The sequence below is a fragment of the Alnus glutinosa genome, chromosome 13 (genome assembly GCF_958979055.1).
Source record: "Alnus glutinosa chromosome 13, dhAlnGlut1.1, whole genome shotgun sequence".
NCBI lineage: Eukaryota > Viridiplantae > Streptophyta > Magnoliopsida > Fagales > Betulaceae > Alnus > Alnus glutinosa.
Window position 1 is genome coordinate 23238227 of NC_084898.1, and position 140591 is coordinate 23378817.

At 36.4% G+C, this 140591-nt stretch overlaps 14 protein-coding genes and 2 non-coding genes across 22 annotated transcripts; 9 read left to right on the forward strand and 7 right to left on the reverse strand.

Annotated features, from left to right (window-relative positions):
• Positions 1-4560: 4560 nt before the first annotated feature.
• LOC133854454 (ferredoxin C 2, chloroplastic) lies at positions 4561-8428 on the forward strand. The gene is made up of 6 exons (XM_062290671.1): positions 4561-4886; positions 5025-5088; positions 6166-6254; positions 7322-7390; positions 7993-8037; positions 8178-8428. Exons 1-6 carry the CDS (start codon positions 4626-4628, stop codon positions 8220-8222), a joined length of 573 nt encoding a protein of 190 aa, XP_062146655.1. The 5' UTR covers positions 4561-4625; the 3' UTR covers positions 8223-8428.
• Positions 8429-13753: 5325 nt separating this feature from the next.
• On the reverse strand, positions 13754-16399 carry LOC133854293 (protein LOL1). Of its 2 annotated transcripts, none has more exons than XM_062290418.1 (6): positions 16249-16399; positions 15784-15935; positions 15159-15272; positions 14839-14952; positions 14581-14690; positions 13754-14046 (listed from the first exon to the last, which is right to left on the reverse strand). In XM_062290418.1, the coding sequence occupies exons 2-6, from the start codon at positions 15845-15847 to the stop codon at positions 14008-14010; spliced, it is 441 nt and encodes a 146-aa protein (XP_062146402.1). In that variant the 5' UTR covers positions 15848-15935; positions 16249-16399; the 3' UTR covers positions 13754-14007. The 2 variants fall into 2 exon arrangements, with proteins under 2 accessions (XP_062146402.1, XP_062146403.1); XM_062290419.1 differs by lacking the exon at positions 16249-16399 and adding an exon at positions 16012-16035.
• A 5761-nt stretch (positions 16400-22160) lies between these two features.
• Positions 22161-40537, reverse strand: LOC133854500 (eyes absent homolog). 4 transcript variants are annotated; one of them, XM_062290735.1, is made up of 7 exons: positions 40381-40537; positions 39662-39948; positions 39336-39503; positions 30537-30630; positions 25682-25876; positions 24462-24742; positions 22161-22403 (listed from the first exon to the last, which is right to left on the reverse strand). In XM_062290735.1, the coding sequence occupies exons 2-6, from the start codon at positions 39917-39919 to the stop codon at positions 24480-24482; spliced, it is 978 nt and encodes a 325-aa protein (XP_062146719.1). In that variant the 5' UTR covers positions 39920-39948; positions 40381-40537; the 3' UTR covers positions 22161-22403; positions 24462-24479. The 4 variants fall into 4 exon arrangements, with proteins under 4 accessions (XP_062146719.1, XP_062146717.1, XP_062146718.1 ...); XM_062290733.1 differs by lacking the exon at positions 22161-22403 and having other exon boundaries at positions 24161-24742; positions 40381-40536; XM_062290734.1 differs by lacking the exon at positions 22161-22403 and having other exon boundaries at positions 24161-24742; positions 40392-40518.
• Positions 40538-43224: 2687 nt separating this feature from the next.
• On the reverse strand, positions 43225-45744 carry LOC133854598 (plant intracellular Ras-group-related LRR protein 5-like). The gene is made up of 3 exons (XM_062290836.1): positions 45113-45744; positions 43695-44611; positions 43225-43605 (listed from the first exon to the last, which is right to left on the reverse strand). The coding sequence occupies exons 1-3, from the start codon at positions 45645-45647 to the stop codon at positions 43468-43470; spliced, it is 1590 nt and encodes a 529-aa protein (XP_062146820.1). The 5' UTR covers positions 45648-45744; the 3' UTR covers positions 43225-43467.
• A 6213-nt stretch (positions 45745-51957) lies between these two features.
• LOC133854281 (MND1-interacting protein 1) lies at positions 51958-55530 on the forward strand. Its single transcript, XM_062290398.1, has 2 exons — positions 51958-54046; positions 54828-55530. The coding sequence occupies exons 1-2, from the start codon at positions 52340-52342 to the stop codon at positions 55344-55346; spliced, it is 2226 nt and encodes a 741-aa protein (XP_062146382.1). The 5' UTR covers positions 51958-52339; the 3' UTR covers positions 55347-55530.
• Positions 55531-59576: 4046 nt separating this feature from the next.
• On the forward strand, positions 59577-64017 carry LOC133854692 (aluminum-activated malate transporter 12-like). The gene is made up of 6 exons (XM_062290948.1): positions 59577-60113; positions 60250-60390; positions 60927-61199; positions 61382-61503; positions 61597-61740; positions 62549-64017. Exons 1-6 carry the CDS (start codon positions 59825-59827, stop codon positions 63185-63187), a joined length of 1608 nt encoding a protein of 535 aa, XP_062146932.1. The 5' UTR covers positions 59577-59824; the 3' UTR covers positions 63188-64017.
• Positions 63854-63925, reverse strand: TRNAC-GCA (transfer RNA cysteine (anticodon GCA)). Its single transcript has one exon. It is a non-coding gene; the product is annotated as a tRNA-Cys (tRNA).
• A 2996-nt stretch (positions 64018-67013) lies between the features above and the next one.
• LOC133854909 (uncharacterized) lies at positions 67014-68179 on the forward strand. The gene is made up of 2 exons (XM_062291174.1): positions 67014-67227; positions 67580-68179. The coding sequence occupies exons 1-2, from the start codon at positions 67059-67061 to the stop codon at positions 68098-68100; spliced, it is 690 nt and encodes a 229-aa protein (XP_062147158.1). The 5' UTR covers positions 67014-67058; the 3' UTR covers positions 68101-68179.
• Positions 68180-70295: 2116 nt separating this feature from the next.
• Positions 70296-73209, reverse strand: LOC133854946 (NAC domain-containing protein 71-like). The gene is made up of 5 exons (XM_062291228.1): positions 72435-73209; positions 71545-71822; positions 71095-71415; positions 70797-71007; positions 70296-70713 (listed from the first exon to the last, which is right to left on the reverse strand). The coding sequence occupies exons 1-5, from the start codon at positions 72589-72591 to the stop codon at positions 70601-70603; spliced, it is 1080 nt and encodes a 359-aa protein (XP_062147212.1). The 5' UTR covers positions 72592-73209; the 3' UTR covers positions 70296-70600.
• A 12375-nt stretch (positions 73210-85584) lies between these two features.
• LOC133854350 (protein ABCI7, chloroplastic) lies at positions 85585-92667 on the forward strand. 2 transcript variants are annotated; one of them, XM_062290508.1, is made up of 3 exons: positions 85585-86616; positions 90331-90590; positions 91307-91659. In XM_062290508.1, exons 1-3 carry the CDS (start codon positions 85738-85740, stop codon positions 91428-91430), a joined length of 1263 nt encoding a protein of 420 aa, XP_062146492.1. In that variant the 5' UTR covers positions 85585-85737; the 3' UTR covers positions 91431-91659. The 2 variants fall into 2 exon arrangements, with proteins under 2 accessions (XP_062146492.1, XP_062146491.1); XM_062290507.1 differs by lacking the exon at positions 91307-91659 and adding an exon at positions 92029-92667 and having other exon boundaries at positions 85591-86616.
• Positions 92668-95278: 2611 nt separating this feature from the next.
• On the forward strand, positions 95279-95410 carry LOC133855104 (U6atac minor spliceosomal RNA). Its single transcript, XR_009896942.1, has one exon. It is a non-coding gene; the product is annotated as a U6atac minor spliceosomal RNA (small nuclear RNA).
• On the forward strand, positions 95282-98062 carry LOC133854691 (pentatricopeptide repeat-containing protein At5g46580, chloroplastic). Its single transcript, XM_062290947.1, has one exon. The coding sequence runs from the start codon at positions 95561-95563 to the stop codon at positions 97700-97702; it is 2142 nt and encodes a 713-aa protein (XP_062146931.1). The 5' UTR covers positions 95282-95560; the 3' UTR covers positions 97703-98062.
• A 417-nt stretch (positions 98063-98479) lies between these two features.
• LOC133854690 (protein phosphatase 2C 29) lies at positions 98480-106187 on the reverse strand. Its single transcript, XM_062290946.1, has 4 exons — positions 104098-106187; positions 101054-101167; positions 99732-99996; positions 98480-99178 (listed from the first exon to the last, which is right to left on the reverse strand). The coding sequence occupies exons 1-4, from the start codon at positions 106021-106023 to the stop codon at positions 99054-99056; spliced, it is 2430 nt and encodes an 809-aa protein (XP_062146930.1). The 5' UTR covers positions 106024-106187; the 3' UTR covers positions 98480-99053.
• A 14556-nt stretch (positions 106188-120743) lies between these two features.
• Positions 120744-125408, reverse strand: LOC133853757 (uncharacterized). 2 transcript variants are annotated; one of them, XM_062289774.1, is made up of 7 exons: positions 125136-125408; positions 124901-125036; positions 123691-123776; positions 123509-123587; positions 123318-123427; positions 121429-121493; positions 120744-120984 (listed from the first exon to the last, which is right to left on the reverse strand). In XM_062289774.1, the coding sequence occupies exons 1-7, from the start codon at positions 125307-125309 to the stop codon at positions 120891-120893; spliced, it is 744 nt and encodes a 247-aa protein (XP_062145758.1). In that variant the 5' UTR covers positions 125310-125408; the 3' UTR covers positions 120744-120890. The 2 variants fall into 2 exon arrangements, with proteins under 2 accessions (XP_062145758.1, XP_062145759.1); XM_062289775.1 differs by lacking the exons at positions 120744-120984; positions 121429-121493 and adding an exon at positions 122373-122990.
• Positions 125409-129643: 4235 nt separating this feature from the next.
• On the forward strand, positions 129644-130162 carry LOC133853995 (uncharacterized). Its single transcript, XM_062290019.1, has one exon. It carries the CDS (start codon positions 129644-129646, stop codon positions 130160-130162), a length of 519 nt encoding a protein of 172 aa, XP_062146003.1.
• Positions 130163-136591: 6429 nt separating this feature from the next.
• Positions 136592-139389, forward strand: LOC133854624 (glycine cleavage system H protein, mitochondrial-like). Its single transcript, XM_062290862.1, has 4 exons — positions 136592-136788; positions 136943-137031; positions 138316-138486; positions 139168-139389. The coding sequence occupies exons 1-4, from the start codon at positions 136680-136682 to the stop codon at positions 139294-139296; spliced, it is 498 nt and encodes a 165-aa protein (XP_062146846.1). The 5' UTR covers positions 136592-136679; the 3' UTR covers positions 139297-139389.
• Positions 139390-140591: the final 1202 nt, after the last annotated feature.

Consider the following 140591-nt stretch of genomic DNA (forward strand, 5'->3'; position numbering starts at 1 on the left):
GAGGCAAGTTCGACGAAGTATTCGGATCATAAAAGCCTAGTCTCCAAAACATGGAAGGAAAAAATCACTTCGGGCGATGAGTGGAGCATTTTAAAAGGGAAACTCGGACAGTGTCGAAAATCTTTACAACAGTGGGTGAGGAAGACTGTTAACAAGACTGAGGAGCAAATTAGACAAAGAACAAAGGATTTCGAGAATATCCAGATTGGTTCACAGTCTCACAATGCAGAGACAGAGGAGCAGGTCAAAGATGAACTGTACATGCTCTTGGAACAAGAAGACCTGAAGCGGCGCCAAAGAACAAAAGAAAATTGGTTACAATTTGGTGATAGGAATACCAAGTTTTTTCACATGTCAGCCAATCAATGTAGCAGATGCAATAAAATTTCACAAATTCAAGATGGGCAAGGGCAACTATGTTCTACTTAGCAAGAGATCGAAAATGCATTCATTTCTTACAACACAGATCTCTTCACAGCCAGTGAAGTGCAGAAGGTTGCAAGACGTACACAAGCGGTGGGCATCAAGGTTACTGCAATGATGAATCAGAAACTCTTGGAAACCTTCACGGTGGAGGAGATCAGTACAACCCTGCATTAGATGGCACCCTTCAAAGCCCCAGGACCAGATGGCTTCACTACATGTTTCTACCAACAAAATTGGGAAGTAGTTCAATTGGAAGTATGTAATGCAGTGCTTCCCTTTCTAAATTCTGGTCATTTGGATAAAATATCAATGCCACACACATTGCTCTCATACCCAAAACAAGAAATCCAGAAAGTGTGACAGAATTCCAACCAATTAGCTTGTGCAATGTGATATACAAGTTAATTGCAAAGGTGTTGACCAACAGACTCAAAGTGGTCCTACCTGATATAATTTTACCCACTCAAAGTGCTTTAATTCTGGGCTGGTTGATTGTTGACAATGTGTTAACAGCATACGAAACTCTTCATTCAATGTAGACACAAGTATGGAGCAAGGTAGGCTTTATGGGAATAAAGCTTGACATGAGTGAAGCTTATGATAGGGTGGAGTGGAGTTTCCTGGAAGCTATGATGAGAAGACTTGGTTTCTGTGATCGATGGGTTGATTTGATAATGGAATGTGTTCGAACTGTCTCCTATGCAGTGATTGTTAATGGCCAAATAGTGTGAAGTATTCAACCATCGAGGGGTATTCGCCATGGGGGTCCATTATCCCCATATCTCTTCCTTTTATGTGCAGAGGCACTCAGCTCCCTTATCAACCAGGCAGAGAAGGCGGGGACTATCACTGGCGTCCCTACATCTATAAGAGGTCCACGCCTTACTCATATCTTCTTCTTTTTTTGCAGATGATAGCCTGATTTTTCGCAAGGCAAATTCCATGGAATGGAGGTGTATGATGAAGATTTTAGAGAAGTATGAAATCGCTTCAGGACAGAAGCTCAATATGAGTAAGACATCCATTTTTTTTTTAGCAGAAATACCAGCCAACCAAAGAGACGAGAGATCACCTCCTTATTTGAAATCCAAGCTACTGACAAATATGACACTTACCTTGGCTACTGGCCATGGTTGGAAGGTCCATAATTCAAGCCTTTCAAAAAATAAAAGATAAAGTGTGACAAAGAATTAGCAATTGGAAAAACAAATTTTTGTCTCAAGCGGGAAATAAGATCTTATTGAAAGCAGTCATCTAAGCCATACCTTCTTATAGCATGAATGTGTTTCAGCTGCCTGTTACTTTGTGTAAAGAACTCAATGGGATGATGCAGAAATTCTGGTGGGGCCATCAAGACAAAAATTCAAAGATTCACTAGATGAGTTGAGAGAAGATGGGCTTAGCTAAGCTCAAAGGTGGCCTGGGATTCATGGATTTGGTTATTTTCAACAAAGCTTTGCTACCAAAACAGTGTTGGCAACTATTGAAGAATCCACACTCCTTGGTTGGCAACATTTTAAAAGCCAAGTACTATCCACATGCCTCCCTCATGCAATCTGTTTTGGGAAAGAGATCTTCCTTTGCTTGGAGGAGTATTCTGGGAGCTCACCAAGTATTCGAACATGGAATGATCTGGATAATTGGGAATGGACAGGATATCAAAATTTGGTATGATCGGTGGCTCCCTACTCCTATTTCTTTTGCAGTACAATCTCCCCGAAGAATTCTCTTGGAAATGCTACAGTTGCCGAGCTTATTGACCTAGTCACAAAGGGTTGGAATCATTCACTAATTGTGGAGGTGTTTCAAGAGGAAGAAGCGAAAGTTATATCCTCCATCCAAATTAGCCCAGTATTACCTCACGCTATTTTAAGATGGTGATGTACTACAAACGATATCTTTTAGGTTAGAAGTGCCTATCACATGACACAAGATATACAAGCACGCAATTTGGGCGAAGGTTCATGCAGCAAAGATAATGAAATTCTATGGAAGATGCATGGTATGGAGACTCAAAGTACCAAATAACGTTAAAATGTTCATTTGGAGGGCCAACCAAAATATTCTCCCAACAAAAGACAATCTATATCTCTGGAAAGTGATCATTGAGAATGTTGCCCAATATGTGGGAGGGAAACCAAATCTGTTGGGCACATATTATGAACTTGTCCTTCGGCGCAAGATGTATGGAGGAGTGGAATAAAGAAGCTTAAGAAAGGGGCTAGTAAAGGGGAGAATTTTTCCAATCTGTTTTTGATGATGCTAGAATGACGTGATCTGAAAGAAGTGGATTTATGGGTGGTAATAGCACGTAACATCTAGTTTCGGCGTAACAAGGTTGTGCATGGCGGGGATTTTATCCACCCTAATCATGTCATTCAGGAAGCAACCAGATTACTTCATGACTTCAACAGATCAAACGCAAGGGAAGGGGAGAGTCCATAGAACATCAGTGTCCAGGCAGATATATATATATATATATATATATATATATATATATATATATATATATATATATATATATGTTGGCAACCTCCACCCATAGGTATAATCAAAATCAATTGGGATGCTGGTCTTGATAAAGCAAATGGGCAAGTAGGGCTGTGAATGATTGCACGTGACTTCAAAGGGCTTGTAATGGGTGCCCGCAGCCTCACTGTTGAATGTATTAAGGGAACCTATAGTAGCCGAGGTAATGACCGCTTTATATGCTACAAATTTTTGCAAAGAGCTGGGTTTTTTTTTTTTTTTTAATGTTATCATAAAAGGTGATGCTTTACAGATTGTGAAGGAAGTCAACTCTAATGCACCTTGTTTCACTAGCTTTGGCCATTTTGTGGAAGACATCCAATCCAACTTAGGTTCTCTGAGGTCATTTAATTTTGTACATGTCAAAAGGGGGGATAATTTAGCAGCACATGGTTTAGCTTGTGAGGCTACCACTCATGTCGTAGATACTACATGGCTGGAAGAAATTCCAGATGTAATCTACGGTACTGTTTGTAGGGAATTCAGTATTCCTACTTTTTATTTCAGTTTTTTCTGAGGATTTATATAAGAGTTATCTATTGTTCCAAAAAAAAAAAGATTGAATTTTTTCCCCATAATTTAAAATTATTCAATCCTTATGCCACAATATACAAAAAAAGAAAAAGAAAAAAAGGACGAACTAATAATTCTAAAGTTCTATATAAATTTGCTTATCTAAAGTTCAAGTAAATTTTAGTTAAAAAGACTCACTTTTTTTATTATTTTATTTTATTTTAACTACTACTCACTTTTCACAAAAAAAAAAAAAAAAAAAATCCTAAATTGCTTTTAGTAGAATTAAAAGTGGAAAGGTGGCCTAAAAGTTTAATTACGAAAAATAATATTCACTACACCACCAAAGAGGTGGCCTAAAAGCTTAAGGGTACGTAGGTTTGATAAAGAGTTTTGTTATGAGTTTTTATTTTTTAAAATAGTAATAAGAAGCGATTAATGTGATATAAATATGAAATAAGATTTGAATTTTTTGTGAGAGAAATGTGAATAAAGTTGTTTGGTAATAATTTTGAAAAGATTATTATTATTATTATTATTATTTTGGGAGAGAAGTGAATTGTTACAAGAAAGAAGACCAATATTCATACAACACATAAATTTATCTTATATCAAGTCTTTAAATGAAAAGTCTTGATATAAAATGTTACGGTACTATCATATGTTAAACCTTTTTTTTTTTGAATTAATCATATATTAAACCTATTTATAGTATATAAATCATTTATCTTATGACATTTATTCAATATTAGATTTTGCTATTTACATCTAATTTTTTTTTGGCAATGTGTATTGAATATATGAAAATAAGATAATGTAAAATGTTTAAGATATTCTACTATTTTTTTTAAAAAAATAAAAATAAATAAATTAATCGTTGTTTTTATATTACACTGTTAAAAGTTTGTAATATTAATATTAATCATTTTTTAAATTATAATAAAATATAATAAATACAACGGTAAATTAATAAAAATGATAAATAATTATCCCAACTACCATGGGCCCGCAACGGAAGCTACTACTTGTAATCTAACGGTCCGTAGACCGTTCCTTCGAATCGCTCTACACAGAAATGACCCTTGGATCACCACCACTTCCCGTTATCCACTTTACAGCTTAATTTCCGATAGTGAGGAGAGAGAGAGAGGGCATTCATGGACCTTAGAGTTTCTTGCACTACCTGCACTTCTGTGTACAGGAGACCGGTACTTAACCGGCGACTTTCTCCGCCGAAGAGCTATAACAATTACCGCTTCAGCTCCTTGAAATGTCGCCGCAAAATAACGTCAGAGCTGCAAGCGCCGGTGGGAGTCACCGTTCCATCCGGTAGCAGCCACTCTCCGTCGATCCCTTCCCATAGAGTCACCGTTCACGACCGACAGCGTGGAGTGGTTCACCAGTTCCTCGTTCCCGAGGTACCAAGAATTTTTTTGGTTCAATTTTGAGTTTGGAGCATGAAGTAAAATTTTGCTGATACTCTTACATATACATATTCTTGCGAGTAATTTTGAGTTACAGTTTGGATGATTGGATTGTGAAATTTGAAAATGCAGGACCAGTATATATTGCACACTGCTGAATCTCAGAACATCTCCCTTCCTTTCGCTTGCAGGCATGGTACTGCTTTCTAATTCATTCATGATTTCTCTTGATAATGATGTTGTTAGAGCGATAATTATACGATTGAATTTGTCGCTCTTGAGGTAAGAGACAATTTGTCCTGAGATTAGAGCAGAGGGCGCGCATCTCTATGGATTTTATCATTAATTATGATATTAGAGCAAGCGTCAGTCTTTATGCCAGTTTTGGCAGTGTTGATTATTGGCTGCAGATATTAAGATTACGTTGTTAATGTGTTGTGGAGGGTGTTTTTTGTTTTTGGTTTGAAAATGTGTTCCGATGACGTAAATGTGAAAATATTTATATTTTTAAGAGGGTTTTGTGTTTGAATTGTTTGTTAATGTTTTTGTTTTGAGAAGAAAAAACAAAAGACAAAAAACAAGAATGTTAACAATCGGAGCTTAGATTTCTTGCTTTGGGATAACTGATAATTTATGGTGATACCAAAGCAGAGAGTGCGCATATTTGTTCCTTCTATTATTTATCATGTTATCAGAGTAGATGTTCATTGTTTGCCATTTTTAGCGTAGTGTGGATTTATTGGCTGCAGCTGTATAAGTTTTGGCAGGGTCAAAAAACTTGTGAGACCTATTGCTTCTCCTTGGCAGGGAAGCCGCCAGGGCAACGGACTAGAAAGAAATATGCACCGATTTCATGTGTTGGGCAAGTAACCTATACATTTTTGTCGATGATGAGAATGTGGCTTTAGGGCTTAAGTACGCATTTGAAACAGATAAAAAGGGTATGCCTAATAAGGGTACATACTAATATAGATTAGTTGTGGGATACATTTAGTTGAGGTTTGAACTTTGACTATCTATACCAGCATAAGATGCAGTAGAATATTCAGAAAGTCGTGTGATGATATTACATTTGAGTGTCCTCAGCCTAGACTAGTGATGCCAGTCTGCTATTTATACTTTTTGTCTCCATTTTTCCTTTGATACTTTATAATAGTGAAGTGTATTTGGTATTCCAACAGTTACCAAAGAAAATTGAAAAGACTATTAAAATAGGGCTTGTCTCATAACTGGATAAACTTGCCGTTTCAGAAAAGCTTTCATTATGTGGCAGGTTGTTGTACTAGCTGTGCTGTACGTGTAAAATCTGGACAACTTAGACAGCCTGAAGCGCTAGGAATTTCTGCAGAATTGAAATCAAAGGTATGCACAACTACCTTCATTTTAATATGGATAACAATTTATTATTTTCTTGCAGGTTTCATATAGTGACCATGAACACGGGGCTCAGCTCTGAATTTTTTTTTTTCTCTTAAAATGCATATCTTTGTGTTTGTGGTTGGTAAATCAAATGCTAACTCGTACATTATGATTTGGGGCTAGTAGCGAAGATTGATCAATTTGACAAATAACTTTATCCTGAGGTTCAGTTTGGTGGCTGATATGATTTAGGAAACAAAAAGAAATCAAAATTTTGTTTCTTAGAAATTTCATTATTGAGACCCTGGTTAACTGAAAATTCCACTAATCGAGCATGACAGAACTATTTAGTTTGATGATTTAAGTTCTTGCTTTGCAAAAAGAAAAAGAAAAAGAAAAAAACTGAAGAAGAAAAGAAAAAGACAACATAAGAACAAATTTTCCCCTTCTATCTCAATTTTTTTCTCAGTGATAAAAAAGGAGGTCAAAGATTTGTCTATATTTATCATTTTGGTCAATCTCACACATGTAATTGACATATAGGGTGCTTATTTACACTTCTTTTGGCAAAGATTTTGGCTTCCTTTATCCTTCTAGATATTCTCCCACCATTTATTTTGGTCATGAACCCTAGAGAAGTAATCATAGAAAAGAAAACGACATGCATTAGACTCAGCCTAACTGTAGCAATCACAAAGTGAATCCATATAAGTTAACCAAACAAATGGAGACTTTGACAAAGGATGCATGTGATTGCTTTTAAATGATCCTTCTAAACTAGCCTGATATATTGGAAAACGCGTGTTTAACGTGACCGATTCAACCAAGGTCATAACTCTTGTGATGCCATTCCATGTCCTGTATTGGACGGGAGGTAACTCTTTTTTTTTTTAACCCTTTTTGAAGACCTTCTCCTGCATGAAACTATAACTGCAGAAACGCATGCGGTTAACTGTGTACCTGTGAATTCACTAGATGTTAAAGTGCAGCTATATGCTTTTTCATATATCTTTTTCGTTTTTCCTTTGAAAAAATTTATTCAATTTAAGTTTGTCTTCTCTGCAATGCAGGGGTATGCACTACTCTGTGTGGGTTTCCCATCATCTGACCTTGAAGTGGAAACACAAGACGAGGATGAGGTAAGATAAGTAGTTGTAGCTGTTTTATTAGATAGAATGCTAACAGCATGTTTGGAGATCAAATAGAATTGAAGTTATTGCTGAGATATTTAAAATATGTGAAATAAGTCCTTGGTGATTGTGATTTTATGTTGTATAAACATTGGCATTTGGTTCTATAATTAAATGAAGTGATGTTGATTCAGTTCCCTGTCTCTATATTCTTCTAGGATTTTATTCTGGAGGATGGTCTTGTGCACTGTTCATTTTATGTGCGGGAATTCTCACCCTTTTCTGTAGGATATTGTTGAGTTTTTCTTGAAATCCTTTTACCCCGGTGGTTAGATTATGTCGTCTTGGCATCATTTGGGGTCTAGAAGCTTGAGAGAGCTTTTCCCCTTCAGATGGAATATCACCACCTTGGTTCCATTCTTTGGATAGGAGGCATGAGAGGGAAAAAGGGGGAAGGAGGGGGGATACCATTTCATGGCAACTTAAATTTTTCTTTTTGTTTTTTATCTGAGTAATACAACAACATGTGTGAGATTGGCTTCAGTTTATTATTATGGAACTATTCTAATATTTATTTTTTGTTATTTAATTTGAAACACTGGTATATACAGGTATATTGGCTTCAGTTTGGAAGATATTTCGCCCGAGGACCAGTAGTAAGTTCCTATTCCTCTAAAACTCGCCACAATTACGACAATTTAATGAGCAAAAGTGGAGGAGGACAGAAGCTAATAAAAGAAAAAGTAAAAAAGAAAGCTTAGATAAACTTATTTCTTTAATTTGTTCAATATTGCAGGAGAGGGATGACTATGCATTGGAGTTGGCCATGGGTGATGAATAAAGCAATGTACAATATCAGTTTAGGTGTGAGCATCGATGGAGTGAAACATGTAGATTGCATTTTCCCCTCCCTTTTTTCCATTTTTCTTTTCATCTGTTTTTACCCATATCCCTGTATTTTTCAGCCCTTCGATATATTAATGAGTAAACATTCCACGCTATGTGTGGCATTTCATCATGGTAGTCTATAAAAGATGTTAATCAGAAGATCATGACCTGTGCATACACATTTCCTTTTGCCAAGTGACCTAATGCCCACAAGATATATTGACTTTGGTTTTGTTCGTCAACAAGAAATGTGGCTCTTTTAGTTGTCCATTTGACTTTGGCAAATTAGAGAAATGTGGCTCTTTTAGTTGTCCATTTGACTTCGTCAACAAGATATATTGTCTTTTTTTTTTTTTTTTTAAAAAGAATTAATACTAATATTACTTAATTATGGTTAAGATTTATTGTTTAAGTAATTAGAGAAATTAACTCAAATCTTAAATAATCTAATCTCAATTTATATGTTTATCTTATAGTATATTTATACATTCATATACAATTACAATAATACAAATGAAGTTATACAAGCTTATACGATCCTATATGAGTCGAGCTGAGTTTATACGAACCGATCCCAAATTTATATGAGTCTGAATTTTTTGTTGAAGCTTTGTTCGCTTAATAAATGAACCGATTTCGAGCTGAACTAATCCGAGCCGAACCCGAACATCTTTTTGAGTAGCTCTACTTGCTTATAGTCCTACTGGCAATGAAATAATGAAAATAGATTTCCTACGCACCTGGTCCTTGTATGCTAGAGAAAATTTTTAGTAACCTCGTTGTGAGTTCAGTTTTATATTCTTCATGATGATATGAATCTACCTCCTCATAAATATTAATATTTTGTTGAACTGGATATATATTTTTCCCTGAATACGTTTTCAAGCCCAGTCAACACAGCAGTATATGTCTTGAGCACAATCCATGAAGTTGAAGCATTCAGATTCCTTGAGCTATATGTTTATTTTTATCGAAACTTTACTTGATCTCTGATTTGTCACGTTTTTTTTCACTATCATATCTAAACTATCAAAATTTGCAATATGGGTGTTTGATGTATCGACGCCTTTCAATCACTCCTTACTATTTGGGGTTTTCGTTAATTCAAACAACAAATAAGTAAAATGTCTTTTATAATTTTGTAAAATTTATAAAAATACAAATACGGCTTTAATTAAAAAATTAATTTAAAAAAATCCAAAAAAAAAAAAAAAAAAAAGAGGACCGATGACCCACGTGTGGCCATGGGTATGTGTTTTTTTTTTTTTTTTTTTTTAAAAAAAAGATACTTTTATTTCTGTTTTCAAATTTTTTATTTTATAAACGGGATATTTTGTCCATTTTTGTTTCTTTTGTTAGGAGTTGAGGAAAAATCTTAATGGAAGGTGATTGAAAGAAACTGTTAGATTGGACAACTACATTGCAAATTTTGGTAGTTTGAAGGTTAGGTTAAAAGAGGCGTAGCTGTTTAGAAATAAGTGAAGCTTCCCGACCTTCCATATATATATATATATATATATATTTATTTATTTTTCTTCATCTTTTTCATATTGAATTATTGCTTTTCACTTTCAGGTCTATTTTTGATAACTTGTCCATTACTAATGCACTCTGCTTTACAAACATAATGTAATGTCAATAAAAAAAACAAAAAAGTTTAAGGGTGAACTTTTTATTGTCTGGCCTCAAAAGCTTGTCCCATTGTCCTCAACCACGAGATTGGACATTGCTTTACCCATTTTAAAAAATATTGTAAAGCCTACCTAACTCCTTTAAATTAACACTTATTTTATAATGTACTCGCAAATTTTCAATTTGGAAAAAGTCTTTTCCTAAACAATAAAAAATTGTCAATATTTTCTCAATAACGAAAATATCCTCAATAAAATAAAATAAAATACTAAAATTAAAAATAAATATATAAAAACCAGGGTGGCCAAATTTAAATTTTAAAAAGTTTTCATTTTAAAAAAAAAAATATATATTTCGTTGTTTTCAAAAAAATTGTAAGGTTGTTTTTGTTTTTTGGTGGCCTTAGGAGGGATATTAACAATTTTTTGATAGTTTGGAGGGGGGAACATTGTTCCAATTGAAAGTTTGAGAGAACATTCTCAATTGGGTGGTAGTTTGAGGGCGAGTATGCGGACTTTTCTCTTAAAAATATCAAGAGTCGCTATCTTCTCTTGTAGCGGTTCAAGTTAATTCAAAAACTTCTTTGTTGGGTAAGTTGTGATCCATAGTGGCTCTTTATATGGTATTTTTTTATATGGTATTTTATTGAGTGATTATGTCTGGCAGAGGACCGTTCGGTTTAGCGATTTTAAACTGTGTAATTTAAAAATGCAGTCAACGAAAACGTGATTTTTAAAAACGCAGTTAAACGTTTGATAATATTGCTATTCAGCCTTTAAAATCACAGTTTAAACTTTAAAATTGTGTATTTTTTAAAATGCATCTTTTTACCTACGATTTGAATCGGGAGATGTTAAGTTCGACGGTTTGTTAAATATGCCAATTGGTTGTCAACTTCATAATGATGTATAAGTGTCATATACAGAAAATTTGTCAGTAATTGAATTTATCTTCATCACCCCTTGTGGGGGCAATAAAATGGAGACAAAACCACTTTAGCTTGCTATCTCAGCCACAGGTTGGAAAATCTAGCATTATTAACCATGCTTGATCCTTTTTCTTCTTTGTATATTTTCCTAAACGTGAAATATGAATTGACTGCTCGGCCCAAAACAATGTCATAATCCAACTGTCAACACCACATTTGATAGACCACACAAATTTGACTGCTCATTGCCTCGAGGGAAGAATCTAATGAATTTGTAGATGAAGAAATTTGCTTTTAACTCAGTTTATTGAATGCATGATATTTTGTTTTTAGGTAAGGATATATTGTAAATTTTTTTTTTTTTTTTTTTTAATAGTTTGAGGGGATGTTGCTCAATTGATAGATTAAAAAGACATTATAATTTGGAAATCGGATCCTAAGCCGGTTCTTTATAAAAGAGAGGCAAATTTATCATTTCATTTTTTTTAGAAAAACAATTTTGCTTCTCTTTTTTAGGGAACCGACTCCTCTCCAATTTAATATGAATTGACTGTTTGGTCCAAAACAATATCATAATCCAACCGTCAACACCACATTTGATGGACCACACAAATTTGACTTCGATGATGAAGAAATTTGCTTTTAACTCAGTTTATTGTATGCACGATATTTTGTTTTAGGGAATGATATATTATAATTTTTTGGTAGTTTAGGAGGAGGAACATTGCTTCAATTATTAGTTTAAAAAGAAGTATAATTTGTCTTATAATTTGGAAACAGGATCCTGAGCCGCTTCCCAATAAAAAGAGGTGCAAAATTGTTATTTTACTTTTTTTAAACAATTTTGCCTCTCGATTTTTAGGTGCCAACTCTTCTCCAGTTCAAATGAGGATCCGATTTCGATAATTTGAGGGGTATATCTGTATATTTACTTTCCCTTTAGTTTTAGGGTTAAATACTCCATTGATACTTGAGTTTTAAACGTTTTTAAATTTAGTACTTGAGTTTTTATTTATATTATAGGTGATACCTGAGTTAGGGGTAAAAACTCATTTGGTACCTCTGTTAGATTTTTCATCCTAAAATTAACGATTTGCCACGTGGCCCTTGAGAGTGTTGATGGTTCGGCCATCCCAAGGGCCAAAACCAATAATTTTATTTTTTTGCCATGGGGTGGTCGAACCCCATGGGGGTGGCTCTTTTTTTTTTTTCTTTCAATTTTTTTATTTGTTTTATTTATTTATTTTTTTAAAAAAATTGTATTATTGTATTATTTTTATATAATTTTAAATTTTTTTTAAATTTTTTTTATAGTTGACACGTAACAAACTGTTAATTTTAGGATGAAAAATCTAACAGAGATATCAAACATGTCTTTACCCCTAACTCAGGTACCACCTATGACACAAATAAAAACTCAAATACAAAATTTAAAAACACTTAAAACTTAAGCACCAATATAGCATTTAACCCATAATTTTAAGACATGCATATGTTAGACAATGTATGGGCAAGAAAGTTTGTCTGAGTGTTTGGCCTTAAAAGTTAAAACCTTACAAAATTTGAAGATAGGCCTCTAAAATAGGCTTTGCTGGCACAGACTTAGGTGAAACTTTGTGTCTGAATGCACAATGTTCCTAGGACAGAATTGGGGTCCATTACAACAATCCATGTGCCCTGGTGCAGGAGATTTTAAATAAATTGTTGACTGTATGAGATTTGATGATTGAACTAGGCAGAGGAGAATATACCTCCTTGATATTATGTTCTATTATTAGAACCTCAGAAAATGACGTGAGATAAGTGTAAATCAAGGTTAATTGTTTTAACTTTTTGGATAGAATATTTAGAATCTGGACCCATATAGATGCTGAATCAATGGCCGAAATCTGATATGCCGGAACTCTAGAGTAGGTTTTTGATGCAGTGTGGCGTAGTAGGAAGCTGATTCTGTAAGCATTATATAACTCAGTTTTTTCACAAATTCAAAAAAAAAATAATAATAAAATTAGGGTAGTCGCAAGTTTAGTTGAATGGACATAAAGTTCGATCGAACGAGACAAAATATCGCATTCTCGATTGAAATATTTACCGAAGCTCTTGGAAATTTGTACTAGCATGCCTCGTCACTTTGGTCGAATGAATTAGGATCAAACTATTGACCGGAGCTCTCTAGAATTAATACTAAGTAGCATCCCATGATTTCGTTCGAACGGGATTTGCATATCGATCGGTTGCTGCTTGAAACTCTTTCCCTCAAATTTCTTCATGAAGCTAATTGGCTCTACTTGAAGCCAAGTATGCATGGAGATACAGAATGATGATGTTCATCAAATGAGGAGGGGCATGCTGCTGGATGAGTGGTCATGTCAGTTAAGATGTTCTAATCATGCGCTACAAAGACCAGGAAACTTTTTCTGGCATGTGAATCGACAGAAGAGATGGCCTTTTGCAGCTGTTTTGAATGATGAGATACATAAAATGCACTATGTTTGATTTTTTATTTTTTTTTCCCCCTTTGATTTCCTTTATATATGTATGTATGACGTTTATCTGGCGTTAGATTTGAACTTCATGTCTAGGTAAAAAACTAAGCTATCAAATGATTTCTTGCATATCTTGATCTGAAAATCATCCACAGGAAAAGTTGTATATATCCAATCCCAGAATTAAATGGCAATGGTGTCTTTATTTGAAGATTCTTTTCTAGAATCCTTGTGAGGTTACTGATGAAAGTCATGGCCATCAATCACCACCCATTAAGAGTGTCTTTGAAATATCTCTTTGGTTTCCAACATAGTTTATAATATTGGGTGTCTCTCAATTGTCTGTTGCTGGACAAGTTGACAAGCCAAAAGCATAAAAGGTATCTGATGTGAAAAATTTCCCGTGTACTTGATGCCACACATACAAAGATGTCAAGGTGAAGGAAAACGAAGTTCATCTTATCTAAACATTATTTCAAAAAGCACTCCAAAAGTCTTTCTCGTAGAATAGTGTTCATACAGCCTGCCAATACTTTTATTCATAAAAGACGTCACGCAAGGGAAAAATTAACTCTATACAAGGGATTAAGGTGAATATCCTCTGCTCTGCTCTGCTCTGCTTGCTGGAAGATGCACTGATGGGGAATATATGTAACAATATATCCAAAAACCACTTAGTTGTATGAAAGTTTTTAACTGTTGAACTTCTGTTCAGTAGTGCTTGCCAAGGCCTGCATCATCCGATCACACTACATTCATCACAACAAGAATGCACAGAAAGAGCAAGTCTTTTTCTTTTCTTTTTTTAACTCAGAGGGGGGGGGGGGGGGGGGGGGGGGGGGGGAGAAAATGGTTCACATATTAAGCATGAATTAAATCAAATGTTCTCATTCTTTGAAGAAATGTGGGGTGCATGAAAAGTTATGGTCAGCATGTCTTGAAGCTCTATTTGTTCATGAATCCTATGGAAGTTATATCCACCTTAAAATGCTGTTCACTTCCAATTTCCTTATTAGAAGTCTTTTTTTTTTTCTTTTTTTTTTTAAAATTATTATTTACATGTTCAGAGTCTGTTACATTAGCAAGAAGCTCATTAGTGCCATTAATAGGGACGAAACTAAGAATTTAACTCTAAAGGGTCGGACTGCATTGAAATTTCTTTTAATGGGGCCATCAAAAAGACCCTAAATACCCTAAAAGATATATATTTTTTTTTTAACATTTTTTCTGTGGGAGGAGGAGGTGGAAAAGATATATATACTGACCCCAACAGATGTCACAAAATTGCAGACTGCACATTTCACGGATCGTGCTCCATATTGGTACATCAGTAGCATCCTGCAGTTGCCACAATTGACGTGTGCCACCTGGTTTGCTGTCACAATGTCCATTTGATGTTTCCTCCCATCAGTAGTTACTCAATTTTAACATAGTTTGAAGTTTTAAGAGATTATATGGTGAGGATGATCAAAGAAAGATAAAATCTTGTAAAACTGTTTGTGAAGTCAGTAGTTTTATTATACCTTCCAAGGCTAGATTGACTGTGTGACAACAAGAACATTGTACACTTGTTGCTCCTCGGATGTACATGAGTAAAGTGTGGCAGCCTCCACAAACCAACTGGGCCATTTCCGTGCCTGGCAAAGAGTTAATTCAAAAAGAAAATATTGATTAAATGATTGAAGTAGTGATTTAACACGGTGTTCTTTAGTGTTGTCTACTTGCTTAGTCCAAGTAGAGAATGTGGAGTCTCAAAACTAAATTGAACTTTCAATAGATATATATATACACACACATATATAACAGGATTATATAAAGCAAGGCTAAATTGACAGAAACATACCAGGAGGTGGCACAGCTGTGACTGCATTACAAACCGCACAGCATACAGAAGTTGCCCCAACCGGATACAGTAAAAGGTTTCGACATCCAGAGCAGACAAGCTGGCTCTGTGCACCTGATGATTACCAACATAGATAGAAACTATTTCAGCAGTTACAACCAATAGAAGGATAGAAGCACAACTTTGTACTAATGCAAAGGCCATAAATTCTCATCATTCGAAGATGTCACGATCCAAGAAAAGCGTTAACCACATTTACACTATAAACCATATTGCTTCAATGACGAGCCAAGCTAGGAAAGAAACTGGACTTAGGTTAGCAAACTGACTTGGAACTCTGTTTTGCTAGTTATCTCTGTATTCTCTAAAGAGACTTAAAAGAGTAAACGTAGCAACTATTGCTAAATGAAGAATTTCCCATCCAATGTTTTCAGTTCTAAACGATATAGCTTTTTTTATTTGAGTGACCCATCAAAATACAATATTACCACAACTAGTTCATTACTAGCTAGTTGCAAGGTGCATAGATTTTTTTTTTTAACAAATCCTATTGTTTCTCAGCAAACAAAAAGTTAGAGAATTGACATCTTAAAAACTTAATCTAGTACAGAACCGAGTGAGATACCATTTGCAGCAGGTGGTGTATATGGTGCTGGAGGTGTCGGATATGGGGCAAGCGGAACTGGCATTATAAATTCAGAGTTACTCTTTCTCTTCCAAGCTCTAGTTTTCTGCCTCAGACACGCAGAACATTCTCATCCTCCTATCTTACCATTCCTGGATACAGAGAAAGAAAAAAAAATATGAAGAGAGTACCACAAATGTTGAAACTACAAAGGGTCTGCAAAAACACCTTAGATTGTCAAGAGATGTAAGCCGAATAGCAATGAGAATTATAAGAAACAGAGGTAACAACCATGAAAAAGGGTGTATTAGATGATTATATAACTAACAGAATGACCAAACCCAATAGAGTATTTTTCCAGTAAAAGCGATCCGTGAAGCAAAAGCAATACATGAAGCTATCATTGAAGAGAGCTTAAAGACACTTCAATAAGTTTAACATTGTGGAAGTGGAGCAGACACATACCTCTGCTGCAAGTTGTAGCAGATGAAGTGGAGAGATAGAAAGAGAGAGAGAGAGAGAGAGAGAGAAAGGATAGAAGTACTGGGCATTGGACTTCAGTGAGAAAAGTGGTGTTAAATAAATAGAGAGTTTTTACCTTCTCTTTCTAAAGGTGCAATGAAGCTTTCATTGTCTCCTTTTTCTTCCTACAGATAGATATGGATGATTAACTTCCACTTCTGTTGGTGGCATATCAAGATCAACTTTGTCTGAAACTCTGGGGCCCGCCTCTCTCTCTCTCTCGTGCTTCGCTATTGGTGGTAACACAATGGTTGCACGTGAGTGATGCAACCAGCCACACGCTTCTTTCACACGAGAACTGGACGGCTCACAGTAAGCCACGTTACATAACAGACAGCAATAAGGGCCGTCTGTCAATGCCACTCTCACTCTGCTTACTCTGAAACAATCTGAAACAGATTATTAAAAAAATATATACATATCAGAATTTTCTTCCATTTCAAAGAAATTGTGGACTCTCAAATTATGCAATCGAAGTCATTTTTAACCATTAAAATGCTTGAAATAACATACTACATTTTTAATATGCGGTATTTTTCGAGCGTTTTAATGCTTAGAAACGGTCCAAATTACTTATTTGAGAAAAAAAATTATAAAGGATCCTAATAAAAAAAAAAAAAAAGATCTTTAAGGTGTGTTATAAACTCATTTTAAAAAAAAACTAAAAAAAAAAAAAAAAAAAAGAAAGATAAGAAAAGAAGAAGAAGAAGTTATTTGCCCTCACCAATTATGATTAATTGGTGTGTAATGAATTATAGCGAACACTTCCTTACGATACAATAAACCCTAAAAAACTTCTTAAATTTGATTGCATTTTGTACAAAATGAAACCAAACGGGAACGCTTTCAGAGTTTCTATTTTAGAAAGGATAGAAACACGAATTTTAAAACTGTATAAGGATTTCGAGAGAGATAGAAGAAGATAAAATTTCAGTGTGTTTGAAACTGGTATGAAATGGGTTATATATAGTGTCAATTTAACAGTTTTATTGTCGGTTCATTTCTACTAATTCAACACTCATTAATGACAATTAACGGTTATTTAATTATAACTATTAAACTGTTATGATCTAAACCTTTTGGACACAACGTGTTTTAAAGTCGTGATGGACATGAACCTATTAGAACTCCGCAGTTCTGTGTGTTTATGCTAAAGTAGTACTGGAATGAATGATCTCTTAAAAAGTCTGGTTCGAAAGAATAAAAAACGAACAATATTATATTATTGGAGGGAAGTTATCATCAAGGTGCCACAAAAGCATTGTACTTGAGCGTATGAGTAATAGTTTGGTGTGAATTGACGTTACGGTATCACCAATGATGACTTTTTCACTCTTAAATGGCTAGACGATTTATCTTTTTACTCTACCACTTTTTATATTTATGTATTTATTTATTTACGTAGGTTTAGACTCTCCGCATATTTTTTGGTTTCGTGCATAATTAAATTAAGGAAAAAGTACATTTATTTCCCTCAAACTACTATTTAATTGTCAATATTCCCTCAAACTACTAATTGTATCAATGTCCCATCTTAAATTATCAAAAAAAAGTCAATATTCGCCTAAGATCAACAAAAAGACAAAAATAACCCTCATTTTTTTTTTTGAAATAAAACAAAAATGTTTTTATGAATTCATAAAAATAATAATAAAAAACTTAAAAAATTATTTTTTAAAAAACAAATTAAAAAATTTTAAAAATTAAATAAAAAACCAAAAAAAAAAACAAAATTTAAAAAACAAAAAAGAGATGGATTTTTTAAAAAAATAAAAAATAAAAAACTGAAAATTATATATATATATATATATAAAAAAACCCAGTATTTATATATTTTTATGGTATAACTTTTTGTTATTTTATATTTTTTTTAATTTTAATAATTTATGAAGAGTATTTTTGTCATTAGGAAAAAAATAGTAACATTTTTTTATAATTTAAAGGAAGACATTGACACAATTAATAGTTTGAAGCCAAAAAATATTGACAACTAAATAGTAATTTGAGAAAATACGTGTACCTTTTTCGATAATTAATTTTTAAAACTTTTTATCCAAACATGGATTGCAAGGGCAATGACTTCTTAGCATCTCCAGCATGAGTGCTATTTTAACCAGAAAGTTAAATTTGGCTATTTTTGTCTCTTTTTCTTCCTCCAACAGAGTAGATATTCTAACTTTTTTCCTAACTTCATGAACAGTGAATATGCACTATTGCCTATTTAGTGTTCACATATCTACTATTTTTTTTTTTATTGTTTTTTTCTCTTCCCTCTTTCTCTCACTCACCGGAGAAGACGAGGTCCGACGTTGACGCCTCTCTCTGTGCGCTGACGTCGCTCCTCTGAATAGGCATCGGTCTCCTCTCTCTGCGCCGACGCCTAGATCCGACCGAGCCTCCCAAAGCTCCGGCGCCGAACGAGGCCATCCTTGACAACCCAGATGTCGACGCCGTCTACGTGCCCCTGCCCATCGGCCGCCACGTATGCTGGGCCATTCTCGTCACCCAGAAGAAACAGCACCTGCTGCTCGAGAAGCCACCATCGATCACATCGGCTCTGGGTCTTGGGTGTGGGTGGGCAATTGGAGGTAGAAGTTGAGGGATTTAAGGAAGGCCCGGTAGGTGCAGACGTGGAGGCCATCGATCCTTGGGTAGGGCAGCCTAGGCCTTGGTGGTGGTGGGTTGGAGTTGTTCTCCCAACCTCCAGCGGTGTAGGCGTACTCCTTCTAGGGAATAGCGACGTTGCTGGTGGATGCGGAATAGAACAGAAAAGAGAAACAAAGAAAATAAAACAATAAAAAAAGATTGAAAAATACTATTTAAATAAAAAGTGTAGGATAAAGAGTATTGTTGGAGTGATATTAAAAAAATGAATAGTTAAAGTAGATATTGGTACTTTTTCGATAGTTATTCTAATCAGAACTGATGGAGATGTCTTAGCTGGTGGTCCTGTCCTTTGCATTATTTTTGAGCCAACCTGGTACAGTTTGATGACCGAACTATGATTTGGATTGAGTTTACACGCAATCAATACCCAACCAGGAAAAAATATGTGCTTGCATGAACAATAGTACACCAATTATATTCATCAAATTTTTTTTTTTTTTTTTTAAAAAAATATATATAGTACAGCAATAATAGCCTCTCAGACCTTGGTTGGTATTGGGCCAATGGGCAGGCCTCAATTATTCGTCTGAGTATACAACAATCAGGCTCATGTTTTTGCTTAGATTAAAGCATGCAATATGCATGTTACAAACGCATCACGGAATAGAAGAGGAGCCGGTTCTTTATACATTATATAAAATTATCATTATATCCTTGAATATAAAAGATTAGCTCATCTTCCGTTCTTCTCAACTGGAGAAGATCCAAATCCATTACAAATATGAACAATTAGGCTCGCACAATCTACTCTAAATGATGTCTATTTGGAATTTTTTTATGCATCAATCTGCAAGGTTGAGTCCAAGTTGAAGAAACACTTGCAACTAAGAAATAAATCCGCTCGAAAGCTTGTCGGGTGTTCCTGACAGAGAACACTTCAATCTTTCAATGCCTAAGTTAGTGAAGTGAGCTTATGGAAGATGGGAGTAGTCATTTTCAAGAAGAAGAAGAGATGTTCTTGTTAAAGAGTGAATGAGTATCTTATCATCCAAGCCTCATTCCTTCTCAACAAGGGATGATTCTTGTCTCGGCATGGGTATGACCAAATGTCGTCAATAACCCGACTCATTTAATTAAATGGATCAAATTCTTCAACTTTAATCTTTTAATTTCGTATCGAGTTTGTGGGTCGTTTAAAAAATTGTTAACCCTACCCGCAAGTGAATGGCATGTTTTTCATCCAAAAACAAAAAATTGTTAACTTTTCAACTTTGATTCCAAAAAACGTTTGTTTGTTTGTTTGTTTTTTTTTAAAATGACTAAATAATTGATGGCCATTTCCAAAAGAATAATTGGCGGAATATCCAATTGGGATCTAAGTTAGAAATGCGGGGAAAAGTACAATATATATATATATATATATATATATATATATATATATATATATATATGGTGGTCCACTCAGCTCTGTGCATGCTTTATCTATGGACCCTTTTGAAATCTTCTCAACCTAAACAAGAAGCTATTAAAAGTAAGTGGCCACGTTCCATAGACTGAATACATATGGGTCCTTACCTCTCTCACTTGGCCTTTTCCTTTGAGTTTCGTTTTCCTCCATTTAATCTGTCCTGTCCCTTTAGCCTCATAATTTCTTTTGCTTTTGTTTTCTTTCATGTTCAAAAGCATTCCATTGAAATCTAAAGAAAAAAAAAAGCATTCCATTGAAAAGAATATGACAAATTTTATGCATGGACTCCATATAGAATCGCTTATTAGGCTCCTCGCAAGATCAAAGAAATGAGCATTTTGGAGCAGGGGTGTGCAAAAAACTGTGGATCCGACATCCAACTCGAGAGGGTCGACTTTAATTTGGATCAGAGGCCGGTTGAATGTCATAAGCCATATTGCATTTTTGAAAAAATTCAGGTCGGAAGGATAAATTCGGTAACAAATTTCGATTACTTTTGACCCGATCCAACATATTAAACCTTAGTAAAAGAAATGTTTGAAGCAACATCATTTATCTTGATGATGCAGTTGATTGCACGCCCGACCTTAGACCCCTGGATACTGGCAAAAGAGGCGAAGAGTAAGGTAGGAGACTTGTCAAGAATGTCGACGGGAGATTGCTCTGATGCTTAAGTTAGTAAGGGATTCCGTGTATCTCTTACATAGGATGATGGCTAGGAGAAAAGGAGAAGAAGAGAAATAGAATATGGTTGCTTGTGTGCACCTGGAGTGGTTGCCTTTCCTCCCTTATGCAAAGTATTTTTCTCTGTATGGCCTTAGCCAGGTGTTATCCTTTGATTGGGGATGACTCTAGCCAGGCATGTTGTTTAATTCGCGCCCTCTAGTGAGATACGTCATTTGCTAGGTGTTGTCCTCTGGTGAGGTACGGTCCTGGCAAGACAATGGTGCTGAATTCCATGCTTGTTGGCAGGACAAAATCATTATCGAGTGTTGTGTAGTGCTATGTGCTCACGGCTGGTTAAGGGTGTTGCTTGATTCCTTGTCGAGAATAACGGGACAGTTGGGATGAGGTAGCAAAGCAGTTATCTGTGACGACTTTTCCATCCAGTTTAACGTCTGACGCTAATGGAGGTGCCTTTTTGTCATAAGTTGGTAGTTTGACGTATCCAAATGTCATACTTGGTAGTTCATAAGCCCAAATGAAAAATGAGTAATAGTTCAAGGGGCTTAAATATATTTTTCCATTTATTTTATGATTTACCTTGTGAAAATGATGATGATAAAATGAAATGTTATTGTGATAGTATGACATGATCCCCATTTTATATCATGAAAGTGATTATCAAAAGATTGTGGTGTGGCATGAGCATACTACACGATACGTTCTTGACCTTATGGCCCAATGATGTGTGTGAGTTTTACTCTGGATCTAAGGGTTAATTGTGGCCAGCAAAACTATGCAAGGATGAGGTCACCTATGCTCACATCACAAGACCCGATCAATCAAATAAGGGATGGCTTGCTATGTACTTCACCCGTTGGTCGGGGGTTGTATGGAGTCACACGAGACACTCAAACCCTACTGTGAACGCAAATTGTCACCTTTACTTGTGGGCATTCATAGATCACCTGCCACAATTATCACGAGCCCTCCCATAACGAAGCGGTAGGGGCAAAACCAAGATATGTTGTATCGGGGTGAAATTAAAAGAAAAATTTTAGGGGGACAGAAAATTAGTTTTGGGGGATTGGATTATAAAAAATATATACTTTAAAGGGTTTTGGGCGGTTGGGCTTGATCCAATTTTTTCTCTTGCTACAAAACAAAGCCTACACAACTTTCACATGTTTACAACTTTAGATGAACTTTGAGAGTACCTCCAACTGCATTTATTCAGTCTGGATCTAAAGAAATATTACTTTTCTGCTGCTTGGCTAGCATTTAGGCTTTAGCTAGGAGCCTAGGAGGGACCAACAGGATAAAGGAGGACCATGTTGAGTACAAAGGGTCTTTACAAAATCTGCCATCCAAAAGCAAAAGTACAACCGGCGTAATTAGATACTAAAAGAAAATAGAAATTTAGAATCAAATCATAAAATAAAGATATATTTTGATGAGAATAGACGAAACAAGGTGAGGCTTATACGTATTTGATTGAAAAAGGATTAACATTCTAAGTTTAAAAACTTGAAAATTTCAAACGAGATTGGGAGTTGTTCAAATGAGAAGGAATCTCCACGTATTAACGAGGTTCGAACGCGGGATTTTAATATTTTGAGGAGATTTGTGATTTGTAAATTGGAATTTGGTGATTGAGTTGTGTTAAGTGTTAATGAAGTAGTTGGAATTATTTTTGTTGTTGTATGTTTTGTGGTTGGGAGAAAATGAGTAAAGTGTGGAATTAGGATTTGATTAAAAGGTTGGATTTTTGGTGTTATAATTGGTGTTTTGGGGTTGTATGTTGGTTGGTTTGTGTTGTATGGTGTGGATGAATGGAATGGTAGGGAGGAAACTCGGGTTTTGGGTGTTTTTGCGTTGAAAATTTACTTGCAATGTTATCCCGTTCGAACCATAGGTTTTTCGTTCACACAAGCCTGGCACAAAATGCCTTGTTCGAAGCCCATTCGAACGAGCTCATCACATAATGCCTAATTGGAATTCTTGGTTCTTTTTTTTTTTTTTTTTTTTGGGAGAGAAATTTTTATGGTTTTTAATAGTGTAAACCCTAACTAATAGTGCAATAGCTTGTAGACGATCACATGACACGTGAAAAAAGTTTATCGAGAGTATAAGTAAATGCAATAAGTAATATCCATTTCAAAAGCTATAAACTCATTTATGTGAAATGTGTTTTAACATGTATATATAAGTAGTAGAAGAGCATTCAATATTTATTTGTGGTATGAGCCTACTATTTATGATGCTTGGCATGATAACCTATTTCCCATTACAATTTCATGATTAGTAGAAATAAGTTTTTGCGAACATTTTTAAGGTCAAGAAAATATAAGTTATTTTCCGTATGCAAGTTAACCCTAAGGCAACCCTAGGTTGAGCGGAGTGGTATGCTAGACAGCCCTAGATCAAACAGGGTCGTACACTTGACATCCCTAGGTTGAGTAGGGTCGCATGCTCGGCAGCCCTAGGTTGAACAAGGTAATATGCTTAACAACCTTAGGTCGAGTGGGATGGTACGCTTGACAAACCTAGGTCAAACGAGCGAGGACATTTGACACTCTAAGGTCGAATAGGGTTTCAATGCTTAATTGATGCTGGCATCTCCAGATATATTGCCACCCTAATATTTCAGCTATACATTCTCAGCCACATCTCAATCTATTCCTATAAAGAGGGGGAAGAAAAAAAATACAAAAAGGGGGGAGGGGGGGAGTAAGATTCTATGCAAGAATAATAATATTTCGACAAAGAAAGGAGAGTTCAAGTTTTCTTTTTTCTTTTTCTTTTTTTATTGGTAAGTTACACACGTACCCGGTGGGACTTCTAGAGCAGCTATAAATCATATACACTCGTTGCTGAGGCATCCAAAACTTTCAAATTTGGGGCATGTTTATTAGTTACATGCTCTTTTTTTTCTTTTCTTTTTTTTTTTAAAAAAAAAATAAAAAATAAAAAAATGCGTGCTACTTTAAGGAAAAGCTCATGATAAGCATAGAAGAAGGGTATCTTTATTTTCTTGCATAAACTAAACATAATTTTCTAGATAATTGAGACAGATATAATGAATAATCATTAAAAGTTAATATAAAAGAAACATGAGGAATATAACAATCACTATTTGATGTAGTACATACAAAAATTAATGGACTCTAAGAAAGTTCTTACAAGAGAGTCTGGACAGATGACTCTAACCAGTGGTTTACATATACATGTTCAATTGTTCAGGAAAAAAAAAAATTATTTCATCTCTTTATTTTTCCATGACAATTTGTATATGGCCTGTGAGGTGGTTATGGTCATCTAACTTGGTTGATTCTTACAATTTAGTTAACAAATAAGGCTTTCATGAATGTTGCTTTGTTTCTATGTACAGATAGAAATTCCAGGGAGGACAACTTACAGAGGCACATGATGAGACCTAATCATCTTCGTCATTTTCGGCATCAGGACTTCCATATACAACAGAGAAATAGTAACCTACTGTTCTCGATGTAAGGCCTGGAAACCTGTGAGAACTGCCTGGTTGCAGATCAATCTTAACAAATGGCCATGTCATGGTTTGTGCAGCTTCACATTCTTCCCATCCATCCCCAATTACACAAAAACGAGCATTTGAACTGCTGAAACGCTCCTTAATCCATTGAAAACATGTGAGTTTTCCCACATCCCATGAGCTGTAAACTGAAGAAATGACAGATCTATCATTACTTATTACTACAATTTAAGCTAATATAAATGTGAGAGATTCATTACCAGTAACAGAAGCCCTAAAGTATTTATGCATAATCAAGTTTCATATTTTGGGATATTATTTTTTTTGATAAGTAATAAGCCAATCTCATTAAAAGTGTGAAGCGCCTCTTAGTACGCTAGGAGTATACAAAAGTAAACATCTAACTAGAAAAACAAGTAAGGAAATCAAGAAAACTAAAAGATAAGGGGAACACGTAAACCGTAGTCCAAAGATACAAAGTGTGATAGGAGGATAAAAGTTCCTTAGGAGTCTTCTCCACGTCCTCAAAGCTCCGGTTATTTCTTTCCCTTCATAAGCACCAAAAGAGGCAAGTGGGTGCCTCTAATTGGAATATTATTAGAGGCCATGATTAATAACTAGAACTATATAAATTCTTTAACTGGCAGGAAACATGAATATATCTCTTGCATTATATGTGTCTAAAAGTTTCTAACAAAACCATACAAGCAAAAGAGGTTTCCTGCATTAGAGGGCATTTTATGTCGTTTATGGTATTCCGAAGTATTATTAACCACAAAGTCAAGAAAAATACCCCCACTTTAGCAGTTGAATTCATTTGTCAATAAAGGTACCCCGGTTATATGGTCAGGAAACAACTTCAACATTGTTCTGAAAATACTAAGTCAAGTATTGAGGAAATATATTCAGAGGTTCACACTTAATATAGATCATAGTATTGCTCCACAACGTTGTCAGTTCAATATTCTAAAAATACTAGAGCATGGAATTGAACAGGCAGACAAAATATTGTGATAAGGCCTATTAAATAGAAACAGCTAATGCAGTTCAGATACCTATGAGACAGAAAACAAGCAAAAGGTGACCAAATGTATATTTCAATTGAACTAAAAGGGAGGAAGAATGACCATTTCCATGTGTAATTACACTGTCAAGTCGAAAGAGCAAGCATTTGACAAGGCTGGGTATCAATGATCCTGAAGTCACTAAAATATTAACATGCTGATCCTTTGAATTAGGAGAGTCAATGGTTGCATCAGCAGAGGCAACAGAAGAAGTTGCATCTTTGTTCCCACTCGAACACTGCTCCAAGAAGGCTCGTGCTACATTGATATATATAAGGATAAGTAGTGTAAACAAAAGAAGTAATGCAATAATGTTAGACATGTGAGAGCAAAGCACACTACAAAATATATTTCAAATTTCATAACAAGCGATGAATTTTTATTTTTTTATAAGTATAACAAGAGATAATGTTATCAGCAGGGTTAGCAGACACAAGTCAAAATTCAATCAGCACAAAGGCAAAGGAAAGCCAAGTACTTGTTTTGATGAATAATGAAGATTTATATAACCGAAAGGATGAAGTGTCTTACCTAAGTACAAGATGGAAGGTGTGCTTGCTTTAATTGGCATGATAAGTATTATTGAGGGTAGAAGTGACAATAAAAAGTTCTAGCTCCATCCTCCTTGTCCTCAATTCCAATGAGAGGACACCTTTTCCCATGGATTTGTTACTTTTATAAGCAGCCACTATAAGGTCATTGCCAAAAGGTCTGTCTATCAGGCAAAGGACGGTTCCCATTGCACACTATATATATATATATATATATATATATATTTCCCACGGTAGAGAAATTTTTTATGGCATTCTCCTTCACAGTTACTGCTTTAATGTATTATAGAAGTTTAAGATGAGGGCTTTCTTGAATAAATAACAGAGAGCAAACTTATGTTCCTTGACAAAAAGAACGTGATTGAAATGAAGTGATAGGGGATGCATCTAAAGGTATTGAACAGAGCAATCCTCTCGTGTTTCCCTTTAGTTAAAGAACGTCTTAGTAGGATAGTTTATTGTATCAAGCAGGTTGGTTTCTCCATAGCCTAGTGAAGGGCATGAATGGTATCCCTGTTTTTCACTATTCATTGATGACAGAACCCCTTCCTTTTGCAGTATAGAAAATTACACTCCTACATCTATTGAAAAATTTTAGACAAATTGGGGGTGAAAACCCTCAAGGTGGATCAATTTGGAAGATTCTAAAGTTGAAACATTGTCTATTGCCTAACATGTGAGAGTGGTTAATGGGTTGTCACTTACCTGATATGCCTCTACTAGATAATCCCTTAAGTAATAAGAGTGGGAACTGGTAGTAAAGAAGTTAGAAACTGGTTGTCATCTTGGAAATAGAACTAAACTCACTAAAACATTAGATCATATGCCCCAAAATCAGCCCTTAATATCAAGATCTACTGCAAGTAGAGTGGTTTGAGATGAATTATGAGAAGAAAAATATTTGTTGAGTCAAATGCAGTTTGTTGTCGTAACAAGGGTCTGGACCAGATTCACAAATAAAGCATTTGCAGCTGAAAAAATTCAGTGTCTACTTACATAGCCTTATAATCTCCAGCACAAGGTAACTTGCAGTAAATCTGACAGGCATGAGAACTATTGACTCCAAAACCACATTAAGATAATCACATAATATCGATTAAACTATGTTTAACACCCCTTGCCTCAGTTTATTTCAAACATCATACACGTCACTAGGTCAAATGTTTCTCTTAGATTTTAGTTGGATAAGGTGGGAGGACTCCTCATTCATGTCTCTCATCATTCTGGTTTGGCTTCTTCCCCTAACAGATTTGATAATAAAGCTTCATTCTAAGAATAAACTCAAACAAAGAGAGCAAAATATGGGACTTCATGAAATCTTGTTATTTTTAAAAAAGGTTTATTCAAGGTCAAGTCTTTCTTCTACTCCTTGGCTTGCTCGGAAGGCACTCGCTTTCCCTGGAAGAGTGTGTGGCGGACCCAAGCTCCTTCAAGGGCGGCCTTTTTTACGTGCTCGCGGCTCTTGGAAAGATCCTCACCTTGGACAATCTCAGGAAGCGCCACATTATCGTGATAAACAGATGTTGCATGTGTAATAAAATTGAGGAGTCGTCCGTGGACTATCTTCTTCTCCACTGAGATATGGATTCTGCTTTATGAAATACTCTTTTCAGTCACTTTGGGATGTCCTGGGTTATGCCTCAACAGGTTTTTGATCTGCTTGCTTGCTGGCGGTCTTCAGGTAGGCTGAGGAGTGCTACAGTGTGGAATATGGCGCCTACTTGGAGGGAGGGAAAGAAATAATCGGAGCTTTGAGAATTTGGAGAAGACCTCGGAGGAGATTTTATCATCTTTTTACCACACTTTGTATTTTTGGACTACGGCTTATGTGTCCCCTTTTTCTTTTAATTTTAATAATTTTCTAACTTGTTTCTCTAGTTAGGCGTTTCTTTTTGTATACTCCCAATGTACTAACGGGCGCCTTACACTTTTAATGCGGATTGGCTTATTACTTATCCAAAAAAAATAAGCCTAAATGAATTGGACGCAAAACATGCTTTAACATTACCCAAGTTACATGATGTGTCACAGACTAGATTAGGGACATCCTGTCTACGTGTGCTTATGGTGGGTTTTAGTATGGGAAAAATTTTGTTTTTAGGGTTTATTATGGTGAGGAAAAGGTTTTAGGGTCTATTACAGCGAGGAAAAAGTTTTAGGGTCTATTACAGTGAGGTAAAGGTTCAAGGATTTGTGGGATGTTTATGGTTTAATACGGTAGGATTGAATTGCAAGAAGGCTTGGAAAAGTGAACAAACTGGTTGCAAGAATTACAGGAAGTGCCTGTTTGAAGGCATTGGGTTGGGTTGGAAGGATTATTTATTAGCTAAAGATTATTAAAGGTCCAGGGTTATAAGGCTTTAAAAGGAATTAAGAGAAGGAATCTAATCTGGGGTTATAAAGAAGGAAGAATAAAGAGGATATTTTGTTTCTGTTCACGGGCTGTACAAACAGTGACGTGAACACTAACATGTGCTTAAGATGAAGAAAAAGAAAAATGAGAGAATACTGCTGTAGGCACCCTTGCCTCAAAACTCAAATCACTCCATTTCATTATCAAAGTCTCTGTAATTGTTGTGTACATTGAAGCATATCTAGAAGACTCTTTGGATTTTTTTTTTTTTTTTTCCAAAAAACAATCTACTAAAATTAGGATTCCCAATTTGACTAATAAAATAAAGACTTAATAAAACGAAATGAAAAAATAACTTGGGCTTGGAGAAAATAAGCCAAAGCCACTTAGAAACTTCTAAAAAATCGAAATGACTCAATTACCAAGATACTTCTAATTCCCAGGAATTTCAAAAAAGTTACATATCTGCCCCTGATACAGAACTAACTATAACTCGTGAATAAAAAACGAAATTAGAAATTGTTTTAACCCTAGGCTCCTAATGGATTGATGATCAAACCCATATAACACTTGACCCAATATAATGTTGCAAGTGAGCTACAAAATAAATCTTGGAATCTATGAAGTTGCTAGGTAGTAACAAATCACTCTTAAATGGCTGGATTACGATGCCTAGTTGTCCACATTTTTTATTTCTCCTGACAAATGAACTTAACACCCCAACCATCTGGATTCCGTATGTGTAAACCCTTCACCTGAGTTATCATCCTCTGTTGAGCCTAATGACACCTTAACTACCAAATTTTGGTCAGCTCTCCAATTTGCTTTTAAAGTTGAGGCTCTTACAAAAACTCTAGCACATTAAGAAAGTCACTAGTGATGGCATGCTAAAAAAAATTAAAAATACAAGGCTCCATCTCCCCATCCCTTTGCACAGAATTCAGGTCTTTCAGAAATCTTCGCTTGGCTTCATAAATCTAAGGATCTGCTGCTATTACGAGGTCCAATCATTACTTGTCAAAAAAATCATTAATGCCTTCTGGAGCATCTGCCAAACAAGGAAGTATAGTAGTTGGGTCCATTGTTGACGTGACATTTTTATCGAGTGGAAGGTTATTTTAGAAAAAAATATTTCCTAATTTCTTCCTGATCTTTGGATAAAGATACATCTCTAGTTTCATATTTCAACCAGATATTGGGATCCCCTCTTTGTAAGGTTGAATCAATTGATTCACTTTTTTATTTTTTTGTATTCGTATTAGTTCACCCGCGGAAGATAGAATAGAATGTCTTGCACCTCAACAAGAAGTGCTGTATTTTATCTCCATTCTTATTTTGGGGCACTCAGAGAGTCTTCTAGAGATATGTTCTTGTGAAAGAGTGGTTGGTGTATTAAGGTGCCACAAAAAGCTGCTAGAATGAATTGAACTTTGTGCCATGTAGTCTATTTGAAGGAAACATAATTGACAGGCATTTATGGTATTGAGATTCTCTGGAATTTTCTTGTTATTTATTTATTCATTTATTTTTTTGAGATCATTATTTGACTGAATACTGCTTTAGAGTGTATTTGCTTTTCCTCTTCTCTAGAAGTTCTAGATCTTTTGAACTTTGGATTGCAATTTCATTGGAAACCTGTCTTGTAATTTCCATGTACCACCGTATATTTTCTTATAATAAAAGTATTACTTATCAGGGAAAATAAATCTTGACCAATAATACAAGAACCTGGTTTACATTTTTCACTAATTATATAACAAAGAAAAATATTTCTATACACGCAGATTGCTTTTAATTAATGGTCAATAGTATTTATTCATTTTTCCCTAGTTGCAGTGCAAAAACAGAAGTTTAAAAAAAATAATTAAAAAAAAAAAAAAAGAAAGAAAGAAAGCCATATATTTCAAAGATCTCAGCAACGAAAAGCAAGGAGTCCAGCATTAAACCAAACATCAGAACCATCAAAGCAATTAACAGAATTGCTATGCAGCAGCACCTTGATTGGATAACATACCTGACGAAAGCCATCTATCTGTATATATATCAGTGATATCATACAATTCATCCCAGACTTTCATTGTATCTTGATCAAAAAAACTATGCAAACCCTGAAATGAGAGAGAGTGAGTGAGTTTCTCCACAAGATCATACTATGGCTAAGATTACCTGCAGGGAGTAAATTAGCTCTTCCAAGGAGAGAGAAGCTAGTGTGGATCTGTACAAAGGAACGAGAAAAATAAACTCTGCTTAATAAAATCTTGTTTACTCCATTAAGCACGAGCATATTAGTTCCAAATTTTGCGCTCTTAAAGTTTAACTTAGGTTGAAGTTCAAAAAAAACCTAGTCAATGATCTGAATTAAAATCTGACAAACTTCCACAAAATTATCGCCATTTCAGACGGATTTTTACAGGCCTTGGAAATAACAGTCAATTTGAACAAAAATAGTGGAGGAAAATAAAGAACATTCTGTCATTCAACTAGGAGAGACAGTATAATTAGGCTGGATTCTCCTTTGATAGAATTCTCAAAGATCTTGAAACACGCAAATGCTCAAGATGGATGTAATTCCTAGTGACCATACTATCAGGCATGACAGACACTAGCAGGGGCATTAAGACTGGCAAAGGCTTCTCCCTTTTCAGCATTATGCATTAGTATATGTACTGAAAACATAACCATAAAGCAAAAGCCTTGTTATTAGTAAATGCACATATGCATCTTAGCATAACTTCCTGCTAGAACAATCTAACAAACAGTAAGAAGAAATTATCAAAAGCATTAATTGGCAAAACTTAATATCAACAATTTGTTAATATCACAATGTTCAAGAGTGTGACAATGAGGATTGCCAATTACGAAGAAGATGATCATGTATAATATTTTTCTTACTATTTAGAGCCCATAAATTATGCAAAGGTGTGAGATGGACCTAAATAACCTTGCTTGTGATGCACTTGTAATAGACAATAACATTTACATTAACAAAGAGATTGCTACAATGTGTGTTTCCCATCATTATGCAATTTTCCACGTATTAGGAATATTGGGTCTGTTTGGTAACCATTCTCTCCTTCCCTTCCCTTATTTTCACTTCTCCCAAAAAAAAAAGTCAACTTCAAAACATTATAACTTTTTTCACTTTTTATATCACATCAATCATTTTTTATTACTATTCAAATAAAAATAATAATAAAAAAAAAACCTCTACAAAACAAAACTTTTTCACCTTTTCATACAAATTCTTTCTATTTTATATCACATCAATCACTTCTTACTACTACTAAAAAAAAAATGCACATCAACAATCTTTACCAAACACACCCATTAATATCTTATGCATCTTCATTTCCTGTTGTTTTTCAAAGAACACAAAGTGCTACAATTAAAGTCCTCCTTCTTGAGATCACTTTTATATTGGGTTGTAACTTTTGTTCCTAATTTTTCTTACTCTAATATTGTAAATCTTGTTAACTTTTTAGATTTTCGACCCTATTAGGGTAGTGGCTCCTCTTATATACTTTCCGTGTACATGAGTTTTGCTTCCTCTCTTAATAAAAATTATTATCCATAAAAAAAATTATACAACTTGTTTACGATTTATCTCTGTCTATGGCCAAATTGTACATCATAGTATTATAGGTCATGAGGTCTATTTACTTTACTCAACCAGCATCTTTGTGGCCTTCTCTCAATCAAGTAGAGCTTCCAACTTGAAACAAAATAGACCACATTGGTGAAGTCTTAGGTTTTTGTTGCGCCAGTAGAGGATCTTAAACAAATTTCTATCGTCTAGTTCTTTCCGACTAACATCTCTCAGTTATATATTGATTTGTATTTATCATTTTTTTTATTGTCACTCATTCATTTGAGCATCCGACACATTTCTAGATGCAATTTTTTTTTTTAATGAATAACAATTTATTAGAAGAAGCAAAGTTCCCGCACACAAAAAGTATTCAAGATGAGCAACCACCCTATTAGGGTCGAAAGTATAAAAAGTTAACGAGAACTCCAAGATTAGAGGAAGAAAAATTAGGAACAAAAGTTATAGCTCAATCTAAAGGAGATCGAAGAAGGAGGATTTTAATTGTAGCATATTAGACTCGTAGTCGTCAAAAAGACGCCGATCTCTTTCTCTCCAAATGCTCCACATTAGTAAAGTAGGGATAATCTTCCAAATGGTCTCTTTGGATTGTCCCCGCCCTTGTGTCTTCAAACATTGAAGCAGCTCTAGGATATTGTTAGGCATGACCCACAACACTCTAAATAAAATGAGAACTAAGCACTAGATCTCGCTAGTAAACTCACAATGGATGAGGAGATGGTTTACAGTTTCCTTGCTCTTTTTGCAGAGACAACACCAATTGATAAGGATAAGACCCCGCCTCCTAAGGTTATTAGTCATGAGAATTTTGCCCAAAGCTACTGTCCAAGTGAAGAAAGCAATATGAAGTGGAGCCTTCACCTTCCAGACGCTCTTCCAAGGAAATAGACAAGACCCTCCAGACTGTAATGAATTGTAATAACTCTTCACTTTAAACCCATGATTACATGTTTGGGTCCACAACATTATATCCGTCTCTCTTGGATGGGTTTTCGATGAGTACAATAGATCGAGGAATGCAACATGGGACTTGAGCTCCCAATCCTAGACCACCCTGAGAAAATTCGAGTTCCGATGGACAGAAATGCTAGAAGAGTTCACGTAATACAACACTGTGAAATAGAGTTCTGAGAATAAGGACTTGAGAGTCGCTTCTCCGCACCAAACATCCTGCCAGATATGAAGTTGGAGAGATACCCCCAGTCATTCCTAATATTCCTCCAAAGGCCCACCCCATATGGTGCTCAAGTTTCCTCTAAACACCGGCCCCCTCTCTGGATCTCATACTTCTCAACAATCACCTATCTCCATAAAGAATTCTCTTCTTGAGCGAATCTCCAAAGCCATTTAACCCGTAAAGCTTTATTAAACAACATGAGGTTTTTCACACTCAACCCTCCTCTAGGAACTAGGGAGCAAACAATCTTCTAGCTCACTAGATGGAGCTTAAGCTCTCCATAAAATCATCCCAAAGGAAGTCCCTTTGAATACACTTCTGATTCCAAGGTTGCCTTTAAACCCAAAATAGCCTCAAAACACAAGAGAATGTGCCCCAAATTAAGGAATGGGTCTTGATCTACATCACAAAATAAGATTGTCATCTGGAAAAGAAAATGAGGGATCTCCAAAGGGGCTGCGTTATGGAGGTCAACTCGAAATCCAGATAAATAGCCCCTAATCATAGCTTTAGACAGCATCCTACTAAAAGCCTCCATGATAATTACAAAAAAGGATAGGCAAAAGCTAGTGCTCTTAATAGAGGCCCCTAGAGGTCGCAAATAAACCACGTGGGCTACCGTAAATCAAAATAGAGAAATGGGAAGTGGAGATATAGGTGGATATCCATTTCCTCCATATTGAACCAAAGCCAAGGCACCCTAGAAGATAGGAGAGGAACTCCCAATTGACATAATCATAGGCTTTTTCCAAGTCCAGCTTGCACAACACACCTGGAATACCAAATTTGAGTCTGTTGTCCAAACACTCATTAGCTATAAGAACTTAATTTAGAATTTGTCTCCCCCACCATAAAAGTATTTTGATTATTAGAAATAAGCGAACCCAACATGCTTCATTCTAGTAGCAAGGACCTTAGACAAAATCTTATAGACACTTCCCACCAGGACCTTAGCGAAAATCTTATACACACATTTCTAGATGCATCTCATGCACATATCACTTTAAGTCCGCTATTGCATCCTATCCGTATTATAACTAAAACAACATATGGTGAACAATCTGTTAATCCAAAACCATTTCTAAAGCCTCTCTTTAAAATTCTGACAATGATAAGTTGATAACATGCGCGAGCTACGTTAATTCACAACCATTTCTAAAGCCTTTGTTAGTGATAAAGTTCAATCCAATACAAAGACTCAAGACTCTAGGACTCTCGGCTGCTCAACTAAAGATAGAGATAGATCTTGTACATCTAATCCTTAAGTCATATACTTAAACTCAAACACTAAGAGATAAGTCCTATCATAGTCAACTATCTCTTGTTGGTTAGATATGTTAATAGTTTTGAATTTAAACTTTATCCTTATCATCTATCTTCTGCTACATCATACAGAAGTTGTATTTCAGTATACTTGTAATTCCTTTATTATAAATACACAAGCCTATGCTCTATTCTAGCAAGGCAAACCGTGCAAAGCATTTCTCTTATATGGTATCAGAGTCCACTACGACAAACGTCCAATTTTCTTCTCCCAACCAACTCTATGGCTGCCATTCCCCCCACCGAAAATCCTCCCCCAGTTGTCAACCAACCTCTGGTTGAAAACCAAACCCTGGCTACAAACCCACCCGCCCTACCAACACTTGTTACCTTCAATTACTTTAACCCGCTCAAGCTTACATCCGACAATTACAACCACTGGATTCCGCAAATTGTTCCCCATCTCAAGGGTGGCAATTTATTCGGCTATGTGGATGGAACTCACTATTCTCCACCCCCGACATTGGTGACTACAACCAATGGGATGTCTCAGTCAGTCCCAATCCCGAATTCTTCCATTGGCAGATGCAGGACCAGCTAATCATTGGTGCCATCATTTCCTCTCTCGCAGAGAATATGCTTTCTCATGTCACCCGATGTGCCACCTCCTGAGAAGCTCTCGTGCCTGCACGATGAATGTGAATTTTCAATTGGCTACCCTTAAGAAGGGCAACTCCACCATCATGAACTATTATCAACGATTCCAGCAACTCGCTGATGCACTGGTTACGGTGAACAAACCACTCAGTCACTTTGAAATGGTTTCTTTCCTCCTTGCAGGTCTTGGATCATAATACGATCCCTTTGTCACTTCGATTCAAACCCGTGTTGAGCCCCTGCCGATTGAGGAACTTTATGGGCACCTTCTTGCGCATGAACAACGACTGGACCATCAAACTATTGCCATTGACCTTGCTGTTTCAGGTGCTAACGTTGCATCTTGAGGTCCATCCTCCTTCCGCAACAACCGTTGAGGCCGTAGTCAACCTTACCACAACTCCTCTGGCCTTAGCTCTCCTCCTTGTCAACCACCTCGATTTAATCGTGGCAGGGGTCATGGATTTCCCTCTACTAGCCGTGGCAGCAATCAATTCTCAGGTAATTGCCCGCTGTACCAGATTTGCAACAAACTCGGCCATCTAGCTATCAATTGCTACTCCTGGTTTGACAACACTTAACCCAGTGAAACTTCAACTCCGATGCAGGCCTACCTCTCCACACCCAGTTCCACCTCTGATTTCACCTAGTATCTTGACTCGGGTGCTACTCATCACCTAACCTCCAACTTATCCAACCTCAACATTTCAGCTGCTGAGTATGCTGGCAATGATCGCATCTAGATGGGTAATGGTAAGGGCTTGCCTATCCATCACATTGGCAAAGGCCATCTTTATTCCCCCCCTCTTCATTTTGATCTTCATAATGTTTTGCATGTCCCTATGATTACCAAAAATCTGTTATCGGTTCACCAATTTGCTAAAGACACTAATACTTTCTTTGAGTTTCATCCTCACTATTTTTTCTTGAAGGATCGTCAATCGGAGAAGGTGTTGCTTCGCGGCCCGAATAACCATGGTCTCTACCAGTTTCCACCGACATCAAATAAACCGTGCCCCTTTGTTCTTATTGGTGAGCGCGTTTCTCTTCCTCAATGGCACTTTCAGCTAGGCCACCCGGCCTTTAAGCTAGTTCGCCAAGTTCTTTCATCTTTTAATCTACTAGTACTTTCCACAAAGCACTCAGAGATATGTCCTGCTTGCTTAAGCTCCAAAAGCAAGCAACTATCCTTCTCCTCATCACAATCTCAAGCCAAGTGCCCCTTAGAACTCATTTATACGGATGTATGGGGTCCTTCTCCCATTTGTTCTACCAATGGTTCTTAGTACTATGTTTCCTTTTCAGATGCTTTTAGTTGCTATACGTGGTTATATCCACTTTCTGTAAAGCTGATGTAACTACTAACTTTATAAAATTTCATGCTTATGTTGAGCAGTTCTTTGATTTCAAAATAAAATCTGTCCAATCTGATTGGGGAGGCGAATATCGTCCTCTCAACACCTTATTGCATTTTCTTGGCATCTCCCATCGCATTTCTTGCCCTCACACGCACCAACAAAATGGTGCGGTTGAGCGCAAGCACCGTCATATTGTCGAAACCGGTCTTGCTATCCTATCCCATGCACATGTGCCTTCTCAATACTGGGATGATGCTTTCTCAACTGCATGCTACTTAATAAATCGCATGCCTACCCCAGTTCTCAAAAATCGTTCACCTTTTGAACTTCTTTTCAAGTGCAATCCTGACTACACATTTTTACGTACATTTGGATGCGCTTGTTGGCCTAATTTGTGACCCTATAACTCAAATAAGCTTCAGCTTCACTCCTTAGAATGCTTATTTTTAGGCACAACCCTCATCATAAAGGGTACAAATGTCTACATCTACCTACCAAACGTCTATACATCTCAAGGGATGTAGTTTTCAATGAGAGTGTTTTTCCCCTCAAAATCCAGCCTCAACAGATTCCTCCAATACTCCTCTGCAGGTACACAGCATATCATCTCTGCAGGTTCCTGGCAATTCCTCTCCTATGGTTATTCGTACTCCAGCATCACTGCAACCGCTCATGATCTCCTCCACTCCACAAGCTGTCTCAACTTCACAACTTCAAAGTCCAGCTCTTGAATCTACATCCACCACCCAGGTATCATCTCCACTCTCATCTCCAGTCAATATACCAACCCCTGCTCCATCCACAAACCCGAAACCCCCTGTCTCAACTCATCCCATGATAACCAGATCCAAAAACAACATTGTCCAAGTTAGAACCCTTACTGATGGCACAATCCGTTACCCCATTCCCCATGCTCTCATTGCTGAGTCTACTTCCCCAGATTCAAAACCTACTTGTTACACCTCTGCCATGAAAGATCCAAACTAGCGCCTCGCCATGAATGTTGAATTTGATGCTCTCTTACAAAATCAGACCTGGACCCTTGTTCCTCCCTCATCAAACCAGAATATTATTGGTTGTAAGTGGGTATTTTGGTTGAAAAGAAAGGCTGATGGGTCAATTGATCGCCATAAAGCACGCCTTGTCGCAAAAGGATTCCATCAACAGTTGGGTATTGACTACGGTGAGACCTGTAGCCCAGTTATCAAGCCTACAACGGTACGCTTAATCCTCTCCCTTGCTATTTCAAGTGGCTGGCCTATTCATCAAATAGACATCCAGAATGCTTTTCTCCATGGAAACCTATCGGAAGACGTCTACATGGCCCAACCACCCGGGTTTGCTCACCCTCAATTCCCTAATCATACTTGCAAGTTACAAAAGGCTCTCTACGAATTGAAACAGCCTCCACAGGCCTGGTATTCCAGATTAAGCAACACACTCATTCAGCTTGGTTTCACTATATCTCGGTCGGATAGCTCTCTCTTTATCCTTCAAAAGGACAGCTATACATTGCTAGTCCTCATTTATGTTGATGATATATTGATTACATGTTCTAACCATGTTGCCATTCGTGATCTTCTCGCTGCCCTTCACCTTGATTTTGCAGTTAAAGACTTGGGGTCCTTTAATTTCTTCTTGGGAATAGAGGTGTTACCCTACTCTCGTGGAGTTGTACCATCGCAGCAGAGACACATCTTGGACATTCTAAAACGTAACAAGATGACTGCAAAACCAACCACATCCCCTATGGCATCATCAACTCATCTCTCTGCCTTTGAAGGAGACCTATTCAATGATCCTACATTATACCAAAGTACAGTTGGAGCCCTACAATGTTTATGCCTCACTCGGCCGGATATTTCTTTTAGTGTCAACAAACTCTCTTAGTTTATGCAAAAACCAACTAAACTTCACTAGCAATCTGTTAAGTGACTCCTTCGCTACCTCAAGCACACCATTCAGCATGGTCTTCAGTTTCAGCGCTCAACTGTAAATTATATTCAAGCCTACTCCTATGCTGATTGGGCTGGTAGCCGTGACGATCGTCGCTCCACAAGTGGATATTGTATTTTTCTTTGTGATAACCTTATCTCTTGGAGTTACTTATCAAAAAAAAAAAAAAAAAAACCCTTATCACTTGGAGTTGCAAGAAACAACAAACTGTTGCTAGGTCAAGTACTGAAGCCGAATACAAGGCCCTAGCTAACACAGCAACCGAACAATCATGGATTCTATCACTTTGTTTAGAGATTGGTATACGATTTACTCAACCTCCAACATTATGGTGTGATAATATTAGACCTTTTCTAGATATACCAGCTAAGTTAATCTGTTGATATGGTGAAACACATGCTCACAAGCATACAAAAACACACACATAAGCAAAAGATGGAATTAAATTTAAAAGACTTATGGTTCAGAACAAAGAAATCTTGATGAATCATAAGCATATTAGCATACCATTACATGTGCAACATGGGTAATAATAATAGTAATAACAACATTATAATCATCTTAAGAAAAAACATCATATCAGCATTTGCTTAAATGTTGCTTACATGAGCATAATCTACATGTAATCAGCAAAGAGGGAGGAGGCCTTAAGTTAGTCAACAATGATAGAAAAGCAAGTGAACTCAACTCAACTCTCTTTCCTTTTCTTTTCTTTTTTTCTTTTTTAAAGCACGATCATCTCAGATAGAATGATGAACACCAATTGTATGGCAAAAAGTATAACCTTATCAATACCTTTTCATATTTTTGGGCTATGTCTCTATGCCTGTATGATAGTTTTCGTTTGTTGTCATCATCATATGGAGGGCCAAACCCATCCTGGTCAAAATCGTAACCAGAAAGATCCCTCCCATCATCATATTGAATCAAGGCATCAAGAAACGGCTTATTATAGTTTTCAATCTGCGTCAACAATACCCAACTCAACAAATTAACTTTCCAGACATTAAACAAGTCGCATGGATTCACATCAGAAATCAGAAAAAAATAAACAATAAAAAACAAATTTGACTAAGCACAATGCAAAAAAGAACTCATGTATGTGAAAAATGCACACATACTTGTTCATAGAAGAAATAATTGTCACACAAATCAAGAATGTGCTTCTCCCACATCTTCCCGATCTCTACACCCTTCTGCACATTCTTCAAACCATTGAAATTGTCCGCATAAGTCCTATTCAACAAGGACTTGAGCAGTATAAGGGTCTCGTCCATGTCCCATATATATACATCTATTCTCTGATCCGTGGTGTTTTTGACAGCCCCTTTTGTTTCTTTGTAAGGAATACACACATTTTCACCCATGATGTTGTCCATTTTGGTATCAATTTCAGCTGAAAGTCAGCCTGAAGCACAAAAGAATCGATGTTAGGATAGTCTATCAATCATGTTATCTATACATACATTAGAACACAGATACCACATATAGTTCTTTATCAACAATCCAACAAAGGTGGTTTCATCCGCTTAACTACCAGTGAATTGTAAGATTAAGCAATGGGAAACAAACAGAAACTTGTGGGCAGCTAACCCGCGAAGCATACTACACATCATTTAATCTTAAACATGAGAAAAACGACTACTGCAAAACAATATCAGATTCAACCAAAGAGGTACACATCAAGGGACACATACTTTGCCACTGAACCTCAAATGGGTTCCTTGAAATTTTCAACATTATCAAAATCAAAGTCTACCCAACACAATCAAACAGCTTTGTATCAATGCTTACACAGACATATCACATATACATATATTATATACACACACACACTTACGTGGAGCAGACCTAGTGGTGGCAGCTGCCAATGAAGATTGATTGAAGCAAAAGTCTGTAACTTCAGGGAAGAGCGATCGACTGAGGAGGGCAGAAGGTAAAAGGCAAAAGCAGCTTAGAAAAACAAAAACAAAAAAATATGAACACGACGTCGTTTCTCTGCACATCTTTTTTATTTGGGCCTAGTTGAAGATTTACCTTTGCTATTAAGGGAGGTCTTCCTACAGCTCAGTAAAAGGGGCCAAACAACAAAGACGACGTCGTTTCATATTCATTTGAGTCTTACTTTTCATAGGTAATCATTTTTCTTTTTCTTTTTTGCCTATTTCATGTAATTTCTTTACATAGAAATACAAGTTAAGGTCAAATTAAAAAAAATTAAAATTAAAATCGAATTTGATTTGATCTTCTCTAACACATTCAAAATGATTACCTAAAATTGCTTTTACGTGATTGGATGAAGTGAGTTTAATATAGAAAAGAGAAAGCTAAAAAACTATCTGTTTCTATTGAAATTATGATAATGAAAATTATGTTTAACATTTCATTATAAATAAAACATTAACACACAAATATACTAAATGGAAGAAAGATAAATTGATTACGAGATAAAGGTAGAGAGAGATGTTAGAATTTTTTTTTTTTTATAATTGGGCTTCCATCGATTATAATTCCTATTTTATCTATTAAATGAATAATGTTATAAGGAGGACTGAGTCCTTCCAAATATCACGTGACTTTTAAAATTACATTAGATCATATCAAAATCTAATAACGATCATTTCAAATGCAAATATTTAATAGTAATTTTAAAAGTCACGTGATATTTGGGAGGATACAAAAAAGACTTTAATTCTCCTTATAGCATTATTTTTAATAAATATTATGTAGATCGATAACCATAATAGTATGAGAATGTGATCGGAAGATTGTATAATGATTTCTTATATATAGACTAGCTGGAGAATAATTTTTGATATGTCCCGCTAACAATAGCATAATGAGAAGTGTTAGGAGACGAAGATTTAGATGCTAACAATGTCCATGGATTAATAATTATAGCAAAGAGATTTTTTATGCATATATTTTAATTTCTACAAATTTAAATTATTGTTTTGTTCTAGTTCTTAATATGTTTTATTGCAAGTTGGTGATACCATTTACTAGTGGCCCTCTAAGGCTCACTCAAATCCAATAAAACTCGTCATCCCATGAGCCCAGTAAAGTCCATCCACCTTATGGACGAGCTGAGTCCAACAAATTAGCTGTCCCTCGAGGGAATCACCGATTGACGGTTCCTTAACCGACATACATGTGGTAAGGAGGCTGTAGAAGAAAAGAAAGGGTATCCCCCATTTACGGTCTTACTTATTTAAACTTGGTTGGAGCATCCCTCGAATGAAAGCTATTCATGAAAATATGTCACTTCTCATATCAGTCCATTAACCTCCGGTCTTTGCTATATCAAGCTCACTTAACATAACAACGACAGGCATATTAGTGAAGGTGGTTGTCCATATTATGATATAGGTATGTTAATTCATCCTTTCTCTCATTTTCATTGGGTTCTCTCTTCAATACCCAACTGAATTCATGTACTTAGAATTCAGTAACACATGCAAGCGTTATAGCAAAGTATCGAGGTAAGTGGATAGAATTGAAGTACCCATTATTTTGTGATCAATTATTAATCATATAGACTCACCCCCATGGCCCCATAAAACTTGATTCAAGATCGATCCATTGGGGTCGCCCAATCTCAAGGGGCCATAATAGTGTGCAAGACCAGTAGAGCTTTTTGATAAGGATTCTCCAAATGTTTAACCAAAAAGAGAAAAAGGAGCTTAGAAAGTCAAATTCTTTTGTTCAAATCAGAGAAAATTCTCAGAGATTTATCTTTAGAATAAGTGTCATGTTGGCACATTTATCTTTTCATTTTTTGAAATTTATTTATTTTGAAAATATTAGGGACGTTTGGGTATGCAATTTTTTTTTACTATATTTTTCTATATTCTAAATTGTAAATAATGAAAAAGTTTGAGTTTTAAAATTATGTTCGAATGGTATAGAGAATTTGAAACAAAATTCGAAAAAAATATTTGGAAGAGAAAATTGAATTATATATAATTGAGAAAAATATATATAAAATATTATTTTATTATTGTTCTAAAACTAAAAAATTGGGGTGGTTAGTGGCGGCTCTACCACCCATGAAATTGCTTGAGGGTGGCCAATCCACCCCAGATGTCCACCTCAGGTGCCAAGGGGTGGTTGGACCACCCTTGGATTTTTATTTATTTTATTATTATTATTTTTGAGTTGGGTTAAAAACGGGTTGAATTCGAACTAGTTTCTAAATTCTGAAATTCAAAAACCATTAAAACAAGTTTTTGAAATATAATCAAAATTATATTGACACCCAAATTTATATTTGAGATGGTGAGATACTCTGGTTTAAGTCTCCTTTTTGGGATCGGAGTGTGAGAATTATCTCTAACATTCTTTGGACGGCAAACGTGTAAGAACTGAACAAGTACAAGCCACTGAAACCAGCAAAGCGGTGACAGCAGAGATACAAGCCCACGGTTTTAGAAAACTATGGAAGAAGAAAGAGATGCTTTTGGAAGCAGGCTTAATTAAAGTCAACTTTTGTTAACGTCCAATCATAAACGTTATCACTATGAAGAGAAGATAAAATACCATAATAGTTCCACGTCAACAAGCAATATTGACCTTCAATGTACGTATAAATAATGATTAATTCAATGTTTTGATTGCCAGCTACATATTATTGGTTAATGGAAGATGGGGATGGAATAAACTGAAGGATCATTGATGCAAAATATGAAGAAGGATAAAGAAGCTCATAGCTATTTCTGTAATAATATTTACATGGATGTGTATAGTTTTGAATAATTCATACACAGAAGAATGGATGACAAAAACTGAGAGTTATGATCTTTTATGTTTACAGGAGAGCATGTTCTTACTGAATGATTTGTACAATAATCCACAAATAAAGAGCAATTTGTTAAAACCAAAAGAACAGAAAAAAATTGCAGATATGCAGATGAGTTCAATGTAACAATTAAGCTTTGCTTTTGATGGAATTACTCTGACGAGGGCGAAAAATTGAGCAAACCCAGAACCAAAATCCCTTCTTCTTTGATGGTAGAGATTTTGCATCCCTATTAGCAACAAAATCAGCCATGTACTGAACAACTGCCTGGTGAACAAAGAAGTCAACCAACATGAAATTTACAACAGAAGGAAAGAAAAACAAAACAATGTGCAAAAGTTGTAATTCAACATTACCTGAGCACCCAATGCGGTTACTTGTCTTGGTGGCATTTCCAAAGGAGTCTCATCAGCTCGGAAAACTCTCAAATTTGACAAACACTTGAAAGAATCCGGCAACATTCTTATTTGGTTGTCACTTATATCCAACTCTTCAAGCAGCTCAAGATTTCCAATAGATCTTGGCAAGGCTCTTAGATCCGAAAAGTTCTTCCCCACGTTCAATTTCTTGAGACTTACTGCGAAACATAGGTTCTCTGGTATTGATTCAAGTTCATTGAAGTTGACATCAAGTTCCATCAAATTGAAGAGATTACCCATTGTTGTTGGCAACCCTTTAATTCTGTTATAGTGCAGAGTGAGGATCTTCAAGCATTCAAGCTTTCCAATTGCCTCAGGAAGAGCCTTGAGCTGATTGAAATCTAATCGCAGCTCCTCGAGGGACGAGCAAGATCCAATTGTGTAAGGTAATTCCTCAAGCTCATTTGTTTCTACAACCAATCTCTTCAAGCAACTCAGATTTCCAATTGTCTCTGGTAAATGAGTGAAGTTATTTGAGCTCAAATCAAGATTAATGAGGTTTATCAAGTTCCCAAAAGAAGCCGGCAGTGATCTTAACCTGTTCGCATGTAGGTCGAGATCAGTGAGATTGATTAGTTCCCCAAATGACTCAGGAAGGTTGATGAGTTGGTTTGAGTGGATATCAAGCTTTGTTAAGGCCCTGAGGCCACCAATAGTGGCTGGAAGAGCCATGATATTGTTCTCAGAAAGGTCCATTTCAGTGACTTCTGATAACTTCCCAATTGATAGAGGAAGCCACTCCATCTGATCCATCAACTTCCCTTTAAGATCAACAACTACTGCTCCAACTTTAGCAGATTTTTCAATAAGAGCTGCTACCTTCATTAGGCTTAATTTCTCAAACTCTGCACCACCTACAAATACACCAAGAACTAGATCAAGATATTGAAGAAACTTCAACCATCCTAATAATCCATTGTAGCCTCGTTTTCGAAGGAAAACAATTATTTGCAGTTATAGAACAAATTACAAAGATGGATTTGTGAGTAAATAAATATTCTGTTCACTGTCAGGCTCATGGAAGAATTACCCTTTTCGACTATAATTTCAGTTCTTTTGATATTATTAATTTTTTTTCACCTAATTTTAGCTTCAATGAAAACATGAAACTGGTACAACTCATTAGTTTCCTTATAAGAAGGTGGAAGAAAATACTTACGAAAAAGAAGCCATCTTAAGCAGTTTTGCCTTTAAAATCTAAAATAAAACCCAAAATTATAAATTTTATTGAAATTGACCTCAAACTAATATAGGTTCTATAGCATGTCTTTCATAAACTCTTTCTCTTAACATGATTATGGAATAATTTCTTGAAACTAATAAATTCTCAAAATAAATGACAAATAAAAGATAACCTGAAGAGAAAGTAGTAGCCTTTGCGGAAGAACTCCTTGCCAAGCCTTTCAAATTATTTTCCTCTGATTCCTCGCCTTCCTTTTTCTTCACCAAACTCTCATCACTGCTTATAATTTCTGTCCCAAATTTCTCAAATGGGTGACTCAAAACCACATGTTTCTGATTCTGGGTATCCCCAGAAACCAACCCAGAAGCTCTCTGAATGAGATCATCAAAGTTCTGAAACATCTTGTCAAGCTCAACAAGGTGGAGAGCCTCCCACCTCTGTTCATGGCTCTGGAACAAGACCATGGTCCTCCTCACTTGCTGCAGCACAGAGAAGAGCTCCTCGGGGACATCTTGGAGAGCCACTTGCTTTGAGAGTTCCTCAAGCTTCATCTGCTCCTCGGTATTCACAGTTTTGAGCACAGAAGTGGCTGCTTCAAGCTCTTCCAAGGATGGTCTTGGTGGCAGTGATCTGTAGATTCTCATGATTTCTTGAACCGTTTCTACAACGGCAGGTGACGGTGGATCTTGCTTGGGTATTACAGCCATGGTTATTGCTGGTTTGATGAACTATTTGAAACTGGTTTGGAAGAAGACTCGCTTGGGTTTTGAAGCGTATCCGCGCAGTGGTTTCCGGTTCTTTCGATTAGACTAGTTATAACGTTCGAAGGAAATTTATATTAAAATATAATTTGTAAAAGAATATCCTTGTACCTTGGTATTCTCGGGCAATAGGTCTACACCCAGCATTTCTCGGGCAAGTGGTGACCGAGGATCGAATTATACATTGTTTTGAGATAAAAGTATTGGATTAGCAAACGCTTCAAATTAGCGTATGCACGTTTTCAAACGTCTCACTTAAAGATATTTCATAGGATTTACTGTTAAATCTACCCAAAATACCCTCTCTTTTTTTTGAAAAAAAAAAAATCTAAAATTTAGATATTGGTCAGAATTTAACGGAATTTACAAAAATACCCATATCTGAATCTTTGAAAATTTTTATAAATTTTTTTTTTTAAGAAAAAAATGGGGTATTTTAAAATTTCAATTTGAAATGTTTGCTAGTTCAGTATGTTTATTTCAAAATGGCGTATAATTCGATACCCTTTTCTGAAATTGTCCCAAGAAATAGAGAAAGAAATTTTAATGGTAGCTTAATTATCTATTTTTTATCTCATTTTCTTAACTGATGTATTACATGTATAATTCTAAAATAAAATGTGAAAGAAGAACATAAGTGAATGGTACTGACTTGATTATATAATTGTGATAGAGAAATGATTCTTTACCACCTAAATATACAACTTTTTACCACCTTGTCTATGTGGCAAGGTGGTCCCCCACTTTATTTTATTTTTTAAAAATAAAAAAACTCTAAAGTTAGTAGGGGACCACCTTGCCACATAGACAAGGTGGTGAAAAGTTGTATATTTAGGTGGTAGTGAATCATTACTCATTGTGATATATGCTTTATTTATAGAGAAAATGTTGCCGGTGAAATAGGTTAAAAAAAAAAAAAAATCCTAAATACCCTAAAAATAATAAGGCATAAAATGATTTGTAAGAAATTTCATACAACTCACATATAAGATTGACACGTATCATTTGGCATGTCGCATGCTTTTTTAAGGACATAAATTTTTTTATAAATCGGTTTATAAGAAATTTCGTACAATCTATATATAAAAATGATACGTTACGTTTGTTTTTTTATTAATTAATTGTTATTCCCCTTTTTTTATTTTTTTTATTTTATTTTATTTTTGGGTCAATTTAAGAACAAAAAGCCGCTTCTATAAGAATAGATTAACAAATTGGGTCGTAAAAGTCGTAACTTCTCATCCACAACTACAACGAAAAATGAAAAAGAATCCTCAATTTTATTTATTTATTTTTTATAAGTGAAATTCTCAATTGTAGTCGTAGTCTGCCTTGTAGACTATTCAGACGTTACATTACGTCATCAGTGATGAAAATCAAATATATATATATATATACATTACGTCATCAGTGATGAAAATCAAATATATCTATATATCTATTCCACACGTACGTGATGTGTAATGGTTGATCCAATAAAAATAAAAATCACTAAAAACAAAACAAAACAAAATAAAAATTCTATAGAGGTACTTAAAACATGAATTTTTATTTTTATTTATTTTTAATCAAATCACTCTTTAATGTTTAAATTTTAATTGTTATTAAATAAATCTTTCCGTCTACTTTTCGATAAATTTTTAACGGTTTTGTCATGTTATACCTAATTAGTTGGCGACATATGTCACCTTTAATATAAAAAAAAAAAATACATAAAAAAAAATAATAATTATAAATGTAAATATATGAAGAAAAAAAAATAGAGGCGGGGTGGTCGCACGGCCACCTCATGCATGGGGTGGCTCGAACTTTTTCACATTTATGTTATATCAGAACACTTTTTTCACAAAAAAAAAAAAAAAAAAAAATCCTCCAAACAAATTAATAAACACACCATAACTCTTTAAATTCATTTGAAATTCTTAGCAATTGATCAAAGCCTTGGCAAATCTATAATAACCTTTCGGATTCGACTTTTATGCGATACTAAAAAAGTATCGCATATCTGCTGTACTAAAACTAACGGCTGAGATTGTATTTGACTTTTTCTTTTTTCTTTTTCCTTTTTCTGTTCTAAAACTCTGTGTCGACCTCCGTTAAAGCCAACCAGAGACTCTTAGTACTGCATACAATCTCATTCGTAAGTTTTAGTACAATAAATGTGCGGTACTTTTTAGTGCTGCATAGAAGCCGGATCCTAATCTTCTCGGTGAATATGTGGTTTTCGAGTAATTATAGATGTCATTCTCATATCCTTCTAATAATAATGTGGCTTTTAAAATCGTCATTTGATTATAATTCAATAATGATCAATCACAAATCCAATAATAATTTTAAAAGTTACATCATTATATATTAGAGAGGAACATGAGTATGATGTATAGAATTACTCATGTTTTTCAATAGCTTCAATTAATTAAAAATAGCAACCACACACGCTCACAAAAATAAACAGAAAAGCCGAAAATAAATCAAATACAACAATTTCAATGACGAAATGTAGGTCGAAGTGAAAACTTTTTTAAGAAATCTTTGAAAGTAAAATCAATATATATTTATATAGGATTCAAATTTTATTCAAAATTTTGAAATTTTTTAAAGCCTTAAGACAAGGTTTAAACTTTTGTGCTCAAAACCCATTAAATCCTCTCCGTAACCCATCTAAACCTAAAGCCTAACTACTAGAACCAAGCCCATTCAGCCCACTAATTTGTACTGTTACAGCATGCCTTGCATATATTGAAATTATAATTTTTTTAAGGGTAAATTATAATTCAAATTTTTAAGCTCTTAAAACCCTAATTAAGAGACCTATAAAAACCTGATTTATTTCCATCTTTGGCCTCCCGCTCTGGTCTTAAAAGAACCTTCATAAAAAGGGAGAGCTCTTGGCAATAGGGGCGGAGCTAGCATTTGAAATTTTTTTTTTTTTTAGGGGGGGGCGGGGGCAAATTGGAAAAAAAAAAATCGGATGGGGCAAAACTAAAAAAATAAAAAATAGTAGTAAAATTTTTAATTTTTAATTTTATATTTTAGAGGAAACCTTGGGCTTGGAGGGGTGGGGGGGAGGCTCCTCAAGCCCCTTGGTAGCTTTGCCCCTGCTTGGCAGAATCACCAAGCTTCAAAAAAGGCAAGATTGTTATTATCCAATTCTTGAATTGTTTTAGCTCCTAAACATGAATACATAAGTATAAGATTGTTATTAATTATGTTTTAATTAGGATTAGCTAGTGAAAAAAGTCAAAGAAAAGGCCTATTAAAGTTGGCCAAGAAGGAATTTATTTTCAAACCAAAAATTATATAGTAAATGTTTTGTTTTTGGTATTTTATTTGAACCAATTTAGATTTAACCTGGAATTGGATAAATCAAGAAAAAAAATTAAATCGATGTAGATTTAATCAAAAGAGTGGGAAAATTAATGTTTTTAGATGTGATTTTTGGTCAGCTTTTAGTTGGGCTAGATTTGATTTTCCTCTTAGAAAATTCAAGACCAGAAGGCCATAAGAGGTGTCCATAGAAATTTTGGGCCATAATTGGGCTTTTGGGCCTAATAGAAAGACCATTCGGATCAAAAGACCCGACTGTAATTAATCCGAAAATTTGACGGAGAAAAGGGTTTTAACTTCTTTGTTTTCGAGTCAGATTTCCAACGGTGCAACCCGTTCTTCGATCGGAGTTACGTATAGATCACAACGGGCCAAAAATTGAGGACGTTTCTGGAATTTCCAAAATTTCAGAAGTGTTTTAGATTGGGACGAAAATTGAAGCCCATAAGGCCCAATTTTTGGACCAAAGTTAGACCATATATAGGAAGTGTATGACAATGGACAGCCCAATAACCTTAGGTCGGGGCCCTGCAATTAGAACATACATACTGGACCCACTAAATGACGTAAAAGGTAACCTTAAGAATGGCCCTTGAGTTTGAGGCCCAATGTAGTCAAGTTCGAGGACTACCCAAAAAAAGAAAAAGAAAAAAAAGGAGCCTATAAGTTTAACCACAAAAGAAGGGTGTCATCTTTTGACGGTTTTACCTATTTAAACTGAGACTCAATAATGGGCTATCAAAACCTCTTTCTAGAGAGAGAACATTTGAAACTTCTAGAGAGAGAAACCTCAGTGTGAGATGATTTCGCCGGAGGGGGAGGCCTCACGACGTTGGTTTTGTCCCCGAGCCTCCGTGGGCGAGGGTGATTTTTTGTCCCCCTAGTTCATTTCCAATGGTGGTTTTTGTCCCCGGAGCTAGATTCGGTAGAGGTAGTTTCGTTTTTCTTTATTTTGTTGTTGTGTGTTGGTGCAAATAGGAGATTTTTGGTCCAGGTCCGTGGTGAACCGCGGGTGTTGGTGGTTTTCTGCAAAGATGTTGTCAAAGCTAGATCTACAAGACTCGGCTAGAATCTCTTCGACAAGGACCTTTCTGTTGTGGTCGCCGGCCTTCTCCAGTCATGGTGGTTATTTGAAGAGTCGTGCGGTTCGTTCATGTTCGACAAGTGACCAGCACGCACCCAGGGTTTTATATCCCTGATCATGCGCGTGTGTGTCACTGTTTTACTTCTCCGGTCTCAGACGGTGACAATCTGAACTCTTGAAGGTTGTCCGACGCATGGGGGTTCCTGGAGAAGGCGCGTGCTCAACACACGCCGGCTCCAGTTGCGGTTCTTCCGATTTTTGTTTCCGAGGGCTTTTTGTTTGTCTTAGGTTGTATATTCTTGTCTTTGATCATAGTCTATTGTAATGGTAGCTACTTTAAGCTACGTTTCTAGCTTTGTGGGTAGAGAATCTTTTTCTCTAATCACTCTGATAGCATTCAGGCTTTGTTGTTCTTCGCCTTTGGGCGTTTGGAGCTTTGTATTTAGGTGCCTGTTTCTCTGTAATAGTCTTTCTGATTGTATTACCCATTTGGGGCGGTTTCTTAGTAATGAAGATGGCACTGTGCTCTTTGTTAAAAAAAAAAAAAAAAAAAAACTTGACTCAATAATGAAAGGGTCCGTTGGAGTATTGTATGAAGGAAAATTATTCATGAGAATATGCAACATTTCATATTGGATCATTGACCTCCGAGCCTTGCCATACCAAGATCACTTACCATAAAGACGATAGTCCTATAAGTGAACGCAACATACCCTATTATGAGGCATGCACATCTTTCCCTTTCCCATTCTCTTGTCTATTGAATTCTTTTTCAAATATCCCACCGATTTAGGCATTAGAGTGTTCTTTACCAGTCATTCCGGTGAGTCATCTTTGCCTTTTTTTTGTCAAAGCAAGTCTTAAATTTGAATAAGACACCGGAATCTTAGTTTTTAAGGCTTAAAGATAGTGATTTGAACTTTTTGTAGATTTTAAGATATTGATAATAAATTGTGATCCCAAATATAATCTTTGATAGTTATCAAAGAGAATAAAAATTTTAGAGCAGACGAAATATTTTTTTTTAATAAAATTAAATACATCACTTTATGTATCGAAGTTATTTTTTATATTAAATATATAATATAAATATTTATATTATTTATATATAAGAGTAGGCGGTTAGCGGTTATTAACCGCCTACTCCTACTCTTAAAACTGCTAACTGTTCCGTCATAGGCAGTTAGTGGTTATTTATAACCGCATTCAAAAGCGATTATGAGGTTGGTGGTTATAAGTGGTTAACGGTTACAAGGTTGTTATAACCTTTCTGTTTGTACAAACCTAGATATAATGTTATATTATATAATAATTACACCCTCAATTTTCATGGATTATTTTTTTGGGTTAAATATATTTTAGCCCTCCAAACTACCACCCAAACTACCACCCTTTCTCTGGATGGCCCCCCAAACTACCAATGCTTAGATTCTGGCCCTCCAAAGTCCAAACTACCACTTTCTGATTTTTTGGCCTCATCCGTCTATTTATTCTGTCAATTCTAATAGAAATTGGCCAAAAACCCGAAAATACCCCTCCCTTAACCGTGGGAATTTCAAAGTGTAGGAGGGGTATTTTCGGATTTCTGTTTAAAATTGACGGCATAAATGGACGGATGGGGCCAAAAAATCAGAAAGTGGTAGTTTAGGGGGCCAGAATCTAAGCATTGGTAATTTGGGGACCATCCGGAGAAAGGACGGTAGTTTGGAGGCCTAAAATATATTTATCCCTTTTTTTTTCTTTTTTTTTTGGGGGGGGGTTATGTTTACCGGCAACAAGAAGTTGGGCTTAAATTGAGGTAACATCACGCCGGAAATGGTCCCATATATCGTGAATTTCTTCCACCCAATTACGTTTTATGGTCCACGCCACACACAAAAACAGGGTTGCCAGTTGCCACTTGGTTCATGTTTGGGCATCACAATTCACAAACGCAACACCAAACCCATATCGAAACTGCATCTGCAATCTGCAATCTGCATGCTCTTCCCTTGTCATCACCTCTCCCACAACCCTCTCTCTTTCTTTCTTTCTTTCTCTCTCTCTGTGTAATTTCAGCAAACAGAGCAGAATCATACGCCGATCCTCACTGAAACGCAGTGTGAGTCTCTCAAATCCGATCGAAATTTGATGCTTATTTTCATACAATAATACTCTCTTTGTCGTTGTAATTCCATTGCGCTTCTTTAGCATTCACTCTGTTTATACATATACAATACACGCACACATGGGTTGCACTGTAAGAGAGAAACACATCCGAGCGAATCGGAGGATCCGATCAGTGAAACCAGAATTCGATCCCTGTGCACACATGGACCGAGCATCGATGACCAAATCCATATTTGATTCGGGTCTCAAATCCTTGAAATACCATCTGGGTCATCTGGGTTTCAACGATTCGACCCAGAACAATGATCTTGATAACCCTAATAACGAAGATAACGGGTGGGGTTACTGCACCGAGGAACAGTTAGAGGAAATTCTGTTGCAAAACTTGGAAGACTTGTACAATGAAGCTGTATCTAAACTTGTTGCATTGGGTTACGATGAGGATGTTGCCCTGAAAGCGCTGTTGCGAAATGGGCATTGCTACGGCGGCATGGATGTGTTGACAAACATTATGCATAACTCATTGGCTTATTTGAATAGCAGTGATAGTAGTAATTGTGGTAATTGTGTGGGTAGTGTTGGTGGTGATGGTGATGGTGATGGTAGTAGTGGTTGTAATGGAAATTCGGATGAGTCTGAGCCCGTATTCACGGATTTGAGGCAGTTGGAGGAGTATTCGCTCGCGGGTATGGTGTGCTTGTTGCAACAGGTCAAGCCACATTTGAGTAAGGGTGATGCCATGTGGTGTTTGCTTATGAGTAAACTTCATGTGGGTCGGGCAAGTAGTATTGAAATCCCGGTGATTCCTTCTTCAAATATGGGAAACAAGGGTCTTAGTAGTAGTCCTGCAGTTTCTAGTGGTGTTGAGAGCAGTAGTGATCGTGGTGTTGTGGCCCCCGCACTTTGCAGGTTTCATGGTGGGTGGGGTTTTGGGAATGGGGGAGGGTCGGAGTTCCCAGTTAATGGGTTTTTCTCCTGTGGCACAGAGGTGACTTTGCAGAGAGATATTGAGTGTCCGAAGAGGTTTAATCTTTCTCCTTCGATGAAGTCGTTGTTGAAAAGGAATGTTGCAATGTTTGCTGCTGGTTTCCGGGCCAACTCAAAACAGCTGCAGCCACAGTCCCAAGCTTGCCCGAGTGCTTTGTCGCATGGGGATGCCGATGTTGTATTGGGGACTGAAGTTCCAGTCGAGCAGAGTGAGGAGTCTTTGGGTTTGAAGAACCAAGAGGTTGTAAACTCCGTTTTGTGTAAATTTCGTGATTTGAAAATTGATGAGAGTTGGGATTCTGTGGCAGAAGATCAGAAGGATGAGATGATAGTAACTGTGCTTCATCAGGTTAAGGATCTTGAGAGACAAGTGAAGGAGCGGAAGGAGTGGGCGCACCAGAAGGCAATGCAAGCTGCAAGAAAGCTTTGTCATGACCTGACTGAGCTTAAGATGTTGAGAATGGAAAAGGAGGAGACTCAAAGGTTGAAGAAAGGGAAACAGACTCTTGAGGAGTCAACCATGAAGAGACTCTCGGAGATGGAGAATGCTTTGAGAAAGGCTAGTGGTCAAGTGGACCAGGCAAATTCAGCTGTGAGGCGGCTTGAGATCGAGAATGCCGAAATCCGAGCAGAGATGGAGGCTTCCAAGTTAAGTGCATCAGAGTCGGTCACGACATGTTTGGAGGTTGCAAAGAGGGAGAAGAAGTGCCAGAAGAAGCTTTTAGCTTGGGAAAAACAGAAACGTAAGTTACAGGAGGAGATTGCAGACGAGAAAGAGAAGATAAAGGAATTGCAACAACATCTGGATCGGATCAAACAGGCTCAGAAGGAAGTTGAGGTGTTAAGAATATTAATTTATGTTTAATTTATCTTCGCATGCATACACACACACACTCATTATGACCTTTTCAAAGTCATAAGATAAGGATTTAAAGATGATATATGTAAGAGTAATGCTATTAGTAGGACTTTTGTCTCCCTTTTATCTCAAAAAATGATGTGACTTTTAAAATCACCATTAGAGATTTGGGATGGATCATTACTAGATTTTAATTCAATGGTAATTCTAAAAGTCATACTTATAGCATTACTCAAAATGTATTTGGGTTGATGATAAATGAGGCACGGATTTGGATTAGGTAATCAATTGATAACCTTATAGCATTACTCTATATATAAGTATGCTGTACGATATATACGATGATAACCTTTTTTGTTATCAAAATAAAAAGGTGCTGCATACGATGATAAATCAAATGCCTTTAACAATGAAATTGTCTTGCAAGCACTTGACTTGATAACTTTGCTAAAGCTTCCTGAATTTCAGCTTACCGGCACTTACTGACCATGTCCATGATCTTCTAATCATCTGTGTGCTACCTTTTTGGAGCCTTAAGCTGAATTTTTAACAACTTTTCTTTGTACTGGTTTAATCACTGTTATTTTCTTTGAATGTACAACTGTCTCTGTTTGGTGCTTGCTTGTTTACTCAATTTTTTAGCAACTTATAAGTTTCCCTGAATTTTGTTTTGTGTAAATCTTAATTAATCCATTTGTTCAATCATATTCATACCATATTCACTAGTGAACCCAATAATGCTGCAATTTTCTTATTGCAGCTGAAGTGGAGGCAGGAGGTGAATGCTAAAGAGCTAGCCTTGGCTCAAGTGGAGGAGGAAAGACGCTCCAAGGAAACTGCTGAGGCTAGTAACAAAAGAAAGCTCGAGGCTTTGCGCCTAAAAATAGAGATAGACTTCCAGCGGCACAAGGATGATCTTCAAAGACTTGAGCAAGAACTTTCACGTCTAAAAGCGTCTGCTCAGTCCACTGAGTTGCATCATCCATCAAATATGGTATACACAGCAGACAATGAGGGAGCCAAACCACGAGAAGAAACAATTGCTAAGCTGCTTCATGAATTATATGGTCTGGAAGATTCCTCAGAGAATGAAGCCAATTGTGATAGGGAATGCTTACTTTGTAGGAAAGATGACGTCTCTGTTGTTTTCTTGCCGTGTTCTCACCAAGTTCTGTGTGCTAATTGCAGTGATAACTATGGGAAAAAGGGTAAAGCTACTTGTCCATGCTGCAGGGTTCCAATTGAACAAAGAATCCGTGTTTATGGTGCGAGTTCATAGTTACTTTTAGTGTGAGTTGGGCATTGAAGGGACTCATGGAGAATAATTGTAAGAGCATTACAGAAAGGGGTTTGTGTTTGATTTGTTTGTTTTTTTTTTTCTTCAATCATGTTTTTGACTGACATGTTTACAAATGTACCCCAACTTAAATGGACAGTCAATTTTACAACTTCAAATTTTGAACAACTTCGTGTTATGTTGTTCGGATTCGGATATTCAGTAATTTGCTATTTGAGTTGTTATCAATTTGGACAATAAATGTGAGAGAGTCCTGTGAGGCTAACATGTTCGAGCAAAGGGCGGGCAGCCTAAGGCTTGTTCGAGCAGGTGGGCTATATTGGAAGAATTCTTTCACATTTGCTGTTTGAATTGCTAGTAAAATGGAAAACAAAATTGTTGGGGCTTCTATCCGTGTAGTTCGTGATTTTATTATTATTTTTTTGCTAAAATTTCCGACTGTTAAGACTGCTTCCTGTATGAAAAGCCAGGAAGCAATATAAAATTAGGATTATCTTTTGTGAAGGTTACAAAACTGAAATTCAAGGATTAATCTTATAAATGAAGCTTTGGGTCCGGAATGGGAATTGAATTAAAGGATTTCTAACATCTTATTTACAATCCATGCTCATCCTTGAAAGAAAAGATAATATAAAGAAATTTAAAACGGAATAAAGAAAGAAAATAGACACAAAAATTTATATATTTAGGTCTGTGACTCACGTCCAAAGATTAAAGTTCTAAAGACTACATTTCGCTCTTATTCACATGATAATATTACAATACAGAGTATCCCTATTTATAAAGAGGTAGAAAGAATACAAAACGATATGAAAGACCAAATCAATTACAATTAATACTAAAATCAAATCCTATAAAAAAAAATAAAAATCAAATCTCGTAATATATTCTAACAATCTTCACCCACCTTAACTTCTTTTGAATCTAAGGTGAATTTGAGAAATAACATACTTTTTTTTTTTTTTTTAACCTTAAAAATATCGGGTTGGTTTTAAGGATTATTAAGGAAAACAATTCAATGATTGATTGGTATAGAACAAGACACGAATAAGAGGAGAAAAATCACAAACTTACTATCTCAAGAACAGGAAAAAAAAAAAAAAAAAAAGTCAAAAAAGGAAAAAAGCTCTTAATTTGCCCCTTGGAAAAAGGCCGGAGTCTCATACAAAAGAAGTTGAACAGGCACGGGAGGTTGCACCATAAAAATCAACCCCCCAGCTGTTTGAGAAGAACGTGGTACAGGAAAAGTGGGTTCATATATTTCATGATATGTTAGGTTAACAACAAGGCTTCCTTCCATTTCTGGAAAGTTGAAAATATTGGGGCAACTAGCGAGCTGCATGCAACCCGTGAGCATGCATGACTAGATCTATCAGCACCTTTTGGTGCACCCTAAATGCCACCTGAGTTAGGTCAACCGGCGGTGCATTTTCCGTTGAGCCAATTAACCACATAGAATGTCAGCATTCATATATATAAGAACACTCGATCGGCTTGATCAGATTGGTAGTACTGATCTGTTTGCCCCCCGATCGAATTCCCATGGGTGACTTGGATATATAGTAAGTTAATTAATCTATGAGAATTTTAATCTAGGCCCATGGTACAAAATCGATTAAGATCCTCTCAAATTATTTGTTTGAAGTCGAGAGAGTTTGGGCAGGTAATTGTGAGAAACCCCACTTGTGAGACCCACCTGGCAAAATTAAAATTGAGCTACCCAATTACTTATCCAGTCAAATTTAGGCAAATAATTTGAAATGATCTTGTTCTGTACAAAATGATCTTTCGAAGTTCAAGATTTGACGGTCCATTGTCCTTGGAAAATGAGGCCTTTTGTTTTTTTTATGGGACCAATATGGTAGTTATTTTCTTGTGGATCACGATTTTTTAGAAATCGTAATTCTTCAAATTACGGAATTTAAGCTGTTTGTTTAGATTGAAACCCTTGAAAAATACTGCTTATTAAAAAGATGGCATGTTATAGTGTTGAGAATTTAGTATATTTTTATTAGATTCTTACTCTCTATGTTGTAAAAGGCTTTGAGCAAAAAATTGTCTTTTGGTTTTAACGTCTTTGCTAAAGTAAATAATAAGCTTTTTTTCGAAGGAAAATTCATTTTGACTATCTCGAAAACATGCCACAATTTTAATAATTGGCATTTTTTAAGCGTTTCAATATAAAGAAACGGCCTAAATTCTATATTTTGAGAACTTACAATTTCTTTAAAATTGTGGGGAATCCTAAATCCTTTTCTTGTGGGGCACGATTCTGATCACATGAATGACCGTTTGGGATTGATGAAGGTGTATAGTTTCTACGTAGAGAAGATTCTAGGAGTGATTGAGTTGTGTTCCTTGTGGAGTAGATTGCCACGTGGCCAGCCGCATTTGAAGAGAATGGGCCCATGGTGGTTATTTGTATCCAATCCAAAGTTAATTTGAAGATCACAGGCTGTCAAAACAAAGATTAGGTCCGACTAAAATAATTATTTTTTCTAGGTCATTTCCATGCCATACATCATGTTATAAAATTGGCTTATGATGTGACACCTTAGACTCAATTTTAGATATGATAAAATTTGGTAAGTATGATTGGTATTATATTGTAGATTGGATTTGCATGATGAAAAGGAAAAGTTTACAGGTTATTCTTTGTAAGCTCTGTTTGGCTGGTACAATGTATCATCTTTAGCGGTAGAGAAATGATTTGTGCGATGGAAATACCCTCGGACGAAAGAGGTTCTTGTAGCTCAAATTAAATGGGAAGTTAGGGCTCGGGTTATGTACAGAAGGAAGTTCAAAAGTACTCTTATTTCTGGTAGACTTTCAAAGCTTTGGAAGATGTAGGAGCTTTGTGTATTTCTTGGCTGTTTGAGTTGTTTTCCTCCTGTTGTAGGGAGTGTGTTTGAGTTCTAATCTCCTTCCTTGTTTTGGGAGTGTGGTTTTTGCTGCTTGTTGCTGTGTTGTTCTTAGCTGTTTGGGAGTATATCCAGTGTTTACTAGAGTGATTGTACGTTGATGAGTTTGGTTTATAAAAGTTTAATTCATCCAAAAATAAAATAAAAAATTGATAAGTATTGAGGAGGTAAATGCTAGGCCACCTATAACTATTTTATAACTTTTGACATGTGTCAATATGATGGGTACCTTATGATGAAATGGGTGGTAGATAGAAATACAAGCAGATGAAGTCTAAAGTGATAATACTTAAAGTTCTAACATCTAACTCCACGTCTTACCCTAATCTGACCCTTATCACAACATGTGGTTAGAGTCACGTCACCAGTAATTTTTTTAAACACCCTTCAATCACATGTTGACACGTGTTAAAAGTTGTAAGTTTACCTTTGAATTCTTTCATATGGCACCATTAACCTTCACAAATCCTACAATATATAGGAGCTTCCCATTTTTGAGCGGTATTATATATTGTCACCTTCTCGCTTATGTTTCGGCCTCATTGAACCATTCTTAAATTCATTAGAGACTCTTTATCATTCTTAAATTCATTAGAAACTCTTTATCAGCCCAAGCAGCTCTATGTCGTAATTAAAATGGGCATATCATTAGATTAACTTCCCAAATTAGCCCCTTGTGTTCGCCAAACATGGGTGAAGCCTTAGCTGTTAGACTAGCTACATCATTGGCCATTTTTCTCAATCTCAAACAGTTTACTCTTGAAGAAGATTCTCAAATAGTTATCTTAGCGCTTCAAAAAACCCAAAACTACTAGCATTCCCATCAATCCTCTCCCATCCCTTCGATTCCCATTGTTAGCAGCAAGGATCCCTCCTTTAGTTTCTGTTTAATTTGTAATTTTAATACTTTAACATTAAGCTTTAGCTTTATTTCTCTTTGTTTGTTCATTTTCAAGTATCTATTATCTATTAAAAATAAAAATAAAAACTCATTGAGGGATTCCACAACCCTTTTTGACTAGTTGAGTTGGATGCCTAAAAACCCCCCATGAATCAAGGAGTTTCTCCTAAACCAAAGATTCCTTGCCACGTATTGCTACATCACAGAAGCCTCTAATTAATTACATTACCAAATGACTCATGTCTACCTTGTTTGACTCTTAGCACTTGTGAAAGCAACCCCCTCCAGTATCTCTCTTCCCTAAATGGAATGCATGTGAAATGTAGGAATAGCTTCACCAGTTCCTTCTCTCTCTCTCTCTCTCTCTATAAAGTGACACGAACATCTTAGAGAAATGTGGGTTTCTCATTAAACAACGGAACTCCCCAACAGTCAAAGCCAAAAGACCCAGTTCTTTTCCCCATTTTTTAATTTTTTCCATATTATGGCTGCATGTTCTTATTCCTGAAAAGAGAAACATAACACTTTTCGGGAATCATCTGGAACTTTTCGTATTAGGACACAATAATAGTGGCCATTGCCATTACTGATCGTAGTTTTCTTGTTTGCTGTCGTCCATTGCATGGGAGTGACTGACGATGGACGACAGAATGGATCATGGTTCCAACAAAACGGAGGGGAACTGGGAGAAACATCTCCAAATCTTTTCCCAGAAAATGAAAGGATGTCCTGGTTTGGTGTGGCAAACGATGTGGAAGGTTGGACATGACGACCCGAGAAGGGTGATCCACTCTTTGAAAGTTGGCCTGTCTCTGACGCTGGTTTCCTTGTTATATCTCATGGAACCATTGTTCAATGGGATCGGACTCCGACAGAATGCCATTTGGGCTGTCATGACTGTGGTTGTTGTGCTAGAGTTTACAGCAGGTTTTGTCTCTTTTCCATAATTGTATTTGTGTGCCTGTCTGCCTGCCTGCCTGCTAATATTATATTTCATGATCATCACTAAATTTGATGATAAACCCGTGTATTAGTTCCATATTCATACATTATTGGATTACAGGGGCAACTTTATGCAAGGGACTGAACAGAGGATTTGGGACACTACTGGCGGGATCAATGGCTTTCTTCATCGAGTACATTGCAAAAGAATCTGGCTGGGTCTTCCGATCAATTTTCATTGGAGCTGCAGTTTTTCTTGTTGGTAATTATTTTCTTTCCTTCTGTTAGTAGATAATTAAAAACACACAACTTTTAATGACATTTGCTATTCCAAAGGGGTCTTATATGAAAAGAGCCTTTGATTAGTACATTAATCTCTATTATTTTATTTTGATTAACCGAGTTTGTTAAACTCTTCTTTTCTGTCTTGTTTGATGTAAAGGGCTGTACTTTACAGAGTCCATTTATATTTTGAATTGAAGTTTTGTGTTCTCCAAAGCTCAAGTTCTTCAATTTTCATGTGACATCTGAATTTCAATAAAAAGTATACTCATTAATTGTCCCAACATTTTCTCAACCCATAGAGAACGACCCTTAATATCACAATTAATGTTTATTGTGTTGATTTAAGTAATGAGTGTGAAGAGTCTTCATCAAAACCTTTCCGGTTTAGTGCATAGCTTCAGCAAACTTTTGATTACAGTTTTGCTTTCCCACATTTTTTCTGAGGCTAAATTTTGCATTACAGAAAAAACCAGCTAAATTTATGCTATATATTTTTCGTTTTCAATTTTGCAGGAGCTGTAGCTACATACATGAGGTTCATTCCCTACATAAAGAAGAACTATGACTATGGTGTTGTGATATTTCTCTTGACGTTTAATCTGATAACTGTGTCGAGCTACCGTGTTGACAATGTCTTGAAGATCGCACATGACCGCTTCTACACCATTGCCATTGGCTGTGGTGTGTGCCTGCTGATGAGTTTGTTGATATTTCCAAATTGGTCGGGGGAAGACCTCCATCATTCCAATGTTTCCAAGCTTGAAGGTCTAGCAAAATCTATACAAGGTATATATAGATGCAAATTGTTAAGAATAATACCATATATAGATCCTAGTAAAATTTGTTTAAATTACAGAACCTCTGAAGATGAATGTAAGCAATGAATATTAGTAAGTTAATCATGTCACAATGTTCTTTTGCTTGATTATGTCAATGAATACTAGTAATATGTGGTGTAAATTGAGCAGCTTGTGTCGATGAATACTTTAATGCTGCTGACTTAGAAGTAATCAGAAACAAATCTTCAGAAGATCCCATTTACGAAGGTTATAAGGCTGTTTTGGACTCGAAATCCATTGATGAGACTCTGGTAAGTTTTCAGTTTCCTTTATTGTATTCATAATAGTACGGAACTAGCTCCAGCTACCATGTTCTTGGAATGATTGTATTGTGATTTAAGTAGGCTTTACATGCAAGTTGGGAGCCAAGGCACTCAAGATACTGTTACAAGTTGCCATGGCAGCAATATGTGAAACTGGGAGCTGTTCTTCGCCATTTTGGCTACACTGTTGTAGCTCTACATGGATGTTTGCAGACTGAAATTCAGGTAATATATACAAATGATTTTTCTTATGATCCAGCTCTACAAGCCACATATTGTGGCTAGAGCGGTTTCAAAATTAATATAAGTATGCACATATATATATATATATATATATATATATATATATATATATATATATATATATATATATATGTTTTTGTTCTGGGAACTTTTTAAAATAGAAGGCATTTAAGAGTTTCCCAAAAAAAAAATAAGATTCTCATATGAAAAAGTGAGATGAAAATGAAGACATTTATTAATGCCAACCAACATCCACCATGCCATCGCTTTAAACCGATGCTTGGGTGTATGCACTTGGGTCTATGCCTTAACTCCCACGGTAGGAAGACGTGTTCTAGTTTGATTTCATTTTTTTGCAAAACGTAATCAAACATCAGAAAATTTTCTAAAATCTGTTATTTTTTAGAGGCGTATTTTCTATATATAGAGCAAATAATGTCTTAATATCTCAAGGAAAGCGACAATAGTAGCCGGACACGATCTCAATATTTTATAACATCTCAATATAGCGCAAACTATTGCTAGGATCCAGTGAAAGTGGCCAGAATCTTACCGGTCAGTGATGAAATCTCGTCACCGGTAGTTTTTCATCGTTGATATTGTTTTCGTAAGAGATAAACGCTAGAAAAATAATTTCGATTAAAATATTTTACGTCGAAACAAATGGAGCATTAATGTTAAGGAAAGTGACTTTCTTTTTCTGTTTTAAGTCGTTTGTGTCTCCTTATTAATCATTGTGGTTTCTTGTTTGATGTATTTATGTTTTTTTTTCTTCTTCTTCTTTGCCTAGACTCCTCCATCTGTGCGAGCCCTATTCAAAGACCCTTGCATCAGACTCGCCGGGGAAGTATCAAAAGTACTCCTCGAACTTGGCGACAGCATAAGAAAACGCTGCCACTGCTCTCCGGAGATACTCTCCGATCATCTCCACGAAGCCTTAAAAGACCTGAACAAAGCCATAAATTCCCAGCCAAGGCTCTTCCTCGGCTCCAACAATAACCAAGCCACCAACATGCTCGCCATAGCCGCCGCACACGCCCAGAAGCACCAAAAAGAGTCTCATGGGGTCTCCTTGTCGAGCGTGAAAACCGACAGCTCTGCCCTGCTCGAATGGAAAGCCAGAAGGGCTACTGCTGAGCAGCAGTCCTCAAAGGAGCGCGAGCGGAAGGTGTTGAGGCCACAGCTGAGCAAGATCGCAATCACCACTAGCCTTGAGTTCTCGGAGGCGCTTCCTTTTGCTGCTTTTGCTTCTTTGCTTGTAGAGTTGGTGGCAAAACTGGATCATGTTATCGAGGAAGTCGAGGAATTGGGGAGGATAGCATGCTTCAAAGAGTACGACAAACATGGTGAACAGATTGCTGTGACTTGTGAGAGACCACCACAAATGAATGTTGCTCAAAACAATTTGCCATCCCATGCAGCAGATTAATTACTAGGAAAAAAAAAAAAGGTTTTAATTTAGGGGTCTTTCTGGGATAGCTAGATATTGAACTATATATATTTATAGGGGAAAATATATATTAGCCCCTCAGACTACCACCATTTTTCTGGATGACCCTCCAAACTACCGATGCTTAGATTCTGGCTCTCAAAACTATCACTTTCTGATTTTTTGGCCCAATCCGTTCATTTATACCGTCAATTCTAAACAGAATTCCGAAAATACCCCTCCTACACTTTGAAATTCTCACGGTTAAGGGAGGGGTATTTTCGAGTTTTTGGCCAATTTCTGTTAGAATTAACGGTATAAATAGACGGATTAGGCCAAAAAATCAGAAAGTGGTAATTTGGGGGGTCGGAGTGCAAGTATTGGTAGTTCGGGGTGCCATCCGGAGAAAGGGTGGTAGTTTGGGGGGCTAATATATATTTTTCCCATATATATATATATATATATATATATATATAAACACTTTCTTTTGGCCATTTTTTTGCTTTCATGAATTTGTAAATTAGTATTGAAGTGAATAAACTTTACATCAACATTGTGGGCTTCTAAAAATGGCTCGGTATTATAGGCTAGTTCAACTCGAAGCAAGTCATCTGGAAGATATACACACGACTAATAAAAGGCGATGAAAAAATATTGGAAGAGGAAAGGGCCCAACCGGGTTCGAACCGGTGACCTCTTGATCTGCAGTCAAATGCTCTACCACTGAGCTATGGACCCTGTTGTTGTGGAAAGACGCTAGTTGTACTAAATAACATCGACCCAATCCAAGTGCTTTCTGTTCATTAATCAGGTTGAGGATCTGGATGGCTATGAACTTGTAATTTTGTAAATCCAAAGCCATCAAATTATGTAATCAATTTATAAACCTTAATACTTTGCACTTTCCCAGTTAGGAACTATATATATATATATATATATATATATATATATATATATATATATATATATATATATATATATATATATATATATATATATATATATATATATATATATGGGTATCTCAGTTCACCTATAGCTAGATAGTACATCGGGCCAGCTCACACACAGTGGTAGTATTACCGAACGTAAAGGCTCTACCAAGATTCCTAGAATAACCTCCGACCCCATACCCGACGCAACTTCAAGGATAGAGCCTTAAATCGCAGGCTATGCCCAAGTGACTGGTCCTAAGGGGGAGGTAGCACTTAGCTGAGTCTTGAACTCGAGACTTCAATGGATGATATCCCTAGAAGCTCCAAGCTTCAACCACTATGCCACTCCCTTGGGGTTAACTATATATAATCGTTTCATAATCAATTATTTGATTGGATTGAGATCCTTAAGATGTAAATTGTAATATGATAAAATTTAAGAGTATTTTATTTCCCTGTTTAAATTAATAATCCATGCTCCAAACTATTGACAATGCCATATTAGCAAAAAAAAAAAAAAAAAACAGTAGAAATTGAAGAATGGATCATGATCATTTCCTATAATTTTTAGGGTATTTTAATGTGTAGATTGAGTTATTGAAAAAATGATAAATGGTAGATATAACAAAATCTCAGTTATTTAATTTGAAAACAATAATTGAGATTCGAAGAAATATGGTCGATAAAATACCTTAGGAAATTCTAAGAAATTCTGATCCTAGAAAAATAATGCCAAACTATAATCCCAGCCAATTCAACGAACATGATTTTGGCTATTTTGAATTTGATGGTTTGCAAGTTCATCAATTTGGAATTATGTAAAATAAACACAAAAAAAAAAAAAAAAAAATCATATCGTGCTCTGGAACTTCTTAACTTCGGTTGAACAAAAAAGGTTCAATCTTCGTCAGACAGGTACCCATGAAGTCATCAAAATTTTCAGACGGAAAAATTTCATGCATCCCTCAAATTATCGCTCAATTAATAATATTTTTTTTAAGAAAACTTAACTTATAATTCTTAGTTTTTCATCACTTTTGAATTAAAAATACTCAAACTTTAAAAAGTGTCAATTTAAGGTATCCATCTTTCAATTTTTTTTTTCAATTTCAGCCATCCGTTAGAATTTTCTGTTAAATCCTATCAAAATTCTCAAATACCCCTATGTTTATTTTTTATAAAAAAAAATTATATATTTTTTTAAAGATTTAAGGCATGAATATTTTTGCAAATTTCATTAAATTCTTGCCAACACCTAAATCCTAGGATTTTGTTTTTCCTAAAAAAAAAAAAAATAGGTTATTTTAGAAATTTTGATAGGATTTAATGAAAAATTCTAACAGAGGGTTGAAATTAAAAAAAAAATTGAAAGATGAATACCTTAAATTGATACTTTTTAAAGTTTTTGTATCTTTTTTAAAAAGTGATTAAAGATAAGGAGTTATAAGTAAAGTTCTCTCATTTTTTTTTTTTTTTCAAACTTTAAATTTTGACAATGTCCTCTAATGCCGGTAAAAAGATAAAAATAACCCCGAAAAATGTTTCAATAAGACAAAAATACTCCAATAAATTAAAAAAGAAAGAAAAAAGACAAAAGAAAAAAGATGGAAAAACAAAAACAATTGGAGGGTCCACCCCCTAAATTAAAAAAAGTCAGTAACTTATACACTCAGACACTCTTAAACAGTGAAAACTTAATGGGGGATTTCATATTTAGGCTACATGACATAAGCAACCACTGTCGAGCCATACCCTTTTTGTCTTCTTTATAGGAAAACAGCTCTAGAATTATTGGGCGTGGGATCAATAAAAGTGGGATTGACTAAAATAAATCACTCATTGGACCGCGTGTCGAGATAACGATCGAAAGTACTTGCGAGGAGAATAGAATTTAGCAAAAGAGTAAGTCAAAGTAGGCCGACAGAAAATAGCTTCGATGCTTAAGTCAATATGAATAGAAGGAAATAATTTTAGGGAAAGCAAATCTAATATGCAAATGAAGGAGACGAAAGTCCCCGTTTACCTGATGTTTGCCACTCTTTATAACAAATTTTGTCATAATTATTTGACACGTGTTACGCTTTCATTGGAGACTTTCTTGTTTCAAATATTCTCTACATCCCATGACTTCTATCATGCAATTGGCTCATGTTGAAAATCATGGGGACGGTTACTGACGTGCCAAAGGAGGGGATCTGGTCAAGGATGAAAACTAGAAGTTTAATTCTAGAAGGGGGCCAAACAATATAAAAAAACATAAAAAAATTCAAGAGCCAAAATAAGAAAGAAAAAAAAAACTAAATAATTTTTACTAACAAGTAACAAATTTAAAGATAAAATAACGTTTTTTAATATTTTTGTTTTTTGGAGGCAGGGTCATGAATTCTGTCACTGGATCCGGTGTAGTTTCATGTAGCTATTTTCGGGTCGGTTGATAAATCGGGCATCGATTCTACAGACCCAACAATCTTTATAGAAGATACAACGAAGTAAATCTTGAACAAAATCAATGATAAGCTCAACAATTGTCATTTGCAAAACAATTTATTGCATAGGAGTATTATTCTGGATGCTACAATTTTACAAAAAATCTCTTGCAAATTGACATTAAAAATCACGTGGCAAATACCACGTCAATTACTGAATAATTAAATTTATCTACCAAATTTTACTACGTAAATTTTCACATATTATACGCCATGTTGTACTCATCTATGGGTCCTATTTAAGGATCAAGATTTTCATTATTGCCAAATCTGGATTAGCATGGACCACTCCACAGCATAGACCACATGATGGGACCTTTGGGCTGAGGGTACTGCTTTGATCAAACCAGTAGCAAAGTGACATATGGCATTCAATGGGTAGAGAAGGTTTAAAAGATAAGTTATGGTTTTGATGATTTTTGTGAGGACGCAGGTGAAAGAGTGGTAGGTATGGCTTGGTGCATCTCAAACACCGTTTCATATGGGTGGAACAGAAGCCCATGTTGCTTATTTGGTTGGAACATAGGCAAGAAAAAATCTGATGACAGGCAACAGACCAAGTACCATGACATTGATCTTCCTTTCTCACTTTCTCTTGTTGGCAAAACATTCTTAAGGGGTACTCTCTCTCTCTCTCTCTCTCTCTAATGCACATGCATTTTCTTTAAGATGCATGATGGTGGCATGAGAAAAGAAAATGATAAAATCACATGGTCTTCGGTTGTGCCTTGCTTTGCTTATATATGTTATCATGTAAAATGGAAATGTAGATGATGTTAGTAATTGAAATGATTTCTTTATAGCTTTTAGTTGTTGCAATATTGGATGAATATATATATCCTTTCTGGCAATCAAGCAATGGATGGATATAGCAGCTAAAAAAGTTGGCAAAAGAATGTTAATGTGAAGTGTAATAACAATAAGGTAGCTGCAATCATTGTCTGTCTCAAGTTTTGAATGATTATGAGCAGGAAGGGAACTGAAATGCTGCTACAAGGCCACCATTGATGGATTTAGCGCAACCAACTTCCACAATTGCTGTGACTTCAAGGGGCCATGCGTGATAATAGGCTACACAAACAAGTCCTTCAAGTTTGGTGCATTTAACCCTGAAGGTTACAGAAGCACTGATGATTATTATGATACTTTTGATGCATTCCTATTCTATTGGACAGACAGTGAGAAAATTGAGCCCATCATTCTACCCAAGGTAGGGGGAAGTGGTGCAGCACTTTTCGATTATGCTAGGGGCGGGCCCCAATTTGGGGCTGACGGGCTGCTCATCGGGCCTCCTCTAGCACCGGTTATGGGCGGGTTTGCAGGGCCAGACACCAATTCAGGAATTGGAGATCTGAGGCAAGCTAAATCTAGATTAGGATTGTCATATGCAAAAAGGGAAGATGGGAAAGAGTCTTTGTTTGGAGTTGTGAATAAGGCTACCCTTGAAGAAGTGGAAGTTTTTTGCAGTCCTCAAATTGCAAGCTTATACTAAAGTGATTAACTACAAGTAAGTTGTAAATGTTTTCAGTGTAGCAGGTAATATATTTGGTGATCAAAAATCATTTTAGGCACCCCTCATTCATCTCAAATAATGTGAAAGATTGTCGAAATTACTACTTCAGTAAAGATATATGCATCCAATAATTTCCATGAAAAGCACTTGTTTTCCCTCGTTTCATTGTCAAATAGAACTAGTGGCGCATAATGGATAAAAGAATTTCCTTAACTACCAAATTTCTTTGTTTGCATAGGGGGGAAAAGCGACACCTTGCGAATTCTTAACTTTTTAAGCCAACAAGTAGGTGTCAAGGGCAAAGCAGTAGGGGGCGGGAGAATATATGTTAGAGAAATAGGTAGTGTTGCATGAAAAGAATTTGTGGATTGTAGGGCTTTTAGGAAAGTGTTCTTAAAGTCACGTGAGTGTAGTCCCTTTATCAAGATTCTTCCCAAAGTGAAGAAGGGCCAGGAGAACAATATACAAACTTCGGCCAAGAGAAATATATTTTTATCAAGCACTTGCTAGCTTTTTATGGCTTCATTGAGGCCCTACTGCTTCACATTTGCCCTCCAAATTTGAGTACTGTTCATTACTTGTTAAGAATCATTGGTGATTCTTGCCACTGAGTGGCACTTTCTCAAGAAAATTGTGACCTGGGTTTTGTCTGGAAGGGCTTCAAGATAGAATATATCAAAATAGATTAAACAATGATATTGAAAATTTTGATTTTCTTTTCTAGTTCCCAACCAAGGGATAAAGGTGGGGTTTAAGAAACTGCTGCATAACTTCTTCAAATGTATAATTGCTTGGGGGTTCTCTGAGTAATCAATTACTAGCAAGCAGTAGCTTCATCCTCATAAACAGAACAAAAACACAAAACATGAACAACTACACTAACAATTTGAAACAGACTAAATTTTCTTCTTCTTTTTTCTGTCTTTCAGCCTCAATATCAGACTACTACATATTTGAGCAAAAATATCAGAATTGAAGCCACCAATTTTGCATACAACTGTCTATTCATTGCAGAGTCATCAACCCTATCCTAGATAGCAACTATTGTTTTTCTTATCTCCAATGACGATTGCAGAGTCTCTATTGTTGTTCTCTTGCAGCCAAGCACCTTTTTTCACGCTAAGTGTGGTAGCCAACAACATTTCAGGCTATCTCTCACCACCACCCCAAATCTTTTTCCTTTCAAACTGTCTTTACTTGATTACTGCATATCCTAGCTTCGAACTGGTTATACTGTCAAAGGCAAAACTTTTTTCTAGATTTGTTTTGATAAGCCCACTTTACCTTTCTGTTCTTTGTAGATAAGGAATAACCTGTTTTTGTATAACAATAATGCAATCCTTTTGCTATAGCTTTAGAATATCAGACAAGATCATGCTGTTTTATCACAAGGAGCCACCCCCCCTTTCCATGTTTCTGAGATGCTAGAAGACATGAAAGTTTCAAATGAATGTCTCATTAAAATAAAAGGATGTCTATAAGTTGTTTATCTTGGAGCAACTTCCACTCAGTATGGAAGTCTTTTAGAATCCACCAATAACTCAATTGCCACCAAGGCAATGACTAACCAACAAAAAGTTCACTAAAAGCAACTTCGAAATGGAATGGCTTATCAATGTGGCTATAAAAGTAAACTTTATCTTTAGCCTTAAACATAAAGAGAACATTGCATTTCAAAATCTTCAAGCAACTTGACAAATACAGTAATTAAAGAAAGCAGCTTTAGCAGCTAAAATTTGAAACATAAGAACTCTCTCCAGTTCACATGTCCGAACACTTTTTCCACTTGTTTTGTCTTTGCCTTGTAGAATACAAAATTAAGCATCTTTATCTTGCAATTTTACAGAGTTAAATAGAGCAAACATCAATTAAAAAAGCATATGCTTATCACATGCTCAAATGATACATGGCAATTTTTATAGATTAGGTTGGAGAAAACTGTGTCGAAGCTGTCCGATGTAGAAATATCTCAACAAATGAACCCTAAGAAACATACTAGAGAGATTTTCGATTCAACGTTATGCATGCCTTGCATATAGATGAGTAGCTATTCCAGTAACATTACATGAAATTCAAACATAAAGATGCTTCCATAGAGATGCTCATGTTTCTGTTTGGCAGGCCCCAATTTTGAACTAGGCAAAGGAAAATAAAGTTTTCAAACACTTAGAATATATACCAGAGAATAAGACAAATTTATAGAACCATGTAGATAACTGCAAGTAAACCGAATTTTGGTGCAATCGATAATAGTGATTATCACCGGGAGTACAAGATCACAACATAAACAAGAAACTGAAAACAGACTTGGCCACTAAACCAACTCCAATACAACAGCATAAGAAAGACTTCTTCAGCAACCCCTTTCTACATAATATATAAGGGGTTATACTCATTATTTATCATTCCAAGAATCAACGTTAAAAGGCGTTGTCTTGGAGGCCTTTTCTAGATGATACAAATGCAAGGAGGTAGACGCCTAGATCACAATCACCAAGTTGTCCTCCTGCAACCATAGACCACCAAGTTCCCCCAAACTCCCATCTCCACTTGCTTGCCTGCAAATTGGAGCTTGGTCCCAAGATTGCAATCCTGCATTAAAAAAGAGCTACTGTGATCTTTCTTTCCTTTTCAGTAGGGATGTGGATATCTTAGTGAACTGGTCTGGTCATAACCTTCATATGGCACATTCTCATTTCCAAAAAGGCCCATGTAGTTTGCATGGCCAGAGTAAGGTGACATGCAGCCAATTTCCCCAGCAAAATTTGAATATGATGAACTCGGTGGGATTTCTGTATGTTCATATGGTGGCCAAGGAGTTGTCGAGCTTGGAAACTGATACTGTGGAAAGTATTCGGATGCAGCTTCCTGTACTTGTGGGTAGTCCTGCAGCAACCAAGGTGATATGTTTCAAGAACTCTCAAAAATCTAAAAGTAGCTCACGGAAGTTCCTTTATTCCTCAAATTCAATACCTTTGAAGAATCAAGAATTAGCTCAGGTGAGACCCAGAAGCTTGTAGGATTTGTCTCCATCAAAGCAGGCTCATACTCTGCCACTGGAGTAACTTCATATGGAGAAGTGATAGGGCTACAATACTGACTCTCATTGTACAGGTAACTTGCTTGAGATGGAATGTCATTTGCGATGCTCGCGGGCTCGTTTGAGGTGCTCGCGAACCTGAAATCCCCATTGCTTGAACTGCTCCCAACCATCTTAGCTTTTGGCTCTTCATGATCATTCATCTTCTGTGCATGCTCATTCTTCTTAACAACACGGCACAAAGCAAAAGCTCCCTAGAGAGATAATAACCAAAAACAATTCATTCTCCCAAACTATACAAGGCAACCAAGCACTAGAGTTTCCCAAACAAACTTTTGAGGAAAATGTAAAGCTAACCCATTATATGAGACTCTTGAATTTACCTGAAAACTCGGTGATCCATCTGAAAGATCATCACAAAGGCGGTACTCATGCATTACCCAGTCTGTTCGATCTCCTAAAGGAGCCCGTCCACGATAGAAAACTAGGGTCTTCCGATACCCAGTAACACCAGCCTGACAGACAACCTTCCTATCTTTTCCAGTGGCTTTCCAGTAGCCAGCTTTGGTGGCTCTATTTGTTCGTGAGCCATTTGGGTACTTTCGATCCCGGGGACAGAAGAAGAACCATTCCATATCTCGTTTAGGAAGGAATGATTTCTCTGCAATACACAGCTTCGAGATCAGATTTCTCCAAAAATTCCCCAACAATAAACTTAAAATGAAAAATAATGATGAAACCAATTAGAGGGAAAAACTTTTGATGTAATGTTTCCTTTTCACAACATTCTTTGGGAATAAAGGAACAACAATTGAACCTGCTTTTAGAAGATAAAAGTTTGAAGGCCCCATGGGAAAAAAGAAATTTTATGATAGGTATTAGCCATAAAGAACAATGATAGAAGAAATCAAATAAACAAAACAAACAAAAAATTACTTTCCAACACTAAAGTATTCTCTCTGTTCACACTTGCATGAACTTTAATTCAATAAATTAACGACTAAAGCCACCAACACTCGCTACTCTGCCAAATTTCTAGAGCACCGATGTTCTGTACAGGCTGATTTTGTAACGATCATGACATTTCAACAATCTCCAAAACAAGAATAAATTTTAATTCAAACCAATACAGATTGTTCTGATATTTCACTTTCCGATACTTACAAACTCACACATTAAGGCTGCAAGTTTTTGAGTAGAGATCAAGATGCTGACAAACTTTATCGAATATTATTTTGTAACAAGAATTCAAAAAGATTGATTTGAAGAATACCTGGCAACTCCCATGGATCGAATTTGTACAAATCCACAACGGGAATAACTTCGAGCTCAATTTCCAGCCCATCCACTTTTCTTTTCAGGTAATACCCCACCAATTCCACATCGGTTGGGTGGAACCGAAATCCCGGTGGCAGTGATGCCCCTCCCATAATTAAGCTCCTAGGAGATCTAACTAATTCTCTAAAAACAGCCGGAAGAAACAGAACTGATAGCAAAGCTAGAAAATTTAGGCACAAAAATTCCAAAACTTGCAGTCAAGTGCCTACACTGTACCTATTAAAGATCTGGAAGATCCAAAAGTAAAAGCTTTTAACAACAATTGATTTTTTGTCAACAGCCGAGTACAACTTCCACAGAATGCATCCGTTGTGCAACGGAATCATTGTCTACAAGATTCAAGATTTTTTATGACGGAAGTATCACCCCCCAAAAAAAATCCCCCTGAAATTTTAGTCACAGAACAAAGTTGAAATGAACAGAAGCTTGAACTTCAAGCAACACCCAGAAGCTGAAACCGCTAAAATTCCAAAATTAAACCCTCAATTCAAAGTTCTGAAACCAAAAATGAACAAGAACGTTCACAAAAACTGGATAGAACTTCCAAAATTGGAACCTATTGAAAAACCCAGAAGCTAAAAGCATTCAAAATAACTTACAGATAAGTGTCTTGAATGGTTTCGGACTAAAATCTACAGAAGATCAGTGAGTAGCAAGAAACAAAGAAGAAGAAGAGGAGGAGGAGGGAGGAAGAGGAGGAAGAAGAGTAGAGTAAAAAGGAGTGGCAATTGGGTTGCGCTTTATATAGGGTGTGAGGGGGAACCAACAGTCCAAAAATACACACCGAAAGTTTGAGATTGCTTGTCTCAAGCGTACCCAAAATTCCAAGGGAGTGGCCCACGTAACACGAACTCAGTTCACACCTAACAGTTACTTCCCGCCAAATCAATTGATGACCGTTACTTCGATGGCTTTGATGTGTTGGCTTCCTCAAATTCCCACACATGAAACTACAAACTACATTTTTATTTCAAAATAATTTTAATTAACTATCGAATCAGTTATTATTAAAAAATAAATAAAAAAAATCAAAAGATTAGCTAAGATTATCCCATTAATATTGTAAAATAAAAATATAATTTCAATGATTAGAAGCCGAAGTCAGAAACACAATGCTCATGAGTCTCTTGTTTAATGACCAATTTCATCTTTAATCCATCCGGTAAACTTGTTTGTCTAGCAGTTGGTTTGAGTCCAGTTCAACCAGAAACCAGACTTAAGCTAACCCGTTTGTCTATTGGTTGCATTACAACTTCTTTTTGACTGAAAAATTCCAAGGCTCCCCTAAATGATTCTCCTTTGATGTGAATCCTGCCCTTCAACATTTCAATGATTGAGATTGAATGTCTATTCTCTATTATTCCACCGTCTAATTACAAAGATAAGGTTAAGTACACTTAACCTTTTCATTTACCGCTCATTTATATAATGTTTCTCAAACACGTTTGGAGTGGCTCGGCATAGCCGATCCACCCTCTACGAATGCTTCGACAAATACTCCCTAATTTATTTATTTTTTTTAATGAAAAAGAAAAGAAAAGTTTTTAATATTTTTTTGGTGGCTCATCTACCCCTAAGGGGTGGTTGTCGAAGAACCCCTTTATTTTTTATATTTTGCATTTTTATTTTAGGGCATTTTCTTGATTTCACCAAAAAAAAAAAAGAAGGAGCACATGCATGTCATGTGTACATTTTTATGTCCCTTTTAAGAACGAGAGCAACTTCTGTCAGATCATGGCATAAAACAAGGCTTGTTTGCCTACCAATAACAAATTGACACGTTATCTTAAAACAAAAAACTTAAGTGTTGCTGAAACACCGAATCATTTTGCCCTCATTTCCCTCTGAGACAAGTTGAGAAAAAACAATTACGAATGAACCACCATAGCCAGCCCGGACGCTGTCGGCACCGCCCAGGCTGGACCACGCTGCCACCGCCCGTGTCAGAACACGCCGCCATTGCCAAGCCAACCCCAACGCCACCGAACGCTACTCCTCCGACGTGGGCCTGGACGCGGTGGAGCACTTTCATCCGCCGTGCTCCTACCAGCTGATCCGTCTTCTGACGTGGCTCCAGCTGTGAGCCGACTTCCACGTAGGCGGAGCCGAGCAAGGACCCCACGTAGAAGATGGACGTGATGGTGGAGGAGTAATGGATGGGCACAATGTTGGGGTTGGAGACATGGACGGTGAGGATGAGCTCGGTGTTGAGGATTGGGATGTTGAGCTTGATGGATGTGAGGTTGATTGATATCAAATGGAAGGTTAGGTCATTGAGCTTCGCCAAGATCAGAGCCGTCGCTACCACAACCGACGCCGTTCCGATCAGAGCGAGGCCCCAGCTCCATTGTACTGTTTGTACCATTTTGCCCATGCTCGCTTGAGGAAATCAACATCTTCTTCTTCCTTTTATTGCCTACTTAGTTCAGAAATGGAGTTATAGTGGAGGAAAGAGATCTAGGGGTAGGCAGAATATTCTGGGGCTTTCTGGGTTGGATTGGTCAGGGGGTGGACGGTTCAATGAAATGACAAGATTTCTTATGATAGGGTGTTTTCAACCTATAGTGTTTTGGTGTGCTAAACCAACATGCCATGTTAGTATTGGAGGGTAGAAAATAGCCTTTTTTATGCCAAGACTTGATAAAAAATTACTCTTTAAGAACTTTGGTGAATGAAAGAGGTATTTTTTTACCAACTATTGATAGTTGAAGCGAGTTGAGTGTGATAGTTAGTAGTTTGTGACGGTAACGTGTAAAATGTATACGAGTGGTAATTTAAACAAAAGAGATTTATATTATAGTAGATTTCCTATTAAATAATAATGATGTTAGTAAACATTGTTCTTAAATTCATTGATTGTGTTATGTATATGTCAAGTTCTCAAAATCACTTCTATTTATAGTCAAATCTTAATGGAACTTGTGACACGTCATCATTTTCATTGGATTAAAGTAAATAAATAATGATGCTTCTTTGTAAATAATGATTTTCAGGCTCAGCTGCCTGCCGAGTTGGTCAAACGCGGCATTGATTGGGGAATTTTGGCTTTCCTAGTCATTGGCCTCCAGTCTAACCTCCTTCCACATCATCTTGAGTCGGACAAAAACACTTTTTCTTTATTTTATCGAAAGTGACGGTGTCATCAACTAGAACCCTCCCTTCAAAAAGAAAGAGCCCAAAAGTGCTTACTGAGTTTTTGAGCTCTGTGGAATGACCAAACGCACCTTAGTGGAACCATTTTGTTTTTTTATTTTTTTATTTTTGTATTTTTCAATTCACATGCTACATGCATGTAATATGAGGTGTTCTTCTTAATCCCAATTTAGTGGGACCAATTAACGTAATGTGGACACCTTTGCTTCTACATTAGCAAAATAAAAAGGTGGAATTTAATTAGAGACTTTATGAATTGGGATGGGGATTAATGTGAGTGCGGTTAGGAACTACTTTTCTAATTTTAAAAGCCAAGAAAATAAAAAAGGAATTGTCAACTTGTTTTCAAAAAACAAAAAGCTCCCTGGTAGGTAAAAATGAAAAGCATTGGCGGCTCGGCTCATATACGTAAACAAATCAAGCTATTAGCGAGATTTTGTTTGTTAATGTGCTTTGCGAAGGCGAAAAACATATCAAACAAAAATAGAATAATAAGCTCATTCCGGTCGATTGATTAGATTCAATTTCAAACTCGAAAGAGAACAAAACCGAACAACGGTCAATTACAAACTTTAAAGCTATGAAGAAAAATTTTATAGTTCTATAAATAAAAACCAATTAATTTAGATTTACGAGGATGATTCTCCACCCCCACAGAAGAGTAGTGGTGAAGATCCATCTCCATAAAATTGGTTAGGAGTGGAGCATCACTCCCGCTCCACCCTGCGAGGGTGGAGAACTAACCTCACAAAGGAGGGTACATGGTGGTGGATCCAGCCCCACAAAGGTAGGGTGGAGTGGAGGCACCCCCATCGCCCCTCCCTTGCGAGGGTGATTCTCCACCCCCATAGAGGAGTAGTGGTGGAGATCCACCTCCATAAAAGTTAGTTAGGGGTCGAACATAAAACCCGCTTTCCCTTGTGGGGGTGGAAGGGTGGAAGTCCACTCTTAGAGGGTTGGTGGAATGTTTAGGTTTTCTTTTTCTATTCCTTTCTTTTTTTTCTTTTTTTCTTTTTTTTGTGTTTTGTTTTGAAGAAAGAATGTGTGGCGGTGACACTTCTACCGCTAAAATTGGATGTAAAATATAACGAAAGAGCATATTTTTCACTTGGCCAAAACTCAAATCTTTAATAGTCCAAATTATAAACTGAAGTCCTTATCAATTCACAAGGCTAAAACTCAGGATGTTTTGGAACAACTTTTCCACTGTTTTTTCTTTCTTACCAGCCAAGATTTTAAAACAAGATCTATTTAGATTAACCCCAACCTATCTCGTAATGAGACAAGGGTCACGGGCTTCCTATCAATGCCGGAATTAAATGACCATCATTATGCCTAAAACTGAATGGAGGACTATTTAACACCTTGTGATTTGCCATTATTCAATAATTTTCTGACCAATAGTCCACAGTTGGATCGCAAAGCGTAAAAAAATAAAATAAAAAATAAAATAAAATGGTAGAAGTGGTCGATTTCATAGTGAAAAGGAGCTTTTTATGAGTTAACTTAACAAGAAGACAAAAAAGAAGAAAAAGAAAAGAAAAGAAAGGGTTTTTGAAGCCTATTTTATGAGTTGGTACTGCTGAAATTTAAATGTGAATGAAGTAAAAAGGCAAAAAAGATGTTAATCGTGTAATTGTGAGTGAATGATAATTGAAGGAAGAAGGAAGGAGGAAGGAGGAAGGAGGGGTCGTTTTATGGGGAATTGGAAAATAGGAAGACCACCTTATCTTTTGTCTACTGCTTTCGGCTCCCTTTGTCCCCTGACGGCTGAAGCCAATAGCAATATTGTGCAACAACTCCTCCCTCTAATCAACGGCTCTCCTCGCACGCAGAAACAAATATTGGAAAGAGAAACAAGTCAAAATATGCATGTTCACAATTGTTTGTGCTCCATTAATGTTGCCTAGCAAATACATAAAAAGAAACAAAAGTTGTGGAATGAGTACACTAAATTCAACCAAGTAATTGATGGCTATAATTCAATTATTATATTCTATCCGTTAATCCGATCCACCCAAAACCAGCCAACCCACCAACCGGCCAAGTTAATTTAATTTTGAAATGAATCTAAAAATCATTTAGACTTTGTTTAAAATCTGTTTGGATTTACGATTTACAATTTTAAAACGTAATTAATAGATGGAATTATGATTAGGAGAGCCTATTGCCCATGGGAGAGAGGGACGTGACAAGTTGCTTTTTCCAACATCAGTGGGGTGAGATTTGAGTGATACATAAAGGAAAAGGTCAGATTCATTTGGCTGCATCCACCATTAATCATAGTCCTTCCGAGTGAGTGAGTGAGTTTCGAGTCATTTGGCTGCATTTACCAAATCGCAGCCTAGTAATAATTTGGAAAAGCTTGGAAAAGGCAGCCTCCAAACACTGTTTGCCAAAAGCCGAAAAGATTTAAAAAATAAATAAAAGAGTAGTGATTTTGTTTGTACCGACGGCCAACCTTCCCACCTTACCATAATCTCTCACAATTACCACTAATGTCTCCTCTAATCATCGTTGTTTTGTTAAAGATAGCACTGACCATTGAACCATGGAAAACATGCAGGAGTTCTTGTTCCAGACATGTCCCGACATCTTCGGTTGTGACACACCAGCATCGTTCGATCATCTGGGTGGTCTGTTCTGTAGAGTCTTCGTGGGATATATAGCTAGCGGCGGTCTCGTTGTCGGGATAAGATTTGGCGATCCAAATGAGGAAAATCTTGACGATTGGAGTTTAGAAAACATGCAGTAATTAAAATACTAATTATTAATATTGTTTGGAATCGATGAATATTCTTAATTGTGTGCTTGTTTGACGTAGGATGCAATTATCTAATCATGTGGTCAAACACTGAGTAGCTTACCTCGTGTTTCACAATATACGTGACTTTTTTTTCTCTTATTTTCCTACTTTTTAGGTTCACTTTTCTGCTGAAGTATATGTTTCGATTTTGGCTCCACATCATGTCCTCGTTCCGACGTGCTTCGGAGGCCAATAACAAATATGCCTATACGTACGTGAAGACGGCATTCTGACGGCAAGAACAAATATCCCCAAGAGAGAACATATTTTTCACACCCAACACTTTAGGTTAGGAGATGAAAAGAGACGGAATATAGTCCAATTTTTAAAACCTAACAAAAATGCTTGAAGAAAACAATTAAGTTTCTTAATTCCTTGGGGGTTGCATGAAATCTTATGATTGAGCTCTTCTTTCTTTTTCTCTCGGTCCTTTTTATCTTACACTTTTAGAGGTGGAGAAATCGTGCAAACTTCTTCTAGGGTTTATAGGGATTGAAAATCGAGTTTTTCGGTTTTGGGCACTCAAAAAACTGCCTTGTCATGTCGGGATTGGTCCTGAAAAAGGGGAGATTGGTCGCCTTTTTTTTAAAAAAAATAAAAAATAAAAAATCATAAGATCCTTGTAGAAAATACAATTTGTTTTAAACACCGTTATGAAACGCATGTCAAGAACTATCCTGATAAGAACAGCCCACACAATCCAGGAGCTCCAGTTTTAGATTTGGTAAAGAGTTCCTAACTAATCTTTTCCTATCTCTCTCTTAGTTGAAAGAATGAGCGTGCGCGCATACACACATATGATGTATATATGCATGAAAAACATATCCATGTGTAGTAAAAGCTTATCAATCTTCTTAGATGTAATCTCTTTAGCTGTTATATTATTAATTTCTAAGGCATAAAAATAAGGTTTATTATTAATTTTTTAATTGGCTAATTCAATGAGAAAATAATTTGGGAGCTATTTTTCAAATCTCAACTTGTACTAGATGTTGATTTATTTAACTTTTCTAATTTATAGACCACTTCATTAGATATTTCAATACTTAAAGCAATGTCAAAAATATTTTTATTACCATCATAGCCAATAATTGTCGATATATCTTTTTTCTTTTTTCTTTTTCACTTAATGTAAAAGAGTCGTCAAAATTTTAGTGAATTTTGACAAATATGTATGGATAACCAAACAAATAACCAAATAGAGTGATTTCATTTGAATTGAAGGAATAATGTTCTCATTTTAGTGAATAGCCTTGTATAAAAAAATTTTAACAATAAAAATGCCTAGTGGTACCACAAGTATAACAAGCTTCCAATTTATCTATTGAGCTGCATTTCTAGCAATGTATGAGACCCAAACTTGTTACATAGAAGTTTTCAATTATCTCTTATTTCAAATTTTTTTTTTTTTTAATAATATTAATCATGGATGCTTTACTACATTATTTGATCTATTATGTATTTGAATTTTCAAGTTATTGAGAGCTAAGGGCACTTTGCTGGGTCGTGATCCTGTTCACCGTATATGGAAGTAGGTTCCTCTATGTGTCTTGTGGGGCTTGTGGCGTAAGAGAAATTCTAGACTTTTTGAGGATGCGGAGATACAGGTTGGGGCTCTTTGTAGAAAGGTGCTTAATATGTTATATCTTTGAGTGTCGGCGCATAACTTGGGTAGTATGCCATACGCTGATTATTTACTTTCTTGTTCGTTTCAATCCTCTTTTTAGGGGTTCCTTTGTATACTTCTTGTGTACTAGGGTTGCGCCCCTCTGCGCTTTTTAATGAATTCTTACTTATCAAAAAAAAAAAAAGTGGATTGGAAAATGGCGAATCCAAGATTATGTAATTTGTGGGCTGAATTTTATATGGGATTTGTTAATCCTATTTTGTGTTTGAAGATTTTAGTATTGTCAGTGTAGCACCCCCGAACCATAAAGACTAGGTTAGTTTTTCAAACAAAATAACAATCACAAGTAAATAAATATATTCTCAACCTGTGACTGTGAGTTGAGTCTATTTAAGCCACCTGATTAACTATAAGTGCACCCAACTTGGCAAATCTTTGGGCGATGGACCATACATAGTGATTGCATTCTTCTAAGCATTTCATACATTCACTAATAATATTAGTGACTAGAAACTAAACATTTAAATTATTATTTCACCATTACAGCTTGAATTGAAGCAATTTAAAACACATAAACATTTTTTAAGGTGTAATACCCCGCCTTAAGCTTAAGAATATTAATTTAAACTCTAAGAATTTTATTTTAATTTTAGGAGCCCTCCAGAGTTTAATTTAGAATAACTGTAGGGTTTATTAGAAATATTATACATATTCTCCTATAAAATAGAAAATTAAAGTTTTAAGGGTTAATGTCATTTGAAAGCTTGGATTATTCATCCATGCAATAATTTTACTTTTAAAATAATAATAATAATTCATTTGTGGAATTTATGGGAAACTGCCTAGTAAATGTTTAAAAACACCAAAAAATATATTTTGAGTCCACAAAGTTCATAATAGTAATTTTTTTAATGTGAAATTTCATTAAAGCTCAGAATAAAGTTAAATTTCATTAAAATGAAATTTTTTACTAGTAAAAGTAAATTTTCACTTAAAGCCAAATTGAATAAATAAATTAGAGAAAAATTGTCAAATGGATTCATTAAATTTTGAAATTTATTCCTGAAGTATTAGAATGTATTTTGGGTGTAAGATAATTGTTGGACCCTTGAAACTGGCGATAACCATTAAAAACAATTTATCCTTAATTGGTTTGTAGGCCTAGTGAGCTAGTTTGTTGCCCAATTGGTTTTATCTTGGCCCAAATATTGTTGGAATGAGATTTTTCGTCGAAGTGAATATGCAAAACCCCTTTTAGACATACCAAAAATTATTGAATCGGTTTGGGACCAATAAGGACGTTTTGGGCCAAAAGAATGCATAAAATGTGATAAAAGGCCAATCAAGGCCCAAGGGCAGAGATTTGGGAAGGATGAAGAAATGATTCAAAGAAAGTACTAGTCACATCTGCACAATCATCCCAAAATGACTAGTCAATTTGGAAATTCCCTAAAAAAATTTATAAAGCTTAGTTTCACCTAGTAACTAAGAAATGTGGGACAATGCTCATGACTATCTCTTATATACCACTTACTCTCTATGTAGACTACTCATCTTCCTAATATAAGATCAGAGTGTTACATGGAGAGTCTTCTGAAAGCATTTTGGCAGCCAATGAGTGGATCACAACACCCTCCAATCACCCTTGGCCATGTAGGATTGAAAAACCATGGACCAAGCTCATGTTTTTCTTAAAAACCATAGTCTATAAATGCCCAAGGTGTAACACCAAAGGAATAAAATTGGATTTTTATTCATAAATAAGTAGCTAATATAAATGCAATTGTAGAATACCATTTACAAGGTGTTAGGCTCACAACTTAATCTTATAAAATTCATGAGGATCAAAATACACAGTTTTTGACAGAATAATCATGTTTGACGACAAAAAGTTTTAGCCTTCCTATGGGTGATTACTTACCTTGAACACTCAGATCCAACCTTGAATATTTCAAAATATCAACTTCTCATTTCTATAAGTTATACTCTAATATTAGTCAAGACACTAAGCGTGACCCTAATCCTACACATAAAACCCTAATCATGCGCTTAAAACACTAATCATGCTCCTATTGCATAGAAAGATTGATCGACCCTCAAGGATAGTTCGATCGTTATGCCCCATAATGTATTTTTCCCCACTTCAACCTACCAGAACCTAACTTATCTCTTACCCGAGACTCCTAGAGATTACTACATTCCAAAAGAGCTCCATACATCATGCACAAACATTTTAAAATAAGGAAGGTCACAAACACCACTTAAAAAATCAAGGTCCTAACTTTCTTTCCATAATCATATCTTCCTTGTTACACAACCAAGGAAATGCTTTAAGGTGTTGAAAGGTATGTATTTTAACACTTCTTTAAGGTTGCAAAAGGTAGTTAGTCTTAAAAGTCTAAATCTTTCATACAAAAATCAAGCTAATCTACTTAAAAGACTTAACTTTATACCACTATTTAGGGTATAAAACTAACATTCGATTTAACACAATAAACACAGTTTAAACATGAGGAATAGACACAAGTTAGGGTTAGATTGCATTATACCTCGAAGGTGGAAACTTTCCAAGCCTAGGAGCACAATCTTCAAAATGGTAATTTGATATATCTAAGTGTCACACCTATCAGCTCGTGGGACTTTTATCAAAAATTGTTATTAATTGAAGGGGTTAAAGTATATTTAACCCTACATTAAAGTACTACTTGCTTCAAAATCATGCCATCCTTATTGGCTCAAATCAGTGATTTGTAAAATATTTCATGTGTTTGGGCGAAGTGTTACACAAGAATCCCAACTTGTTTCTCGTCGCAACAGCTCCAGCTCCTCACTAAGCAATATTCCTTCTCTGTCTCCTTATCGACCTATTAGTAGACTTCAAACGGTTGAAGAAGATGAACTTGTGGTTTGAATGATCACTTCAAGAGAATTATGCAACGGTAGCTCTCATCAAAAGATTCTTTTGGCTCACCATAAAATGAAGCTAAGCTTCTCAATATGAAGTGCTATGATGGCTTAGGCTTACTTCTCAATCATGCAAAAGCATCATTTTATAAAGAAAGGATAAAAAACCTTAACTCTGCGTGTGAAAAATCTTTCAAACGTATGTAGCTCATCGAGCGGCATCATGACATGTTAGCTATCCTGTTAGGACTCGCCTAGGGTTTTTAGTATGTGAGCAACAAATTAACAAAGGCGTCAGGACACCTAGCTGACGACTTAGTTGACAAACTTCTCGGTGAGTCTATTGGAACCCATTGGATCAGGACATGTTTCTAACGTCTTATGCTAATCACACGTTGTAACTTGTCAGTCTTTATATTTGAGCTGGATCAGAACCTGTTGCTGACACCTTAGTTGATGATGATCTTGGTGGCTCCTTTAGACCACACACTCTAGGACGGCTTGTTAGCGTTGTTATTGGCGAGGCTCTTTAGAGTGCTTCTGACCAATCGTGTTAGGACATCTAGTTGACGCATTTGCTAACACCAATGTAAAACTTACAACTTCAACTCCATATTACATCCATCAAAGTTTTGATCACCGAATAGGCCAGCACTAAAAACCTAACACCCTAGATGGGGAAGGAAAATCATTGCTGTTTCGAGGGTTTGCTCTTACGTATGGCTTGAATCCCTTGATGTCTAAATGGGGTATATCTGGGTTCAAAGGGACAAACATTAGCCGCATGGCCGAGCCTCCTACATTTAAAACAAAAGTTGAAAGCTATTCATACCTCTGTAGATCCACATAGAAGAGTTGTTTGGTATGCTGAGAAAGAAACCCTATGACCAGTGGGTCTACAACCTCAAATTCTACTCTCACCCGCAAGGCTCGTTTACACATAATGGCGTTGGAACCACCGGAATCTATATCCAAGAGCTTCCCAATCCCTTATGTGATTTTTTCAGCATTGGATTTATACATGTTTTCCTGTGGGAGCTCGTGGTTTTGGACCTATAAAATGGCTTTTGAGAAGTCAATTTCCGTCAAAGAAACCTCGGAGGCCATTCTTTGAGAAGTATGGGATTGAGAGATAGGATTTACTTTAACAAAAAAAATAAATTTTAAAAACAAAATACAAAAAATGGTTAATTATACTTTACCCTCTTAAATTACAACCTCAATTGTACTTAACCTCCAAATTATAGTAACTTGGACCTATAAATGTTTTTAAGTTATACCATGTGTAAAATCTAGCTTTTATTTTGGATAGAAAACTTCACACATGCCAATCACTTGTGCATGAGGTGTTTCTTCTACCAAAAACACATATAATTTAAATGACAAAATTATAAAACTACCATTTACATAGGGGTGACTTCTTGGGTGGGGGTGAACATGCATGGTCAACCCCTTAGATAGGGATTGCAATGACCGCGACCTTCGTAACAAATGGGGTAGCCATTGTGACTTCCTCTAAAGCGGGGTATGGATCCTTTCATATCAAGGTAAGCCAAATTGAAGTTTGAGGGAATTTTAAATAAAAGGAATTAGTTTCGTGACTACCCGTACTTTGGAACAAAGGGATATATACCTCCACCCTATAGGAAGGTTGTTGTTGCCACCCCTTGTATTATAGAGGGTCACGACTCACGACCAATGTTACCCTATCCCAAAACCCACCCTTATTACGCTACCCTCATCCTAAAAGCCACCTCTATGTTAGGAGTCATCCCTTTGTTATGGGCAATGCCATAATTTATTTCCTCAAATTGAAGGTATTTTTGGTAGAAAAACGACCGATGCATGCATGAGTGGCACAAGTAACGTTTTCCATTTAAAATGATGGCCAGATTTTATAGAGGGGCAATTCCAAATATTTTGATGGTTTATAAGTTCAAATGTCATGAGTTGTGGAACAAACTATTAGGCCTCGTTTGGTTTGCGGAATGAATATTCCATTCGGAAACAAAATGGTTATTAGCAGGAATGAAAGAGAGTGGAATTAAATGGTTATTCCTAATATTTAGTTTAGTAACAACTCATATACTTTAATTGGAATCAAATCAAAATTACTAAAAAAAACCCACATTATTTATGTATTTTTTTTTTTAAAAAAAAAAAACTTAAGTTATTGAAGAAAAAAAAACTAGTGGGTGGCCGCAACCACCCCTGGAGTGGTCTCCCGAGGTGGCACAGTGGGTGGTCGGCCAGCCACTGTAAAGGAAGGGTTGGAGTTTTGTTTTTTCTTTTTTCTTTGAAAAAAATTTGAAGGAAAATAAAAAATAATAGTTTTTTTTTCTTCGAAAATATAGTCTATTTCTATTGGAATAACGATTCCTTTCATTTTTTAGAAAAATATGTATTCTTCTTCGTAAGAAAATAAGTATTCAATTGAAAATAACTATTACAAAGCATAAATTCCTACCAAACATCATAATAAGGTGTATTTCCGCGAACCAAACAGGGTTATTTTGTTCCAATAGATAGGAAAAGATCATCGGGTCATGCCTTAAACCGATCTCACCCGTTTCGATTACAGTTCAAATTCGGGTTGACTCGGACCTTTTGCGCGAACCAAAAGAGCTGTCCATGCCTGTTCACTTGTTCCAGTTGATGGGTTCGCAAAGCATTTTGTCTGTGATGCGTCTGGTCAGGCAGGTCTTATACGATTACAGATAACTCCAAAACTCCCAACCACCTCCATCCATGGCTGCTTTAGCCTTCACACCCCACATCCAAAGGCCCCCAATCCCAGTAGTCCAGACACCCATCAGAGCTCCCAAAGCCAGAACGAGAACGAGAGTCTCACTCCAACCAGCCCCAACCTTCTCAGACCCCTTTGTCCTCCAACTAGCAGAAATCCTTGAAGACTCTCTGCCCTCTTCTTCTTCTTCTTCACCACCATTGCCTCTCCAAAAGCTTAGAGACACTTCCTCCGAGACTCTCCTCTCAACCCCATGGCCCTCCCGCAAAGATGAGTCATTTCGCTTCACAGACACCTCCTTCATCAGACGCTCCCAAATTAGCCCAATCCCTAAACCTCCTCACTCCTCAGCTCTCTCAGGCATTTCTTCGAACACCCAGTTCCCCAATCTTGTTATTGCTGATGGGTATGTCGTAAATTCGGCGAATTTGTCCGAATTGCCAAGTGGGGTTTTTGTTGGGAGCTTGTTGGAGCTGTCTGAAGAGAGAATTATCAAAAGGGTGTGTGAATCTGTGTGTAATTCGACTGGAGGTGACTTGTTTTGGTCTATTAATGGGATAGGCGCGCCGGATTTGACGGTGGTGTATGTTCCAGCGGGGTGTAAGGTAGAGAATCCTGTTTGTTTGAGGTACATTTCTATTGAGGGCAGTGACGATGGGTCAAATGAATTGCCCATATCGAATCCGAGGGTGTTTGTGTTGGTGGAGAGGGGAGGAGAGATTGCTATAGTTGAGGAGTTCCAAGGTAAGGATGAGAAGAAGAGTTATTGGACGAATTCAGTTTTGGAAGTGGTGGTTGAACAAGGCGGGAAGGTTAGGCATTCATATATTCAGAATCAGTCTTTAAATGCTGCTCATATAAAGTGGACTTCAGTCCAGCAGGTGAATTCTTGTTCTTGCTGACTTTTGTTTCTTTCTTTTCGTGGTTGAATTGTTATTATTGGTTGTTAAGTATAGTCTGTACAGCTTGTTTGATATGTTTGCAGTTAGGAGAAGATCGTAGGAAATGTGAATTACGATCATATTCATGGAAACAATTGGGGCAGTACATTTCTTATGTCATTGAACATGGGGCAGTAAATGGATCATTTCTACATGCACATATGTATGCATTTTAGGACTTCTGCTATATATGATCAAATGTGGTCTTTAAAATGACTAGTTGCTAACTAGTGCTTGAGAAGTGCTCACATAAGATTGTTGACGACTTAAAACTGAAAGCTTATTAGATTGACAATAAATTATTTTTATAAATAGTTGAAACTAAGACACTTATTTAAATTATAATCTGGTTTTGGGAAACGAAATCTCTGAATTGAGAATAACCTTGAGACATCTTGGTCTCTGAAAAGAAACTATAATAATAATAAATAGAAGTGAGCATGGTCATTAATATTAACTCCATTTAAATTGGAACATCCTGTGGAATTTGAATTATTCTTGGATGACTATGTGGGTTTGCATTCTGATTTGTTTAGGCCCTAAAACAGAGAGAATATTTTTGCTTGCGTATCTTACACTCACACAGATATACTTCAATTCTCTTTACGTCATGTCCCCTCGGATGGTTTATTTGGCATGCCAAAGGACCTATTACAGTCTAAGCACTAGTTGAACCACCTCTGGGTAGAAGTTTAATATGCACGTGACGTCGGAGTGATTAGCGAATCAGTCTGTTTGTTCATGTCTTGCATTAAGATAGGAAAATTTATGATCTTGTGTCCTTTTTTTTCTTTTTCTTTTTCTTCTTCTTTTCTTTTTTTTTTTTTTTTTTTTTTTTTTTTTTTTTTCGTATGGTGGGGAAAAAGTTTTAGCATTTGTAGAGTGAATTGGTGTTTGAAAAGATAGGGAACAATGGTAATAGAGAGCTGCTTCTTTGTGAAAGCTGATTGTCTGAATTCACCGCCAATGGTTGATTGGGGGGTTTTGGGTTGATTTAAAGGATTATTTGGTGGCTAAAGGTTATGAAATTTTTTTGTAGGTTTTTGAAGGTTTCTGAAGGATATAGGAGAATGGATCTATTTGGGGTTGTAAGAACAAAAAAAGAAAAAGAAAAAAAAGAGTTGTTTTCTGTTCAAGGGCTGTGTGAACAGTGGTTTGAACCGTAACAGTGTGCCAAAGAAGCGAAAGAGAAAGAGAAGAACACTCTACGCACTCTTTCCTCAAAACTCTAATTACTCAATATTCCATTAATGAAGTCTCTACTCTTTGAGTACATTATTAGTAGCATTAGGATCCCTAATTTGACTAGTAAACTAAAGACCTCGTAAACCCAAATAGATATTAATAAAGGTAGGAGGGAGATGTTAAATCTAAATAGCTCTATTAACTACGGCAATGCAAGCGTATCTTCTCGGCGAGGGAAAGGCAAGGCTCACGTGCTGTAGCATGTATGTTCCATGTGGGTTTTGGGTTTATTTGGATTTCTTCTTGTGGGCAATTTTGTTTGTTCTTGTGTAAACAGGGACGCTTAGGCATTTTTTTATAAAATTTATTACTTATAAAAAATAAACCCAAATAGAGATTAACTTGTGCTCAAAGAAAACTACACTTAAATTTCTAGAAAGTTCTAGACTCGACTCAATTACCAAAATACCCTCAATTTGTAAAAGTTTCAGAAAATTATAGATCTGCCCCCTCATACAAAAATAACAATAATTTTTTATGTAATAACTGAAATCAGAAAGTGTTTTAACCCTGGATTCCTAATGGCTTGATCTTCAATTTAATGTTGCACATGAGCCACAAAATAAACCTTGGACTTTATTAAGTTACGAAGTAACAAAAAATTATCTTCCATGGCTGAATCAGTATGAGTGGCCCAAAAAGTGGATTGTCACTTGTCAAAGAAAGATTCTCTCTTCTTCTTTTTTGACAACTAGAAAGATTGTCTCTTCTGATTGTTTATCTGTTTTTTTCAACCTATAACTTGTAAACTTAGTTGCCCTCCAACTTCTTTTCTCTCTTGAGCTTTTTCTTCGGAATGACTGATTTTGCTTAAGGTGGCACTTTCTCCTTTTGAGGCTTCATGGGCCTCCTTATCTTAGCTTCTGAACTCCTTGTTTGGGAGGAAATAGATAGATGGTTGCTTGCAGCTAACATGCTAGTTGTTTAGCCTGAAATTTATAAATTTTCTGCTGATTCTTTTTCAACATTCAACAATGTTGGTTTGGTAAGGCAACAAGTTGAGCTTTCTTCTAAGGCTGCCTGGAGTACTTTTTTACTAAAAACTGGCTGAGCAGGTGTTATACATTTCTATGAAGTTAGAATTACTTTTGCTATGGAATATATGGGCTATAATTAGTATCATATTTGGCGAGTCTTATGTTTTGGCACTAAGTAGCAAAAAGGTATATTATTTTTTTCTTTTTGATTGCTGGAGGGATTTGGGTCGCATAATATGGATTCTATACCAGGCTCCCCTCCCCCCAAAAAGACCTCTACTGGAGCCAAAGAAGAAGAAACGTGTATGGTTTGGTGGCATATTAGAAATCCCAAACCATTGAAGCTCTTGGGGGCAAAAACTACTCTTAACCTTGCTCCTGTTTTGGGCTTTTAAGAGAGGCAAATGCAACAATGAGAAAACTGGGACTTTTGTGATAAAAGTTTTTTTTATTTAATTTTTAAGTAGAATTTAGTTTTATCTTCTTTGATCTTGTCTTTTTCTTGAATTAAATTTGTTTTGAATTCTCTATTTTCTGTCTTATCTATTCATCACTACATGGGTTATTTAACCTAACCTGATTGCAAAACATTTAAATTCTTAAAACTCTACCTTTGTTGTAGAAATTACTAAGGAAAGCTACGGTAACAAGAGCATATATTTAGCTCTGCTTTAAGCAAAGCTTTTGGCCACTTTATTTCCTCCGTTATCTCACCTTCAGTGCAGACAATATTTGTGAAAGCAACCCTGGAGCTGATTTTGTGTATAATTAGTACTTCATGTTGATATAAGTATTAAAAGCTACTTTTGGGTTGATTCCTAGATTATGACAGGGCTGACAGTTAGCTTATAACTTGGGATATATTCTCCAAATAGGATGTGAGGTCACTTAAATCTAGAATGCACCCTAACCATGCTGTTCGTATTGTAGACTCCTTTCCTTTGGGAGGGGAGGGGGGAGCTGTACTTCAGAACTCGTGTTGCCTGCTGTTCATGTTTTTATGGATGTTCTCATTTTCTTCTATATCTAATTTATGCTTTTGCATTTGTATGTTTAGAGTGATCAATATTTTACCATTACCTCAAGCATTCATTGAGAATCGGCATGATAATTTTGTTTCACGAGCATAATGGTATTTTAGTAACTTGTGTTATTATTTGATCTTATTCATGCTAGATAAATTTCATAATAAGCTCTATTCACTGTAATGTTATTCATCCTTGATTTGCTTCTGGCACTAAATGTTAGTTAATCTCACGTTCATGAAGTTCTTTGTAGGATGTGATTTGAGCATTGAGTTCATAACCTTTGTTGATAGACTACTGTTAATGCCAACTCAAACCTATTGTGTACATTACTATTTAACATTTATGTTATGGAATTAATCCAGCAACGGCGGGTCAAAAATTCTAAGTTGATTGATTGTTTGCAGGAATCAGCTAGTACTTATGAGCTTGTAGAGGTAAGCATTGGTGGAAAATTGAGCCGGCACAATGTCCATATTCAGCAATTGGGCCCAGACACAGTAACAGAGTTATCAACATTGCATTTGTCTGTCGGTGATCAAGTACAAGATCTACATAGCACTCTAATCTTGGACCATCCTCGAGGTTATTCTCGACAACTTCACAAGTGTGTTGTGGCTCATTCTCTAGGACAAGCTGTTTTTGATGGGAATGTAAAAGTCAACAGGTAATCTGTTTTATTTTATTACTTACAATTATCATGAGTGCATCTTGGTTTTGTTTAACATCACCCCATATACTATTCATAGTAGTGTTTCCAGTATGCACCAAAAACATAAATAAATAAATCAAAAGGGTGGCTTGCGCCTACCCTCGCGAGCCACCCTCTATTTTTTCTTTTTCTTTTTTTGTGTGTTTCTTTCTTTTTGAAAATGGTTTAATTGTAATTTTATGTAGATTCCATCGGAGAAAATAACGGAATGGGACGGATGAATTGATTTGATAACAGGATCAAATTCAATGAGCTAAAAGATAAAAATAGAAACTCAAGTAGTGATTTGAAAATGGTCCAAAACTCAGGGAGTAATACAATAATTTTCTCTTAGGAAAAATATTAGCTCCCTCTGCTTAGCGCTGTTACCAAATAGCTCGTTGAATTTTTAGTTTTGTCAAATAGTTCATTGTGCTTTGGCTTGTCATCAAATAGATATTTCTGTCCTTTTTTCTTGTCGTATCTTAATGATATTCAACTTTTACCCTCAAAAAAAATAATTGCCAAAATAAAAGCAACAAAAAGGGGGGGAGGAGGGGGTGGCCCACCCCCTCTGTGACCCACTTCTCTTTTCTTCCTCATCTCCCTTATTTTCTTCAGAGGCCACTGGGCTCTGCAAAGTGAGATTTTATTTTTTATTTTATTTTTTTTCTGCTTTTCTCTCGCTTCAGCAATTTGGTTCTCTGGCTTACTCAGTCCAGAAGCTCTTCCAGAGACACTCGGGGATGTGCATTTGGGTCTAGTGATATGGGGCCACCACTATTTAGGTTGGTTTCCGACCATGGATTATGCTAAGGAATCAGCTAGTTTGGCTCTTAGCTTTTTGCTTCAGCTTCATGTTCGATAAAACAGGGCTACATCAATGGTGGCTTACGTTTGCAGAAACAGAGCGTGGGTTTTTTCTTTGTTGGGCAGAAAGAGTTAAAAGCCCAATTGGGTTACATGATTTTTTTCTTATGTGCTTTTTTATTTTTGGGCATAATTCGAATTTCACAAGCATTCTATTGGAAAAAATGGATGGAAGGATCTATTTGATAACAGTTCAGATAGCTATATGATAAAATTGAAAATTAATGGAGGTAGTTGATTATTATTTGTTTGATATTTTTCCTAAAAATTATTTGTTGATGACTGTTGCCCACGTTGTTGATTAAACCCTAAAATTTGATGGGCCTTCTTTGAATTGAAGTTTACAATAAATGATGGCTAATTATGTTACTGTCTTTAGTAGCTTTCTTATTCAATTCATTTATGCAGCTAATGCTGTTGTATCCAGTGACCAGTTGCTTGCTGATAGATATACATTAATTTCTGGAGTTTAGAAAAGAAGACAAAAAAGATAAATAGAACTGCACATGCTTTACTTCTATTTAGTTCTTGCTGTATCATGCAGATTTGCACAACAGACAGATGCAGGGCAACTTACAAGGAGCTTGCTCCTGGAACCTCGTGCAACGGTGAACGTAAAACCGAATCTCCAAATAATTGCAGATGATGTCAAGTGCTCCCATGGAGCTGCAATAAGTGACCTAGAAGAAAGCCAGCTCTTCTACTTCCTGGCACGCGGCATCGACTTGGAGACAGCTAGAAAGGCTCTTCTCTTCTCCTTTGGAGCCGAGGTGATAGAACGGCTCCCTTATTCTTCCATCAAAAAGGAAGTAGAGAGTCGAATTAGAGAAGTATTGGCTCCCAAACTTAAAGGGTCCTCATAGTGTGTTGTGTACATCTAAGGCAGCTGAAAATTTATAATTATACTTTGATGCATTGTTTAAGAGAATAGGTTGAAATTCTAGAAAATTTTGACAGCCTAATGCTCCATTTGGTTCCTAAGCAATGGGAAGATAGAAGAAAGAGTGCATGGAGAGAAAATAGAATTATAGCAAAGTTTAAACTCCATTTGTTGATACTCTGTTTTTTTTTTCCTCTTCTTTTTAAAGGGTAAAATGCATGTATATCTCCCTTTGGTTTATTACAGTTCAATTGACATCTTTTGGGTTTCCATATTTTAAATTTATGCCTTATTCAGTATCTAGTTTAGAATTAATCCTTAACCCAAGTTCTAACTTGGCGTTAAATGCTGCAGATACTAATTCATTTATTCTTTCTGCAACCATAGGATTGGATTCAATTTGAATGAAAAGAAACAAAATTGTTCAAAATAATAAAAACTAGTAGATGAGCCCCAATTTGCAAACCAAATCTCCAAAGTCTAAAGGGAACATCAAGCAGTATGGACCATAATAGCATCTTTAAAACAAGGGATGTATGCAAAATTGGTCCTTATGGTTTGGGGTTTAGATACATAGCTCCTTAAAGTATAAAAAGTAATTAAACACTGCTTAGAGTAAGCCCAAAAAAAAGAAAAAAAATCTACAATTAAAGAAGTTGATAGAATTCGTTAATGTGTAGTCTAATGGGGAACTTCATACCTATCCCGGGCACAATATTGTCCCTTTTATCTTGTCATATAACACAGATTAAACTAAAAAAGACCCTTCCTTTGTGATCTTTCTTATTAGAGAAATGATATAGGTACTTAAAATTTTACAAAGGAAGCCTTACCCACTGATGTGGAATCTGACGTGACATTAAAAAATTAAAAAACTTAGAGAGGCGCGTTGGGGTAGACTGACATGATATTTATTGTTCACGTCTGTGTCCTTGTTGACAACTTTTTTTTTTTTTTTTTTTTTAAAAAGCTATGTTGTTTCTCTCTCTCCAAGCTTTTCATTTTCTGAGAAAAACTAAGACTAATGGTTCATCTTCCTAAATTTGTCTGCTTCTCTCTTTCCTTCTTTTTTTTTTTTTTGAAGGGAAAATGTAATCATTTTATTAATACACCCAAAGGGTAACAAAGTTACATCCAAACTGAGTCAAACTAGACTCAGACCATTACAGGGACTCAGAATAATACAAGTACCCCATTACAGTTATCTCATAACTCAAATCATACCGACAATTGCTATAAATAAACCTAGCCAACAGAAAGGTGTCTCTGCATTAACATGTGAACCTCTACTTGCACTATGGAGTTGGTCACAAACAATCTGTGCTAAAAAGCAATGACCAGGCTAAATCTAACACAGAACAAACTATCAAATACAAAGAAAACACCTAAAATAGAAGCTGACGTCGGAAGAAAACACCACTGGAGACGTCGTGTACAGCAGCCGAACACCAGAAACCCCTAGGCACCACCAGTCACGGCAAAAGAGATGGAGTGTGGCCATCACGCGCGGCCCAAGGTGTGAAGAACACCCTGGTGCGTGAAGTCCACGCGCCGATCACCGATGAGCTTTCCGGCCATATCAAGCAGCGACTGAACCAGAGGACAGAGGCAAGCAAGGCAGGGGGCGCGTGTCGACTAGAGGGCGGCGGAGAAGCACAAATCTGGCCTCAAAGATTGATAAAAACTGAAGCACGGCTAAGCCTTTCCGCCAGGGACACAGGCGGCTGACTCTCCCCCTCCGGAACCTCTCTTGAGTGTTTTCCTGCCAAAAACTAAAAAAACCACACAAACCTCCATAGTCTAAAAAAACTAGGAGGACTAAAACCACCACCAGAACAAAGTCCAGGGGGACTCAAAACTTCATAACCCTAGTGGCTGGGAGACTCTAGCTTCCACTGGAACAACCCAGGGAGGAACAAAAACCTCTCTAGCCCTAAAAGGCTAAGAGAGGAAACAAAAACCGGGAGGAGGGAGGCTTGAAACCTCCCTTCCCCGGCAAACGACGACACTGTTGAGGAGAGGAGTTTCTGGAGAAAAGGAGAAGAGAGAGGGAATAGTTGAACCTCGACACACCCGTTTGTTTGTTCTCTTTCCTTCTTTTAGATCTATCTGTATTGGGTTTTTTTTTTTTTTTTTTTTTTTGAGAAATAAGAAACGTGGAGAAATCATCTTTTAAATCTCTCAATTTTCGAATCTCTCCAGGGGTCGCTCTCTCTCTCTCTCTCTCTCTCTCTCTCTTCAAGCTCTTCATTTTCTGAGAAAAACCAAGACTGACTCAAAACAAGAGACTTAGGTCTCTTCAAGGTCTCTCTCAAATTTGTTCACACTCACTAAACTACCCACACACATACACGCAAATACAAAGAATGAGAGGGAGACAACGGACTTTGAAAGAGAAAATATTTCTCGACAAAGTGTGCAAGAAATATTACTACTCCTTCACCTACTGTTGCACGTCATTTTTTCCGTCATTAGAGACCCCGTAGTAAAGAAAAAGAGAAAAATGGGTGAGAGAGAATGATGGTTACCGTGTATATGAAAAAAAAAAAAAAAAAAAAAAAAAAGGGGAGAGAGAGAGAGAGAGAGAGAGAGAATCATCAGTGAAACACGAATGAGCAGAGAAAGAAGAGGCAAGTGGATCTTTTTGCCTAAAATCCTTCTTCCCAGGAAAATACCCAACTAAGCTTCCATTAAGCAAGAGATAATTTAGGGGAGTTACTGCATGCCCCCAATCCAATCTCCAATCAAACTGACAACATTTTGGCTGGCCCAATAAAACCGAAATAGTCCATGCTGGGCTTAAGCCCAAGTCAAGCCCCTCAAAAGGTGTACAGCTCCAGCACTCAACGTCCCACATCGAAAATTTATAGAAATAATAAGCACTTTATAAACACCATATGGCTAACCCTTCGTTGTGTTCGTAGAAAGGAGAGATGGTTGGCATCTCCCCTGACAGGGACGGGAACAGCCTTCGGGCTTTCCTGTAATCCACACATCCGGTTAAGGCTACCCATCCTTCGGGGTGGATCTATAACCCAATTTTTTTTCTATCAATTTAATCTTTTTTTCTTTTTTCTTCTGAACATTCTCAGTTTTTAGGGTCATTTTCAGATAAGGTTTACAAAAATATCCTGAAAAACATCTATACTGGAAGTCTTAAACCAACTCTCTCTCTCTCTCTCTCTCTCTCTGTGCCATGGCTACTGCTTTGTCTACGGCTCTAGATGTCCATTTTACAGGGCATCTCTCAGACACTAAGAGACCCATTATCTTCAACTCTCCACACAGACAACACAGAGTAAGGAGATTTACCATTTTGTGCAGCTCTTCCAAATCTCCCCCAAAGGTGTCTCCAAATTTGACAGAACAAAACCAGAAAAACCCATCTTTATCTGAGCAACTCAAGCCTCTATCCACAACCACCCTCTCTAAACCGTCCAAGGACCAAACCCAGCTCTTGTCCAAGCCAAAGTCCACCTGGGTTAACCCCAGTAAGCCCAGACGCTCCGTGCTCTCCCTTCAGAGGCAGAGACGCTCTTCTTACTCGTACAATCCTCAAATCAAAGAGCTCAGGCTCTTCGCCCACAGGCTCAACGACTGTGACAACTCTGAAGCTGCTTTCTTGGCTGCTCTTGAGGAAATCCCACACCCACCCACCAGAGAAAACGCACTTTTGATACTCAACAACTTGAAGCCATGGCAGAAAACCCATTGGTTCTTCAATTGGATCAAGACCCAGAATTTGTTTCCCCTGGAAACTATATTCTACAATGTCACAATGAAGTCTTTGAGGTTTGGAAGGCAGCTTCAGCTCATGGAAGACCTTGCCCATGAGATGATTAGCAATGAGATTGCGCTTGATAATATCACATACTCCACCATTATTACTTGTGCCAAAAAGTGCCATCATTACGATAAGGCTGTGGAGTGGTTTGATAGGATGTACAGGACTGGTTTGATGCCTGATGAGGTGACTTACTCTGCTATTCTAGATGTGTATGCCAAATTGGGCAGGGTTGAGGAAGTGTTAAATCTGTATGAGAGAGGGAGGGCTAGTGGGTGGAAACCTGACCACGTTGCCTTTTCTGTTTTGGGGAAGATGTTTGGTGAATCTGGAGACTATGATGGTATTATGTATGTGTTGCAGGAGATGAGGTCTCTTGGTGTGCAGCCTAATTTGGTTGTGTACAATACATTGTTAGAGGCAATGGGTAAGGCTGGAAAGCCTGGTTTAGCTAGGAATTTATTTGAGGAAATGGTCCAATCCGGGTTAACCCCGAACGAGAAAACCTTAACTGCACTTGTTAAGGTTTATGGCAAGGCAAGGTGGGCTCGAGACGCTTTGGAATTGTGGGAGCAAATTAGGTCGAACAGGTGGCCGATGGATTTGATTTTGTATAACACATTGCTGAATATGTGTGCAGACCTTGCATTGGAGGAAGAGGCTGAGAGGATGTTTGAGGACATGAAAAGTTTGGAGAATCGCAGGCCGGATAGTTGGAGCTACACGGCAATGCTTAATATATATGGGAGTGGAGGGAAAGTTGATAAGGCAATGAAGGTGTTTGAAGAAATGTCTGAGTTGGGTGTTGAGCTCAATGTAATGGGCTGCACTTGTTTGATTCAGTGCTTGGGTAAGGCTAAGAGGGTTGATGATTTGGTTAGAGTTTTTGGTGTTTCGGTTGAAAGAGGGGTTAAGCCTGACGATAGGCTTTGCGGATGCCTGCTTTCTGTTGTGTCCTTATGCGAGGTAAATGAGGACATTGACAAGGTTCTTGCCTGTCTGCAGCGAGCTAACCCAAAGTTGTTTGCCCTTGTGGAATTGGTAACAGAAGAGAAGACTAGTTTTGAAACTGTCAAGGAAGAGTTTAGGGGTATTCTCAGTGAAACCGCAGTCGAATCCAGGAGACCCTTCTGTAATTGCTTCATTGATATCTGTAGAAGTAGAAAGCTTAATGAGAGAGCTCATGAATTGCTCTACTTGGGAACCCTATATGGGTTGTACCCAGGTTTACACAACAAGACTGTTGATGAGTGGTGCCTGGATGTTCGATCCCTGTCTGTCGGTGCAGCTCAGACTGCGCTGGAAGAGTGGATGGGGACTTTGTCCAAGATTGTTCAGCGCAAGGAGGCATTACCGGAATTATTTTCAGCTCAAACGGGTACAGGAACTCACAAATTCTCGCAAGGACTGGCCAATTCCTTCGCTTCTCATGTGAAGAAACTTGATGCGCCATTCAGACAGGGTGAAGAGAAAGTTGGTTGCTTTGTGGCAACTCGAGAAGATTTAGTGTCGTGGGTGCAGTCACGGATTCCATCTCCTGCTGTTACAGCGTAGATGATGAACCAACTGAAATTACAGAGGCAATAGCTTTCGTCATTGCTTAATACGTTAATAGTTGTAATTCAAATTTTTTAACTTAGCTTTTATTATTCATTCAAAAGAAAAAACAGCTTTCACTGTGTTGCTTTAGAGTTCTGAATGTAACATTGAACTTATCTTGATCTCAAAACAGATAGGAGGATAGTTTCATTGGCTTTAGTTGCTCTGAAATACCCTCAATAATCGTCGTTTTTCCAAAGGTTGAGCTGCTTCATAGGGCACTTGTAGTGGCATTACTGTGGCAACAAGGAATCTTGGTTGTCTCGATGGAGAGATTTTACTGAAATCAATTGAACGAGAACTATTGAGAAGGAACTCCACTCCTATATCCAGAAAAAGAGGTGTCCAGTGATTGGCATGCAGAGGATTTAATTTTTTGCAGTCTTTACTCTTTATAGGTAGAAATGAGACAGTGGAGGTGGATGAAGAGTAGTAGATTCATAGTTTAACAGCTATAGATTTGCCATTCAGGGGGTGGTGCGTGAGGCGCACAATGAAAAGGTGCATCGGCGCGGAAGTGAGGGGAGGAGGGCAACATATCTGGGCTTGAGTAATGATACACACACTACCACTTAAACACATTCTTTTTCTTGATTTTTACATTGCCATCAAAATAAATGCACACTTTTGGGTTTTTTTGGAAGAAATTGCACCCATGAGATAAGCTCCCTTTGTGACAAAAGTGATTTCTCCATTCTATGGCTGATTTCATAAGCATAAGCCACACAAGGATTTCAACAAATTCCCAACTCAGTAACCTGCATTGCTGAAAATCCACCTCAAAACTATAGCTGCTCATTTTTGACAAGGGAGTGCTCAAGTTCAGTAACTAAATTTGTAACCCACCGATTTACAACCACATTTTCTTGGCTATGGCAAGGAAGAAAAAAGAAAAGCACAAATTAATGGGGAAAACCTCCACCTATGCAAAATTTCTCTAAAAGGTAAAAAGACCAAAAAAAAAAAAAAAAACAAGAAAAGAAAACAAAAAGAATCTCTATTTTTTTTCCCTACAGAGCATTTCCCTACAATCCCATCTACAGATTCCCCGTTTTCCTCCTTAAACCAAATTTTCTTGGTACCTACTTAAGACCTTGATGAATATCTAAGAATAGCCCTTTGCCATTATCATCCAGGATTCCCACTATTAGCTGTATTCTTATACTGTGCAACGATTAAAAAAAACTAATGAGACCCAATAAAAATGGGCCATTTGTGAATCTTCTGAGACCGCTTGCAGGTAGCTCGAGTTGAAAATTGAGACTGCTATTTCTTGTATAGAGTAGATCTCTTGTGTATGAAGGTTTCAGAGGTACTTTCCTGATGACTTCCATATTCTTCCTTCAAGTGAAATAACCATAACAGTAACATCATCATGGTACTTTCTGCGGTCTCCTTGCGGGATGTCCAATAATTCATGGAAATCCATTCCTGCAAAGAAAAACATGTAAGTTTAAAATCTGGAAATAGTTGGTTAAGGACGAGCAAAACGAAAGATGAGAGATTTGGCAATTAATCTTAGTTGGGAAGTCTGATAGCTCCCGCTCATGTGAAAGAAGAGAGAATCTACATAACTAGGTATTTATTTATCAATTGGATCCAAGGATTTCAGGCACAATATATGATGGCTAGCTATAACCATGACACACATTCTTATATTCCAGGTTGAAAGCACTAAAGAGTGAAAAGGCTTAAAAACTATATGCAAAAGTGCAACTTTACACAGTTTATACGCAAGGTCAGCATTCGGTGATCAGTTTATTTACTTTCCATGCAACACGTCCACTCTGATTAAGTATTTCAGCTACTAGAATCTTAAGTTGGGTTTAGGTTTAGTAGAATTGAGCTGAGTTGTAGGGTCTTACGTTGACATCATACAATTTTTCTACTAATTCTTGCATCATTTCATAAACCATCATATGATCTGTATAACCGTGTCTGCATAAAGAACGACAAGATTCTAAATGGTACAAAATAGACATACCAGCTTTTTTGGCTGCACGGTTAAGAAGCTCCTCTATCAAATGTTGTGCAGGATCTCCATCGGGGAACTTCTCCATGAAACTCTCCACATGCAAAACCACTTCCTGATTACTAAGATACTGATACAGACCATCAGATGAGAGCACTAAGAACTGATCCCCAGGACAAAGTCTATGGTGACGAAGAGAAGGCAAGCAGGATATGTAAGGTGCAGTACCAATGTACTCGTTCCGAAACATTTCCAACAGTGCATCATTCAATTTAGGCTGCACCAGCATGGCAACGCATTATTTTGCAAGTCTAGATTCCTATAACATGATACATCCAAAAACAACCATACATGGAAAGCTTCATCCAGTAGACATAACTGGCAAGTGTAATTCTTTTGGCTGCATGTGCAAGTTAGTATGCTTATACCACCAGCAAAATAATTTCCACTTTAATTTAATTGAGAAATTTTGCGTAGAATGCACACATTACATATGAATGTGATCAATTCTGACCTTGTACAACTTGAAGCAGTTAAAGACTCGTTAATCAAGAAACATAGTGGTGGATGAGCTTGCTAAAGATGGATCTGATGAGAGTAAAGGAGCTGACTAAAGATGGATCACTCCACTAACAAACAATTTTGATTCACACAACATATCAGCAGATGTGAAAAACATCAAGCACAAATATCAACTCCCCAAATCCCGACCCAACCCTGCCTCCATGACAAGAAGAAGAACATATACATAGATATTCTAATGTGGTGGAAGCACAAACTTGGAACATTCTGAGTTTGGATCAGAATACATGTGTTAAAGATTATTAATTACACTAAGGGGTCTCAAGGATTGTAAAACATATCAAAATCCATGATTTTCTGTAACTATTTTTTTGTACTGGTGATACAATGGAATCATATATAGTTAAATAGCTCAAACCCTGTCCGGGTCTTCAAACATATACATGAACAAGTTATTGTTTTTGACGCAAAAAGTTCATATATATAGAAACAAAAGGATTTATTCTGCAAAGATACACAACACAAAATGCAAATAGTTTAAAGACACAATATGATATGTTATTTGACAACTATATGTACATTTCTCTTCTTTTCTAGAAGACTGAGTCTCGTCTAGATGCCACAATTACCTTAAAAAAGGATGAGTATGCAGTCATCATTATTAAAACACATCAAAGTAAGTACTAGTTACGAACTGTTTGACGTTTCTGTGATGCAGACAACAGTGCTATAAAAAACATTTCCCGGCAGAATCATTTTAGAAGGGAAATTTTTTAAGGTAAATTACCAATAATAATAATAAATCAGAGAACCTGTTTCAGAAATCCCGCTCCAAATGCTCTGGTAACCTTAAGACGACCTTTTACTCTATCATTGACAATGCATTGTTTGTCATCTGGGTGCTCATTCTTGATTCTTAGGATTTCCTGCACCATGAAGACTGAAATGATTAGCAAATCTGAGCAACAATGCATCACTGTCATGACTATAAAACTTAAGAAGAGTAATACCAATCATAATTACTAACAAAAACCTATAACTACGGGAAATTAAAACAAGCATGAAAAGCAAAACGCCCAAACATTCATCAACAAGAGAACAAAAGCAAACACATGGGAGTGAAATAATTATCAAGTTTCTCGATTTAAACGGCACCAAACCGCTAAAAGTTGACAAAGCATTACAAAGTAATGAACTTCCATTGCCGCATGGAATAAATGTGTAATAGTCTGGGAATCTGCAATAAGCATGGGGCTGACTCAGTAGTTGAAAACAATGCCATGGCAAAAAGGTCATGCATTAGGTCTGTACCAAGCAGTATTGAGTAAAAGAGAGAGATTCTACAAAATTTACCACATAAACATACGTCATACACAACATGTACGTGGACTTTGCCTTTTTTCTTTCAGTAAATTATGTTTCATGAAAAAAAAAAAAAAAGTGTAAGAATTAGAATGGGTAGAAGTACAGCATTAAAGGCTTGCATGTTTTACACCTACAGTAATACTAAAGTTATGTTGAGAACAACAGGACATAAGCTACCACATGAATAAAACCTACTAGGGGAAAGATTAATTGTCCACACGAGACGAATCATTGTTACTAAAAAACTTATCTGCTTAGAAGGGATATGCACTGAAAAAAGGATTCAGCTTGATGTAGCATGAACTTGAAAAGGTGACGCAATTTCACAATTCAGCTATGTAGAATTAGTTGCAGCACAGGGAGGCACCTAATGTGCAAAACTACCTCTAATTCAACCCTTAAGTTAAGAGGCAACAAAAGTTCAATGAAATAGAAACTTAACTCCATGACAAAGGGGTCTCCAGCTTGAAGCCACACCAATGAAGTAAATGGCCAATTTTAAGCTATGCAATCCGGCTTGATCACACCCTCAAAAGAAATAACTACAGCCCAAAAGGATAGGTAGGGCAAACAAATGGAGAAAAGGTCACTATTATTCTGACTTTGGAGAAAACATAGTTTTAATAAATAATTTTTTATTTATTTTTAATACGTAACAAAACCCATCCAAGACTGCTCCCAGTGTAAAGTCTCGAGTCCATACACAACCTCAGGAAGAAAAGAAAGATCTAAAGAAGTACAAGTTCAGTAGATCTTAAGAAACCACCAAAATATGTACATCAATTGAGCCATAGACCAAGAACGATTTGCATATTTAAACGCATCAAATCCATTTCCACAAAATAATCATCTGACATCCAAGACGATTAAGTACGAAAAAAGTAACTTACGAGGAAGCTTCTGCATATCTTCCTTGTTTACTTGTAAAGAACAAATGGATTAGTGACAACATGCATAAAGACAAATGACAAAGACAAGTAAAGAAGGGACAAGGAAAAGGAAGCTTCCTCAGATCTTCCAGTGTAGCCAGTGAAAGAAGACTCATAAAACATCATTTTCTAATGCACGCCCCTGTTCTATTAAAGCTTTAATATCCTATTTCTCACAATTTCTTTACAAAAGTCAAAAACAAATTCTAGATCAGATACTCCATTGCAGATCACAAAGAGTGGGATTTTGTAGCACTTTACGATGGCATTGGAAGTTTTAAGAACCATAGACATGAATAACAAAAACAAGATTCAGACACTCTCTTCACTTCAACATATTGACGTTCTAGGCAACAGAGGTTCTATGTGGCAATTAAAATGGAGACCACCATCCAAGAAGAACAATCTATGATGACAAATCACCAACGAATCCGCTTCAACCATACTGCACAAAATATTTTGCACAAGCTGGCCAGAGTATCAGGTTTTCCTTACTTTCTTCTCTCTTGCAGGTCCACAAACAGAGGCAACACAACACAAAAACTTTAAATACCTACTATGCACATTAGTAAGGCGAGATAAAGCACAATAAAAAAGAATAATTATTTGGCCATAGTTAAAGATGATAGTACTGACTATAAGTCTGCCTGACGGAATGTCCCTCAGCCTGTCAGAATCTGGTTACACAACTTGTCATAGAGCAGATATGGCCTAAGATCAGGATGCATGAAGCATGATGCTAAAAATCTTAAGGGGAAACAACTAAAAAATCGAGAGACTATAATATGATAAAATAAAAAGGGTCAAGTCCTTTTGGGACCAATTGAGTACTGATGCACAATTCTTCAGTAGCAAAGGTTAATTCAAGGAACATCTAAAGAGTTATTTCCATCTCCCATCACAATTCTTTTTTTCTTTTCTTTTTTTGATAAGTATCTCCCATCACAAAATTAACATTGCCAAAGATCTGAAATGGCACCAACAATAGAGAGATTAATCTCTTCAATACTCTTTGTCCTGTTCAACAACCCATTAATAACCAGAAGACATCACAAGTTTCAACCCCAACAAAAACCAAGAATTGCTAAAGGGATATGGATAGTGGTCCCGCAATACACAGAGTCAGCAAAAGAATGGGACAAATGCATGTGACCTGTGCTTGGAGGGAAGGTCTTAAAAACTTCTTATAACAAATTGCCATGAGTATCTCGTCATATAACTGATTGTCTATTACGACACTTGAAGAGTTTGTTACATGAATTCTGAAATCTGTATTTTTCCAAGTACAACCCCTGTTCAAGGCACAACAAGAGTCCATATATATCTAATAAGCCTGCAGGTCACAGGGACTCCGAGCTTACACACCAATGTGAAAACAGAGCAAGTTATGTAGCCACACGATTCCATAGAATAGAAGCAAAGCAAACAGCATGTTCACGGAGAATTTCGACAGTAACTGATCAAATCTTAGTATTGACAGCAAAAAAAAATACTACTAAAATCTCCAGCACATGCAATTAGAAACAAAACAGACTTGAAATTTTCCAGAATTCAAAACTTACATCTTCGATGCTCGTGCTGTGATCAGTAGACAGCTGCAAAGCCGCCAATCTCATTTCTTGAGCAGGAGCCCCGCACGGCACCTTAATTGCCTTTTCACCAACAGCTGAGGACTCCTCAATTATACCCTCCTTGCTTGACCCATTGTCCCCCTGGTCTTTCAACTTCGTTATGCTTGAACCAGCCTCTTGCTGTTCATACTGCGCAACAATAGCCCTGCTATCACCCACATTCATCACATACACATCCTCGTCCCTCATCAACACAACCAACAAACATGAACCCATCAACGCAAGCTCCGGATTCGCATCAAGAACCTTATCTGTCAGATCCAAATATGAGAGCTCCGTCAATTCAAGAGCCCGAGACAATGCCCCCAAAACCATTTCATGACCCACTGGCCCCTCCTTCCGCTTCCTCCCACTCCTCAATGACCTCTCCTCCACTCTATTCTCAACCTCAACCTTCTCTTTCTCCTCCAACCAAAACCTCCACGGGAACAACTTCCGACCATGACCCTCCTTGTGCTTTGACAACCCCTGCTTCAATTTCGACAATAACAGCCACCGTCTACTCACCGCCGAGCCCGCATTGCTCACGCTAAGCGCATCATCCACGGAAAACGCAAACCTATCCGACCCAGAAAGATCCAACCCGTCTTCTGGGTCATCCTCCGCTAGAAATTCCCAAAGCCTCCGCCTCCTGACCTCCGTCCCCCCCTCCCCCTCCGATTGAAAAGTCACTCTCTTCGCCGATCCTCTATCGCCAGGAACTGGGTCCGATTCCAAATTCAAATCATTCCCATTTCCACCAGAGTTTTCCACAGATGGGTCACTTTCTAAAGCTACGTTTAATGCGTTCTCGTTACTACTAATATCGTTAACATTACCGCTACCACTATTGTTGTTATTATTACTATTACTATTTATATTACTAGCTTCCTCTGATTGTTCCTCAATTTCCCAAAACAAGCCCTGGAGCTCATTGTACACGGCGCGATAGAGATTACCCATCAAGAACTCCGGCGCATCAGGGCCATTGAACCCGTCATAAATCCCGACGAAGAGCCACCCCTGCTCCTCCGAAACGACTACGTGCACACGATCCTCGCCGGCCTTCCCGAGCGCCCACTGAACGTGCTCGCTCTCGTTTCTGGGCTCCTCCGAGCAGTCCTCCCCGGCCACCGGCGGGCCTCCTTCCTTGCGCCCCACGAAATTGAGCACCGGCACCACCCAGGGCCGCTTCTTCTCCGAAAAGTTCCGGTAGAACGCTTTCCGAATCCCCGAAATGCCCCTCTTCTTCCTCCTCTTCACGTACGGGCCACCAAGCGGCGCAGAGAACGGCACCGGCCCGCCGCCGGGATCTGCCGCCCCGGCGTCGAGTGGGCCCGAGAGCGCCCCGCGCTCGATTGGACCAGAGAGGAAGAACCCGCCCCGCTCCATCGGTCCCGACGGGTCACAACCGCCACGTGGCACCGGCTGCAGAGGCAGCGCGCAAAACGACGACGTGCTCTCGAAGCCATTCACAATACTCCCCCTCACTCCTCCGCCAGCAGGGCCAGCGCTCACAGCCTCAGTGGCATCGTCGTAAATGTTGTCCAACTGGAGGACAGTTCTGGGAGTGGAGCTATTCGCGCTGACAGAGGCTCCAGAAATGGCCTTGAAGCCGGTGGCCTCCACCAATCCGGGTCGGGCCCTGGACCCGGGCGGGTCGTGCGAGGGAGAGAAGCGGAGCGAGCTGGAGGGCGAGACAAAGCGATCGGAGTGAGTCGGAGAGAGAAACCTGGCAGAGGATCGAACGTAGCAGAAGGAGTGGCCTAGGGTTTCGTCCAACGGCTCCGAGGCCGCGAAGACCACATCCGCCTGGTTCCGCTCCGCCTGGTTGCTCGGCCTGAAGCACGACAACAGGCTCGACACCCCGCTTCCCATCACATTTGAAGTTCTCCCCCCGTTTGGCTCCCGAGAAAATCACCCAACTCTATTTTCCGGCAGAGTCCGAAGCAAAGAAAAAGAAAACTGCTGGTCTTATTATATTATATTTGAAAAGACTCACTGGCCTGGTTTTATAGAGAGAGAAAGTGTATGTGTGTCCGTCTCCCTCTCTCTCTCTCTCTCTCTCTAGAAATACAATTTTATTTTTATTTTTTTTGTTTTATTGTTTTTGTTTTCGGTTGTGTGCGGTTGTTGGCTCTTGGTCGACGGTTACACCTGGCCTTTTAGGAAGGACAGGAACACGTAGGATGCCAGGCGGGGGGGTGTGTGGGGTCCAGGGCAGGCTAATTTGACGACTTTGGTGCTGGGGGGATTTGAAATAACTGAGACCTACCCATGCATGCCCTGTGGGATTTGCTTTAAAGAAAGCGAAATGGGTCAATGAGGAAAACCGAGGAGGGAGGATTTAGAGGGTTGTCTTGTAGGGGTTCTTTTGTCCTTCTCCTTGTTTGTGGGTGTGGGAGACTTTTTGCTTGGGGGCCGAGCCCAAGGCCCAACTAGGGGAGGCCTTGCCAATCATGCAACCCAATTACCATTTTGCCCTTAGAATGTTTCTTCAAATTCAAAGGGCTGCTGACTATATATACTGTTCTTGCATTAAATTCGACCATATCTATCTATTTGAAGCCAGCCCCGTGTTGTATTGAAAGTATTAATTAATAGACTCTGTCGGTTTGGTCTTTCTCAAGCTTTTGTTTACTATGGAATAATTAAGCCTTTTCAAGCTCACTTATTACAAACCAATAAGGAAGGCATTTTATGCTCATGCATTCAATTAAACTTCATCTATCTTCTAGTCAACTTCTTCTTCTTCTTCTTCTTTTCTTTTTTCTTGCTACCTAAATAAGCCCTTCAATTAATTGACTTCCCTTGATCTAAATTCAAGTTTATCTTCTTTGAGATGAAAATACAATAAACCCAAACAACCATATGTCAGCATGAGGTTGGAGTCGCGTCAAGCAATCACATACTGACATGTGTTAAGAAATTGTCAAAGAGTTGTAGACCAGTTGTAAGTTTATTCTTTTGGTGCTCTCCTCCTCTTAGATTAAGCTTTTTAGGATAGTTTTTAACTACATATTAAAGCCTCGGTTCAACAAATAAGTTTTCGGTTCAAATCTTAGTAACTCCTATTTTGTAATTACTATTATGACACACATGAAAAGGCATGTTTCAATAATTATTCAACAAAGCTTGCAATGTGATGACATGTAATGTTTCTTGTTTAGCATGTGCTAGCCCCACATTTAGTTATTCAATGGGCTTGCAAATTAGAGTGGGTGCAAGTTTTATTTTTATTATTATTATTAATCCATTTCTAACGGCTTAAACTTCTCACATTATTGGTTTAATTTCAAAGATGGTATTATAACCTTAGTTTAATAAAGAGGTTCCTAGTTCAAGTATTTTCTTTTTCTTTAATTTCTTGACTTCAATTCCAATCTTGGAAAGTTTACATTTGGTCATTTCTACTCTTTTTGTTCATGCCAGTTCTACATTAATTCTTTCTTTGAACAGACTTACGCGCGAGAGGAGTGTTAATACAATTTTATATACCTTGTTCTAATTCCATATAATTTAAACTTTAGTTATAAATCATTGTTAGAATGATTTTGATATATTTTGTGTTACACTAACATGCATAGCAAATGAATTCCTTATACCACTTTCATTTGTTGCATGCATCTATTCGCCTTTTGTGCTTTCTAGGGTTATTTTAGCTTGTGTACGCTTGAAGATTAACTTTGACATTTTGTTGGCCCTAAGTGCTCGTTGTTAGGGCTACCTAGCTTTTTTATTACTCAATATCATTAAAAAAATTAAAAATTAAAACTTGTCGATTGTTTATCATTCGTAGTCTTTAAGCCAATAGAAAATAATATATTCATTCATTTATATAATATATAATGAGTTTCTCAGTATAGAGAAAAGACGATCATTATATACTATCATATGTTCGCATATACAATCAAATCATAAAAGATGACTTAACCTATTTGTCAATTTATGTTATAGTTACTATCTAATACATTTTGAACACATGTTATTTTAATTGATTAGATTGTAGAAATTTTCTCCAACTTAATTTGGAGGATTTTCTTTTTTCTTTTTTCTTGTAAGCCATATATGCACAACTAACCACTAGATTATTTGTGTTAACACATGGATAAATTACAATATTCGAGGAGTAATGTTATATACTTCATTTTATTTCACTTTTTTTTTTTTTTACAATACTGACGTATCAGTTGCAACCGACCTTTGATTTTTTTTTATTTTTTATTTTTTAACAATTACTGATTCAAGAGTACGTTGACACTCATATCATGTTAAATTCTCTCTCTAGTTGGCAAATTCACCATATTAGTAGAATCGCTAATATTGCAACGCATGACTTAGTTCAAGCCGTCGTTAAACAATTCATAGATCATGTTTGGATGTAAGAAATTCTTAAATGTATTTGTAATATTGTTTTGTTAGAGCAATTTGCTCTATTTCTCTGATTGAGATATGAAAATGTTATTGTATTATTAAAAAAAAAAAAAAACATTGCGAAATAATTATGAAATAAAAATGTAATTTTTAACTATACTTAAAATTAGAATAAAGAGGAAAATAATGAAAAGAAGCAGCAAAAATAAAAGGTGTTGGGCATTTTAGTCATTGAACAAAACCAATAACGGGCCATGAATCCCAAGACAAAACAAAGAGGTTTGACTTTGACAGGCCCAAACCCAAAAGCAAAATCATACATCCACATCGCTGCCCCTAAGGGATCCTGGTCGGGCATCTTTCATGCTACATGGCAGGGCCACGTCATCCGGACAAGAGCCGCTGGATCAGACTTTACACCTAACATTCAACGGCCTGGATCAAGCCCTTTCCTCTCTGCCTGACCATATCTGATTAGTCAAAGGCCTCGAATTCCACTTCCCTCTTCGTTTGTCGTAGTCCTAACTTTACAAAATTTTAAAAAATAAAAAATAATTTTTTTAATAATTTAATAATTAACGATTTGTTTTGGGATAGTCAAAAAAAAATATTCTACTTTAATTATTCACGAATAAAAAATAAAAAATAGAAATTTAATTTTGAGAATTTTGCATGTAAAGGCGGGAAACGCTCTCTCTCTCTCTCTCTCTCTCTCTTGTCTGGAAGTCAAAGAGTTTGTTGGTTGTGCGAATTCTGGGAGCTAAACGACAAGGAGCACGTAATGCAACGCGACTCGTGTGAACGCCCACATTCTCACCTCCAGAAAAAAGATATTTATAAATATAAAATATATAGTAAATTAGAAATTACTGCAGCGTGACTTTTTAAAGTACACGGTTTAGGTTGTATTTGCGCCCACAAAAATACAAATTGAGGATCTAAAATCTACTTTTAAGTGTTGGATTATGCGGAAAATCAAACTACCTGTAATTATTTGTGTTTTTTTTTTTTTTTTAATTTATTATTCTATTTTAGATTTCTTCATTAGGAATATTAAAAAGCCTCCTATTAATTTGTATTATATATGAATCCCATACACATTTTAAAAAAAGTAATGTTGTTATTACATTTTTATTTTGTTGGATCGATGTCATAATATCATTTATCAGACTCTAAATATTTTGATTTTAAAAAGCTGATTCAAAGGCTGATGGATATTGTTACATTAGCTAATGAGATGAGAGTGTTAGAGTATTTTCAATAATAATTGTTATTTTAGCTACTCAAAATACTTTTTTTTTTATTGTTATTTTGGCTACTAGTTTTTCAATACAAATTTCAAGAGATTATCTATCACACTCTACTTTCTTTAAATTTTATTTTTCAATATTTTTTTTTATTGTGAAAGTTGGAGAAGAGTGATAGAGAATGAGGAGAGAGAGGGGGGAGAGAAGTGAGAGAAAAGAATAATAATAAAAAAAAGGGGACTAAAATGTGCTCTATACAAGTTTTTACTATAGCAAAATGAATGAAGATGCTATATTTTAAAGTACCTTTGGGGGGATAAAATGGTTTGTGATAACTAAATATAGCTATTATGAGCCATAATAGTGTAATTCTATTCGTCGCCCTCTATCCCCCAATGCCTATGTGGCGTGATCCCTCAACCAAAAAATTAATTTTTATGCACAAAATGTTATGCGGGATCACACCATATGAACTTTAGAGTGATGGAGGGTGATGTACAGTATTACTTGAGCGTAATATGTAGCATTACTATTTTAAAAATACACATGAAAATCATATGATTTATTAAAAGAGACAAATAGAGAGGATCTTGTTCTTATTAAAAATGCACTTGATAATTAAAAATATATGTAAAAAATCATATACATTTTGAACACATATTAGTTTAATTGATTGGATTAACAAAAATTCTTCCCCCTCAATTTACAGAAAAACTTTATCTCGACTCTTTTATGACTCCACTTGTTATTTGAACTCTTCCCTTATCTAGCGTCAAAAAATAGAGGAAAAGATGAAGTTTGGCCAAAACGCTCCATCAACGACATGAACGATAACGACAACTCCCCACTGGATGTCTCAAGATGAACCTCCTGTCAGAGAATGAGAAGAAGAAAAACCAACAAAAAAAACTAACACAAAAGCTCCAAAGCCATGTAAAGATTTGGAGAATAACAGCCACCACCAGATTTACCAGGGGGAACAAAAGTTTCACAACCCTAATAGCTATGAGAAATCTACCTCTACTGGTACAGACCATGGAGGAACAAAAAAACATTCCATATCCCTAGAAGGGCTAGGAAGCACCACCACCGGGGGAGGGACCCTCCCCGGCGAAAATCAACCCAGAAAAGGACTCTCTCGCTAGAAAATGAGAGCTTCTCTCTCCTAAAATTTTGTATTCGTGATTTTATTTTTTTAAAAAAAAAAAAAATGAAAAAAAAACATGGGTAAACATACGCTTATAATTTGATATTTCATTAAAAAACATTTATTTCCACACTTTTTTTTATTTGTTATAATCCTTTTTTTTTTCTCATAACCCACGTGGTAAAGATTCTAATAGATCACATAATCACATGATTATTTTTTGCAATCATGTGATAAAAGAGTATGATTATTTTGTAGATTTTTTTTTTGTTTAAAATTCTTAATTTATGAATCCTGTGTCAGACAGTAAATATTAATTCGAAAAATTAATTTATTAGCTCGTCATTAAACTAAACTAAACCAAAACTCCAATTTGTCAACCATCTAAAAATGAAGTACTACTTGCTGAAGAAGAAAAGAAAAGAAGAAAAAAAGAAAAGAAAAGAAAAAGTAAAAAGGATTGCTTAGGTGTGTATGGGTGTGGGGGCCATTTCAATCAGTTGGTCAACGACCGATGACAAAGCCCTGATATTTTGGGTCCACTCTTTGTAAGTGGAACTTTAAAATGATGTCATCTGTGTCGGACTTCTTTTTTGTTTTACGGTACTTTTAATTTATTTTCATAATTTTTTATGTTTTTAAAATCTTTGACTGGTCCAGGTTTTAAGCGTGGTGGTAATGTCAAACAGTATAATTTTGTAGTTTTTTTTTTTTTTTTTAAGTGATATATATATATATATATATATATATATAGGATAGTTATTCTTAAATTAGTAAATATTAAATATAGGGAAAATTACATTTATTCTCCTCTAATTACCAATAAATTTGAAATGTCCGTTCAATTTTTCAATTTTTTCATTGCCCTCAATTTATTATTGGCATTGCAATGTCCGCCTTTCACGCTCAAAATGGCCAAAATGATGTTGAAAAAAAAAATAGAAGTAAATGAAAATTTTAAAATAGAGAGGATTTTCTTGAATTTTTTGTCTTTATTTTTTATTTCTATGATTTTTTTTTTTTGTTTTATTTTTTTGAATTCTTTCTAACTTTCTATAAATAGTATTTATGTCATTTTGGATTGCAAAAAGGGAGACATTGTAATCTCAATGATAAATAGGAGACATTGTAAAAATTGAAACATTAGAAAGAAATTGCAAATTTTTTAACCATTAGAATAGGGTAAATATAATTTCTTTGAAATATGTTAAGTGTAAACGTATAATCTAATTCTTATGTGATTTAAGAAATAATATTTTTATCAACTTGAGAGTATCATCCCTCAAGTTTTAAGTGACGTCTTAATAAATGCGACATTTTAACAATTTATAATCTTTTTAAAAAAAATGATACCTTATATGAAATATGATCTTTTTATGAATCATTTCATGTTTCATATGAATTTCATAAATCTAATTATGAATACGTTATTATGTAATTTAAAATGTTTAAGTGTCGTGGCATTATGTATATCGTTAGATGAAATACAAAATTTAGATTGTGAAATAATTTCTCTTCATTTTTGTTGAAGCAGATTTGCAAACAATAGGATCAGCGAACAGAGCTCTTGCAAAACAAGAGGTAGGCATAATTTTGAGGGAGGAATGCTAGATAAAAAGAGGTAGGCATAATTTTGTGCATGTGTATGCATACCTGGTAAGGAGGCAATCCCTCATTTTATAGATATGTCGCTCTTGCCATTACTCTCTAGGGTCTTAGGGACTCAAACTAGTAGTTTATTATTGACATGAAGATCCCCTATCGAGAATCTTGGGGATGGTTGCATGGCGTGAACAAGCAGTTGAGTGAGCTGGCAATAAGATGAAAAATCAACTATAGAGTGTTGCACCTGAGCAAGGATATACTCGGGCCCAAGGCCACCGCATTGGGCCGTCGGGTTTAGTTTTGAGAGCTCTCTAAGCTTCTTACTAGTTGAGCCTTATAAGCCCGTTAGTAGTATAGTCCTCTTCATTTTACTTGAAATTGAGAGGAGATGATCCATTTTATTCGTCTGTGTGGTATAGATTTATTCTATGAGTGGTCAAAATATCTAATTACCGCCTACCGATTGGTATTGAACCGCCATCAACAGCCTACCACTTCTACCAACTTTTGATGGTCAGTTAAACGGCATAAAAAAAATTATACTGAAGTCGGTTCAGTTTGGTTAAGCGGTATAGATTTTTTATTTTTTTTTCATTTTTGATTTTTCGGTTAATTGAACCGATAGATAATCGATCGAACCGAACCGACACTAAAGAGACGGCGTCGTTTTACTTTGAATAGAAATGACGTCATTTCATTTGAAATGAATACGTCATTTTGTGTTTTTTTTTTTTTTTTAAAAAAAAAAATGAAAACAACGTCGTTTCATTACAATTGAAACAATATCGTTTTGAGCAAGATATATACATCTCTCTCTTTTTTCCCCCAACCCTAACTCATTCCTCATTTAGACTCTCTCCTCTAGTAGCAGCCGCCCCCTCTCCTTTGAGTCTCCGGTAACTCTCTCTCTCTCTTAGCCTCATGCCGCCGATAACTATCTTGACAGTCTTCTTGCAGTTGTTTAATTTTATTGATCACTCTCCCACTCACATGAGTTTGAATAACTTGCAAATATCTTTACTTGAACCTTTTGGGATTCATCTTTCAAGCAAAAGGAAAGAGAGAAGATAAAACTTCCGATCTCCAACAAATCCTTCCCTGTAATGAACCTAAAATCTAGTATAATAAGGATGAAAAACGAATCAGCTACAAGTAAGTAAACAGTAGAAAGAGAAATCCCAACCTAACCGGCCGTCTATTAACCAATTTAATCGAAAATATCGAAATTCAAAGTTGTCGAAATAAAGTCGGTAAATTAACCGATTTCGGCGGTTCGGTTGCCAAAAACACCCTTACCAACACTAGTAGAGGACGCCGAACCGATACCCACCCTAATTTATTGGTACATTAAGATACGTAGAGGGTGGTAGTTTCTATAATAAGAAAGAGACTTGAGCTTATAACTTTGACAAAAGTTATAGTTTGAAAATAATTAAAGATAAAATGAAAGAGCTAGAAATTTGAAAAGGAATCAGCAATAGATGTCATAGTCGGGTAGGCTAACAGGATTTAATTTTATAGGACAAATGTCCACTTGTGGTCATAATATATTGGCGGTATCTTTTAAAGGTTATGGAAGCTAGTGAGATACCCGTTGTCATTTTGAGTGTCACTTTTGTCCATCTTGGAGTCAACACGCATAAAGAAAATCAACAAATACTTTAAATTAAAATAAATAAATAAATAAATAGAGAAAGAGACAGAGAGGAAAACCAATTCATTTCATGTCTTAACTTGACAAACTCATGTCTCCTTTTTTATTTTATTACTTTGGTACAAAAATTCAAAATTTCTTGATTATAAATATAAAAATTAGATTCTAGACCTTGACGGCCGATCTAAAGTATATCTTTTTTTTTTTTTTAAAAAAAATATATATATTTTTCACCAAACCCCTCCATTTGGCGTTTGAAGTTGCTTTCATTTCTTCACGCGCCGCCATTGAATCTAATTTTGACAAATAATTCTTAAAGTATATATTTTAGTCGCAAATCCGTGGATATGTAGTCACCGCACGCACTCTCACGCATCATCGACATGAATTTTTCTCATTCGCGGTCGTGTAGGGCGAAATTACATGGAAACTTGGAGGGAGGGGCGTAATCTCTTATCATGTTTGCTTGTATCACATTTCATAATCCCTTAAATTATATTTCATTTGTTTGACATGCATGCATTAGTTCCTCGGATTAGAGGAGATTGGGTCAAAGGGTATTTGTTTAAAATTCCAAATTCTTGTACTTTAAAACGATATTATTCTTGTTAATTGGCAACTTGGAGTCCATGTTATCAAGTATTGTAATTAGCATATTAAATGAGTGTTGAATTCTTGACTTTTCTCTCTCCAATTGTCAATTGAGAGTTTTAATTTATGCCATTAGACCAATTCCAAAAGGCCATTGTTTAATTACTTGGAATGACAAACAATAATGCCATATTAAACTTATTTATATTCTTATAGCATTGGGATCATTTTAGTGTATATTTTTAATAAGATTAACAAAATACGTAACGTTCATTTAAAAAAAAAAAAACCAGAGCATGTGATATCGGTCTTACGTGATGATCTAGTTGTCTTTAATCCTAATTTAATTTTTATAATTAGTGGGTGAGACACTTATATAATATACTTTGGCTCTCACTTGGGGGAGACACCACCTTAATTATATTTGGTTCTTTCATGCATTTGTTTTTTCACATGATTTTTGGCCTTGTCTGCATCATCAAGTGCTGCTCTTAGTCTTACCCGTGGGGTGATTTATTTATTTTTTTTCTTGCAAGGCATGCCGGCAATAAATAAAAAAAGGCCTATTTAATTTGAGGGTTCTAAGTTGTTTTCAACAACATTAGAAAAGAAGATTAAAAAAATCATTTGATCTACTCCATACAATTAACTAAATGTAGTTGCTAATTAATCCATCTTTCATGCATGGAAGAATGACATAATATTGAATTGACAAGTATTTTTAATTAGGATTAACGACAAAGCATATGAGAATCGCATGCTTTAAAAATAGGTGTTAGTTTAATAGACCGAGTCGAAAGAATTTTTTTAATCATTACTGGAAGAGAGCCTAACACTTATAAGAGTCTGTTTGACTCTGCGATTTTACAGGCTAAAAGTGCGATTTTAAACAAAATCATAAAAAGTCTATCGTTTGAGAATGCGTTTTAAAAAATTACTATTAAAACAAAAAATGTAAGATTTCAAAGGCTAAATCGTAATTTTACCCATTAATTAAATGGCAAATATATAATAATAATAATAATGCAAGATGCAAATTTAAGTGTGAGAGTGATTAGGTAAACAATAAACATGGGGTGTAGTGCAAAATGGAGAAAGAAGAAGTGCAATATAGGTGCTGCCACACATGGTTGACTTGCTCATGTTACGTGCCGTCAAGGATTGGCAGTGCAACTACCACCATTAATCTTTCTTTTTTCTTCCTTTTTTTTTTTTTTTTTTTTTTTTTTTTTTTTTTGGCAGGAGATTAGTGGTGAAGGTGGAAAACGTAATCTCAAAGCTCCCTTTGATCAAAAGGATAAGATTTTTCAAATAATATTTGGTTTTGTCACTTGTAAATTTTATATATATTTTTCCTTTTCTTCTGAGTCAGCCTTGGAGTTTACGTTAATGAGATATATATATATATATATATATATATATATATATGTTGATGCAACTTGCAATAACACCTACAATGACTCGAGTCATTTTCAAGAAGGAGCTACGCCTACGACGTAAGGGAGGGACCAGTAAAAGACTCATCAGTCTAGAGACCGGAAACACTCCAATGTCCAGATTAGTAAGAGCCTAATGAAGAGGAGATGAAAGCTAGTAAAAAGGGGTACGTTGGATAAAAATAGAGTAAAAATGTGCATATATATATATATATGGGCGTGTGTGTAAGAGAGCCTAAAACCCTAAGCCAGAGAGGAGATTGTCTGTGACTATGTAGTGTATCACATGGAGATGGAGGTGCATCCACCTGTTGGTCTCTTTAAGCTCCTTTAGCAACTAGGTATTATAGCCCATTAGTATGTAATATAGTCCTCCTATATCCATTCCAATCTCTCTCTTAATTTAGTAAGAAAAGGAGACATTCAATTACATGAACTAGGTTACACGCTATTCAAACACTCTTTTATATATATATATATATATATATATATATATATATATATATATATATATATATATATATATATATATATATATTATTTATTTATTTAAAAATAATAATAATAAAAAAGGTATGGGAGTTGAATTTCACTTTAGGTTGATGACCTATATATGTTAGCTAGGATAATTATGTCTCAAATAAGATGTGTCCTCAAGTCATGGACCTTATAAATGTGTGATTGTGATTTGTAAGAGACAGAACACGCATGCCACCCATTAAATACTTCCCCCAAGTTATCAGAATATTTTGTTAGGAAAATGTTTGGGTAAGTGTCACTTAATGTCGGCCTATATTTTAGTGGCGGGCGTAATTAATAAATGTCAAGTCAATTTTTAAATGTAATAAGTATCATGAAAAATGTTACGTGACAGTTTATATGATACATCTCACATGAACTATCACGGAACTTATAGTACAAATTGTAGTATCCCGATTCCCGAACACTGCTTCTCCTGTAAAAATCCTCCGGCCCGGCCTTTTAACCTCTAAAATATACATAGTGGGGGAGGCTTTATACTATCCTTCAAATAATGGGAGTGTCGAGAAAAAGTAAAGTAAATTTGTGCCTGTACATGTGCAGTAATCAAAAGTAGGATTTGATTTTGCTCCATTGTCGTCATTCACCAGTTGGACTTAGAAAGTGCTGATTTAAATGGATTTGAATTATTTGTAGATTTTTCACAACCTCACAAATAGTTTCTGTTGAAAATGTTGAAAATGTGATTCAAATGGATTGGGAGATAGATCCACGTCAATTATTTGTCTTAATTGCTAACAATTCAAGCAAGTAACGTGAGAGACTTCATATGAGATCAGTCTGCTCAAATAAATTTTGATCTGTCCGGCCACCTATCTAGATAAGTGGATTTTATATGATCAGGTTTCTTACATTACATTACTTGTCTGAACTATTAGCGATTCGACCAATAATTGCCGTGGATCGTTATCCTATTCAAACCTCCTCAACCAAAAATAGGAAATGAAAAGGAAATTTCTAAGTTCTTTCTTGCCTGTCTGTTTTTGGGGTTCTAATTCAAAGTATCTTTGGTCATATTGTCAAAACCAAAAGTCCCCTGTCTACCTCCACCTTCCAAAAAGGAAAAACAAAACAAAAAACAAAGAAGTGTCGTCACCTAATGACCTTCCAAATTACACTGTGATTTTGAATGTTGAGTTTTGGGTGACAGAGAGATAGAGGGAGGCAGTAAAGCAGGTTTGGTCTCAAGGCATATAACTTGGCACCTTGCATTGCATGGGTCTCTTTCACTCCTAGTTTCCAAACCTGCTCTGCATTGCAAGGCCCACTTTGCAGATGATTACTCTCCGCCACAATCACAAAGAAGGCTAGATTACCGGGATGGGTTGATAATTTTTTAAACGAATCACGAATTCGATACGAACCCAATATAAAATTAGCGGATTAGAGTTGGAGGGTTGCACCCATTTAATAAAGTAGGTCGGATTAAAATTGACTTATGTAGTCTTGTACTAATGTCTCGATATGACCTAAATCCGACACGCAAATACAAACCGTCAATTCCTAGACTATACATCTATGAATAGAACCCAAGACCTTGCTGCACTGTTGAACAGAACCCTGGCCTAGACTATACATCTATGAAAAGAACCCAAGAACATGCTGCCCTGTTGAATAGGTAACCGACCATGAGACCTAACAAATACAATTTCTGATCAGAAAGCACTTGTCTTTATCAGATGGAAAGATACCTGACTTACCGCTTCCCATTGCCCTCTGTCATGTGATGAAATCAATGGGCAGGGACAACCAAGCTTGGATTTATGGTAGCAATTTTCCTTTTCCCAACTGGGATTCTAGAACTAGAAGAGAGGCTCAAAATTGTTTGCCGGCAAAACTTTTGTGGTTCCCTTTATGTCTGTGTTTGCAAGATCAAAAGGAGTCTAACCTTCATATCAATGGAACACATAAGCAAGACTCAGTTGGAGGATTGCCAAAGAAAGTGAAATATTTGTCTTTTCCTTACATCTTTCCCCCAAACCATGCAAGGGAAAAGTCCGTAAACATGCACTATATTATTCACAAATGGCAACTTTATGGGCTTCATATTTGGTTTACAGGTAAGATACTTGTGAAAGATTTGAAGGGCTTTTTGCTGAATTTGAAGCTTTTAAATGCTGATATTAATGAAATGGCTTTCCCCATATCTTGCCTCTTTTCATGTCTTCCTTTCGATATGGCTCTATTTGTGTCGAAGTAAAATTTTTCTGTTAAAATATATTTGCAAGGCATTAACTTTTCAGGAAAATAATTTCAATTAGAAACAATTTTCGGTGTTTGGCTTGTACGAAAAATCAATAACAGCGACCTCCGATGATGGTGGCCAGCAATGACTTTCAATGAACTATGACAACGACAAAAAAGAATGAACTATGAGAAAAAATGTGCGAAAATGAAAAGCTCAAACTCAGAAAATAGTTAACGAATTTAACAAAAGAAAAATATTTTATGAGTTTTTATTTTTTATATAAGTAAAGCTTAAGCTGATAAAAATAGGTAAATTTAATTATTCAATGAATACTTTAACATTCCCCATCATGTATAGGCTCAAACTCTGTTTTAATAAGTAAGGCCCAACATGTGAAATATTTAATTGAAATGGGAGGTAAATGGCTGAGAGAAGATTCGGACTCATGACTTTTGGATTTGATACAATGTTAAACTACTACTTATCTTAAAAGCTTAAGCTATTTTACGAGAATTAAAAAAGGTTTTCCCAGTCAACCAACTATATTTTTGGTTTGACCACGATTGTCAGTTGTACCGAACACCGAAAAATAGGAAAAACATTTTACGTCAAATAAATGAAGCCTAAATCCCAATTTCCCAGAAAGAAAGATACAAAACAGTTTCATTGTCTTCTTTTATGCTTAAAGCATTCACAATGAATTCTCTACATTTTTATCTAAAATAGTTAACCAAAAACTATTTTTTCTCTGTTAGCTAATGACTTTTTCAAATGCACTCTACATCAATTGTCTATTCATTCTCTATATCATTTAGATATTATTATTATTATTTCTTTTATTTCATTTTCCAAACATATAGTTGCTATTTGATGAAAGACAGACACAAAGAGAAAGAGAAAGAGGTCGGGTTAGCATTTTACATAAAAATCCAAAATGTATAAGCCATCGTGAATGTTCTTACGGCGTTTACAAGAGTACCTAGAAAAAGAATATAGTTTGGAGCATGTTACATATCACGCTTGTATCCCCCTTTTGTCCCCCCAAAATTGATGTGGTTCTTAAAATTACCATTGAATTTATGATATACTACTATTAAATTTTGATCCAATGGTGATTTTAAAAGCCACATCAATTTTGGGCGGATAAAATAGAGACACAATGGTGATATGTAGCACTACTCTATAGTTTGAGAGAAAATAGATGGAAGAATAGTGTATATGCAATTTAGATTAAATGCAAAGGGGGAAAAACAGAAAGAGAGCTCAGAGAAAGTGTCAAGTTTGTGCAAGCATCTCTCAAGGCCTCCTCGCATCATGCAAGGGCAAAAAGCTTTAGGTAATTAATTACATTGTCCACTTAAGCAAGTTTCCACCATTTTTTTTGGGTGATTATCACTTATAGTCATCGTCAAGGGATTTCCTGATGTCATACACAATGTGCACTACAAGTTTCTGTACTACCACAAACAGACTTAACAATCAAAAAATGGAAGATTCCAGTCAAGCTTTGAATCCTAGTCAACACATTCGGATGACTTCAACTATAGACTAACAATGAAAAAGGGAAGATTCTGGTCAAGCTTTGAATCCTAGGTAGGCATTTGGATGTCTTCAAGCTTTAGAAGACATTATTCTGAGAGGTTTGAACGAGCCAAAACATGTTTGTCCCTATAACTCAATTTTAGCTGTAGGAACAGAATGCCCGAAATTCATGTTCAATTACCCGAATCTTTAAAAGGCATCCTTGGACAAATCTATACAAAAGAATCTCAGTACTGCTGCTAATAGTTGATGAGGAGAAAGACAAAAAACAAAAAACAAAAAGAAATTTTCGCTTTTACAATATATTCAAATTTGCAAATTTGTCAGCTTAAAGTACAAACTTCTGTGCAGTTTCATTGATTCACAATACTACAACATGACCTTAATACATTTGGATGATCATATGTGATGTGTGAAAGGCTCAAAATTGACCTGTTCGTATGTCTCTATCAAGACGATCTGCATTAAGTGTCCCGGGAAGCTCTCTGAATTCTTCATTAAATATAGAATATGCACTGCAACAAACCAACGAAAAATAAGATAATTTTGAAATATTTAATGACTATAGGACCAACGAGAAATTCTTGAATTATTAAATGAGTGATGGTGATGTTCAACAAGATGCTCACTTTTGTGCTTGGAAAAGTTTTTAATATTCATAAAGGTAAAAGGATGATAAAAAGAATTTAATTCGTGTACACAAACACAAATTTATTCGTGTGCACAAAAACACACAGTGGACATCAAAAAACACCTTGCGGACCTACAAATGGGCCAAAGACTCCAAAAACTGGACAATGTTTTAGAACAAACACCATGAGGAACTACTTATTAAGTTGTGGTGAATGTTATTCAAAAAAAAAAAAAATTGTACTAACATTATTTTATAGTTTAAATTTCACTATTACCACAAATTTTATCAAATAGAGAGCACACAATTTTTCATATGAAGTGTATACCTTAAGTCACCCGGTTGCCTCTGTCCAAGATTCAAGATGATGATAACAAAGCCTGTTCCAATTATCTGAATGCATATTGGAAAAAGAGAAAAAATAAAATAAAATAAGAATCTGTCATACTACTGATTTGAGAGTTACACACCAATGCCCTAGTATAGGTCATCAGTGTTCTCAGTATCATCTGCCCTTGATTGCTGACATGTGCCTAGCTACATTTTTCTTTCATTCTAAAAACACCGTTGAGGCCAATGTGGTAATCTCTTTAGACTAAATTATGTAGACGTCATATCACATACTATGGATGAGATGGCGTGAATTTAGCTATACAGCAAAAGCCATGTGCACAAACACACATGTTAGGTTGAAAACAAATCAAATATAAAGAGTTTCTTTCAGAGATCTTCCAGGGCAAAAGTTCACTGTACTAGATATAACCTTTGCTAAATAAAATAAAGAAAAGAAACATGCATTCTCTGCCAAAAATCGATTTCCATGGAATGTGCTAGGGTTGTGACCCTAGTGCTTTAAATAACTTTTAGGGAAAACTCCACTTAACACCCTTGGAGGATTTTTATTTTTATTTTTATTATTTTTATTATTTTTCATATTTGTATCTTTGGACAATGGCTTTTCTGTCTCAGTTGTCGCTTAGTTTCGGTGATTTTCTTGTTTGTTTTTCGCTTTCTAGTTAGGTGTTTTCTCTTGTATATTTCCGGTGTACTTAAGAACGCCTTACGCTTTTAATAAGACTAGTTTATTACTTTAAAAAAAAAAAAAAATCATCGCTTTTGCAATTAACCCCCCTCCCCCCTCTCCCCCCAGGGAAAAAAAAAAAAAAAAAAAAAAAAAAACAAACAAACTTTGCAATGTCACCCCTCAATTAGGATTTTCTGTTAAATCTTAATGAATGCCTTAGAAATTTTCAAAATATCCATTTTTTAAAAAAAAAAATTAATAAAAAAAAAAAAAAAAACTCTCCCCAACCGCAAAGGACAAATATTTCTTCCAAGTTGGAGGAACTTCCTCCAACCCAATCTATAAAAATGTCATGTGTCCATTTTGCATGTGAGAATCCCATGTTTTTTAAATATTTCTTTAAAAAACATGTGTTTCTCATATGCAAAGTGGACATATGGCAAAGATTGGGTTGGAGGAAAACTTTGTCCCACCACAAAAGGTCCTCGGGTCCGCCGGGTCCGGCTCTCAGTCCACACCTCCATTCAATTCTATGATGTTCAAGACTGGTTAGGCTATGACCGGCCTAGCAAAGCTCTGGATTGGCTCATCAAGGCCAAGTCCACCATCAACAAGCTAGCTGAGCTACCGCCATGGCATCCAACAGCAGAACAAGCAGACCCAAATGCGGGCGCAACAGAGATAACAATAGCAGAGAAACCAGAGTCTTCTGGCTACAACTTTCAGCTGCACAAGCAATTAGCTGAGAACCCAAATGAGAATTCAAACTTCATTCCACCAGCTCTAGACTCTGAAGCCATGACAGATACCATGAAATTTTTATTCCCCACAACCTCTGCAACCTCCTCCTCAATTTCGAGAGCAACCTGATATAATTTATTGAATACACTAAATTGAGAGTTTTTGAAGTTTGGGGGGTGATTGCATAAACGATAAAAGTTCAGAATGGTTAAGTGAAGGTTCCCCTAACTTTTATTAAATAACTAAAAAATAAAAAGATTTCCACATAAGAAAATGACCTTATTTGTTTATTCTCTTCTTCTTTTCCCTAAATGAACTCAAGATAAGCTTTCTCTACTCAAGTTAAACTTCACAAAATGTAAGAAAAAGTAAAAAGATGGTTATATACGAAACAAATTAGACAGACTAGGCATTTACAAACAACCGGAACCAAATGAAAGAAGCAAACTTACAAATAGACGTCCAAGATTGAATTTATGGGCAACAGGTGCCAAGATAAACCACAAGACAATAACAGCCCATGCCTTTAGACTGAGAGAGAAAATTGCCATCAAAAGGATATCTATCATGAAAGATAAAAGAAAAAACTCTATCAGCAAATATTTTATTTTGAAGGGTAGCTATAATTCAACTAGATGATTACCAGGAAGCTTCAACTTATCATGTAGAAAAGAGTAAAGCTTTCTTTTCCACCGGCTCGAGGATTGTGGGAGCTGAAACTTCTGTAAATGCAAAAAGACGAGAAGAGGATAAAAACTCAGAAACATTGTACATAAAAATGATATAACTAAGTTCAGTTTAAAGGTAAAAATTATTTAGTTGTACCAGGTCTTCATCATCGTCGTCATCATCAAATTCATTGCGAAGATGTTTAACTGGTGGCTTAGGTTTAACAGCAACAATCAGGGAATCTAGAAAATGAAGGAAAAAAGAAGTTGACACATTTTAAAAGCTGATCACAAAATGAGCCTAAAACAGAGAACTTCACAGAACCTAAGTAAGAATGATTCTCAACTATCATTGATAACATATGACTTCACTCCTACTTACAACCTACAAGTCATGTCACAATGATGAATAAAGCTCAATAGGAATTACCAATGAAGTGGACCTAGGACTTGGAAACCCTAAATCTTAAAATATTTGTTTTACAAGCGAACAAATATTATCAATTTTCATCCACCAAAACTTATAATTCTGTGACTAGAATGGATGATAATGGCTCAGCAGCTTTATGTTATCTTTTTGAGAGAAGTGGTTGCATTTCTGCCACTAATGAAAACTGAATGGCGGCAGCACAAATTTCATACCTTAAATGCTAAGTAAAACTTAATAGGTTTCATTTTCATAAAAGATATGCATGTGACAGAGGCTCAAAATTTAAAATTTAAAATTGTAGGTTACTCTATGAAAACCAACCAATTTCTCGATTAGTATCCAACACATTGTAATTGCATTATCCTGAATTGGATCATGAAGAAGTTGCATGGATATATAATGAAAATTCACATTGGCATGTACTAAGTTGAACTGGATTATATAAATGGTTTCAGGAAGACCCCAATTGTGACTAGTCGCGAATATGTAAGGAAAATTCACAGTGGTGTGTAGTTGTACTAAGTCGAACTTGATTATATAAATGATTTCAGGAAGCCCCAACTGTGACCAATCGCCCAAATGTAACGAAAATTCACATTGGTGTGCATTAATTAAGTTGAACTAGATTATATACAAGATTTCGGAAAGCCCCAATTGTGATCAGTCATGCATGTGTAACGAAAATGCACATCGCTGCGTATTCGAACTAGATTATATAAATGATTTCAGGAAGCCCCAATTGTGACTATTCGGGCAGACTTGCACATTCACTTTTTTCATTCCATCTAAGCATCAAACGTGTTGCCTATACAAATACAATGTGATGAGATATGCAAATTTTCCTGCCTTGTTAAATGTATCCAGCTTTAAGAGAAAAACGTCAACGCAATTTTCACAATAAAACAAAACAAAAAGAAAACACGGAAAAGACTCATACCACCATCATTGAGTTTCAGGTAGACATCCTCCCCATTTCCGCTATTGTCATGCAACACGTTCCCTTGGAAAATAAGCCTCAAATTCTCAATCGGTAGATTGCCATCCTCCGCAATCAGCTGTCTCAAGTCACACACCTGAACAATTTTGACGAAAGCAATAATTTCTCTTAATCATGCAAATACAACAAAAATGAAACCAAACCCTAACATATACATAGAAAAGGAAGGGCGTACTTTGATGGAAGAGGAGACGCGGAGGCGAGAGGGACGAGCGGGGCCTACGGTTCGGAGAACGATTTCCACCGTATGATTGTGATCGTTCTTCTTATTCGTCATGTGCGGTTCCTCTCCTCCGTTTCTTCCAGTGTTGCTGACCATCGGCTCACTCTCTGCTTCGATTTCTCCCATGATTCCGTACTCGTTACTAATTCACTGCTCTTCAGCGCTACCGGCCCAGGATCAATCGCCGAGAGAGTCCTCCTCCTCCTTCTCCCTCTCTCTCTCTCACAGAGGTTCTTCCTAGTAATTGCATTCGCATTTTTTTATATATAAAATATATTTAATTAAATTTTTTAAAATGATGTCGTTTTGAATCTGATAAATTTATGACATTTAGGTTATGTTAGATTTTTTTTTATTATTATCTTAAAGTCATATCTCACGACATGTACCTTTTTTTTTTTTTTTTTTTTTTGGGTAATCCAAATCCCGAATACTCTATAAGACGATGATCATTTATGACTAAGGGTCCGTTTGTGTTTGCGATTTCAAAAAATACGATTTAAAAATAGCGATTTTAAAATGTGATATTTAAAAAAGTGATTTTTAAAAATACAGTTAAGCGTTTGGCAAAATCGCAGTTTGGTTTTTAAAATCACAGGTTAGCCTTTTAAAATACTGCGTTTTCAAAAAAGCACCACATTGCCTGCAATTTGAATAAGCATTTTTTTGCGTTTTCAAATCGCAATTTTTTAAAAAAGTAGTTTTCAAACGATTCATTTTCTGCGATTTGGTTTAAAATCGCATTTTTTCTCTACGAAATCGCAATCTCAAACGCATCCTGATAATCATGAATAGTGTAACAAGTGAAATATTTAATTTATTTAAGCTTAAATATAGTAATAATCACATTATTTAGTCTTAAATATGGATTTATAGTAATAACCGTGCAGATATAAATAGTAATCGTATGATGCAGAGACGAATATCTAAAAGTGATAAACGCATTATACGGATGTAGATGCGAATATTGCTAATAATCACATCCGCATTCAAATTTTCACCTTAAATGGTATATAACATTATTTTTTTAAAAATAATAATAATAATACGAGTGTTTGGAATAATTTTCTAATAAACTCATAGCCATTCCAAGTGTTAATTGATGATTTGTTTGCCTGGATCCTCTTAAACATTGTGTTATTCATGATAAAAAATATAAATTAAACTTTTTTTTTTTTTAAGAAAATGATAAATTCAAAATCAATCCATGTAGTTGACCTAGATTACTAATCGCTCACTATGAAATAAAAAATAATTAAAAGTTCTTAAAGCTAGGTAAAAAGTAATAATTTAATCATTATAACAAAAAAATAGTTATTTTTTCAATGGAAGCAAGATCATTGAGTTGGCACTAAGTCTGAAGAATTTCTTTCATAATGGTAAAGAAAATTAGAGAAAATAAAGATAAAAGATTTACGGGTAATTCGGTGTTAGACACTTACTTTCACTATTAAGGAAGAGCCCGAAAGGGCTACATATGCTCTTATTTCTTGATGATATACTTAATACAAAAGACTCTGATTTATAGGAGAATCGAGGTAGGGGAAGATAATACAAGTATGGTAGGTGCATACTATAATCAAATTTGATCATATAGTTTCTAATTTTTTATGTTATGCAATTTATTTTTGTCATTTTAAGTTGCGGAAGAAGGACATTGCAATCCTAATGGTAGATTTGAGGAATATTGCAAAATTAAAATCTTCGGGAGGACATTGAAAAAATTAAAAATTAAATTTTTTGTAAATACAATTAAAATTTCAATTTTTGTTAAATTTTTTCTTTTGGAATGATATGTTAAGCATTCCTAGTAGCCTCATAGGGTAGGTAATTTAGTGAAAATGCACAAAAATCTCTCCTAACAACCTCACCAATTTAACAAAAAAATTTTAGTGAGCGAACAGTACTCACCAATTTTGATAAGTACTATAAAAAATTGTCATTTCTCTACTCTCTTTTTTTTATAATTTTTTTCTCCTTTCTTTCTTACACCAATCAACACATCACCACTTTTTTCCCTTTCTTTATCCCATTTTCTTCTCCCAACTCCCACAAATATTAGATACCAATTTAATTAAAGTTTTAACCCTTAAGATCAAAGCATTATACCAACTAAATGCCATCACTGTTAATAATATTTGAACTATTTATTAATAATACAAAAATGAAATTAAAAAATTTCATAAAACGTAGATTTTTGTTTTTCTGGAGGATACGATTAGAAAAAGAAAGAAAAAGAGAGATATAGAGAGATTGTGGGCAACGGTTATAAAAAATCTAAGGATTTTATCTCTTTTATTTTTATTTTTATCAAAACAAAATTATTAACAAATAATATAAACACATTCAAAAAAATTAAATAGAGAAAGAATAAAAAAATCTGAAAAAGTATTATTTAGATGGAATAGTTATGGTAAATAGTTAAAATGGTGAGGCTGTTGGTGGTGCTTTAAAAAATTGGCTCACCAAAATAGAGAAAAATGAATTTTAATTATTTTGGTAAGTGAAATTTGGTGCGGCTACTAGAAATACTAATGATATATTGATATATACAAAACAATAATATATCTTTCCTTAGGCCTCCATGGTGTAAAGGGCCATATATGTTACGGTCCTCCGTAACGAGGGATGGATGACGGGGTCCACGTGGTTAATTTCTGTTTAATAAGCGAGCTGGACTTATAACCAGCCCACCCTGTGTTGCTTCAGTAATGGGCTAAGCCCCAGCCCACTTATGTACTAGGGTTAGGGGTCCTAGGGTTCCTACGTAACTCTATTTAAGGATACTTTCATGTAATCGTATGCATGCAATAAGATAGCCCTTTTCTTCCATGCGTTTGAGATGAGCCGCTTCTTGGCTTGGTCAGACGCCAAGGCCACAATTACGTGCATTTTCCTTCTGGTGCTGCGTCAAAGTGGTATCAGAGCCCAGTTCTGATTGTTTTCTTAAGCGATCGGCGACCCTCACGTACCAGTAACCCCATAAACACCTGTTTTTTTTTTTTTTTTTTTCCATTACACCCCCAAACACCACCGTTTCCCCAGCAACCCAGCACCCGCAGATTCGACGTTCTACCGATCCCGGAGAGATGTTTACCCGTAGTGGACGACCGTATGGCTCTGGTCACTCCCAGGTGGCCCCACATGAGGACCGTCTCCAGGAACTAATTCAGCAGATGACTGCCATGAATAGACGGATCGATGTTCTGTATGGTCGCACATTTGACAAGCCAGAAGGGTCCGGCAGCCACAACAAGGATGGGGATCCAGAGGCGAACTCCCAGAAGAATGATGGGGAGGGGGAGGAACCACCACCGACTGATGATGAAAGGGCGCCTTATCAATCCCCTGCTCGTGGACCCCGTCAACTGCCACATATGAGATACGGGGAGAACGTTGACTATCGTTTCGATGAGGCCACTAAGCGTGTCCGTGTGGACATCCCTGACTTTCACGGTAAACTTGATCCATATGCTTTCCAGGATTGGCTTACATCCTTAGAGGATTACTTCGAGTGGTTTGGCTTGGCCTCAGAGCGAAAGGTACGGTTTGTGAAAATGAAACTAAAGGGTCAGGCCCGAGTATGGTGGCAGAGCGTGGAGGACCAGCTATACCGACTTCGTCAACCAGCCATCACCGACTGGGAAGAGATGCGGCTTAAGCTCCAAGAAAAATACCTACCGGTTGACTATGAGGAAATGTTGTTTGAAGAGCTCCTTTTCCTACGTCAGGGGGCTACAACCGTGGAAGAATACACTAATAGATTTCATGAGCTCAGCATACGTAGCCACGTATCCAAGACCGAGCGGCAGACCATTGCGCGGTATAAGGCAGGGCTTCGGGAAGACATCCGCAAGGATCTCCTAACCGTCAAGCTCGTCAGTGTTGAAGAAGCCTATCAGCTAGCCTTGTGGCTGGAGCAACAGTCTCGCGGGAACCCAGTGCGACGAAATGTACAATATCCGGGAGGAAACACCCCCCGAGGAAACCTTGTGATCGGTGGTAGAAATCCTCCTGTAGGAACCGACCGTTTTCCCCCGCGTACAACAATCAATTCGGAACGTGGAGGAACTGATAGGGAAGACAGGAAGGGCAAGGCAGTCATGAACAACAAGTATGATAAGAGGAAGGAGGAGTGTTTCAAGTGTGGAGGGCGAGGTCACTTTGCCGTCGTCTGCCCGACGCGGGACCAGAAGTTCACGCTGGTGTGTAGCGATGCTGCACTAAAGGAGGAGCCAAACAATAGTGCGCTTCCATTCTAAGAAGACGACAGTGATGAGGAAGTTCCTGCGGAAGTGTTGGAAGGATCCCACCTGCCTGTGTGTGTCATTAGACGGGTCCTAACAAGGAAACGAACGGAGGAACGAGAGCAAGAGGATTGGCTGAGGAGCAATATTTTCCATACCCGGGTGGAGCACAAGGGAAAATCCCTAAATCTTATCATAGACAACGGGAGCGGGATGAACGTTGTATCCCAAGAGGTAATCCGCAAACTGCTGCTGCCTGTAGAAGACCACCCGAAACCGTACAAGTTGAGCTGGGTGGATGACACATCCATTCTGGTGCGTCAACGGTGCCTGATCACTTTTTCCCTGGGCCAACACTATCAGGATGCCATTTGGTGCGATGTGATTCCAATGAAGGCTTGCCATGTACTGCTGGGGCGCCCTTGGCTGTATGACAGAAGGGTAAAATATGACGGCTATACGAATACATACGCTTTTCTGTTTAATGGCAGGAAGATCGTGCTACAACCCATAAGGATTCAGGAGTTTGAACAACCACGAGAGGAGAACCGAATCTTGACGATGAGAGGTTTTTCCCAAGCTTGCCGTGAAGTGGGCCACATGTTTGTCCTGGTCTCCAAGCCCACCCAAGCCGATAAGGCTGCCGCGTGGCCAATGGAGGTACAAGAACTCTTGCAAGAATTCTCAAACCTCACTCTTGAGGAGCTGCCGAATTCCCTGCCTCCACAGTGAGATATACAGCACGCCATCGACTTGATGCCTGGCGCGTCTCTGCCTAACCTCCCCACGTATAGGATGAGCCCTGAAGAACACCTGGAATTACAGCGACAAGTTCAAGACCTTCTAGACAAAGGGTTCATCAGAGAGAGCCTCAGCCCTTGTACTGTGCCAGCATTGTTGACCCCGAAGAAAGACGGTAGCTGGCGAATGTGCATCGACAATAGAGCCATTAACAAGATCACGGTTAAATACCGTTTTCCTATCCCAAGACTTGATGACATGTTGGATGAGCTACACGGGTCGCGTTTCTTCTCCAAGATAGACCTTCGGAGCGACTATCATCAAATCCGAATCCGTCCCGGAGACGAGTGGAAGACTGCCTTCAAAACTCGAGATGGGTTATTCGAGTGGCCTTTTGGCCTCACTAACGCGCCAAGTACTTTCATGCGCGTGATGAACTAGACCCTCAGACCATTTATCGGCAAATTTGTGGTCGTATACTTCGACGACATACTTATCTACAGCCGAGACTATAACGAGCATTTGGAGCACCTTAAACAAGTGCTTCTCACCTTACAGTTTGATAATTTTTTTATTCACTTGAAAAAATGTTCTTTTGCTCAACACTCTGTTATCTTCCTTGGATTCATAGTGTCTGCGCAGGGAATTTCAGTTGACCTCTCCAAGATTCAAGCAGTAACAGATTGGGCTGTGCCATCCAATGTCCATGAGACCCGTAGCTTCCATGGCCTCGCCTCTTTTTACCGGCGATTTATCAAAAATTTTAGTGCTATTATGGCACCCCTCACTGAGTGTACTAAGAACGGTCCCTTCCTGTGGACTCCTGCCGCCCAGCAAGCATTTGAAGACATCAAGAAGAAGCTCATGGAAGCCCGAGTGTTGCACCTGCCCGACTTTGAGCAGCCATTTGAGGTTACTTGTGATGCCTCTCATGTGGGCATAGGCGGTGTGTTGAGCCAGCAGGGGCACCCTATAGCCTTCTATAGTGAGAAACTCAATGATACACGGCGCCGATACTTGACTTATGACTTGGAATTCTATGCCATTGTTCAATCTCTTAAGCACTGGCGGCACTATCTCATTCACAGGGAGTTTGTACTATACACTGATCATGACTCATTGCGCCATATTAACTCCCAGAAAACCCTTAACGCGCGCCATGCACGCTGGGTGGACTTCCTGCAACAATTCTCGTTTGTGCTCAAACACAAGGCTGGCGTAGAGAACCGAGTGGCCGACGCTCTCAGCAAAAAGCATCACTTGCTAGCTACCCTTACGGTAGAAGTCACAGCTTTTGCGGAACTCAAGCAGCAGTACCAAAACGACCCTGATTTTGGTAAGACATTTGGCCAACTGTCCACTGGGGCCTCCACTGTACCCGCCAAATTCACCCTTGTGGAGGGGTATCTCTTCTACGATAACCGCCTGTGTCTACCTCGTACCTCTATTCGGGAGTTCGTGATCAATGAACTTCATTCTGGGGGCATAGCATGACATTTCGGCAGGGACAAGACCATCCACCTTGTGGAGGATCGGTTCCATTGGCCGGGGCTGAAGCGGGATGTCAGCACCATAATCCAGCCCTGCCGTGTGTGCCAGTTGGCCAAGGGAACCAAGCAGAACACCGGGTTATACAGCCCCCTTCCAATTCTAGAGGGCTCGTGGGAAGATATCAGCATGGATTTCGTATTAGGGTTGCTGCGAACGGTGCGAGGCCATAACTCCATTTTTGTGGTAGTGGATCGTTTCTAAAAAATGGCCCACTTCCTACCCTGTTCTCGCACCTATGATGCATCCCGCGTCGCATCCATCTTCTTCACCGAAGTGGTCCGTTTGCATGGTTTACCCAAGTCGATTGTTTCAGATAGAGATGTGAAATTCGTGAGTTATTTTTGGAAAACATTGTAGGCCAAGCGCACCCAACTGAAGTTCTCTAGTGCGTTCCATCCCCAAACCGATGGGCAGACATAAGCCGTAAATAGGAGCTTGGGCAATCTCTTGCGCTGCCTGGTTCAAGACCACACACCTACGTGGGACCTTCTGCTTCTACAGGCAGAGTTTGCATATAACAACTCCGTTAATCGCAGCACTGGGCACTCCCCCTTTGAAGTTGTCACAGGGACCACACCACGGACACCAGTCGACCTCCTGTCCCTGCCTCTCCCAATGCGAGCCAGTGCAAGTGCCGAAGATTTCATGGCACACCTCCATTCCATCCATGCTGAGGTGCGACGCCAGATTGCCCTCCATAATGACTCTTATAAGCTCCGAGTCGACGGTCACAAACGCCATGTTGAGTTCCAACCGGGTGACTTGGTCCTCATCCATCTTCACCCCGAGCGTTTTCCTAAAGGGTCTGTTCATAAACTCCACCCTCGCAGAGCTGGCCCGTTCAAGATCGTTAAGCGTTTGGGACCCAATGCCTATCTTCTTGATTTGCCAGCTAACATCTCCTACAGTCCCATCTTTAATGTGGAGGACCTCATTCCATATCCTGGTCATGTGGCTGAGCCTCTACCTGCGCCACCAACATTTCCTTCCCCTGCCACTACTAAGCGTCGTGATGAAATTGAGGCCATTCTTGATGACCAGCTTGTGTCCACCAGGAGGGGCAGCTACCAGAAGTTTCTTGTCAAGTGGAAGAATCGCCCCGTCTCCGACAGTTGCTGGCTCCAGACAGAGGAGGTCCAACGCTTGAACCCTGATCTCTATGAGTTTTATCAAGCTCAGCATTCATCGGAGTTGAATGCTTTTCCAGCGGGAGGGAATTGACGGGGTCCACGTAGTTAATTTCTGTTTAATAAGCGAGCTGGACTTATAACCAGCCCACCCTGTGTTGCTTTAATAATGGGCTAAGCCCCAGCCCACTTATGTACTAGGGTTAGGGGTCTTAGGGTTCCTACGTAACTTTATTTAAGAATACTTTCATGTAATCGTATGCATGCAATAAGATAACCCTTTTCTTCCATGCGTTTGAGATGAGCCGCCTCTTGGCTTGGTGAGACGCCAAGGCCACAATTACGTGCATTTTCCTTCTGGTGCTGTGTCAATGGACGATGGTGATTTGGATGAGGAAGTGCGTAGAATAGTAGGGTATTCGAGGTACTCTGGACCTCCTAAAGTTAGGATTATTCGAGAAACCCTAAAAAACTCATAATCAACTACAAGAGCTGAATTATAATAATTTTCTGCTTGTTTATTTCATTCTTTAATACCCCTATTTATAAGGTTACAAAACTGGAATTACGGAAACAATAAATAAATAAATATTACAAACCTAAATAAATATTACTAATTCTAAATACGACTAATACCATATTAATAAACTCTATTATTCTCTTAAAGAGAGAATACAACTCTTACCTTATTTAAACATAATCTAACTATTCTATTAAAGAAGACATTAATATAATTCCTATAATACCCTTGTCACATACCCTAGGTATCTAACAATATATTTATTCCATGACAAAAAAAAAAAAATTGACCAGTTGAATTAGTTACCATGTTGTACAAGAAAGAAGCTGCAGGAATAAAAACAGTAGATTTTAGCTGAACTAGAGACATTGTTTTTGGATAAGCCCAAGTCAAGTACAGGCATATTAGCCCAACAAAATATTTTGTATTTTTGTTAAGTCCAACAGAATTGGGGATAATGAATAGGCCGGCCTCGGTGCTTAGGCAACAAGGCCCATGGTTTATGAAAAAAAAGAAAAAAGAAAAAAGGAAAAAAAAGGAAAACTTTACATTATTATGGGTTCTGAAATGTGGCTCTTAAACTATCAAAATTTGTAACTTGGTTATTCGATGTTTCAGTCTTTTTTAATTCTCTCTATTGTTAGGATTTTTGGTTAACTCAAGTTAAAATGTCTCTTATATTCTTGTAAAAAATATAAGAATATAAATTTATTTGTATATATATATTTTTTTAAAAAAAGAATTAAAAAGAAAAAAACTAACAACAAGCCAGACCTACGGCTTTGAAAACGATGGTGTCGACGTGAGTCACTAGTGACTGACCCGAATTTGGCTTTGGGTCACCAGAGTCAATCAAGACGTGCCATGGTTTTTTTTTTCTTCACTTTTTTCCTTTTTAAATTTTATAAATGAGGGTATTTTGGTATTTTTGTTTTCATTCCATTAAGAATTAACGAAAAATTCCAACGGAATGATGGATTTGAAAGAAGCTGAAATCTCGAACACCCGCATTACAACTTGTAATAATTGAAGAATCATATTGCGAAACCCACAATAGTTGGAGGAGGTAAGTGCTTTTAAAAAAAAAAAAAAAAAAAAAAACAAAGAAAAGAAAAAAGCCATGCTTTATGGCACATATAATCATATATTAAAGGATGAGTGCTTTTGCTTTTTCTCATTGTTTCAAACCAATTCTTTCACTTTTTGATACATAACATATTCCACTTTAGCTCTTTTTGATTGCCGAAACTCTTAACTTAGAGAAATGCCTTTCCCATTCCAAGCTTCAACAAGTTTGGTTGTGGCCCTTTTGTGTCCTCAAAAAGAACGAAAAACCCCAAAAAAACAAACAAAAAAAAGAAGTCATATTCCATGTATCAAATGCATGTACCTTGAGGCCTGAGGGGGAAAAAAAGTTAAGGCAAATTTACAAACCACAAGTTTGTGGCCCATGAAAACTGACAAACCACAAGTTTGTGCAAACCAATGCAAGTATTGTCCAGAGTTTAATCTTTGGGGACCTTCGTGTCTTTTGTTTGTGTTCAACGTGAGAACAACATAGGGCCACAGTGACATTTTCTTCATCTCCTTTCTTTTTCATATTTATTGACTACTACATACTAAGGGTCAAAATATTGATGTGGATCTAGTTATTAGTCATATTTGTATCTGCATTCACTTAGTTATTACGGTTATTAAATGCGGTCATTATCCGCTATTTGCATATAAGGTAATGAGCGTTTTGAATTACTATCTAAATCTATATGAAAGATTAAATAATGCAGTAATTACTATATGCAAGCTTAAATAAATTAAGATTTTACATATTACACAATTCACGATTGTCATTCATAGATGGTAATTGTTTCATAGAGTAATCAGGATTTAAATTACTAAAAAAAAGAAAAGAAAAAGTAAATATAAGAAAGTAAGATTTTGAGATGATAGTAAAAAAACTCTAGTATGTACTACTTAGTTTGTAAGGAGATTATAAGAAATATGGTCTATTTTATGGAATATATGGGGTCGCATTATTTAAAAATTTTAAATAATGTGACAACACATGCATTCACTGCATGTGTAAGCATATATACCATTAAATAAATAAAATTTCATATAAATCATAAAACACACTCACTCCATTTCACTTGATCCCAAATTTAATGGCTTCATTTAAACTCACACCATAATGACTTCTAACTCAAAAAAAATCGTACTTATAACACGTTGAACTGTTATTTTATCCACAATGTTGAAAGATATAGAAAGAATTTCATGGATTGAGAATGAATGTGACTGTCAATTTGTGTTGACATGTTAGATCGACTTATGGGTAATGCAGAGTCTCACACAAAGCCCAATTTCTCAATGGGCTAGTGGCCAGCCAAAGGAGTGTTTATCTTTATTATCTTATCATTTAAATAAATGTAGTTGATGTGTCAATTATTGAAGGGACAGAAAGTATATTCCTTAAAAAAAAAACAAAAAATAAAAAATATTGAAGTATCAATATTTATCATTTATGTTATTCTAGTAGTAGTTATCCAAATAAGACCGTCTCCAAGAGGCAACTCAATCATGTGGGGATTATGCCTTATGACACGGAGGCCACTAATTCGAATCTCTTTGAGGTGTGACTCATCATCTTCTCTTGGTGGTGACTCTACCAAAAACCTTATTGTTGATCGGTGAGACTTCGATTAACGTGGTTTTATCTATTCTTTTTTATTGTTCTCCTTCTGTCCTGTGTTAATGGGTAAACCTGAACACAAACACGACTTATTTTGACCGGTATGTGAATTTAAAAGCAATATATATATATATATAAATTTTAAATGAATTTAATAATTTTAAAATGAATTTATATGAAATTTAGCCTTTTAGGGTTTTTATTTTTATTTTTAAAAGTAAAACATTTTTCTAACGACCCGAACTGACGCGAACTTGATTATATAAAATTTTAATCTATTAATTTTGTATTATATTTGTGTCAAATTACAACTGCCTGCCTTAAAAAATGACGAGGAACCCAAAAAAAAAAGAAAAGAAAATAAATCATTCAAATGCAAGGACGGTAAATTTTATAATTATAAAATAAATAAAAGGGATAAAAAGAAAAGAAAAGATAAAAGCAGTCCGTACTGGGTCGATCTTTGTATTCAAGTCTTAGGATGAGGCTCTCGTTTCCCACCATTCATCCAAGATAATAAAACGAGGAAATATATGAAGGAGTATATCTCCTTCATCCTTTATTATTTGCGTTTTGTGCGTTTGAGAGAACCAGAAAGAAACAGATAATCTACAAGATAACATGGCTTTGAGAGTTTGGGCTTCTTCCACAGCCAATGCACTCAGAATTTCTTGTGCCTCCAAAGCTCATCTCTCCCCTGCGTTCTCTCTCTCCCGCTGCTTCTCTACTGGTACCTACTCTTTCCTTCAACTTCGATCGATCAGTTTAATTGTTTCAAACACCATAAGAATTGTATGTTTTTCTTTCTGTAAATTAAATGGGTTTAATTTCCTTTGTAAAGCTGATTTCTGTATGTTATAATTATGTACGTTGGATTTTTGCAGTTTTGGATGGGTTGAAGTATGCATCTTCACATGAGTGGGTGAAGCATGAGGGCCATGTGGCTACAATTGGCATCACTGATCATGCTCAGGTGATTCTTTATCCCATGGCATAAATTTTCTTCAAATCGGGTCGGAAAAATTTTGTTACATGTTTCTTGCAGTATGTGAAAAGAAAAACATGTAACTTTTTAGAGAATTATATGAAGAATTATTTAAAAAAACCATATTTTTCATATGTTGAAAGGATATGTAATAGTTTTATATGCTAAATCGAAGGAAATGCTGTCCTATTTTTGAGAAAATTTCTGTCCTTATCCCATTCCCATACTTCATGCATGCTCTAATTAGAGTACTAGAAATTAGATGGTGATGTGGTAATTAAGGATTTTTTTTTTGACATAAATTATGTGTTCGATTAACGAGCTTAACTACAACATTTTGTCCCCAAGGGATAGCTCAATCGGCTGGGAACCACGCCTCATGAGGCGGAGGTCACTAGTTCGAATCCCCATCCCCTTCTTACTTGGACATGTAAAAAAAAAAAAAAAAAAGAGTACAACATCTTTAGCCTATCAGAGTGCTTATTTGCCTAAATTCAGATTGGATTAAGTTTTGGGTCCTTTTTCTTTTTTGTATCATTCAATTTTTGGACACTAAAAGTGTACGAATAAATAGGGGGTGGTTTAAAGAAAAAGTGATGACAAAAAAGTTGAATTGAATTTTAATTAATCTTTGGAAAAACTTCACTGGCCTTGAGAGAACATTGAACAATTTTTAAGGTTATTTTTGTCTTTTTATTGGCCTCGAGAGAACATTAACATTTTTTGGTAGTTTAGGAAAGATATTGACACAATTGATAATTTGGACAGACATTTTGCAATTATACTCTTAAACGTTAAAAAATGTCAATTTTGTGTATTCATATTTCAATTTTTTTCAATTTTACCGATCAGTTAAGATTTTTCGTTAAATCACGTCAAAATTCCTAAAATACCACTATTTTTTTTTTAAAAGAATTTTAAATTTTTTCAAAGATTCAGGTGTGGGTATATTTTCAAATTCCGTTAAATTCTGACTAATGCCTAAATCTTTGCAATTTTTTTTTCCTAAAAAAAAAAATGAAGGGTATTTTAAAAATTTTGACACCCCTTTATTACGATTAACGAAAAATTCTAAAAGATGATTTAAATTAAAATAAATACACTAAATTATTGTGCTTTTTGTTCCTTTTTTTTCCCCCCAATAAAGAGGTGGAATTAATATGTCTTGGCTAGATGAGAATTTGAAATGATTGCAGAGTAAATATGGTTATTAAATTCTTCAATGGCTTATTTAAAATTGAAATGGAGCTTCAAATTGATCTTTTTTTTTAGGACCATCTTGGAGAAGTAGTGTTTGTGGAGCTGCCAGAACCTGGCGGCAAAGTTTCACAAGGTGGCAGCTTTGGAGCCGTGGAAAGTGTAAAAGCAACCAGTGATATCAATTCCCCAATCTCCGGTGAGATTGTTGAGGTCAACTCAAAGCTTACCGGAACACCTGGCTTGGTAATCCTTTCCCTCAACAATTAAGTTTTATAATTTGATCATAATATAATTATTGAAACAAGTGGTTTATGTATAAAAAGTAATATTAAAATACCAATATAGTGGCCATGATATTTTGAGATTTTTTATAATACGTCCGTATAATTAGGGTTTTCTTATAAATATGCTATAATAGAGCCCTAAATTATGTATTGAAAATATAGCCGGACTATCTTTTTCGAGTTACGTAAATCTGTGTTTTTATTTTTTTTTGCTCTTTCTTTTTCTAATCTATATTATTTATCATCATTGTGCATGGTATCAACAATAATATATTTATTTATAAAAAAGAAAAAAATATTTATTCATGTGCCGCGGCACCCCTTACGACCGGTCCGGTGGTAGTTGAACCACTTTATGGGCATGGAGTGGTTTGGCTACTCCCAAGAGCAAAAACCTTAAATGATATTTTTTTTTCTTTTTAGCCTGGCTTGTAGGGTGGCCGAGACCCTAATTATGTTATATTAATTATTCACTTTTGTTACTCAAGAATATATATATATATATATATATATATATATATATATATATATATATATCTCTTAATAACTTAATTAACTGTTTATCCTCCACTTTCCTTTCTACTAAATTAATCTGAATTTTTTTTTTTTTTTTTTAATGACATGTATTGGGATGATCAAGATCAATTCAAGCCCATATGAAGAAGGATGGATGATCAAGGTGAAGCCAAGCAGTCCATCAGAATTAGACTCCTTGCTGGGTCCAAAGGAATACACAAAATTCTGCGAGGAGGAGGATGCTGCACATTAGACTTTGAATTTGCTGCTTGCAATCATCATGAACTAATTAACGCATTCTCAGCTGCTTAATTTAGATTAATGTTATTTGTTGCCTTCTTGTCAATTATCCCTGCATTCCACTAGACACTTTACTTTTAAAAAAAAAAAAAAAAGGCAAGAAAAAATGAGTTATTATAATTGCCAATGATTACTTATTTTTAGTTTGTTTTCGGGGAAAAAATTACGGGAGATGTCTTGTGAAAAAATAAACGGGTAAGATTGCAAGATTGATGAAGAACGTACTCTAGTTATTTTTTTTAATGGAAGCAACATCAGTGAGTTGGCGCTAAGTTTGAAGAATTTCTTTCATAATGGTAAAGTAAATTAAAGGAAATAAAGATAAAAGATTTACATATAGTTCGGTATTAGAGACCTAATTTCACTATTAAGAGCCTGAAATGTTGTTTTTTTTTTTTTTTTTGAATTTACATAAACAAATAATAAAATTAATAATTATGTCAATAGTAGTATAATCAGTCACAACATATAACCTCTCTAGAGAAAAAAGATGACAACGAGGTAAATGAAAAAAACCCAAGAAAAAAAAAGACATGTTAAATCACAAACTGTCTTCAAAATTTTAAATAAGTATAAAAAATGAATTTAATTTTAAATTAATATTTTAATATATACTCATTCGTACGTGTGAGTCTACTCTTATTTAAATCAAATACTTTACATCCGAGGCATTGGAGGATATAAAAGACATATTTTATAAGAAAAAAAAGAGCCCTAGAAGAAACGGCAAGGCCCGGCCCATTAGAGATTAGCAGGCCGGCCTCATAGACTAGAGCTTCTTCAGTCATTTTTCTCAAAGTTCAGCTTTCAAAAGCCCTTTCTCATCTATGTTTGTTGACACACGTGCAAGTCATTCTTTGGCTAATGCTTTCAACCTTGGAAAAATACGAGTAATTTTAGAAGTCTTTTTTGTTATTATTATCATTATTATTATTTTTTTGGTATTCTTTCAACCTTCAAAGAATGTTCCCAGTAGATCTCGTCGTATATTGCTGAAACAAGTTACTCACTATAAATAATTAAATTTGATCGTAATTAATGTGGTAATGCCATGTGAATTATCATGTACGTCAGTTTGCAAGAGATTGTAGTAAAAGATGTAGGACGATTTCCCAAATTAAAAAAAAAAGAAAAAAAAAAAAGAAGAAAGAAGAGGGAGTTGGTTAGGCTTTGATTTAAGATTTTTCACCAACCAATGAAATCAACCCCACCATTCCTTTATTAAATATGATATCATCTGCTTAAGTC

What these genes read in the sequence shown, in the direction of transcription:
- LOC133853995 (XM_062290019.1), top strand. Translation starts at nt 129,644, where the DNA reads ATGAACGTTGTATCCCAAGAGGTAATCCGCAAACTGCTGCTGCCTGTA.
- LOC133854350 (XM_062290507.1), top strand. Translation starts at nt 85,738, where the DNA reads ATGGCTGCTTTAGCCTTCACACCCCACATCCAAAGGCCCCCAATCCCA. An exon ending in AGTGGACTTCAGTCCAGCAG is followed by an intron (nt 86,617 to 90,330) that starts GTGAATTCTTGT and finishes GATTGTTTGCAG; the next exon opens with GAATCAGCTAGTACTTATGA. An exon ending in GGGAATGTAAAAGTCAACAG is followed by an intron (nt 90,591 to 92,028) that starts GTAATCTGTTTT and finishes TGTATCATGCAG; the next exon opens with ATTTGCACAACAGACAGATG.
- LOC133854692 (XM_062290948.1), top strand. Translation starts at nt 59,825, where the DNA reads ATGGACGACAGAATGGATCATGGTTCCAACAAAACGGAGGGGAACTGG. An exon ending in AGCTGCAGTTTTTCTTGTTG is followed by an intron (nt 60,391 to 60,926) that starts GTAATTATTTTC and finishes TCAATTTTGCAG; the next exon opens with GAGCTGTAGCTACATACATG. An exon ending in TCTAGCAAAATCTATACAAG is followed by an intron (nt 61,200 to 61,381) that starts GTATATATAGAT and finishes TAAATTGAGCAG; the next exon opens with CTTGTGTCGATGAATACTTT.
- LOC133853757 (XM_062289774.1), bottom strand. Translation starts at nt 125,309, where the DNA reads ATGGGAGAAATCGAAGCAGAGAGTGAGCCGATGGTCAGCAACACTGGA. An exon ending in GCGTCTCCTCTTCCATCAAA is followed by an intron (nt 125,037 to 125,135) that starts GTACGCCCTTCC and finishes AAAATTGTTCAG; the next exon opens with GTGTGTGACTTGAGACAGCT. An exon ending in TGATAAGTTGAAGCTTCCTG is followed by an intron (nt 123,428 to 123,508) that starts GTAATCATCTAG and finishes CTTTCATGATAG; the next exon opens with ATATCCTTTTGATGGCAATT.
- LOC133854293 (XM_062290418.1), bottom strand. Translation starts at nt 15,847, where the DNA reads ATGCCAGTTCCGCTTGCCCCATATCCGACACCTCCAGCACCATATACA. An exon ending in TACACCACCTGCTGCAAATG is followed by an intron (nt 15,273 to 15,783) that starts GTATCTCACTCG and finishes GGTAATCATCAG; the next exon opens with GTGCACAGAGCCAGCTTGTC. An exon ending in CACAGCTGTGCCACCTCCTG is followed by an intron (nt 14,953 to 15,158) that starts GTATGTTTCTGT and finishes ACTCTTTGCCAG; the next exon opens with GCACGGAAATGGCCCAGTTG.
- LOC133854598 (XM_062290836.1), bottom strand. Translation starts at nt 45,647, where the DNA reads ATGGCTGTAATACCCAAGCAAGATCCACCGTCACCTGCCGTTGTAGAA. An exon ending in GGCTACTACTTTCTCTTCAG is followed by an intron (nt 44,612 to 45,112) that starts GTTATCTTTTAT and finishes GTGTATTTGTAG; the next exon opens with GTGGTGCAGAGTTTGAGAAA. An exon ending in TAACCGCATTGGGTGCTCAG is followed by an intron (nt 43,606 to 43,694) that starts GTAATGTTGAAT and finishes TTTGTTCACCAG; the next exon opens with GCAGTTGTTCAGTACATGGC.
- LOC133854281 (XM_062290398.1), top strand. Translation starts at nt 52,340, where the DNA reads ATGGGTTGCACTGTAAGAGAGAAACACATCCGAGCGAATCGGAGGATC. An exon ending in AGGCTCAGAAGGAAGTTGAG is followed by an intron (nt 54,047 to 54,827) that starts GTGTTAAGAATA and finishes TTCTTATTGCAG; the next exon opens with CTGAAGTGGAGGCAGGAGGT.
- LOC133854691 (XM_062290947.1), top strand. Translation starts at nt 95,561, where the DNA reads ATGGCTACTGCTTTGTCTACGGCTCTAGATGTCCATTTTACAGGGCAT.
- LOC133854946 (XM_062291228.1), bottom strand. Translation starts at nt 72,591, where the DNA reads ATGGGAGGGGCATCACTGCCACCGGGATTTCGGTTCCACCCAACCGAT. An exon ending in ATGGATCACCGAGTTTTCAG is followed by an intron (nt 71,416 to 71,544) that starts GTAAATTCAAGA and finishes TTATCTCTCTAG; the next exon opens with GGAGCTTTTGCTTTGTGCCG. An exon ending in TGAGAATGTGCCATATGAAG is followed by an intron (nt 70,714 to 70,796) that starts GTTATGACCAGA and finishes TTTTTAATGCAG; the next exon opens with GATTGCAATCTTGGGACCAA.
- LOC133854500 (XM_062290735.1), bottom strand. Translation starts at nt 39,919, where the DNA reads ATGGACAACATCATGGGTGAAAATGTGTGTATTCCTTACAAAGAAACA. An exon ending in ATTATTTCTTCTATGAACAA is followed by an intron (nt 39,504 to 39,661) that starts GTATGTGTGCAT and finishes TTGTTGACGCAG; the next exon opens with ATTGAAAACTATAATAAGCC. An exon ending in AGATAGATGGCTTTCGTCAG is followed by an intron (nt 25,877 to 30,536) that starts GTATGTTATCCA and finishes ATATCAATGTAG; the next exon opens with CACGAGCCTTCTTGGAGCAG.
- LOC133854624 (XM_062290862.1), top strand. Translation starts at nt 136,680, where the DNA reads ATGGCTTTGAGAGTTTGGGCTTCTTCCACAGCCAATGCACTCAGAATT. An exon ending in CTCCCGCTGCTTCTCTACTG is followed by an intron (nt 136,789 to 136,942) that starts GTACCTACTCTT and finishes GGATTTTTGCAG; the next exon opens with TTTTGGATGGGTTGAAGTAT. An exon ending in GCATCACTGATCATGCTCAG is followed by an intron (nt 137,032 to 138,315) that starts GTGATTCTTTAT and finishes CTTTTTTTTTAG; the next exon opens with GACCATCTTGGAGAAGTAGT.
- LOC133854690 (XM_062290946.1), bottom strand. Translation starts at nt 106,023, where the DNA reads ATGGGAAGCGGGGTGTCGAGCCTGTTGTCGTGCTTCAGGCCGAGCAAC. An exon ending in ACAGCACGAGCATCGAAGAT is followed by an intron (nt 101,168 to 104,097) that starts GTAAGTTTTGAA and finishes TTCATGGTGCAG; the next exon opens with GAAATCCTAAGAATCAAGAA. An exon ending in CCGTGCAGCCAAAAAAGCTG is followed by an intron (nt 99,179 to 99,731) that starts GTATGTCTATTT and finishes TTTTCTTTGCAG; the next exon opens with GAATGGATTTCCATGAATTA.
- LOC133854454 (XM_062290671.1), top strand. Translation starts at nt 4,626, where the DNA reads ATGGACCTTAGAGTTTCTTGCACTACCTGCACTTCTGTGTACAGGAGA. An exon ending in ACCAGTTCCTCGTTCCCGAG is followed by an intron (nt 4,887 to 5,024) that starts GTACCAAGAATT and finishes TTGAAAATGCAG; the next exon opens with GACCAGTATATATTGCACAC. An exon ending in CTGCAGAATTGAAATCAAAG is followed by an intron (nt 6,255 to 7,321) that starts GTATGCACAACT and finishes TCTGCAATGCAG; the next exon opens with GGGTATGCACTACTCTGTGT.
- LOC133854909 (XM_062291174.1), top strand. Translation starts at nt 67,059, where the DNA reads ATGGCTTGGTGCATCTCAAACACCGTTTCATATGGGTGGAACAGAAGC. An exon ending in TGGCAAAACATTCTTAAGGG is followed by an intron (nt 67,228 to 67,579) that starts GTACTCTCTCTC and finishes GATTATGAGCAG; the next exon opens with GAAGGGAACTGAAATGCTGC.